Below are 144,179 nucleotides of genomic sequence, written 5' to 3'. Positions count from 1 at the left end.
TTAACATAAAATCATACATTTTTAGTTTAATTCCACACACTGTTACCTTTGACTAAAGAGTTAATGCGAGTAAACGTGTTTTTTAAAATTCATTTTGTTTCTGCTAAAGTAATCATAAATGATCGTTTAAAGCAACAGTTATCTTTGCAAGCATGTCGTAACTATTTGTTGATCATACAAGGACACTTCAAATAAATTTTGAAAAGAATCATACCCGAAGGTGACTTAAAGTTGGAAAGAAGATAACTTCTCCAGTAATAAAAAGTATATATTATTTCTACAATTTGAGACTTAAGAATATCTTATTTTGTAGGAGTGGCCGACAGTATGAAAACAACATTAATTGCTGACTATGGAAATAGTTATTTCAGTTTTAAACCTTATAATTAAAGAATGTCAAAAACCTAAATTTTGTTCCATGAGTTTTAGAGATTTCTATTTTGTACGTGATTCCAAGTGTTAATTTTTTTCCTTTGTGAAGAAAAAAGTATCTTATTGGATCCAGATCTTTCTTTTGACCCCAAAAGGAATGAATACACTCAACTGTTCAGTTTCACAAATATTTATCATGAATCTAGTTTGTTTAAACCAGCCTTCTAGGTGCATGGAAGATGCCAAGATTAATAATATTCTTATTCAATTCCTATTGGGGGATAGATATAAGAACTGACATGGCTGGAATCTAAGGCAGGCTGTCATCAGTGCTTCAGTAGACATGTAGGGAAGAAATGATGCACTGTGGGGTGCACAGTTATTCAACAGATACATATGGAACATGTGCTAAGCCAAGGTCTCTCCTGAGTACTGGGAATACAGTGGCCAAAAAAACAGATGCTGTGCCTGCTTTCTTGGAGCTTATAAGGGAGGGAGGCCATTTGTGTCTAGAAGTGGCTAACTCTGGGGTGATGAAGGGCAGTAGCATTGCAAAGACCATGTTAGAATTTCTTGGGATTGCTAGGTAGGATTTCAACATGTAGAAATATCAAGGGAAAAAGCATTCCAGACAGAGAGAACAGAAGCTCAAAGAAGAGAATTTGGAAATGGAAAGTAAGTCCCAGACACTGGATCCAAGACACTGGAGCATAGGGTGAGTGTAGAAAGATCCTTTGGAAATTTTTTCCATGTTGTGAAAGATTCCCAGTGAGCACATTTCACTTAACATCTCATGAATCACAAAGTGACATTCATCTCTTAATGACAGAAGTATTTCCTATTAAATTTTGTAAGCCAAACATTTTTTTCTTCCTGTTCTGGGTAGTCATCAAAGTTTTGGTGAGTTTTAGTCGGGAGGATGCTATGATCATATCTGAGTTTGAAAAGAATAGCTGTGGTAGTAAGGCTGTTTAAAGAGATGTCAGTTATAAGCTATACTGCCCCCTCTCAGTTCCCAATGAACAGGTCATGGGAGACATATCATTCACAGGCAGTTAAGCCACAGGCAATCAACTTAACGGCATAGCAAGAAAATATAAATGGGCCCAAGTCTTGCTTTTGTGAACTTGATCTATAAGATACAGACATTCGTTAGTTATGTAATTGATGGTGAAAGGAGGCCAAGAAGTTGAGTCTGAATTCAAAGCCTCATGTGAGCCAACAAATGAGAAGCTGGTGAAAAAGAAGCTAGAGAGAGATTTGGGTAGTGTGGATGGACAGAGAAGGGCAGAAACTGTGTGAGAGGATGCAGTGACATTGAGAGCAATTTAGATTCATGGTCATGAGAGTTAGAGGGGATGGTCAGGAAATCCGTGGAGGCAGACACCTGTATTTCGATAACTTGATGGAATTGGGGGAGGGAAGATTATGGAAAGGGAAGAGCTTAATAGGACTCTGAAATATCAAGACAGCACTTAGGATGGTCATGATTCCATCGCCTGTGTTAGAACACAGGAGAAAGGGGATTTTGTAGAAGCAAAATGTGCCGAATTCTGTCTTGGACGAACTGGGTGGAGGTACTTGTGGAATAGTATGGAGAGATGCAGAGATGAATGACTCTGTGAATCTATAACTCAGAAGAGAAATGAGTGAAGGGCAGGGAGCCAGCATTTTGGGGATGCCTATTATATGGCAGGCACTGTGCTAAATGCTTTATGAATGGGCCTTCATTTAGTTAACATCCTCTGGGCAGGCCATGTCATTCGTCAGGCATTTGTTCTCAAATTCATCCCCCCACCCTTTTTTGCTCTGTTCTCCATTGAAGGAAGCTGTCCTTTGTAACAGCATTTCCACTTCTTCGGAAGTGGCTCCTGGCTAGTTTAGTCAGTGGGAGTCAGAGTGGGAGATGGGTGGACAGGAGAAAGGTGTTTCTCTCCTTTTCCTTCCAGTTGCATCTCCAGTGTTAGTAGCTGCTGTATGTCTTCTGTGGGGTATTTTTCTCACTAGGTAGAAGGAGGAGAGGAAGAAAAAACACGGTAGATGTGCTAGACTTGGCTGCATATGTATATAAGAAAAGAAACTTGCCAAACAGTGATTCCCCCCACCGCCCCCCTGCCATTATATAAAATGTGGGCAGTTCAGGTCTGTTATGGTGGTTTTGCAGTCTCTTTGGAGACCCAGTCATGTAGCTTTCTGCCTGGCCAACTGAAGCATCTGGCTTCTACTCTCAAGGTCTCCTCATGATCCAGAATGGCTGATGAAGCTCAGCCATCACATGTGTGATCTTGAAAAGGGAAGAGGGAAGTAGAGAAAAGGCTTTCCCTTGGATGCCTCAGCTTGCCTCTCACTGGCTAGAACATAATGACATGAAGCTGAAGGGGCGGCTGAGAAATGTTGTTAGAGCCTGGCAGTAAAGTACTCTGCTACAAATCAGGACTCTGCTACTAAAAAGGAGGGGAGAATGGACATCAGAGCCCCTGGAGATCTTGACCTCAGCTTTGAGATAAATATTCTTCTCACTTTAAGGATGCGAAATGGTTCTAGACAGCTGAAGAAGGTCTCACAGGTGCTGTGGAGCAGTGTTGATATTTCACCCCAAGCCTGTCTGACTCCCAAGTTCATAAGCTCAAGTGTAGGGCTGGAGAGGCAATGGAAAGTCCACCACATAGAGCTGGTGGTTAAAGCACGAGGGACAATGCGATTTCCCAGGAAGAACACAGAAATTAAAAAAGCAGAGGGGCCGAGGAGAGAAATAACAAGCGAAAGGGGCTGGAGGAGGCCTGGAGTCCAAGGTACAAGGTGAATAGCCATTTAGGGAAAATAGGATGGAAGAGTTGAAGAGGAAAGACGCCAGGGAACCAAGGTACAGAGCAACCAAGGGAGGAGCAGGCAGAGGCAGCCGTTCTGTAATGGAGGAATATTGGCCTTGGAGTCAGGGAGTTATGGTTCAGAGCTCAGCTCTGTCATTTTCTGATGACATTACCTCGGGTACTTCTTCCGTGACCTGAACTTCAGCACACTCACTTCCTGGTAAGCAGAGACTATGCTCGGGCCATTGTTGGAGGACGTCAGGACAGTTTGTATATCGACACAAGTCATATTGGTGGGGGGTGTTTCACAGGCTATGTACCCTGAGTGAAAGCACTGCTTTCTAAACTCTTGCTCTTTTAATAGTTTCCACTACCTTGGCTGGGGCCTAGGAATATGAGTTGTAGTTTATGGTGCATGTCTTAATTCTGGGTCACTATTTCGACTTCTGTTTACAAAACAAGTGTGGAATAGCCAAAGGCATGGAGAGGTCAAGCTGTTTCCTCCTGTAATCCACTGCAGCGTAGAGGAGCTCTCATCCAGCAGAATGTGACAGTGTCTAGAAAGGGTCCCTGACTCTGGACAGCTTCAGCTGTCCATCCATCTTCCTGCCCTTCTCTCTCCTTGGATGCCTCTGCCATTGGACTTGACTTGCAGGTCCTTTTCTAGGCCTTGGGAGAAGGTGTTGTTATCGCATTGGCCCTTCTGTGATACTCTTCAGTGCGCTGCACATTTATAGCTTCCATAAATATTGAATAATAATAAATAACTACAAGGGAGGAAGAATATTGTAGACTGGGGAGAGTGAAAGATGCTGAACTCATTATTTGAGGGCCAATCTTGGGCCTCTTGGCTATCTCCTTTAAAGAGATTTGTTTGCCAGCTGTGTTGAGAAATATACTTTCCATATGATGAGCCCAGAGAAGCAGCCAGTTTCCCTACAGTGCTCTTTCAGAGTAGCCCCAGGAGGGCCCACAGAATCCTTAATGGTGTTTCAGAGAGGATAACCCCTCACGCCTCCTTGGCAACTGGGTTAGAGGAAAGCCCTGGGGAGAATGGCTGTAGCAAGATGATGAAATTAGAGGAATGGGATGGAATCTTTTTATTTCATTTTATTTTCTGATTCCATGTGCAAATAGGGCAGCTTTCCAACCATTTTATGGATGCATCATCAACTGAGAAGGTCACTTGCTTTTCACTTCACAGTGATCTTGGCTCAAGGAGGGCATTTCTCGTTTAATACGTAATCCAGTTTCAGTGTGTCAATCAGATGCTATCACCTCCGTCTGAAGAACTGGTTTTTCTGTTTGGTGTTCATAAACCAGTTAAGAGAGACAGCCGAATTCTTAAATTTAAGTGCAGTAAATATTGAGTAAATGTTTACAGAACCTGGGCAATTGGAGGAACTATAATTAAAAAAAAAAAAAAAAGCAATATGCAAACCAGTTGGACTCACGTTTTTATAGTTCTGACTGGCTGCAGCCCAGGCCAGCCAAGGGGGTGTTTAGTAAATAAGATTAAAGCCTTCTTTATAGCATGATCGATATCGGCATGTTGTGCTGAAAATGTTTTCATCATTTGTGAACAGATTGGTTTCATTTACTCAGAATGTCACATATACCCACCTTGGGTTGGGAATGCAGTTCTTCCTGAAGCTAAGTAAACAGGATTGAGCAATGCATCCCCTTGCCTTATTTCTTGATGGACCTTTGCGATAGCTCAGCTGTGGGTGAAGCACAGCAGGGGCAAGGAGGAAGTGGAAGGGGAACTGGACGGAAGTCAAGAGCAGGAGATAAAGGTGGATAAATGGTGGTTTTAAGAACAGAAGCTTGCTGATGACTTTGGATATCAAGTCCCTGGAAACCCCAGGGTGGGTCTGGCTCCCCAGTGGTAGTTGGTAGCAGCTGGCACCATGAGTGTACTAAAGCGGGAGATTTTTTTTTGCAGAGACCCAGAACTATTTGCGCTCAAAGATTTGAGAATCAGATTTTGGGATTCTAGCTTTTTCCTAATGACAGTAAATGATACAGTATCAAAGCTTTTCTGACTCGTCTGTCAACTACCCCTGCAGAAGAAAGTCTCTTATCTTTTGGATCCTTTTCTTATTATGAAAGACCCATGTCTAGAAGTAGCCAAGGAAGGATGTCGAAGGGACCGTCCCTGAACATTTTATCAGGGGACAAGCCGAACAAACAGTGAATGTTGGGCCCAGAAAAGAAAATGTGTATTCTTAGGCCTTAGCTGTCTTCAAATTTTTGAAGGAATATTACAGAGAAAAGAAAGCAAGCCATCTTTCAAAAAGACCCTTCCTGAACTTCCTAACCTACAAGAGGCTTCTCCTGCATACCTGTCCTGGTTGGTTCCCTTCATGTCACTTCTTAGAACTTTCGATTATTTTACTTATTTCTTTGCTTACCATTTGGGTCTGTTTTCCCTCCAGGACGGCAGGGATCATGTTTGTGTAATTTACCTCTGTCTCCCTAGCCCTGGGTGTAGTATCAGGTGTGTAATTAACACTCAGTAAATATGTGTGGAAAGAATAAGTAGGGCAGCTTAGGAGACCCAGCGTGGTAATGGTGTTCCTGAATGTACAGACTGATCCCATTGCGAACCAGTGGGCTGGTTGCTCTCTGCCCCAGAGTTGCTAGCTGCTCCTAATTTCACTCATATTCCAGTCAGTTGAAGTATAAATTCATATAGTAGGTTGCCTGGGGGAACAGGTATAAGAAAATATCAGTGGGTAGATGCAAATCTTCATTATAGGAAAAAAAAACTATAGAAGTGTGTATCTTGATAGTAGTTTCTTTTTTAATAGAATCAATAAAGTAAAAAAGTTATCCCTTCTACCTCAACTCTTCAAAAGAGTGGTAGCTCAACTTTACTTTCAGGCATTAGTGGTAGACAGCAGAAGACTGTAACTCCAGCCTGGAATTAAACAGACTTTGTGCTTGAAATGGCTGGCTACTTGGTGAAATGCTGAATAGTCAGTTATCCATCAATCAGCTTCCTTGGGTTAGTGAGACGAGGAGCTTTAACTTTATTTTGAAGCAAAACAAAAACAAACAAAACATAGCCCTGAGTAAAACAATTCTCTCCTTCTAGCTATTTGTCTGCCTCAAATATATGATATGAAAAGATCTCTTTCAAACCAGACACTCAAAAAACTAGAGACTTTTTTGGGCCAGAATGGTGCCATCTGTCTCAAAGTGGCAATTTTGCAAGATTTCTTAAATCGGGTGGTGTCCCACTGTACCTGTGACAGATGCATTTTCATTTGTTCAAGCGGTGGCTCTGCCTTACCTCACACCGTAGGATTAAAGGACAGCTTCTAATGTATATGCTGCCCCCAGTATGCATGTCAAGAGAGTTTACCAATGGCCTGAGTAGAACATAGGAAACAGAAGCTGTGTAGCATGTGAATATCTGATTAAACCCATCAAAGTTTATTCTAGATGCAGAAGTTACATAAGTTTTCTTCCAAAATATGCAGGAAAACAAAATGCAGATTCTGCAAGAGAAAAAGCCATTCAGCAGTCAGTGGAATGAAGCCCAGGGCCTGTGGTGGGAGTTTACATCACCGGTAAAAAGTACTCTCACTGTTTTCATAGTCATAGAGCCTAAGAATATGGCCATAGTTTGAATCCAGGACAACATGCCTCAGAATACCCCACTGTTGACAATTCTTCCAAAGTATCCCAATGGGAGTCATCTTCTTAAGTGATCAGTATTTTTTTCTAATATGATCTCATTATTACAGGAGAATAGGAAGCCCCTCTCCCTCTTCCTATCCACTAAAGAGAATTTGCCATTGTCTGCTGGGTTTCCCAGTCCTCTGTTGAATAGATTCTGGGTAATGGAGGAAGGGAAGAATTGAGGAGAATCAAGACTGGCCTGATTTGATTTTCATTAGAAAGTGCTGAAGGGAGAATGATTCCAAAAATGTGGAAAGGAGAAGAGCTGCTGAAGTCAGTGTGGCCAGGATTTGGGGAGGTTTAGAGTGAAGTGGAGAGTCTTTGGGAAAAGTTCCCCCTAGTGTGAAATGAGATCAGGAGGTATGGAAAGAGGATTTTAAGGATTTGGTCATACATTATGAATGTATGATCCTTCTTTGATATTGTATCAAGATATTGCAATAAAGTACCATATAGCTCTGCAATTTTCTTATGATTCTAGGCTGACTGATCTTTGAATGAAAATCTGTGTCCAGACTGGGTCACATGGCAGCTAGACTTTTTAAGGGTTGCACTTGTTATAAGCTTACAGGTGAATGTGCAGAGTGGTTCTATTTTGGACAACATCTCGTGCATCATGGCAGGGAGAAGGCACAAAGATTCCCTTAATTAGGAAATAGTTGTCACTACTCAGAATTAGGATTCAAGACATTGCTGTCACCATAACAGCCTAACATGGACATTTTCATTTTCTCAGAGTCATTGAGGGACCAGAACTGTCCCTCAATGAGGGAGTTGGTGTTGTTCTATCTGGGCATTTTTTGTATTATAGCAATCAGTTTAAAAGTTAGAAATACACTTTATGCTGTAAGGGAAATTTTTTTTAAGCAGAACTTGATCATCTAATTAAGCAAAGTGACCTTAAAGTCATTATTATGACATCGTGGGCTAAACAAATGCTGTAGATGAGATTAGATTAAAAGTGGATTATAAGGAGGCCAAATTAGCTTCTTTATTAACAACTAGAACTTAGAGTCTACCAATTCCTTAGTAATTTCACTGGGGAAAGCAGGGGGAAGCTTTGGTGAAGACATTTGGGGAAGTTTTCCACTGCTTATGCCACTAGAATTTCTTTTGCTTATGGTGTTTTCTGAGCTTCATGGAATTTCCATTCTCTGTGCTTTCAGGAAGTTACTGACATGATATCAGCAGAGGATACATTTCTCAAAGGACTTAAGTAAATCTTTACAGGTGACCCTTGAACAACTCAGGCTGGAACTGCGCAGGTCCACTTCACTTATACGTGGATAGTTTTCAGTGGTAAATACTACAGTACAATATGGTCTGCTGCTGCCATTTGACCTTGTGTATGCAGAGGAACCACAGACAAGGAGGGTCAGCTAAAAGGGCGTTAAGTTATATGTGGATTAACCCCCCTGTTATTCAAGGGACAACTATGTATAAATTTGGAACTTCCAGTACCAAGTCCTTAGCTTACCTTGACAGTGCTTTGGAATTTTTTGCTGCCCCCCAAAGTGGGAGGTACATTCAGCCCCTTGGAATCTGTTCTAAAATCAGCGCAAGTCCTTCTGGCCTTCCTGTGGCTTCCCAGTATCTACTGTCTTTTCCTTACATTCCCTTCCTCCATTGATGAATCCTCTAATGTCAACCATCCAGCAAAATGAGCATCACTTACCTTTTATATCTTATATGCTTCATCTTACTGTGTAGGGTCTATGCCTCGCCTCAGAGTATCAGATCTCATAACGTATTTGTCGTCTTCACTGGATGTTAGTAGTTAAAAAGCACTGAGGGGAAATTCATGTTAAATTTGCAAGACCAATAAAAAGGAAGGTCATCTCAAAATGATTCGAAGTTCTTCCCTTTCCATCTCAGGTCTTTGTTTTTTTTGCTTACTGCTCCACATTTATGAAACGAGGATTTGGCAGGCACTGTGGTTCCCAGGAAAGTTTCCTCATTCAGCTCAAATGAGTCTAGTGCATGTGTGTTAAGGAATCTAAATTGAATACCTTACCACTTCAAGCAAAGGAACAAACTTAAAAGAATAATATTTGCAATCTACTAAACATGCCCAGCAAAGTGGATTAATAGAGGAGACCAATCGATAGGACGTTACAGGTTTGTTATTTGGCAACATGTCATTCCATGTGCAATAACCATCGTCTCTGGTTTATGCAAATTGCTAATGACAACACATCCACAATTAACAAGACTTCCTTCTGACTTTGATTATGATTTTTAAATTCAACAAGAAAAGATTAGAGATACTGCTCTGTTACCATTCACTTTTTAGCTCATTTTAAGAGCAAGCCTTTGCCTGTTAGTCCAGGCTAGGTTACAGACCTAAAAAAAAAATTCCAGCAATTACATCTCCAGATATGCCTTTTTATATTTTCTCTGGAGACCTATTAGTTTTGTTTGAGTTCCTCAATATATATTTTATATATCAGCTTTCCTTTAATAATTTTCATCTCCTTAGCTTTCTGTGCTGGGTTCTGAGTGATTTAATTAATTGTATCATGTAACTGACTAATTATATCTTTATGTCCAGTCTCCTGTTTATCCCATCTGCTGAGGTTTTAAAAAGATAGGTTCTAAGCCATCTATTCATGAATTTATTATCACAAGCCTTGGTTTTATAACCTGTTGTTTTTGTTTTACAGATACAGTTTTCCTCTTAAATGTTTTAGAAACCTACAAAGTCATTTCAAGTTGCTTTATTATTTTTGGTTTCTTGGCTGCCAATTTTTTTTATTACCTGCTCTCTTACCCAGTACTAGATTATTTTGGTGTGCTCTGTAACTTTTATTTGAGAGTTATCTTGAGTGGGTGTTTTATTTTTAGTTATCCTTATGCTCGCCCCTCCCTTTAAGATTTCAGTGATGTCTCAGCCTGGCCCTCAGTGATAGTAAGTAGGTGTAAAAGTCAGGATTTTATATGTACTAAGTCTTCCAGCTTCCTTGAATACTAAGTACAGTCACTAATAACTCTTCAAGATTTATTATAAGTTTTCCTATTTCATGTAACAAATATTCAAGTGAGTCACTGCCGGTTCCATTATTTCTTGGATTGGATTCCTACTTTGTGAGATGATTGTGAGGGTTCTCCCTGCAATTTCTACTACGTAGTTATACAAAAGAGCAACAGTGTATTAAGTGGGTGTGGCTCCAGGGGTGTATGATACCATAGGTACTCTCCTTTCTTCTGCATCTGTCACCAGCCTGCTCAAGTGTTATGGCAAACCATCAGTAGCAGCATGGCTCCATTGTAAAACGTGAATTAGGTGAAAGAAATTGATTCCATGCCATTTTAAGCTTTGTAAGATAACTCCATCAATCCAGCTCAATGACCTAAAGTGACTTAGAGAGTTACATATGCAATACATATGAGATAGAGTGAGACCCTTTATATTGAGGGGGTTCAGGGAGCCTTATGAGGGTGCATTAAATTGCGATATGTGACCTTTATTGTTAGAACCTCCAGACTCTTTCCCACCTCTACCTCTATCCCCTCGTGAAGGGAGCACCCTTTTCTCCCCTCAATACACCCCTGAGCCTCAGGGTCTGATTCACGCCTTGCATTCTGCCTTCTTTATAAGGTGGGCGTTATTCAAAACAAGTGCTGGGGGACGTGGAGCCCCCTGTCGGCAAAGGTCTGAATCTCTGAACTTGATGTTCTGACAACATAAACTCTCTCATATCTCTGTGTCTTTGCACATTGATTGCCTTTCCTAAGACTTCACTGTCATCCTCCATGTACCCAAACCAGTCCGGCAGGTACGTGCCTACTCGTCTTCTCCGTGTACCCTCAAGCACTACCTTCTCCATGAAGATTTCCCTGGTTCCACCAGGCAGACATAGGGGCTATTCCCCTTATGGGCGCCTGGTACACACTTCTCTCATTGTAATTGCCACTTCAAGTGTGTCTTTGCTGTCTGGTTGGGCACTGTGTAAGGACACGGACCGTGTTTCTTCATCTCTATGTCCCCAGGGCATACTACAGACATTAAAGTACTTGTTGAATAAATGACTGAACCATGGTATCTGGAGAAACAGCCAATGTGCCACCATCAGGGCCAGAGACTAACTTTGGGACAAGAGTTGGGAAGGGAATCCCTAGCTCAATAGCTCCCCTTTGTTCAGTCACCGGCACCCAGCGTCTCTGAATCGGGGCATAACAGAGCATGGCACAGTGAGCACAAGAGAGAGTTGCATACAGGTCACTGGTTAAAAAAAAAAAAAAAAAAAAAAAAAAACCAGCTGAAATTGTGTTTGATTTCACTGAAACCCAACTCTCCAGAAAGAAGTAGCTATTTCAACTCATTTGGTCAAATAGCCTCAGTGAGTCATACTTCTTAAATGCTTACCAGATATCTAAACATTCTAGTTCATTAGCAGGCAACATCTAATGATTAATAAAAGAGCTTTTTTCCCCTAAGTTGTGGGAGCCTTTGGGGTTAAAAAGCTCCAGCTCTTTCGAGCTCCCCTCCTCCCTTCCCCCGCCAGTGCTGACAGTTAACTTGGTTGGGTTACATTCCAAAACACGGTGACAGCTGGGCACTCTTTAGCACAGGAGTTTCTACTGGTCTCTGTCCAAGGAGGATTATGAGTAAGCAAACTCTGGAATTGGTAGAGGGCTGATGAGTGCCCCGAGGCCCCATATTCATAGTAATCCTCCGGGGATGGGAGCCAGGGCTGTGCTGTCCGGCCACGGTGTTGGGCGGACGTCCCATAGCCTAGGCTGGAAAGGACTCTGGAAGCACAGATGTGGTGACAGTCATCTTGGGCTCCCAGTGCCCCCCTGCACAGATACTCTGTCATTTCGGCACTGCTGGGGAGGGAGAGTTGAGGTGGTCATACCTGTGGCTCATTGTGACTTTTGCTGGAGGAAACAAAGGAATATTGGCTTTCCTCCACAGTGGTAGATTCTTAGAGGCGCTCTCACAATGTGGAAAGTAATTGTGTCTCCGTCTTCTCTCACTTACATCCTCATTTTGTTTTACTTATAATTTAGATATGATATTTATCAAAAATACTATTTCTGAGTTTAAAAAGAATTCTGAAATTTTCTCTTTATGGTATACATTTTAAAAAACGTGCCTGGTACGTTAGAACGAATATGTTACAGCCTGAAGGGGCCCTAGAGATCACGGAGTTTTTCACCTTCTTTGTGGATAGAGAAACAGGGCTAAAAAGTCGGGTGCCAAGATTTCTGGAATATCACCTGACTGCAATATCATTCTTAAAGTGGGGTGTGAACTCAGATCTTTTTTCGTGGACCCCAGGCCTCTCTTTAGTGCACAGGGAAACTTGACATATCTGTGTTCATAGAAAGTCTTAGGTCATAACCTCAGTGAAGCAGGACTCTGGAAAAAATATTTAATTAAATTAGTTTGCACTATAAACAAATGGAAATCAATCTGGACCTAGGTTCTGAGTGCTCTAGAGTGCAACTTACTTTTAGTTTCTATTGATGGTCTTTGCAACAACAAATATATCTGTAAAATAGCTAGTCAACCTCAAGAAAAATATTACGTGTGGAGATAAATGTTTTTTCTTCTACAGTAGAAACAAGGAAAATTGAGATGATGACTGTAAGTCTCTGAATATTCCATATAGGAATATAGAATGATCCTGTGGCTGATAATTATGCTGTCTCATTTTCCATTAAGAGTTCTAAATTCTAAAAATGAAATAAAGTCATCAGTCTGGAGCCTTTTCACAATATTTATCAAATTCCTCTTTTTTTTTTCTAATTCAGAAAAATGGATGGACAGAAGTCCCAAAAGGCAAGTATCACTGGGGTTCACTCCCTCTGTACTTTGCACAGGGCTACACGTGAACTGTTCAGTTAATGTTTGGATGTTTCCCAGTCTTCCGTCTTGCTTGAGTAAAGGGAGGAAGGGGCTGCAACTGGACTGGCCAGGTCTTCAGCAGTCAGAATCCTCATTCAAAGAGAATAAGAGTTTGCCTTTGAAACCTAACCGCAGGCTAAACACAAAATGTTGTAGCTGTGTCTAAGAGATCGACATGGATGCCAATGCCCTGGAAAGCTGTCAATCTGAAATTCTCTTTGAAAGTCAGGTGACTTGCTTTACACTTTACACAGGCATGAACCACGGGGAGTCGGACACCCAGAGCTTTAAGGAGAAAGGCTTATGCTCTTTATAATTCTACATGTCTTTTTCACCTCTCTTTGCAATTCTGCATTGGTCAGCTGGGATGTGGGAGCTGTAAGAATCTAGGGCCGTGCTGCAATGCTGTATATTCTGAGAATTCTCTGGGGAAAATTCATATTCTTGATTATGTCTTTGCTAAAGACACTGGCCGAGATAAAGTGATCCCAGAAACACATGGACTGCACTGAAAAATGTACACTTGCTCTTACATACCTGTGATTATATACACATCCAGGAACTGAATCTATGTAACTTACGTTACTGGTATTGAAATCAGTCATTATAATAAGAACCTCCTTTTTCATTAAAATCAAGGATGCCTATCATTGAACTCAGGGAAAACAACATTTATTATAAAAGTGAATGTCACATCCAAAGTTGATATCAAGTTCCTTCCCCCCGACTCCTCCCCCCATCCCCCCCGCCAAGATCCTTTAAAGAAGAATGGAGGGAATACATTTCATAAGCACTGGGATTGCCCTTTCTAAAGCATGTATTTTTAAAAATTATTTTCGGGACAATAAAACAGGAAAAGGTGACATTGGAAATGAATTAGTGAAAAGACCACAGGCCTCGCAAGTAAATGGACTTAGGTTAATGTGCTGTAGGTAATAAACTGGGTGACTTGGCACATGAGTTAGCTAACCTCTCTGAATCTCAGTCTTCTCATCTGTAAGATGAGACTAATAAAATTTTTATCACAGTGTTTTTTTTTTATAAATTTATTTTATTTATTTATTTATTTATTTTTGGCTGCATTGGGTCTTCGTTGCTGCGTGCAGGCTTTCTCTAGTTGTGGTGAGTGGGGGCTACTCTTCGTTGCAGTGTGCGGACTTCTCATTGTGGTGGCTTCTCTTGTTGTGGAGCACAGGCTCTAGGCACACGGGCTTCAGTAGTTGTGGCTTGCGGGCGCAGTAGTTGTGGCTCACGGGCTTTAGAGCACAGGCTCAGTAGTTGTGGCACACGGGCTTAGTTGCTCTGTGGCATGTGGGATCTTCCCGGACCAGGGCTCGAACCCGAGTCCCCTGCATTGGCAGGTGGATTCTTAACTACTGTGCCACCAGGGAAGTCCCCACAGTGTTGCTCTAAACATTCACTCAGATGCTCCATGTAAAGTGCCTGGCTCATAGTAGTAATTTAATAAGTGCTCATTTCTATCCTGTTAGCAACTTGGCTATTGCTTTTGAATTATCTGCTGGATTTGCCCTGAAAGTGGTTTTTAAGTTTATCGGCTTTTGTTGGCTCAGTCAGAATGTCCAAGGGAATGACTTTGGCTGGGTCAAAGATCCGTTCCCAAGATGATGGAGGGACCAGCACCTTGTCAGCCTGTCCACAAAGTGTAGAAGGATGGGTGTTGCCCTAGGTTCCGATGCTCAAATGTACAAACACCAGTGCAGTGGTTTCCAACACCTGCATGGTGTTGTATTATTTCTCATGTTCAGTATCATCATTTTGCAACAGCTGGAGATGAACTAACTTTTGAGAGTCTGTGGAAGTTCAACAAACTGGCACTCTGTTAACATTGGACAGAGATGAGGTTAGGTATGGGAGTCAACTGAAGAAACAGCTCCAGGGAGGACGTTCACAGTAGGGGCTCAGCTCACAGAGCACAGAGCTTGTGTAATGATGCCGTGGAGCTCTGTTTTAGTGCAGACTCAGGCACCAGATGTGCACAGCTGTGCGAGGGAAGCTAACCCTGCCAGAGCAAGAAAAGCCACACGCCGGTTGTTTTACTTCTGAGCGAGAGGGAAGGGGAAATAAATCTCTCTCAGTAGAGAAAAACAACATTGTTAACCTTTATTATTTATCAACTTATCTTTTTCTGAATCAAGTCTAATTGGGCCATTTGTCTTTAACATGCCTTTCCTGATTTAAAAGTACAAAAACAATTTTGCAAAAGATTTTTCAATTCAAGTGGCCTGTTTAAAACAGGCTCCATTTATTCAGTAATATGTGCTTTTAAAAAGGCTATGCTTTTCTTGAGGATTTCTTAATGTCGTGTCATGAAAAGCAGTGAGCGGCTGATCGTGGCCACAGAAGTATTGCCTTTATAACCATGTATTTTTTTCTCTTGTGAAGAAAGTTATTTTACGTAAACCACCAACAACAAATACCGTTGCTAATGGTCGTGTATACAGTGGGACTCTGGGGTAGTTCGTCCATTGAAACTGATCTGCTGTGACTTATTCCTTGCTGTAGGTAATGTCATGGTCTCTAACAAAAAAGCATTTAAAACTTTGTCATGTGTTATTGAGGAGTATTTATACTTGTGGGTTGTTCTTAGGAAAACCAGTGCTCTTGTCACTGAGTTACAAGTGAAACGCACTCTGCCAGGATTTAAATAGAAGAAAGGGAATGCACAGAAACCTTGTTTTTCACGTTTCCATCTATCCAGTGTTAAGTTACCTGGGAAAATTGGCTAGAGCTAAAATATTGCTTAATTTCAATTTCTTTAAAACTGAGCTTTCCAGTGTGTCTCTACACATACAGAATGGTGTTAAAAATGCAAAACACGTCAGAAGACTGTATATTATGTTTTGTGAAAATGTCTTCGTTTTCATAATTCATTATAGTGACAATTCAAGATGGAGATATTCTAGTACATTATGATCATACTAAAATAAAGATTAGGGCTTCCCTGGTGGCGCAGTGGTTGAGAGTCCACCTGCCGACGCAGGAGACACGGGTTCGTGCCCCGGTCCGGGAAGATCCCACATGCCGCGGAGCGGCTGGGCCCGTGAGCCATGGCCGCTGAGCCTGCGCGTCCGGAGCCTGTGCTCCGCAGCGGGAGAGGCCACAACAGTGAGAGGCCCGCATACCGCAAAAAAAAAAAAAAAAAAAAAAGAAAAAGAAAGATTAGACTAGTAAGGGAATAAAATTAGCAGCAAAATCGCCTTTTCCTCCCTGCTGTCTTATTTGAGGTGGAACACTAGAAAAGGTAGTTGATTTACTCTACACGGGAAAAATACCTTTTCAGTTGCAAACTGACCTTTAAGTCTCAGCAATGTAAACACATCATATGATCCACAAGGGCCTGAGTTCCTTTCTGTGTAAATACTGCACATGAGCATTAACACCCAAGAGGTGGAGTGATAAAGGCAGACAAATTGCCCTGGAATACAGATATCATCTCCCTGGGCCCTTGATTCCAAGGCACAGAGACAACGTTGGCATGTGGGGCTTTTGCAATAGTGAAGGACCACTGCCACCTGTGGACAGCAGTAAGCTTCAGCGCCGACATGGAGAAGTGGAGAAGTACCAGCGATGAATGATGAGTGCAAGAACTGGGCCACCTTCTGACTCTGACGGTCTAAAAATTTCCCAACAGCCAACGTTGCCATGGGTACATTTGTGGCCTGGGTGGGACTTTTTTTTCCCACAAATCAATGACTGTCCTTATAACCACACAAAGGATATGATTATCTTGTATTAATATAAAGCACAGAGCAGGCATCTTAAACTCAAAGGCCTTTAAGGGGCAGGTAGATAATGTAGTTGTAAATAGATAAGAGCCATAGGGGCAGGGAATTGGAGACCACATGCCCCAACAAGAGACATTCAATTTTATTAAATTTTTTGGGGGGAAGACTCCATGAAGCAGCACACATTTACAGCTCAGATTCAGCCTGCAGCCATCTAGCACTGGAGGTCAGTGGGTGGATTTAGAAAATCCCAGGTGACATTTGTGCACCTGGGAACAGAAGTCTAAGAATACCTTATTCTCTATAAAATATTTATTGAATGTTTCTTTTATTTCAGGCATCACTCCATATTGATAGACAAGTTAGGAAAATAGATATTAAACAAGTAATTACACAAATGGAATTACAGTTACGGTAAATGCAATGAATGAAAAGTAGTATTCCTTTACTAGTCTAATCTTTCTTTTAGTGTGATCAAAATGTACGTGCATGAATATATACCATGTTTCATAAAACTTGCTTATGTCACATCACTATTTTATATTCTACTAAGAAAGATAAAACCCTGCCAGTTAAACTACAGCGTTATACTTCCTTAATTATAAGAAATTAATACCCTATGCTTTTGATACATTTTATTTCATACTTATTTAAAGAGCTCATTTTGGATTAATTGCAACATATATTTTTTTTATCACATCACTCTTGTACATACTATAAATTAAATAAGATATTACATTGAGAGTTGTACTCTTTTGGGTCACTTTCTGACTCAGCGTCATCAATGTCCATACTTTTCTATACAGTGTCATTCTCTGGTCATCAAGAGAGCTGGGGAGCAACACTTCTTAAAGACTGCCTCACTATTGTCTAGAATTTTCTTCCCAGCAACTGACACTAGTTCTCAGAGTTTTGATGCTGGTGCTTTCTTCATCTTACCAAAAGGTGTCAACAGAAGCTTTTCATACATTGACGAGGACTTCTACTCTTTCCTCATGTGGTCTTTAAATGTTCTGTAGACTGAAACGGCAAGGGGCTTCAGTGTGCTGTCATGTTGGCAGGGCTGACACCCACATTCACTCGTGTGCTGGCGTGACAGCCGTGTCAGGTTGCCCATCTGACCTGCCCTGAGTATGGAAGACCCCACTGTTAGAAAGTCACATCTAATTCCAGAGATGTGAAAATATACAAATAATATAGGATGAGCGAAATGCAGTCAGTTAATGATCTGACCTGATCTTTAGGACCAGAGACTTTCTCTTGGAGAGGGTGACATTTAGTGTTAGACCTGAAAACTAAGAAGTTATCCAGAAGCTGAGATGGAAAAGTGTCATCCCAGTAGAGGCAGGGCAGGGTTTTGGAGCAGACTAGCTGGACAGCTCATCAGGCCACCAAACTACAGGAGTGCTACAGCATTTCCAGACTCGCTATGAAAGGCAGTCCCTGCTAACTCAGGTTTCTACTTGCGGCTTCTTCTCTTCCTCAAGAGATGCAAGGAGATCTCACTTTCACTGAAGCTGAGGGGATTGTTGAGTGCAAAACAGAACAAAATAAAATCAAGCCATCACTGGTTTGCTTCTCGGTACTACAGGTATGTCTGAAACTGGCAGTTGTCATCTGAAATTCCAAAACCACATCATGCATGGCGTAGAACAAGCGATAGTCTTCTTGATCTCCATGGGAAGCCCTTTTAATATCCTGTTCCGCCCCCTAGGAAATTGTTCAATAATTGACGAAAGAAAACCAAAGAGAGACAGAAAACTAGAGAACAAGTGAAACTATGGGGAGAGGAAGGCTGGAGGCTAGTCCAAAGCCATGCCTTGTAAATTCTCTGTGAAGGATTTTGGTCTTCATCCCCAGGGAACGTGGGAGTTATTAAAGAGTTTTGAGCAGTGAAATAACATGATTGTATTTGCATCTTTACTCTGGCTGCTATAAAGCAAATGTATTGTGGGGAATGAGTTATCTTCTCTCTGGGCAAGGTAGAGTTCTTCGTGCATGCAGCAATCTGGATTTCAAACATCAGTGAACCAGCTTTCAGGCATTTTCTCAAAAGGGATATGTAAATTATTAATCATTCACAGAATCATTTGGAAGTATTGCAGAGCTGAAATGAACAGTTAACTACAATGACAATAATAAATCCACAAGCAGTCTGTTATTGGAGTCTTCAGTGGTTTTATTTCTTTACTATTTTTGTTTTGGATAAATGAATTCAATAAGAAGTGAACAAAATCAGGGTTGGGGGCCAAAAGAAAATTTCCTGTGAAACAGGGTGAGAAGAGATTCAGCTCAGCATACCATGTGAATAAACCCCTGGATAACACACAGTAACTTGAGTCTTACTACATAAAAAGATGTTATGACACTGAGGCATTAAACCATTAATGGTAGTTTTGGTTTAGTTGGTGGTAACTACTTTTGTTGGAAAATGATGACTTTGATTTTAGGAACACTGAATGATGAGAGCTGGTGGCAAAAGTGGGCTTTGGTTCGTTAGTTATTCCCCCTAAGAACTCCTGTACATAGCATTTGAGCTAGGTACTGTTGTTCTTCATCTCTTTTAATTCTTTCAAACGCTTTTTAGGGTAAGAACGTGATTCTCACTTTATGAGCTTTACCTCAGGATTCCAATGAAATAATTTTAATAATAATGATGAAAGCTAATACTAACACAGTCTCCTTAGTATAAACCAGGAACTTGTTTAATCTTCGTAACAGCCACAGGAGAAGACACTATTATGACCCAATTTTTACAGATCGGGAAACTAAAGTACAGAGAAGTTAAGTAACTTGCCCAAGGCCACACAGCCTGTAGGGAGTGTGGCGCTGGAATTTGGTCTTAGGGAATCCAGCTTTGGAGACCATGTGCTTAACCACTATACACATCACCTGTTTAAAAGTAATGTTTTTGAAAAGTCAGTTCATGATACATACATATATGTACACACAATATTTTTCTTTTAAACATTTTCATAAACTCCTTTCAATGGATCACCCCAAAAGAAAAATATGGGAGATTTTTGAAACTGAATCCAACTTTACGGCACAAGATGAGTAAAGTTTAAAAGCAAGCAGATGTTTGCAAAGCATATAAAACTCAAAATTGCTCTACACTAGACGTTATTTGGAACACAGACATAATTCTTTTCAAATATGATTTTTATCTAAATGGTGTCCCTTAAAACTTCATTTTAACACCCAAACGATTCCCAGCTGTTCGGGTAGATTGGCCCCTGCTGGGTCTGTTTCCCAACACTTCCCATATTCCACCATAAATATTCATGGTGCAGCACTGCTGCTCCCCAAAGGGGGGCCAGGCTTCATTTTTATGAACCTCTCTCAACTGGGATTAGCATCTTTCACCTATTACCCAACTCCTGAATTATGGTTTTGTTCTGCTGTGCTCTCCATTTTCTTTATTTTTCCTGATATTTGAGAAGTCTGAAGAGACAGTGGAGTGTGGAAGAAACTTCTAATACCAGGAAGTTGGCCCAAGTAGTATACAAAATCAATTTTTAAAATACAATATCTTATTCTAACTTTACACCCAGACCTCTGTGAAACCAGTGTTTTCTTCCTTTGCCAGATTTCCTAGGCAACAGCAATGACTTCGTAATAGGTTTGTAAACTTAATTTGAGGGCTAGGGGTGGGGGATCCTGGAGCCGCTACGTGGAGGGGATGCTATTTCCACAGATAACACATGCGTGGGTTACCAAAATGATGATTCTTTTTCCCTATGTGATTTATGTTTGAATGTGTTTAGATCCCAGAAAATACTAGAATTAAATCTGCCTTTTTGGGGATTGAAAGGTGGCAGGAGAGGTGTGAATTTTCCCACCTCTGCAGCTCTCTTTCTCTCCCTCTCCCTCTCCCATTTTTAGAGTTTCTTAAATCAGGTCTACTCTTTGCATTTGTCATATTTCTAGCCCACCCTTGTGCATCCAAAGATTCTCTTGACCTCATCCAGACCCAAATCAGGAAACTATGACAACTTGCCTTGTCAGTGGGCAGAACGCTTGCTCTTTGACATTAAACTTGAGTTCCTATATCTGCTTAGCACTAACCAGTCAGATATAATTGGACACAGTATATAACTTCTTGAAACATCTATTTTCCCATTTGTAAAATAGGGGAAATATCAGTCACAAAGGCTTCTTATGAGCCATAAATAAGTTTGTAAACTGAGGGCTCCGCACAGGCCTAAATAAGGAATTTTAGCTTCCTCCCCTCTTCCTTTATGTGACACCAGCTACTCTCATGTCAGAGGAAGAAATGCATAGGGGAAGATTGATGGTGGCCCTTAGTGCACTGGGCACAGTGGCACTTCCCACATTTTGTGGGTTTGCCACATCACACAGTGGCAAGAGGTCAGCCTCTGAATGTTTTGGAAATGTCATCCAGTTCTGCAAAGGTTTCTGCCATAGTATGAGTGGGTTGTGAGGAGAGGCAGACTAAGTTAACTGCCCTGTGTGGGTTGATTAACTACATAGTTAAGTAGGCAGTACCTTTAGCTGATCTTTCTGTAAATGGTACCCTTCTTGCTTTGAAACCCATTGGAGCCAACCACTTACCACAAACAATCCTTTTCAACCCTGCCGAGACACTACTGCACATGAGGAGATGCTGGAAGAACAGTTACTCAAGGAGGATGGATTATTGAGTTCCTGGAAATGGACTCCAGAAAGAGACATCTATTAACACACTGACTGACTGTCCACATCAGAAGAACTGGCTAGAACGGAGTCAGTGAACCAAAAATCTGGAGGCTGTACCTTGGAGTCATTTAAGACATGAGATCTGCAGTCAGACTGATGGGGGTTGAATCCTGCCTGTGTTGTGCCCAAACACTGTGACACTGAGCAAATCCCTTAACCTTTCTGAGCCAGGTTTCTAATCACAATAGGACCTGCCTCTTATGGTTGTGATAGGGATTAATGAGATATTCCAGGTAAAACATTCAGTACACAAAACACAGTGTTGGCACAATGCACTCAATTTATATTACCTTAAAAATTATTTTTGAAAGAACTAGTTGAGAGCAAACATTAGGCCCCATCTCATATTCTTAGGCCTGGATACTTAATTGACCATGCTGGCAGGGCATTGGGCAGATTGCAGCAAAGGTATTGAGTGTCCACTGAACATAGAGTACATTTTTAACAAAACTGAAGGCTGCTTTATATTCGTGCTCATATTTTTAGGGGTGATACTTAGTGGGTTGCCCTGTGTGGGGAGATGAATTATGTGTGCATTTGGAAGGTGCAACAGTGCTTTCCAAGGTGTGCACGTGGAAAGGTCATTTTTTGATGTGAAATAGCAATTACTCTATGCGGAGCCTGGTGCCACTTAGAATTTCATTTCTGAAATATAACTGTCTCCCACCAGGCAGAGATGTCTGCTATTTCAATCTCAAGCATCTTCAGATTTACCCTATTATTTTAAGCCATGCTTCACTGTGTATTTGGAGCATTTCTTCAGCTTTGCTTGCCTCCAGTTACAACACTTCGGTCCCTCTTGGGCTGTCTTGTGGTCTCCGGTGCCACTGAGGAATCCAACCTGGAGAAGGTGGGGTAGTGAGCATTGTGTAGATGCATTCCATTACCATCTGACTGATGAACATTTTGCATCAATTAAAATTAGCTTAGCTGAGTGGCAACGATAATAAATTTGTTCAAGGACTGAGGCATAACGTTGTAGTGCTTCTGACAACTTGACAAAGTGGGGTCAGAGACTGATGAGGAGAAATATCACCACCACCTCCTTCCACATTCTCACCTTATCTGTTTGCCTCAATACGTAGGCATATAAAAGAATGTTATTTGGATAAGAGGCAGAAATGTTGGATGAAGAGACTCGTATGGTGTCAGTCACCTATCTGATCCTGTGCACTGGCTTTGAACCTCTTTTGATAGAAGATGACTGTCAGAAATGCACTGAATTCATGGGGCACTCTGGGTCCATTCTGGGCTATTTTGGCCTCAGGTCAGAAAGTGGAGCACAGCAAGGTGAGAGAGGCCAGTCTCGTCGACTCTGCTCATAATCTAGCACAGTCCTGACTTGTGGAGAATTGGCAGCTCTTGGACTCCAAGAACCATTGCTCAAGATGGCACCATCAACATAGTATTGGGGTGGTTCCTTCAAGGAGCATCACTTGACATTGATAGGTTCAATGTGGATAGGAGAGAAAAATTGGAGGCCAGTAGTGACTGCAGCTTATAAAATGGTTCACTCTGGGGACTCTAGAAAATACTGGTGGAAACTCTGTGGAAGTCTCAGTCCTTCCCTGGTGTGTCTAACTGTTGGGGAACAGGAGCTGCTAAAAGTATTGTAACTTAGGTGTTTGATTTCAATGTGATCTTAATTTTTATAAATAAAACCTTTGGAGGAAGGAATGTATTATTGTAACCACTTTTGGAGGATTCTTTTAGACTAAAAGAGAAAAGCATTCTGGGTTATGTTTACAGAGATAGTAGCCTGCAAGGAATTTCTTAACTGCATCATTCATAAGTAAATTATTACAACAAAGTAGATTAAGTCAAACATTCACAGCTTTCTAGATAATATTTATGTGTTTGGTTTTATTTTTAAAAGACATTTCAGGTAATGGTGAATCTCTACAATAATCTATAGTGAGATGGTGAGTGACCTGAAATACTATTGTTCCATGCTGCAATGTGTTGGCTATTAAAAGAGCTGTTCGATATAAAGATCTTTCTTGATCTGTTTCCACTTCTCAAAACATGCCCATGGTGTGAGGATAAAATGAGCTTGCATGTAAAGCGTCTAGCACAGTAGATTCTAAGTAATTGGTAGACTGCTACCTGTAAGTTATAAAGGACTTTACTTACTGTATCTGTAACGGCAGGATTTCAGGTGAGAAATTGTTTTCAGTTTGGAGCCTTACTGTTAGAAGATTTGGGTACCAACGTCTGGGTGTAAAGGAAACTCTGAATGCACAAGTTAGAAATGCGTCCTTTGAATTTGGCGGCCATAGTTTGGAGTACCAGTCTGCCCATAGACTCTTTCTCTGGAAACTGCTCCCACTGATAACCTCTCCATCAGAAGTCTGGGAAGCCATATTATACCACGATCTGTTCCCCTAATCACAGAAGATTGGATAAGAATGGTCATATGACTTGAGTTGGGCTAATCACACTGCACCCCTAGGGTTCTGAAATCAGGGCACTGAGAGAGATTAAGTGTCTTAGTTTGCTTTCCCCAGGCAAGGATTTGAGTGCAGCAGTTTATTTGAGAGGAGTTTTCAGGACACATCTGTAGGGGAGGGAAAAGAGAGATAGGAAAGGGAAATATGCCAGTAAAATGTAACTGATCAAACATGTGACCACTGGGGACTAGAGCTTAATCCAATTAGAAAATTTAGTGTCGGAGTTATCCCATGCTATGGGCAAGGGAGCCAAGGCCTTTATCCATCAGTTGGTGTTGCCTGTTAGTTAATGGCTATTTCCAGGAGGTGCTAGTTCACAGGCACTGTCTGGGGGCACATCTGGCCCAAATAGCCAGAGATAACACTGGGGTCAAGAGTTGTAGGTAGTGGTGGGAAACTAGGCTAGGTTTCAGGAGTCTTAGGTACAGAAGTCTTCAGGGCTGAGAGGATATGAGAAGGGCAGTGACAGAGCCTGATTACCAAGTCAGTTTGCTATCAGTAGACAAGTGATTTCAACAGAGGGGCTGAGGGCAGAGTTTTAGGTTTGTGTAAGCTGATGAATAAGAAGAGAAAGCTGTTTTTCTCTTTCTGACTTACTTCACTCTGTGTGACAGACTCTAGGTCCCTCCACCTCACTACAAATAATTCAACTTCGTTTCTTTTTATGACTGAATAGTATTCCATTGCATATATATAGCTGATTCACTTTGTTACACAGCAGAAACTAACACAACATTGGAAAGCAATTATATGCCAATAAAGATGATGTTAAAAAAACTAATATAGGGAGAGACCTTCAAGATGGCAGAGGAGTAAGACGTGGAGATCACCTTCCTCCCCACAAATACATCAGAAATACATCTACATGTGGAACAGCTCCTACAGAACACCTACTGAATGCTGGCAGAAGACCTCAGACTTCCCAAAAGACAAGAAACTCCCCACGTACCTGGGTAGGGCAAAAGAAAAAACAGAGACAAAAGAATAGGGACGAGACCTGCACCAGTGGGAGGGAGCTGTGAAGCAGGAAAGGTTTCCACACACTAGGAAGCCCCTTCACTGGCGGAGATGGGGGGGGTGGCTGGGGGGAATCTTCAGAGCCATGGAGGAGAGTGCAGCAAAGGGGTGCAGAGGATCGGTGCCAACTGGCACTCACCAGCCCAAGAGGCTTGTCTGCTCACCCGCTGGGTGGGGGCTGGGAGCTGAGGCTTGGGCTTTGGAGGTCGGATCCCAGGGAGAGGACTGGGGTTGGCTGCGTGAGCACAGGCTGAAGGGAGCTAGTGTGCCACAGCTAGCCAGAAGAGAGGCCGGGAGAAAGTCTGGAACTGCCTAAGAGGCAAGAGACCATTGTTTTGGGGTGCATGAAGAGAGGGGATTCAGAGCACAGCCTAAACAAACTCCAGAGATGGGCGCAAGCTGCGGCTATCAGCGTGGACACCAGAGACGGGCATGAAACACTGAAGCTGCTGCTGCAGCCCCCAAGAAGCCTGTGTGCAAGCACAGGTCACTATCCACACCTCCCCTCCCAGGAAGGAATTTGTCTTCCTGTCAAACAACTAGCAAGACAGGAACACAACCCACCCATTAGCAGAGAGGCTGCCTAAAATCATAATAAGGTGATACACACAAAACACACCACCCGACGTGGTCCTGCCCACCAGAAAGACAAGATCCAGCCTCATCCACGAGGACACAGGCACCAGTCCCCTCCACCAGGAAACCTACACAACCCACTGAACCAAACTTAGCCACTGGGGGCAGACACCAAAAACAACGGGAACTATGAACCTGCAGCCTGCGAAAAGGAGACCCCAAACACAGTAAATTAAGCAAAATGAGAAGACAGAGAAGCACAGCAGATGAAGGAGTGAGGTAAAAACCCACCCTACCAAACAAATGAAGAGGAAATAGGCAGTCTATCTGAAAAAGAATTCAGAGTAATGATAGTAAAGATGATCCAAAATCGTGGAAATAGAATGGAGAAAATACAAGAAAAGTTTAACAAGGACCTAGAAGAACTAAAGAGCAAACAAGCAATGATGAACAACACAATAAGTGAAAGTAAAAATTCTATAGAAGGAATCAATAGTGGAATAACTGAGGCAGAAGAACAGATAAGTGACCCAGAAGATAAAATAGTGGAAATAACTACCGCAGAACAGAATAAAGAAAAAAAAATGAAAAGAATTGAGGAAACCCTCAGAGACCTCTGGGACAACATTAAACACACCAACATTCGAATTATAGGGGTCCCAGAAGAAGAAGAGAAAAAGAAAGGGACTGAGAAAATACTTGAAGGGATTATACTTGAAAACTTCCCTAATATGGGAAAGGAAATCATTAAATTCAGGAAATGCAGAGAGTCCCATACAGGATAAATCCAAGGAGAAACACACCAAGACACATATTAATCAAACTATCAAAAATTAAATAAAAAGAAAAAATATTAGAAACAGGAAGGGAAAAACAACAAATAACATACAAGGGAATCCCCATAACATTAACAGCTGATCTTTCAGCTGAAACTCTGCAAGCCAGAAGGGAGTGGCAGGACATATTTAAGTGATGAAAGGGAAAAACCTGCAACCAAGATTACTCTACCCAGCAAGGATCTCATTCAGATTCGATGGAGAAATTAGAACCTTTACAGACAAGCGAAAGCTAAGAGAATTCAGCACCACCAAACCACCTTTACAACAAACACTAAAGGAACTTCTCTAGGCAGGAAGCACAAGAGAAGGAAAAGACCTACAATAACAAACCAAAAACAACTAAGAAAATCATAATAAGAACATACATTATCAATAATTACCTTAAATGTAAACAGATTAAATGCTCCAACCAAAAGACATAGACTGGCTGAATGGTTACAAAAGAAGACCCATATATATATGCTGTCTACAAGAGACCCACTTCAGACCTAGGGACACATACAAACTGAAAGTGAGGGGATAGAAAAAGATATTCCATGCAAATGCAAATCAAAAGAAAGCTGGAGTAGCAATTCTCATATCAGACAAAAGAGACTTTAAAATAAAGACTATTACAAGAGACAAAGAAGGGCACTACATAATGATCAAGGGATCAATCCAAGAAGAAGATATAACAATTGTAAATATTTATGCACCCAACATAGGAGCACCTCAATACATAAGGCAACTGCTAACAGCTATAAACGGGGAAATCGACAGTAACACATTCATAGTAGGGGACTTTAACACCCCACTTTCACCAATGGACAGATCATCCAAAATGAAAATACATAAGGAAACACAAGCTTTAAATGATACATTAAACAAGATGGACTTAATTGATATTTCTAGGACATTTCATCCTAAAACAACAGAATACACTTTCTTCTCAAGTGCTCATGGAACAGTCTCCAAGATAGACCATATCTTGGGTCACAAATCAAGCCTAGGTAAATTTAAGAAAATTGAAAACGTATCAAGTATCTTTTCCGACCACAATGCTATGAGAATAGATATCAATTACAGGAAAAAATCTGTATAAAATACAAAACCATGGAGGCTAAACTATACACTACTAAATAACCAAGAGATCACTGAAGAAATCAAAGAGGAAATCAAAAATTACCTAGAAACAAATGACAATGAAAACACAACTACCCAAAACCTATGGGATGCAGCAAAAGCAGTTCTAAGAGGAAAGTTTATAGCAATACAATCCTACCTCAGGAAACAAACATCTCAAATAAACAACCTAACCTTACACCTAAAGCAATTAAAGAAAGAAGAACAAAAAAACCCCCAAAGTTAGCAGAAGGAAACAAATGGTAAAGATCAGATCAGAAATAAATGAAAAAGAAATGAAGGAAACAGTAGCAAACATCAATAAAACTAAAAGCTGGTTCTTTGAGAAGATAAAGAAAATTGATAAACCATTAGCCAGCCTCATCAAGAAAAAAAGGGAGAAGACTCAAATCAATAGAATTAGAAATGAAAACGGAGAAGTAACAAATGACACTGCAGAAATACAAAGGATCATGAGAGATTATTACAAGCAACTATATACCAATAAAATGGACAATCTCGAAGAAATGGACAAATTCTTAGAAATGCACAACCTTCCAAGACTGCACCAGGAAGCAATAGAAAATATGAACAGACCAATCAAAAGCACTGAAGTGGAAACTGTGATTAAAAATCTTCCAACAAGGGCTTCCCTGGTGGTGCAGTGGTTGAGAGTCTGCCTGCCGATGCAGGGGACATGGGTTTGTGACCCGGTCCAGGAGGATCCCACATGCCGCGGAGCAGCTGGGCCCGTGAGCCATGGCCGCTGAGCCTGCGCGTCCGGAGCTTGTGGAGGGGCCACAGCAGTGAGAGGCCTGCGTACCGCAAAAAAAAAAAAAAAAATCTTCCTACAAACAAAAGCCCAGGACCAGATGGCTTCACAGGCAAATTCTATCAAACATTTAGAGAAGAACTAACACTTATCCTTCTCAAACTCTTCCAAAATATAGCAGAGGGAGGAACACTCCCAAACTCATTCTATGAAGCCACCATCACCCTGTTACCAAAACCAGACAAAGATGTCAAAAAGAAAGGATACTACAGGCAACATCACTGATAAACATAGATGCAAAAATCCTCAAGAAAATACTAGCAAACAGAACCCAACAGCATGTTTAAAGGATCATACACCATGATCAAGTGGGGTTTATCCCAGGAATGCAAGGATTCTTCAGTATATGCAAATCAATCAATGTGATACGCCATATTATCAAATTGAAGGAGAAAAACCACATGATCATCTCAATAGATGCAGAAAAAGCTTTTGACAAAATTCGACACCCATTTATGATAAAAACTCTCCAGAAAGTAGACATAGAGGGAACTTAACCTCAACATAATAAAGGCCATATATGACAAACCCACTGCCAACATCATTCTCAGTGGTGAAAAACTGAAACCATTTCCTCTGAGATCAGGAAAAAGACAAGGTTGTTCACTCTCATCACTAGTATTCAACATAGTTTTGGACGTTTTAGCCATAGCAATCAGAGAAGAAAAAGAAATAAAAGGAATCCAAATCGGAAAAGAAGAAGTAAAGCTGTCACTGTTTGCAGATGACATGATACTATACATAGAGAATCCTAAAGATGCTACCAGAAAACTACTAGAGCTAATCAATGAATTTGGTAAAGTTGCAGGATACAAAATTAATGCACAGAAATCTCTTGCATTCCTGTACAGTAACGATGAAAAATCTGAAAGAGAAATTAAGGGAACATTCCTGCTTACCATTGCAACAAAAAGAATAAAATACCTAGGAATAAACCTACCTAAGGAGACAAAAGACCTGCATTCGCAAAACTATAAGACACTATGAAAGAAATTAAAGATGATAGAAACAGATGGAGAGATATACCATGTTCTTGGAGTGGAAGAATCAACATTGTGAAAATAACTCTACTACTGAAAGCAATCTACAGATTCAGTGCATTCCCTATCAAACTACCAATGGAATTTCTCACAGAACCAGAACAAAAAATTTCACAATTTGTAGAGAACATAAAAGACCCCAAATAACCAAAGCAATCTTGAGAAAGGAAAACCAAGCTGGAGGAATCAGGCTCCCAGACTTCAGACTATACTGCAAAGCTACAGCAATCAAGATAGTATGGTATTGGCACAAAAACAGGAACATAGATCAACGGAACAGGATAGAAAGCCCAGAGATAAGCCTCTGCGCATATGGTCACCTTATCTTTGATAAAGGAGGCACGAATATACAATAGTGAAAAGACAGCCTCTTCAGTAAGTGGTGGTGGGAAAACTGGACAGCTACATTTAAAAGAATGAAATTAGAACACTCCCTAACGCCATACACAAAAGTAAACTCAAAATGGATTAAAGACCTAAATATAAGGCCAGACACTATCAAACTCGTAGAGGAAAACATAGGCAGAACACTCTATGATGGAAATCACAGCAAGATCCTTTTTGACCCACCTCCTAGAGAAATGGAAATAAAAACAAAAAAAACAAAGGGGACCTAATGAAACTTCAAAGCTTTTGCACAGCAAAGGAGACCATAAATAAGATGAAAAGACAACCCTCAGAATGGGAGAAAATATTTGAAAATGAAGCAACTGACAAAGGATTAATCTCCATAATTTACAAGCAGCTCATGCAGCTCAGTATCTAAAAACAAAACAACCCAATCCAAAAATGGGCAGAAAACCTAAATAGACAATTCTCCAAAGAAGATATACACAGTGCCAACAAACAGATGAAAGGATGCTCACCATCACCAATCATTGGAGAAATTCAAATCAAAGCTACAGTGAGGTATCACCTCACACCAGTCAGAATGGCAATCATCAAAAAATCTACAAACAATAGAGGCTGGAGAGGGTGTGGAGAAAAGGGAACCCTCATACATTGTTGGTGGGAATGTAAATTGATACAGCCACTATGGAGAATAGTATGGAGGTTCCTTAAAAGACTAAAAATGGAACTACCATATGACCCAGCAATCCTGCTACTGGGCATATACCCTGAGAAAACCATAATTCAAAAAGAGTCATGTACCAAAATGTTCATTGCAGCTGTATTTGCAATAGCCAGGACATGGGAGCAACCTAAATGTCCATCTACAGATGAGTGGATAAAGAATATGTGGCACATATATACAATGAAATATTACTCAGCCATAAAAAGAAATGAAATTGAGTTATTTGTAATGAGGTGGTTGGGCCTTGAGTCTGTCATACAAAGTGAAGTAAGTCAGAAAGAGAAAAACAAATACCATATGCTAACACATATATTTGGAATCTAAAAAAAAAAAAAAAAGAAGGTTCTGTTGAACCCAGGGGCAGGACAGGAATAAAGATGCAGACATAGAGAATGGACTTGATGACATGGGGATGGAGAAGGGTAAGCTGTGATGAAGTGAGAGAGTGGCATGGACATATATACACTACCAAATGTGAAATAGCTTGTGGGAAGCAGCCACATAGCACAGGGAGATGAGCTCGGTGCTTTGTGACCACCTAGAGGGGTGGGATAGGGAGGGTGGGAAGGAGACACAAGAGGGAGGAGATATGGGGATGTATGTATATGTATAACTGATTGACTTTGTTATAAAGCAGAAACTAACACACCATTGTAAAGCAATTATACTGCAATAAAGATGTTTAAAAATTTAATCATATAGCACATGATCACACACACAGAAAAATAAAGGAAGAGAAAGCTGATCTTCAGACAGAAGGAGAAGAATGTAGTAGCAGGTGTACAGAGACAAAGAATGGGGCATGTGGTTCCTAAAATATGGGGAAGGTGAACTTTGTTAGTGAAGACACTCAGTTCACCTAAGACTTGACTGTGTTTCATTTTTCTGTTTCCAGATTTTGCGAAAATAACTGACCCCTGTTCTTGCTCCTGCTTCTTTTAATTTTGCTAAACTGAGTGGCACCCGTTTGTAAGATGTAGCAGAATATATTTTCTAGAAATAACCCCAAGGGTATTTTCAGTCTCATGCACTCTTTGGAACTTTACCACTCCCCCATCAAAAGGCAAAGTCTGTTTTCCTTCCCCTTGAGATGATGTGGGGCTTTGTGGCTGTCTTGGTGGATATACTATGGCAAAGGTGATGCTTCACGACTTTTGATACTAAGGCATAAAAGGTGTATCTTCCACCTGGCTCCCTTTCATAGTGTACTTGTCCTTAGAATCCAGCCACCATGTTGTAAGCAAGGCCTGGACATATGGAGAGGTCACTTACAAGTATTCTGGCTGATAGTTCCAACTAAAGTCCTACTCAGCAGCCAGAATCAATCCCCAGAGGGATGAATGACTGAGCTTGGAGATAATTCTTGTCCTCAGATTTCAAGTTGCCCACCCTGACACCATGTGGATCAGAGAGGACCCATTCTCACTGAGTCCCATCCAAATTGCAGATTTGAGGACAAAATAAATCTCCTTGTTTAAAATCACTAAGTTTTAGGGTGACTTGTCACACTGCCTTGGTAAACTGCAACGCAAGATAAGGTAACCTATGTGGATTTATTTAAGATCTTTCAAAGAGTTTAGTGTAGTATAAATGCATGGTTAGGCAGTTACTAATTTGTTAACAGCTAAAGCTCCCTTTTCTCCTCCCAGCCCATCGACACTACTGGAGTCCTTTATGGAGAATTTGTCATGACTCTCACTGGTTGATAGCACCAAAGCCAGATCAGCAAACTCTTATCCCCAACCCAGTGTATCTCATTACTACACAGCTCTTGTATTCTGGACCAAGTAGGACTCAGGAAGCCTTGGAGCTTTTATTGTAGCTGCCAATCATTGTGCCTAAATTTGTTAGCAGCTGTGCTTTTCATGCCTCATCTCATTTAATTTTTGCCAAAATTCTGGGATATAGATAGCATCTGTCATTTATAGATAAGGAACCAGAGATACAAGAAGCCTAAAATGACTTGCCCAAGATCACACAATAAGTGTCAGAATTTGGACTTGAATGTAGTTCCTTCTGATCCCACAGTCTGTATACTTTCTTTAGTGTTACTTTGCCTTAGCCTTGAGGCCTTTGAAGGACTTGGGGTTCATGGTTTGTTTTTATCCCATTTTAGCCATGTTCTGCACTACACAGATTTTTGAGTTGGTATGGTAACATAACCAACCATTATACCTTTGTTATGAGAAAGTAACTTTTGAGGTTAAAAAATTTTTGTAACATCATAAGTTGGGGTGCTTTGCTTATATATGGGTATGTGTATACACATACCCATGTATAATTATGTATATATAATATATATTATATAAAAGTACATTATATAGTTATGTATGTAATATATATTACATACAAAATTATATAAGTTAAAAGTTTGTATATATATATTATGTATATAAATACATGTAACATATTTATATATATAATATATATAGGGAGAGAGAGACTGTGGTGGAAATTACTAATTTATTTGTGCTGTTCTACAGAAAACTAGACAGTGCCTCACTGATGTCTTGTAAGAATGAATGCCATTATTCTAATCTATTCAAGATTTATTGATTGATGGCTTGATTTTAAAATCTTTTTCTTTTGAAATAATATCTAGATTTACAAAAGAGCTACAAAGATAGTACTCAGAAATCTAATATCCCTTTACATGGCTCCTCCTAAAGTTGACATCTTACACATGAAATTTACAGTGGTACAATGCCATTATCCAAACCACACACTGTGTTCAGCTTTTACCAGTTTTCCACTAATGTCCTTTTTTCCATTCCAGGATCTAATCCAGGATACCACATTGCATGCAGTCAGAATGCCTTCTTCGTCTTCTCCAGACTGTGACTGTTTCTCAGTCTTTTCCAGTTTTTCGTGACCTTGAGGCTTTTGAAGAGCATTTGACAGGTATTTTGAAGAATGTATTTCAATTGGGTTTGTCTGTTGTTTTCTCATGGTGAAGCTGGGGTTATGGGTTTTCGGGAAGAACACCACAGAGGTGGATACCTCAGTGCCCTTCTCGTTGCATCGTATCCAGAGTACATGATATCTATGTGAATTCTCACTGGCCATGTTGGCCTTGATCTCTTAGTTGAGGTGGGGTCTGCCATGTTTCTTCACTCTAAAGATGCTTATTTTTACGTTTCCACACTCCTGTTAGAAGTTAGTCACTAAGTCCAGGCTATATTCAAGGAGAAAGGAATCACCTCTTGGAGGGAGGAGTATGACTGGTTGATTTTTTTTATGTGGCCATGGGAAAGAAGATTTTTCCCTCCTGAAGTAGTCATAGGTCTACCTGTATTAGCAGCCTCTGGCTTATAGAAATACTTCTGGGCCCTCAAACCTTGGGTCATCTACATCTTTGAATTCTTCATCATGGGAAATATATCTCATAGAGGAATGCTCACTCTTATTTGCTACATGACTGAGAGCCACGTTGTAAGTATTCTAAACATTCTCTCTTCACCCCATAACAAAGGGCTCCCTTTTGTTTCTCAAATCTCAAAGTATGTGATGTTTGAGGTAAAGCATACATAGCTTCATGTATTGTTTCTTCATGTGTATGGGACTTCTTGCCACTGAAGGGAAGGGGTTATGTCATTTTTATCTTTAAATTGTCTCTGGCACCCAGAAAGTAATAGTAATTATTATGAATATTATAAATCATAAAATTTATAAAATATGTTGTATTTAATTTATATAAATATGTATTTATATACAAATATATTTTTGAATATAAAATTAGAAGTTATAAATGTTATAAAATAATAATAATAATTCCCATTGATTAAATACTTCCTATGTGTTGTTGAACACCGTGATTGGTACCTTACAATCTTTATTTCTAATTTTTATAAAAGTATCTATGAGGGAAGTACTGTAATTCTCATTTTACAGTAAAAGGAAGCTGATGTTTAGGGGGAGAAATTATCTTCCCCAAGATCACATGGCAAGTAGCAAGGCTGGGATTTGAATTTAGGGTGCTTTGATTATCGACTGTGAGCCTGGTAAATGTTTGCAGACTGACTGATTAAAATTAAGTATGGAAAAAACAGGATTTGAAGATTGGACTAGCAAAAAGTATTTCAAAAAATTACACACAGTCACACATGATTGAAGAAGACAGGTATTAGGCTGTGCTTGCTTAAAGAGAAGCTGCCACCTCAACTCAGTCAAAAGAATCATCCTGACATTCAGGTTGACGTGTGCAAACAGCAGCTCCCTCCTGAATGCTGTGAGGCTGGGGTCCCAGCTGCCACTCCTTGATACTGTCTAGGATGAGGTGTATTAGTTCATTGTATACCCTTCATGTGCCCCATAGGAAGTGATTCCCCTGTCTCGTAGGGAAACAAAATAAGTAAGAGAGTTCCTAAAATAGCTACAGAGATCATAGAAGGGGAAAAACAGAAAGTCGCTATAGGATTAAAGTGATTAACACTCCCATATAATAATCAAAAGATAATATTAGAGATGAAGCATAAATTAAACAGGTAAAAACAAACCTCTCTCTGTGTTTATGTATGCGTGTGTGTGAGAGAGAGAGACAATATGAGGAAGTATAAATATGAATCTCAGACCACAAACTCCCATAAGCTTCTGTACAGCAATATTGCATCTCTATATTTTTTAGAAATCAGCTTAATTTTTATGTGTGTCCCTTTACTCCTGTGCTATGGGGTACTTAACTGTGCTTATTACTTGAATTTTCCCCTATACTGAATCATGTTGAGATGTGCTGGGGATCTTGATATTGCCCTGGGAAGCTCTTGACATTGGCCTATCTGCCCATATCCCCACAGAAATATCCAGTGTACCATCCATAGCGTCTCTGTGGGTAAGGATATATCTATTGCTTCTGTGCCCTGTGTGTGATAAAGATATGATCACAAGCTCGACTGATTTCAAATCAAATGGGCAGTTCCATCCAACAAAAAGGGCTAGACACCCCTAACAGTTTTGTCCTACAGAAGTGGAAACGTTGGCTCTGAGAGGAATAGGCGGACAGCTGTGGCTCAAGACCTCATGGCCTGGCTTGTCACCTGTGTGGTCTCAATGGGGCGGAAATTTCAGGGCATGAAACCTGCAAACCATGCAAGGTGCACACCCCATTAGGCAAATGCGAGTTACCATTCTGCAACTGACTTGAGGATTCCTCGGGGCTTCTTTTTCTTTTACCTCCTCTTAGATTACTTGGTTTAGTATTTCAACCACCATCCGCTGAGAGACATCACGAACATCCTGCTGTCCCAGGCTGGCATGGTCCCCCCTGCAAGCCATTCAGAATGCTGTTGGAAGAAAAGTGTAATGGGCCGTGCATGTTGACAGCTGCCTCTCAGAGCAGGGCTAGCCCTTGAGGTTCCCGAGTCGCCGCCGTTCCGCACAAACCCAAATACCAGTGCTTTAGCTGAACCCAGGCCTTTCCGTTTAGCCATGGTGAGGTGTGTGTAACCGAGCCTAAAGGACAAACACACAAAACTCTGCACCCACCCTCCCCCTTCTCTCTGTTCCTGTCTTAATTCTGTAATTTCAAAGTGAAAACAGAACTCCTACTCTGCTTTCTTTCTCCTAGAAATTCTAGGTCAAGGATTACTGTCTTTCACCCTTTCTTCCTCAATGTAAACAGCACCAACCAGTCTTTTCTTGTAAAGCATTGACTTGAGAGACAAACCAGTTCTCATTTCTACTTTCGGGCTGGTCTAGAAAGTGTTTTAAGACTTCAGGTTACACTCAGCAAGCCCGTGCCCGGTGGGTCGAAAGGGTACGCAGGGCTGGCCCTGTTTCTCAGCTCTGAGTTCATTGATTTGCTACAGCTTCTTTTGTTACTGCTGAGATGGAGGCAGGCAAGACTTGGATTAATAAAAGCATGAAATAAAATACACGTGTAAAATGCAGTAAATAACAAGGAAGGGTGTGGGGGGTGAGGAATGGAAGGCCGAAGAAGCTCATTGTGTAAAAATTGAGGTTTCTGTGATCTGTACTGTGGTTTACTTGGGAAATCATGACATCGGCACCTCAAGAAATTCGCTGAGGACAGTTGACGGATGGATTTCAAATGAAAAGCCATGCATAAGAAATTAATTCCCAGGTGTGCATGACCATTGAATTTAGATCCCGCCTCCCTGGCTAATGTATCCACAGGCACAGTTTTTATAATGTAATGAATGTACCGTTTCTGTCGCTCATGGTAGGTGCTCTGCATTCTATGGGGCGTGGGGTAAAATGCTCACTCAGCACAGGCAAAGGCCTTCTTCAAGGATTTTGTCTTTATTGTAAGATATGTCTAAGCCATTTGGAAAATGCCAAAGAACTTGACCATTTTCCATGGGAGTTAATAATTATTTTTGATATAATACATTAACTAAAAATGTCAGTATACGTGTTACTATCTTTTCTAAAGGTTATGAGGAAACAACAAAACACTTCCCTGCTTCATAAACACAGATGCTGCATTCTAGTTGCTGTGGTTTGTGATTATCATTGTCATTGTAAAGGTTATGACATATCCGAGCTCCATCAGAAATTGTTTAGACACAGGCCAACTTCCTGACTTTGGTGCCGAGTACATGTATGATGTTGTACAAACCCTTTAACCCAGCTTATCTGTTAAACGAGTAAGTTTGTCTAGATGATTTTTACTTACATGTAAGTTGTAATGTGAGTTGTGATTCTGAGTCACAAAGACTTAGTGAGTGAGCACTGATCTGAAGCAGAATGCGCAAAGTAAATTATTTATGTTGTATTGGTGAGACCAGCCATGCAGTTATGAGTGGTAAGGGGTAATCTTAAAACTTAAGCTATGACAGGGGAGGACAAAGGATTAGATTTTTCTAGTTCTATAAAAGTCATCTAGAGAATACTTACTTTAATTATATGCAACTTAGTTACTTTAAGTGGCATCCTTAGACAATCCAAAGGTGAACTGAAATTCCTTCAGCAAGTACCAGAGCACAAAATCTTGCTGAATACTGTGACAGGCCTTGCCCAAAGCTCCCTTATCAGATGTTCTCAGCAGTTTCACCTACTGTCTTCATATTCCCGACTGGCGAAAAAGGCTAACTCAGTTTGTGTTTCGTAAACGATCAGAAGGCATCACAGTTATTCAAGAATCACACTAGATTGTACTCTTTACTTGTTTGCAAATGATTCTTTTCTTTATGATGTATTTTATGCCATGTCTTACACTTCTATTTTCTTATAATAAGAAGTAATGTAAAATTCCAGGGAATTTAAGAGCAATGTCAAGCTCCCATAATTTTTTAGTCTCCCACAACTTTCATTGTTGCATATTTGTTTCCAGTCAGTCTCAATGTCTTTGTTACACACTTACAATCATTGTGTTTGAGTATAAATCGTTTTAGTCACCATAAGCGTCAGTAGTTTTTCATTTACCTGGATGTTCTTTAAGCTGAAGAGTATTTGATTAGGTTTGTGTATGTGCCCCAACTTTTTCCTTCCTTCTCATTTTTTGATATCCCCATTTATTTATTTATTTATTTATTTATTTATTTGGGCCGTGCCGAGAGGCTTACGGGATCTTAGTTCCCCGATCAGGGATCGAGCGTGGATCCCGGCAGTGAAAGCACCAAGTCCTAACCACTGGACAGCCAGGGAATTCCCTTGACATCCCCCTTTAGAAGGGGTTAATTCTGCACAAATTTAAAAGAAAGGCTGGATGACTCTGTAGCCAAGCAAATGAATGGGATGAAAACTGACTCCAGAGGCTGGGCATCCAGTGGGGAAGGAAGCATGTATTCCCTGATCACTCTCAGAAGACAGAAAAGGGAGGACTTGCTCCATGTGGGATTAAGGGATTACCTCAGTCTGCTCTGCAGCCACCATCTGCCCTATGCCTAAATTGTTATTTCAGTTTTCTTCCTTGATTAAATAGATTATCCACATGTCTTTCACTTTGAGCTCTGTTCATGAAGTTGGTACCTATGTCTGTATTTATGAAATAGATGGAATGCTGTTTGGCCAGTCCATTATTTGGTGAGAATAACTGTACTATTAATTGAGTTACCCCACCATGGTTGGGATTCAGACTGCCAAGGTTCTAGGATCAAGGCATTAGGGATTATCGAACACAGCCTCTAGCCCAAAGTAGCATCCACAATGCAAATATTTCCAGTTGAGTGATTCAGCAGCTTTCGGTCTTCCAGGGGTGGGCTATCCACTGCCTATATACTGGTCTATTCTAAGGGTACAAACTCAACTACTATGGGAGCTGGTCAGGTAACAGATGAATGAAATAGGCCCAGAACAAGAAAATCAGATGCAGAAGTAGATCCAAACTATTTTTATGGTTACTGAGCTATGGTGTAAGGATGTAACATGATATAAATATGTAAATATTTTAATAAATTTATTTATTTATTTTATTTTTGGCTGGTTGGGTCTTCGTTTCTGTGTGAGGGCTTTCTCTAGTTGCGGCAAGTGGGGGCCACTCTTCATTGCGGTGAGCGGGCCTCTCACTGTCACATCCTCTCTCGTTGTGGAGCACAGGATCCAGACGCGCAGGCTCAGTAGTTGTGGCTCACGGGCCCAGTTGCTCCGCGGCATGTGGGATCTTCCCAGACCAGGGCTCAAACCGGTGTCCCCTGCACTGGCAGGCAGATTCTCAACCACTGCACCACCAGGGAAGCCCTATGTACATATTTTAAATTCAAAATTGAAAAAAACCAGAAAAGTAGAAACAATGATTCTTTCAACACAGCATCCTTTGTCTGCATATTAAACCCATATGCCTGTTCTCATTTTTCTTGAAATGTGGCATTTTCAATCTGTCTTTTATTTTCCTACATTTGATATAGATGCAGGTTCAGAGAAATAATTCTCTAGAATAAGGAAAAAAATGGGTGAGCATGATGCTAAGTGGTAACTGATATTAAACCCCAAAGTCGGGAAGGCGAGAGGCCTGTGGTGGGGTCTGTGGTGACCCAGAGGGCCCATGTTCCCTCCAAAGTGGGCAGCTACTACCCAGCTCCAGTCAGCTGTTGACACTTGTTGACACATAGGAATGTGGGCCCTGTGTTACTAATCTTCCACTTTCTTAAGAACAGCTAGGAATCTGGATTTTTTGTAAAACCCTTTAACTCTTAATGTTTTCTATTTTAAAACACAGTTTGGGCCTAAAAAAACATGTCTAGGGGCTAGATGACATTTGTGAGCTGTCATTTTGCCTTCTCTGGCCTATCCCAGGGACTGGCAAACTATAGCCTGCAGGCCAAGTCCAGTCCACCACTTTTTTGTAAATAAAGTTTTATTGGAACACAGCCAGGCTCATTTGTTTATGTATTGTGTGTGGCTGCTTTTTTTGCTACAGGGGCAGAGTTAAATAGTTAATACAGAAATTGTATGGTCTGCAAAGACTAAAAAGCGTACTATCTGAACCTTTACAGAAGAAGTGTGTAAACCCCTGCTCTTTTCCAATTTTATTAAACTAAACTTTTAGAAAGCCCTTCCTATTTTGAATTGAAATTTGCCTTTTTACGAGTTTCATCCATTGATCTTGTGTCTGTCCCTGACAACCCTTGGGCATTCATGAAAGACATTTGGAGCCTCTGGGATTATTTAGTCATAAGACCATCCAGGGAAGGGTTGATCAACTTTCAGGTCCAAAACTGTCACCCAAATTAGACCTGATTTCTTGGATATGTGGTGTATTTTGGAATAATCTAAGATACCACATGTTCATCCAGAAAGTGGATGGAGCTTGTTAGCAAATTGCAGAACCAAAAACAAAAAACCAAACAATGGAGAAGTAGTTAATAGGAACACTAGAAGAATTGTCGTCATGGTCCACGTGAATGTACCCATGAGAGGTTGACTGATGTCATGTCCCAATTAAGCCTAAATTCTGTTATTTCTCTTAGAATAACAGCTAAATTTGTTCCATGCCCCACAAAGTTCTATCCAATCTGGCCTCTTCATCTTGACTCCTTTCTTTCCCCAACATTCGAAGGTGCTTTGGTCACCTTCCCCCATATTCAATTGCTCAGACATTTTAAGCTCTGTCCTATCTTAGGCTCTTAGCTCTTGCTATTTTTTCTGCCTGACACACTTGTCCCCATCCCTTCACAAGGTAGATTGTTCCTACCTTTTGGATTTTAGTTTAATGTCATTCCCTTAAAGACATCTTCCCTGACCACCCTCTTTTATATGGCACACCTCCTGCTAGAGATGACCTCTTAGCACACCTTTCCATTTATCAAGTTTTTTGTACTTATTTGTTATCATTGTGCCTATTTATCTGTATTCTAGTTTACTCTTAGAACAAGTGTGGTGAGCCCAGGGCCTTTCCTGTCATATTTGTTGTTTTTCCTAGGATCTAGAAAATTGTAGGCACTCAAAAATATTTGAGGAATGAGTGAATTGCACATCAGCAGTAGTTTAGCATTATATACATTATAGTCCTGATTATTTTGTTTGACAAATAAACTTGCAAAACCCTACTCTTCTTACTATATGATAATGCTTTGAGTTAAATTATTCCTGCTGAGTAAAAGCTCAGTGTCTGTATTCCTGTATTTGGTGAGGGCATTTTTTAGATGTTCTCATTAGTGGAAACCAACAGTCATGTACTAACATGTTGATTATTAATTAATCACTAAATTAATAATGTGAATATTTTCTATATGGTGCTTTGCCATGTGCAAAACCTGTATCTCAAAAGCTCCTGCTTTGCAATTCTCCCATGAGAGGCAGATCAGAAGGGACATTCGTGATTTTCCACCTTAGTTTGTAGATGAGGAAACCGAAGCCCAAAGAGATTTCTCAAGATCACACAGGCAGTTAGCTGCAGACCCTGGGGGACCAGTGAGGTTGCTCTTTTCTTTAACTAACTGTGTTTCCTCTTTGTTGATGATTGGCTTATTTAGTAAGTCCTGGTGACTGTGAGACCCTCATGTCTTAATAATAGTACTTTTTTCTTTATAAAGCACCCTACATGCATATTCTCCTAGATCTACAATAATGCCATAAGAAAATCTGAACAATTGCTATTACCCTATTTTTTAAATTTTAATATAAGGAATGATCAAGTGGAATTTTGGACAGCCCTAATGCCATGACCAAAACCTCACGGGTAGAATGTGGTGTAAACGGAATGTGAATCTAGATGCTCTTTCTTACCCTTTGGTGTGGTACCTACTTGTTCTTGTTCTTCTTCGAATGTGGGTGCTGGAATTTAATGCCGAGCGTAGTGAGTAATAAAAATGCTAATATGTACTAAGGACCCTTATGATGATTTACTGAAATACTAGGTGCTTTCATATTTATAACAATGGCAAAAGCTTTATATAGTGCTTAATATATGTAGGCATGGTTCTAAGTCCATTACATTTATTAACTCATGTTCTTTTTTCAGAAAGTCTATGAGTTAGATGCTGTCCTATCCCCATTTTACAGCTGGGGAAACTGAGGCACAGAGCGATTAACTATCTTGCCCAAAGCAGCATGGAGAGTGAACAGTAAAGCTGTGTAGCCTGGTTCCAGAATCTATCCCTTTAATAACTGTGCCAGGTGGCTTCCTTTCTGGCCTAAAGAATATAAAACTGAAGTAATGGTCACATTATGAAGGCTGAGCTGAAGCCCTGGAGAACTTGACTCCATAGGAACCAGCAGAATTCTAAGGTCCTGGGGCTACCTGTCTCGTCTCCCCCATTGCTGTGTTGGCCCAGGGAGAGGGAACCTCTGCTACCTTCTGGGGTGGGAAGTGTTAAGTGAGGGGCTTTGCTCCACAGGCAACCTGCTAATTGGCTCTTCTCTGTGGAGGAGGGATGCATCTGGCTGCTGAAATGATGAAAGTCTGTCCTACACTGGGCCACGATAACCACAGGTAACCAACTGTGTTGGCCAGGGTAAGATGTTCCATATTACAGTCCGAGGCCAAAGTCCTTGTTCTTAATAATCATTATGAATGATTTGCTAGACTGTCCCCACCGCTTATCCACCTCATACCTGGTGCTTGTCATTACTGGTGGGAGAGGAATTTTGCCAAATATCTTTGCTTCTCATCAGAGCCAGTGGTGAGATAGTGAGGAGAAGGGATTAAATGTAGTGATGCTGGAGGCAGGGAGGCCCCTTTGGAGGCCTTAGTGCTCACAGGTGAGGGGAAGGAGGCCACGGCTCTCTGAAATAAGGCGGTTTTGTGGATATCACCAGGAAACAGAATGCAGAGTAGGAACAGATTTCATTTACTGAGCAAATTATTTGTTGAACTGTACTGCGTGCCAGGCCTTGGGCCTTCAGCTTTGAACAACATAGACATCATTCTTGCTCATGAAGGGCTTACATTCTGGTGAAAAGAGATAGACAGCAGACAAGTGAATAGATAAATAGGGAGACATGCTCTGAAGGAAAAACAAATTGACAGAGTGACCAGTGAGAGGCTGGAGAGGGGCTACTTCAATTTGGGCGGTCGGGGTGGGCCCTGAAGAGGTGACATCTGAGTGATGAAGAGCAGTCTTCTGAGCTTCTCGAGAAGTGTTCTTGTAGAGGGAGCTGCACCATGACCTGCTTCTCCCTTTTCCTCCCATCTTAGACGTGTGGTCAATTTCCCAAATGCCTCTTTCATCCTGGAGGGCGTGCTTGCTCTTGTCTCTCCTTGTTTGCCTGATTCCAGCAGTGGAGAAAGCTCTAGCATTAGCAGATGTCAGTGAAGGCTATCAGGTGCCCCAGCCCCTCTCCCCTGCAAATTTCTTAGTCCAACCAAAAAAAGAAACAAGATTAGTTTGGCACGATGTGTTTCCGGGGAGCCTACAGCTTCCTGTGCTAAGAGCTCAGAAGCCATCTGTTTAATAACCTCTGCTTGAATTTATGCAAGGGTTGATGTCGTATGTCCTGGGATTGAGTCTCTGAAATTCACCAATCTCCCTCTTTTGAAAATCTGGACAACATTTGTAAATTTGCAGCCTTCTGGAACCACGCCTGCTTTCTACAGTTCCTCTAGGATGGCTTACCCTGGTTCTGTGACCACATCTGCATGTTCCTTTAGTACCCTGGGATCTGATGTGCAGTGCAGGAAACCTCCACTCATTCATTGCAGCCATTTCCCCTGTCTCTTCTCATCCATATTTGGCAATAAACCTCTCCTTTTAATCAGTTCATTGTATGTGGTTTTCTGATTAGAAAAGTAATACGTGTTGTAGTAGATTGTGAAATATATAAAAATGGAAAAAAATCCCTCATATTCTCAATACCTAGTGATGATTACTTTTAACATCTTGGGATATGTCTTTCCAGCCTTCCCTCGACTATTGCCCCATACATGTGTATGTGCGCACACACGCGTATATGCATTCACATACATGCACGTGTAAACACATGCGTGTTCATAAGTTTATATTTTAAAATTTGGGAAGTAATGCAAAATCTGCTTTGTAGTATGATTCTTTTCACTTAAAAATACATTGTCAGTATTACCCTTTACAGTCTGAAAAGTCTGTGTTTTTATGACAGAAATGATGGAAGCAAAACAGAACTGAAGAGTTCCTTTCCTTTGAGACATATAGCATTATGTCCCTTGTTTCAAGTAGAGATAATATGCCAATTCTGCACTTTTTCACTTTCTGTGCTGACTATACCTAAGGTAGTTCGTTGGGTGGCCTCTTTTCTGGAGATACAGAGTGCAGAAGGAAGAGCACGTTTTCCTGCCTCTTTTGGGACTTTCAAAACTCCTGGCCGTGGGCCTGTGTCTTTGTCTTGCATTCGGGGTTGTGTAACACTTTAGTCAGTACCTTTGTTCAAGTAACTTTCTCCAGGTAATTCGTATCTTGCCAGTTAGCAGAGGCTTCTCTCATGGGTCTCCTGGCAGTATCCAAGAGAAAAGACCAGCATGCCTTCCAAAAACTTACATTAAGACTTGCAATTTATAGAACTGGTGTGCAATACACACAGCCAACAGTGAAAGTGGTGACATCTTATAGGTGCTGTAGATCTGTGGTCAGCTTCAGTCTACAAAACCCTTCAGTCCTTCTACAGCCCTCATTCTGCTCCTGAGCTCATGGGGCAGGAGCTGGAGGGGATTAGGGGCTGTGTAAATTTTCACGTTTAGCCTTCCAGCTTCCTAGCTCTTCTTGCAAGCTCTGACCTCTGAACACTCGAAGTTCAACATTGCATGAATATCACTACGCTCTACAGTGCATCCCTGTCCTGAATACCTGTCTCCCAAAGCACACTAAAATTTGGAAACATTTAGAGAAAAGCCTCCATGCTTCATCTAAGCTAAATTCTCTTTTAAATAGGAGTCCATGGGCTCCTGATTCTGTGCACAACCTTCATTTCGCAGGACCCTTGTCAATATTATGGAATGGAGAACCGAATTCATTTAGTGGGATAGGGGGGATCCTCTCTGCATCTCCCTGAATAACTATTTCAGGTTTTCCACAGGCTCTTCTGATAGGCTGGCCCTCTGAAAACCTCTCTCTGTAGTATGCTCCTCCATGGCACCCTATTAGAGTTGGTTATGTATCCTTTTTCCTGTTTCTGTAACGCCATGTAGCAATCTGAGCTGAGTTCTTGTGAGTGGTTCTTTTATAGCTCACAACTAGATCCCAAGGTCCAGGAGAGCAGAGCCCTTGTCTGCTGTTCAGGTTGTAGCCTCGAGGTCTAGCAGAACGCCTGGCATAAAGTAGGTGTTCAGGAAATATGTGTTCACTTATTTAATAGATATAACTTCAATTATAAATAGGGTAGTTGTGGAAGGCCTCATTTGAAAAGGTGACAGATGATCAAAGACTGGAAGGAAGTGAGGGATTAGCTTTGCCGCATCTGGGGGATATCCACAGGCAGAGAGCAGGTGGAGCAAAGGCCCAAGGAAGAGTGGGAACTTGTTGGCAAATACAAGGAATGGTGAGGAGACCCATGGATATGCATAACTGAGAGGGAAAATATTATAAAATGAAATCCTATTGGTAAAAGTCAAAGGATGAAGTTGCCATCAAGTAAGATGGGAAGACAGCCCATGGAGCAGGGTTGTGGGTGGAAGATCACAAATTTATCCAGGGCATGCTAAGTTCAAGATGGCTATTAGACACTCAAGTAGAGAGGTTGAGTAGACAGCTGGATATTGAAGTCAGAAGTTCAAGAGAATGGGCTGAGCTAACATTCGGGAGGTTTCAGTAAATAGATGGTTTAAAGCCCTGAGACACGATTTCAAGTGACTGTGTATCTATAAGGAAGTGGAAGGACCAGGGATGTGGCCCTGGTTCACTGCAGTGGTAGGATATCTGGGAGAAGAGGAAAAACAGAAGAAACTGAGAAGGAGTGATCACTGAGGCTGAAGGAAAATCAGGAGAGTGCAAAGCCTGGAAGCCAAGGGGAGGAAAGACTGAGGATGACATAAGTGCATTCCTTGTTAGATAGGTTGTTTTTACTCCTCTTCTTGTGGACAGTATTTTTCTCACTTCAGCTACTTTGTGGTAATAGTTTTAGTGTCCTTCAACTTCCGGTTATTTTTCTGTCTTATAGCCTTTATTATCATCATGGACCATGTGTAAAGAGGGTACTGTTTGCTTCGGCAGCTGATCAGCCTGGGCAGTAACTCCAGGACCCCATTCCATTTGTGCCACATTCTCTCTAGGGAAGTGAAACAATACTGTGAACATAAAAACCAGTCTGACTGATGTACCTTACACAGGGCATGGAGATAAAGATAAATAAGCCTGAAAATACTATATCTCATATCATCTTTATTCAAGTCTTTCTGGGTGACATTAATTCATAGGTCAGATTAATTGTTTATTCTCAGGAAATGAGGGACAAAACCATCAATCAGTAAACATAGGACTTTTATGTTTGTGAATAATATCAATTAAAATGATAGGAAACAGCCCTTTCTATATAGTACACTATAATTAATATCACAAGGTTTAATAGAAAATTACTAGAGCAGTAATTCAATTCAAAAGACACATTTGAGCAACTTTTTATATAAACCATTGTGGTAGATGTGAGGGTAATTCACAGAAATATAAGACATGATCCGACGGTGCTACTGGCAGGGACAAGCTGCTATAACAGGGAAGTCCCCAAATACTGTGGCAGAAAGCAAACAGACGCTCATTTCTTTCTCACCAACAATTCTGAGGTGAGTGGTCCAGGATGAGAAGGAAACTGGGCTCACAAAGTCACTCAGGGAACCAGGTTCTTTCCAGAATTTTGTTCTACCTTCAGTAGAATGTCGTTCCCACTCACGTGGTTGAAGCTTGGATGTAGGCACATCCAGGATCCAGCTCATGGCCTGGGGAGAGAGAATGTGTTTAAGCCTGTACCACATATTTTAATCAGATCTAGAAGCTGCAGAATCACCTTAACTCACTCTCTGTTGTCAAAAACATTGTCACATAGATTCACTGAGCTGCAAAGGAGACTGGGAAATCTAGCCTCTACAAGTACCCAGCTGCTACTTTCTAACTAGAGGGGAAGTGAAGGCTGGATTTTGGTTGATAGCTATGTATCTCTACTACCATCCCTCAAAGTGCTTTTTATCTTGCAAAGGAGATAAGATGGCATGACTTCTACAAATAACCTTGCTACTCAGCAGACTGTGCAGGTCCCATGAAAGCTGCTGTGGAGTGACAGAGGAGAAACAACAAAGCCTTCCTGGCTGGAGAGATAGTGGGGGCTTCAGGGAGAAGATGACATTTAGGCTTGGTAGGGTAGCAGTAGGCAAGAGTGCACAAGAGGGTCCCAAAGAATGCTCTTGGGAAAAGGTATGAAGTTGGAAGTATGAAGCTGGGGATGTTTAGAGAATAAGAAATTGTCCCATTAGGCTAGAGAGTAGATTGTTTAATAAAGCTAAAATGACTTTAGACCAAATCTTGGAGACCTTTAGAATATGTAGACCTTTAGAATATTTAGAATGTTTGGACCTTTTGTAGAAACAATGATAAGTCATGGAACTTCTTTGGTTGACCCTTGAACTTGCACTCCCACTTCAAAGAGCAGCACCTCTTTCGTCTGCTTATATATTAGGGATATACAGTGAGCAAGATTTCATTGAAAAAAAAAGACTTCTGTTGCCAAATAAAGGGTTTGAAAACTCTTGCTTTAAGATGCATGTTGAGAGAAGTTATATAATGATATTGTGCCAAAGGCAATATAATAGGAAGTGTGTGGGGGGGGTGGGGGAAGGGTGTGCTCTGGCTTCAAGGTTTTCAAAATTAAAAGTTTTAAAAATGCTATGCCGGTAAATTACATTCTTGCAGGCTATCTGTTTGTAACTTTTGACCTCAAGACATATAAACATGGTACTTTTCCCAGTAAACCTCAGTAATTATTAACACCTCACGAAGAGGTATGTAGGTCTCTGAAGTGTGTGTGTGAAGAAAACAGAGATGAGAGGCCTCTACTCAGCACTCGGGGTCTGATGTCAGTTCCTGTTACATGTGTTTTTCATGAAAAGGATAATTTGAATAACTCTAAATCAAGTTACCCCACCTGACCCATTCCCCTCTCCCTCCCTTCCTTCCTTCCCTCTTTCATTTCTCGTCCTTCCCTCCCTCTCCCTCTCCCTCTCCATTTTTCTCCCTTTCCCTTCTTCCATTATTTGCCTTTGTCTGTTGTTCTATTGTTCCTACAATTTATTTGTTTGCTTATTTAGTTATTTGTAGATATAATTGACATACAACACTGTATAAGTTTAAGGCATACAGCATAATGATTTGACTTAGATATATCATGAAATTGTTGACTAAACAATGTTTAGTAAACAGCCATCATCTCATATAAATACAAAATTGAGGAACTATTCAATAGATTCTGTCTTTACAACTTTCATATATAACGTACAGCAGTGTTAATTATATTTCTCATGTTGTACATTATGACCCTAGTACTTATTTGTCTTACGTCTGGAAGTTTGTACCTTTTGACTGCTTTCAATCAATTCTGCCTCCCCACTCCACCCTCTGGTAATCACATAGCTGATCTCCTTTTCTGTAAATTTGTTTGGTTTTCTTTAATTTTGAAGTATAATTGACCTACAGCACTATGTTAGTTCCTATTAAATAACATAGTGATTTGGTATTTCTATACATTTCAAAATGATCACCACAATGAGTCTAGTTAAGATCTGTCACCATACAAAAATATCACATAGTGATTGACTATACTCTCCACACTGTACATTTCATACGCGAGACTCGTTTAGTTTTACAACTAGAAGTTTGTACCTCTTAATCTTCCTCACCTATTTATTCCTACAGTTTATTTCTTGTGGTTTTACTTAGACATGGCTCTGCTTTCTCCTTTTAGAGTTTATTAAAGTAGGCCATGTCACTGTAAAACAAAAAAATCAAAACATGTAGTGGCACAATAAAATGGAAGTTTGTTACGTTTTTTTTTTTTTTTTTTGCTCAAGTAACAGTCTTGCTGTGTAGCAGGGTAGCTCTCCTCCATGTGGTCATTCAGGGGCTCAGATTGATAGTGGCTCTACCATCTTCAACATATAGCTTCCAAGGACACCTTGAGGTAGAGTGACCAACCATCTTAGTTTGCCTGGGACTAAAAGGTATCCTGGAATGGTAGAGTTTCATTGCTAAAACTGGAAAACTCCTGGTGAAATGGAATGGTTGGCCACCCTACCTGGAGATAAATATACCAGTCAACTGGAAGGGAAGAGGATGGAGGATCAAACATAAGAGGTTTTTGTAGGTCGAGGCTGGTATCATTTCTGCTTACATTCTCATAGAGAAATCTTAGACTCATGATCATACTTAACGAAAAGGGATGTTGGGAATCATAGTCTAGCTGTTGCTCAAAGCAAAGAAAGGATTTTGTAAGTCAGAAAGAGTAAAACGAATACTGTATGCTAACACATATATATGGAATCTAAAAAAAAAAAAAAAGGTCATGAAGAACCTAGGGGCAAGACGGGAATAAAGACACAGACCTACTAGAGAATGGACTTGAGGATACGGGGAGGGGGAAGGGTAAGCTGTGACAAAGTGAGAGAGAAGCATGGACATATATACACTACTAAATGTAAAACCGATAGCTAGTGGGAAGCAGCCGCATAGCACAGGGAGATCAGCTGGATGCTCTGTGACCACCTAGAGGGGTGGGATAGGGAGGGTGGGAGGCAGGGAGACACAAGAGGGAGGAGATATGGGAGCATATGTATTACTGATTCACTTTGTTATAAAGCAGAAACTAACACACCATTGTAAAGCAATTATACTCCAATAAAGATGTTTTAAAAAAAAAAGAAAGGATTTTGATGGATAGATAGCTAGAGGTTTCTGCTACAAGGAGAAACCAGTATTTTTCAGATCTCTTCAATTTTTAATACATTTTTGTTGTACCTGAATGACAAGTAGGGACTAGCTTATTTTTAGGGTATAAACCATTGGCAGTTTTCTGTTTTTACTTTTGTTATGGAGCTGACAAGCAAACTTAGGGAACAGCTCATCAAGGAGATGCAACAAAATCGCATTTTATTTTTTTATTTTTAGTTTTTTGCGGTACGCGGGCCTCCCACCACTGTGGCCTCTCCCGTTGCGGAGTACAGACTCCGGACGGGCAGGCTCAGCGGCCGTGGCTCACGGGCCCAGCCGCTCCGCGGCATGTGGGATCTTCCCGGACAGGGGCACAAACCCGCGTCCCCTGCATCGGCAGGCAGACTCTCAACCACTGCGCCACCAGGGAAGCCCCCAAATCGCATTTTAAACATTCCTTTTTAAAAATGCTCTCTTCACGACAAATGTATCCCTGGTGCTCATGCAGGAATTCACCTACGCGTCAGTGCCACTAAACTGGGATTAAACATGAATACATGAACCTAGTGGTCCTTACCAGGTGGCAGTACTCTCTGGTATATATAGCTGGCAAGGCAGAGAGGGACAAAGGGGAAGGCCTCTAAGCTGATGATGACACTTCTGAAAGGAGTCCTCAAGAGACATGTATACTCAAATTTAAGGAAGGTGTTTTCCCTCTTATATATTAGATGAGAAGCATCGTAGAAACAGAGGTCATTTTTAGTGTATATGAAAACTCTGGCTAGAACATTTCTTCATGTCAAATTCTACTCTTTATTGTCACACATTCAGAATTAGTGTATGAACTGGTAAGTGACCCAGAGACATGTAAAAGTTCAATTAACAGAGATGGGCTTAAAAAAAAATCCCCCTTTATAGCTGGTCATTTCATTACAAAGATGCAACATCTGAGTTTTGTAAATGTAATGGCTCCTCAAAAGACCAAACGTCCAGGGCAAGATGGGACAAAATGAGAAAGTGGCATGGACATATATACACTACCAAATGTAAAATAGATAGCTTAGTGGGAAGCAGCCTCATAGCACAGGGAGATCAGCTCGGTGCTTTGTGACCACTTAGAGGGGTGGGATAGGGAGGGTGGGAGGGAGGGAGACGCAAGAGGGAAGAGACATGGGGACATATGTATATGTATATGTATGTATGTATATATGTATATGTATATAGGACATATGTATATGTATATAGTTTCTGCTTTGTTATAAAGCAGAAACTAACACACCATTGTAAAGCAATTATACTCCAATAAAGATGTTAAAAGAAAAAAAAGACCAACATCCAAAATCTTAAAGCCACATGATGTTCACATACCTTTACACCAAAAATATACAGAGATCTCACAAAAATAGTTTCTTAAGAAACTTACCATGCCATTAAGATTCCTTTAAGGAATCTTGTGATTCCTTTAAGATTCTTGTGTAGAGTTTAGTATTAGTGCTCGGTTTTAGCCCTGTAAGGCCACACTTCTCTCTGACAGCGAAAGTTACTACAGTCCCTACTCAAGAGACAAAGCTAGGCTGAGTGTGAAAGGGACAGTCTTCACTGACTTTTATTAATGACTTAGTTGCTTCATTCATGCAGAACCTTTACGTTATTGTTTCTTAGACTCCTTCTAAGCACGCTGGGATGGAGATGAACTGTCTGGAATTGGTTTGGGTTGATGTCTCCCTTCTCTGAACTCCTTAGTATCTTTAAGATTCTGATACTTACCATATAGCGCATTCTAGATATTCTGACATTGAGCTAATTCTGTTGTTTTACTTTCCTTGCAAACATTGAATTGCAGGCTCCCCAACACCAACGTTTTTTCTTTACGTAAACCCAAAAGAATATACAGTCCTCCCTTGGTCTCCACAGGGGATTGGTTCCTTCCCCTGAAGGTACCAAAATCCCTGGATGCTCAAATTCCTTATATAAAATGGTGTAATACGATGAATACAATGGGCCCTCCATATCTGCAGGTTTCACATCTGTGGATTTAACGAACTGGATGGAAATTTCAATTGGTAGATACAGAGGGCTAACTGTATATACAGTAGCATCACAGCCTTTCAGATCAGAGATTTTATGCGCCCTACCCTTTCATTTTAATTTTAGGAAACACTACAGAGATAGAGCAATTGGGTAATGAAAATGGGCAAAAGGGAAGTGTGAGAATTCTCCCAAAGTTTTGCTTGTCTTGTTATCAGTCTTAATGGAAAATGGTGAGATGAGTCAGTCTTTCTTATAGCCTCTTTCTTGAGTCTCTTCTTGGATGGTCCAGTAGAATCATAAGAATGAACATTTATAGAATGTTCTAGGAATTGTGTAGGGCTCTATGGGCTTTATTTTCATTCAGTCCTTATAACGGCCCTGTAAATAAGGTAATGCTTGGCCCCGTTTCACAGACATACGATTAAGTGTCTTGCCTGTATTCCCATAGGTAGTAAGTGTGGAGCTGGAGTTTGTCCCCAAGCAGTCTGCTTTGAGAGCTCTTGATCCTTTAACACTTTTTATATGGCTTTTCAGTGTCTTGAGACTGTTATGATAACAACGGACATAATAATTGCTTAGTAATTTACTGGTGGCATTTTAAAATCTATTGTCTTATTTGAAATTCACAACTACCCTGTGAGCTACAGCCTGTCCTTTTATACGTGATGAAGTGGATCCAGAGAAGCTAAGTAGTTGACTAAGCTCACATAGTTTGCTATTTAGTGTTTGGGACCAGAACTCAGAATTCCAGATGTGTATTCTTTTCCCCCAGTAGACCATATTAACTCAGTAAATAATTGCTAAATGTAAGTGAAAGAATTAGATAGGAATAACTCTTACTAAGCTGGAGTTGGAGATTCCAGTTAAGCAGCCGGGGCATCCATCGCAATGTGACTATCCCAATTTATTTCAGAATACTGTGGTCCTCAGTGGAGACTAATTACAGAAATGGGGGTGGCACCTTCTGCAGATCAACACTTTGTTAATATGGGAAAGTGCTCCAATTCTCAGATGATGGTTTCTGTTCATTTCAAATAAAAATGCGTTGTATTCACACCAGACATCTTAGTGCAACCACATTTGAGTGGTTCTTAATGACAGAGACACATTTATGGCCACTTGGAGGCTGAGTCATGAGGAATAATTACTCAGTGGACTCAGTGTTGTAGCAGATGTCATCATTCATTCTCTCACTTGAGGTGATGAGTCATAAATTGAGTTGGAATTTATAATTAAGGCAGAGTGGTATGTTACATATGAAAGTTGCCAGGAGAGTAAATCCTAAGAGTTCTCATCACAAGGAAAAATATTTTTTTTCTCCTTCTTTCACTTTGTATTTATATGAGATGATGGATGTTCACTAAACTTACTGTGGTCATCATTTCATGATGTATGTAAGTCAGATCATTATGCCGTACACCTTAAACTTATACAGTGCTGTGTGGCAATTATATCTCAATAAAACTGGAAGAAAAAAACTAAATTAAGGTAGAATATATATGTGAGACCACCCACAACTCACAAATTCAGTGTCCAAAGAGGCAGGAGAATGTAAATAAGGATGCTTAACAAGACTTGCTATAATTGAACTCAGTGGGTTCAACACATATAGCATAACCTATGACCCCCCTCCCCACTCCATCCCTCTTCCTCAAAATTATATAGGATTTTACTTGGTTTGGGGGATAGAAACAGAGGATAGATAGATAGATAGATAGATAGATGATAGATATAGATAGATAGATATAGCTATCAATATATAGATATACATCATTCTGGGCATTTAATATGGAAATTTAGAATGAAAAAATCAGCTACAACATACTAAATTTTATTCCCCTTAGAGAAGACACAATCCTTCGGACGATTTTCGGGTATAAACTTTGCCAAGTATAGAGTAGTTGGGGCATAGTTGCATGTATATGTTGGGAACTTACCTGGATGACACTGCACAGCACAGCACCATTATACACCTTTTAGTGTCCCAGGAGCATGAACATGCTCAAGCTGTGACTCGAGGCCCATTCAAATATGGGGTTGTGGCGCAAGTATTTCATGGGTGGCTCACAGTGGAGCCAGGGGTGGGGAGAAGAAGAAGAGATGAAATTTCATGGTGGGGCTCAGACTGCTGGAAAAATCCCGTTAACATGAGTGAAGAGTTTATTGAATTCAAACAAACAATTATCCAAGCTTTCATGGGCGTTGTGAAGCTCTACAGAAGAAACAGGCTGCAGTTGTAGGTGATGTGGGGGAGGAATGCATTCATTTTCTGCACATCACCTGCAGACTGTCTTAGAGGGCCTGGATGGGAAACTACAAGCCTCTGGTAGGCCTGAAATTAGCATGACTGAAGGAAATTGTGTCTAATATCATTGTTGAAGATGCTCTGCAGAACGATCCACCCCAAAGAGAATATAATATGCTAACATAACCCCTCCCATCCAGACATTTAAAACAGTACAGCACAATCTCATACCTTTAATAAGACAATATGCAATGCCATAGCACCTCACTAGAACCCAGAAAATATAACATACTGGTCTTACTCTTGTCTCTGAAAATAGATTTAGAGGTTTGTTTAATGAGTTAACCTGAAGAGATTTTTTTCCCCCATCTCAAGGGCCCTTGGGCTGCTGCCATTTACTCTTTTCATACAGTTAGTCCCTACTTTACACTAACAGGTATATCTGGAAGTGAGGAGACATGGGGACAATTCAGGTAGGCCAATTATTTGGGGGTCCTTTAAATCTTTATATTTTTTAAACCCCTATTTAGAAAGAACATTGGCATAGTCTGGAGGAAGGGTGGGAAGGAGATTCCGACTGCTTGAGCAGCACCCTATGCCTCCTTGCTGGTCCAGAGTCATTCAGCTCTGGGCACATCTCCACACCCCACTGAGCAAAACAGCAGCTCTGCAGAAAACAGCCCCACCCTCCCTAGAAGGTGGTATAGTGTCCATCTGTGGTCACTCTAGCATGTCCCTGGAAGTGTCGTGTTCTCCCTCTTCCAAGCAGGTTATAAAAGTCTTTAAGCACATATAGTACTTTTCCTGAGTGGTACTCTGATAAATCTGAATGTTTCTATCTAGTGCATTATTTAGCCAGTGGTGGTTTAGTGTTCCTTAGAGTCACAAGGCAATTTCCCAGCTGAGCTGTTTCTTACAGGGGCTTTGCCCTCAAATTCTATCTTATAGGCAGTATTTAAAATTTGCAGTTTCGAATGTACTTTGCACTTTCTCATTTGACTCACAGATGCGTGAGGATTGTTATTTCCAATTTACACATGTAGAGAATGAGGCTCAGAGCTGGAGACTCCCAGGTGTGGTGGGAAGATGAAGAGGAATGAGGAAGGGAGCCTGCTGTGATCCTTTTAACCACTAGGGGGTCACCTTGCATATCCGGCAAAATGCTTTGTTCCATCTGCAAACACTGAAGAGATGTTCAGAGACCAGTAGAAACTGACAAATGAGGGTTTAAGGCAGAAAGAGGTGAGGCATGGGTGTATTGGGGGGTTCGCTGAGTGCTGGGAGAAGAAAAAAATAAACCTGGTAAAAGGCTAGAGCTTTTCAGGATATTTTCCTTATCAGGACCCTCACTTAGATGGATTGCTTCAGAGACGACAGAAGGAGCCTGTGTTTGGTGCCTCCATGTTGGTGTAGATACAGAGCGTGAACGGAACACCGAGCAGAGCACAGGGAACTCCTAACAAAATTAAGAAACGGAGACTGAGGACAGTCATGAGTAATAAGATCTTGCTGGAAAGACAAACCACTGTAACGATGTGACTGGAAGGACTCCTAGTCACACAGAGCCTCCTGGTCAGGACTGATAGGTCCTGGATGGTGGCTTCTGTATGTTATTCCCATCCGTATGGTTGAATCTTGTTATTCTCTTCATGGACAGGACACAATCCCCAAAGCGCAGGGCTCACTGCTTAGTGAGAAATGAAGATACCGTTTTCTGAATGAACCCCCCAGATGACCTATGCAGGAGGAGTGAGCAATACGCACTCGGGGTTCTCAGGTCGTTTCAATCTGCATTATTTAAAAATATCTGTTAGGCAGGGTGGTGAGTTCTCTGAGAGGAAGGACAGCTTTGAGTTCTGAAATCCGAATAAATCACATGGCACCCAGCAGGTATGGTTATAATAACCATCCACCTGTATTTTCTGAAGTAGTCCTAACTTCAAGTCTCTGTCCTGTTGTCTTTACTGGATTTCAGATGTTCCAGAAATGCCGTCATGTGGGGGATGATCTTAAAATAAGTAATATTTATAGAACACCCACCTGCTATTCACCAGGTGTGCAGCCAGGGCCTAATGACAGAGACTAGAGTTTCTGGTGTCCCTGAGCTTAGAGGCTAGAAGGGTAGGCAGGCCTGGAGACAAAGAATTACAAAAGAGTCTGGTGGGTCTAGGGTCGTGGGGCACACCCAGTCTCTGGGAGAACAGAGGAGGCTGGCCTAATGCAGCCTGGATGGTGAGAAGCCTTTCTAGAAAAAGGAGCTTCTAAGATGAGCCCTCCAGGGCCAGTGAATGATGGCCAGGTAAAGGGAGGTAAGAACCAGGGTAGTGTGGGAAAAGTCTGAAGTCTGAGATCAGAGTGTGCTTGGGGTTATCAAAAAAGTTTTGTTTGATTTTAGAAAAAAATATTTGTACGTGGAAGAGGGTTTACAAGGATGTGGGTGGTGAAAAATAAACTGGGGCGGGTGGGCCATGAAGGTAAGCTCAATGCTCAGTTTCATGTTTTACCAAATCATTTTTTTCTTTTTTTTTTTGCGGTACGCGGGCCTCTCACTGCTGTGGCCTCTCCCGTTGCGGAGCACAGGCTCCGGACACGCAGGCTCAGCGGCCATGGCTCACAGGCCCAGCCGCTCCGCAGCATGTGGGATCCTCCCGGACGGGGGCACGAACCCGCGTCCCCTGCATCGGCAGGCAGACCCCCAACCACTGCGCCACCAGGGAAGCCCCTACCAAATCTTTGTGATCAGTTGTGGAAGATGGATTAGAGCAAGTGAAGAGTAGACACCCAGCTGCAACCAGGTGGCTGGTATGGGAGTACAGGGGAGAATGGAAGAGAGCCTGACCTAAAGTGTTAGTTGTTGGGATGGGAAGGGAGGACATGCAAGAGCACTACAGGACTCGTGAGCCCTTCTTTGTCTCTTCCTATCCCTTTGCTTTTCTTTCTCCTTCCACCTCTGAATCACGCTGAGATGAGAAACATAGGAAAAAGAGCAGGGTGGGTGGGGGGGGGAAACACAAGTTTTTTTATTTTTTAAATTTTTAAAATTTTTATTCAAGTATAGCTGATTTACAATGTTGTGTTAGTTTCACGAGCACAGCAAAGTGATTCAGCTTTATATATATGACTATATATACATACTTTTTCAGCTTCTTTTCCATTATAGGTTATTACAAGATATTGAGTATAGTTCCCTGTGCTATACAGTAGGTCCTTGTTTGTTATGTATTATGTATATAGTAGCACAAGTTTGGCTTTGGGCATGCCAAATGTGAGGAGCAACTGGGATTCTCTGGTAGAGATGTCCCATCCGCAGGGATCTGGGGCTCAGGAGAGATCCAGCCTGCACTACATATATTTAGTTAGAAGTCATTTGGCCTTGGGGTGGTAGTTAATGTGGTGAGAGTAGATGGAGGAGCTTTCCAGGGAAAGATGGTAGAAGGTGAAGAGAACAGGGCCAATGACAGACCCTTTGGGAGCACCACAGTCAAGGACTGGCCAGATGAAGGGGATGATACAGAGGAGACCAAGACAGAGAGGCCAGAGACTCAGAAGGTAACTGATAGACCAAGAGAGGACAGAATTTTAAAAAGAAAGGTACTCAGGATTGTTAAGTACTTCAGAGAGATCAAAGGGCAAAGGGGTTTAAGTAGCAGCCATTGGACTTACCAATTAGGAGACCCTCGGAGGCCAAGTGCCAATTGGCCAAAATGGTGCAAAACTGTGTCAGATGATGTATGGCACTTTTCTGACACATAAGCCCCCTCAGCACCCAAATTCCAGACAGACTGGTTGCTTATCTGTCCCTCCAACAGGCCAAAAGCACCCTTACCTCTGGGTCTTTGCTGCTATCCACGCCCCTGCCCAGATGTCCTTCCTCTCTTCTCTCCTATGAGCTTACTTTTGCTCCTTTCTCAAGGCTTGGCTCAATTTCGATTTTGAAAGTCTTCCCTAATCACTCTATCTTCCCTCCCCGCTCCTCCTCTGCCCACCCAGCCTTTGTGTGCTCATTCCCCCTTCAAACCTCCTTTAAGATTTTAATCTATTTGAGGATGGATGCAAACAAATTATATTTGTTGTAGACATCTCAAAATATCATGAAATCAGGGAATATAAACACTCATGAGCACTTCTTGAAAATCAACTCCCTGGTGACACCTTGCCCAAAAAATGAACCAAAATAAAGAACTCAGGAATAGAATAATACCTGCTAAATCTAAATATAAACTTAATATAAATCTGAGAGCTACAACTTGAGCAAATATAGCTGGAGAACAGAAAGAAAAAGAGTTAAACCCTGGTGAAGTAAGTGTTCTCTGTGGAGAGAGAAGGAGAGGTGAAAGGAAACAGAAACATGTTAATCTAGTTGTAGTGGCAGAGATAGTAGTTCCTGAAATGTTTCTGTAAAGTTCAAAAAGAAATTATGAAAACCATTAAGAAGCAGAATTTTTAAAAAGTCTTTCTCAATTTCAGACACTGTAGATGGGCACCTTCTCCTAATGCTTTTGAACTCATAAAACATATGATTACAAAGGAAATGAATTACAATGAAACACAGTTATAAAATTAATAAAAATTTTGATACAGAAGTATGTTTATTAATGCATTAAAAACCAAATCTCATGATGAGTTTAATAATTACTATAATTTTGAAGCAGTGATAAGTATTTTTTTTTTTTTTTTTTTTTTGCGGTACGCGGGCGCTCACTGTTGTGGCCTCTCCAGTTGTGGAGCACGGCTCCGGACTCGCAGGCTCAGCGGCCATGGCTCACGGGCCCAGCCGCTCTGCGGCATGTGGGATCTTCCTGGACCAGGGCACAAACCCGTGTCCTCTGCATTGGCAGGCGGACTCTCAACCACTGCGCCACCAGGGAAGCCCAGTGATAAGTATTAATGATATTTTGAAATATCTACAAAAAATGTAATATGGTATGAAAATACCTGTCGCATGTACTGTTAATACTATGATGGTTTGTAGTCAACATTCATAGTTGAAGGAAATGCTAAGTTTCAATTAGATGTTGGCAAAAATGAAGACGCAATTTTTTTTCTCATTTCAGTTCACAGGCCAGCTCAATTCTTTCTCTCCACAGATTTCCAGGGGTCCTTAGACCTCCATATTAAGAAACTCTCCTCTAATGCTAACACAACTCAGAATCTCATATTTTTTCTGTTCTTGAAGAAAGGACTTACATAAATAAATAGATGAAATTATTTCTTCCTCTGTCCTTAAGTGGTGGTGAAATTAATCATTTTTTTACGGTCATACTCAATTGTTAATGATCCACTTGTAGAAAACAGTACTGGTTTTAAGTGTCCTTATCTTGATATATTTTGATTATGAATAAAAGGGAAAAGGCTAGGAGAATTTTGTCTTCAGTTTGAATTGCCTTACATAGATGTGAGTATTGGAAATAAAAGAAGCAGCATTGCCTTGGACACAATGTGTTCTTTCTGGCTCCTTTGTGCTTATTAGCACTCTGTTGGTTGAATGGGAAATTCCTAGAAAGTTGGACTTATGGTGTCCATAATCCTTAGGGGAATTAAGCCAATTCAACACAACAGAATTTGAAAGTAATACATCAATAATTTGTCTAAGTGGAATGGTTGAAATTCATTGAGTAGAGACAGTCTCATAAGCTTTATTCTTACTCAAAGCTGGACTCTTACTGAAGTTGCAACATTAGGGATAAGAGAAGGAAAGGCAAGGTTGGTGGAAATAAGGTAGATTTTGGCAAAATGACTCCTTTCCAGGATGAGAGCATTTAGCGTTTCCAGAATGGCAGACATTTATATTCTTTTAAAACTAGGATTCACTGCAGGATGTGGGATGAAAAGAATTTCACTGCTTGTCTAGTGCACCTAACCAGTTTTCCATCCACACATTTTTGAGGTTCACTTGAACTTGGCTGTGTCCTCATACTTCCATGGCCACTCCAGCTTCCTGTTATTATTAGCCCATGAGTCTAAAAGGTATAATTTTCTTCCTTTTTTTCCCAGATGGTCTGCATATGCTGTTCACTCTTATACTCCATGTTCGGCTTGCGCTGTCAATCAAAGATAGACTTTTTCTTCATAAGGCAGCCTCCTTGGGTGGTCAGTTGTCCTCCAAGTTTCTATATAATACTAGAAGATGAGACATTACTCAATACGTGCAGAATTATATGACCAACATTAATGGGAATGTGTCGGGGATGGTCTTTTATTTTCCTTTGGGTTCCTTAAAATTTCCACTGAGAACACTTTAGTAAGTTCAGGAGTCAGGCAATAAATTCACAATTTTTTAGTAACAGCTCCATTGGAACTCAGGCAGCAGGTACCACACAGTTCTAGACAAAGATTGTCACTGTCCAGGAATTCGTTTTCAAGTATTCATCTCCAACACAAGAATAAAAGATGCTACTATATGCCAGGCACCGTGCATTGTAATAGGCTTCTGCCAAAGCAATAATCAATTGCCTATAGACAGTAAGATATACAGGCATCCCTTGTTTTACTGTACTTCACTTTACTGTGCTTCATAGATATTGCGTGTTTTTTTTTTTTTTTTTTTTTTACAGTTAGAAGGTCTGTGGCAACCCTGCATTAATCAAGCCTATAGGCACAATTTTTTCAAAAGCTTTTGATCACTTCATGTTTCTGTGTCATATCTTGGTAATTCTTGCAATATTTCAAACTTTTTCATTATTGTTACGTTTGCCATGGTGATTTGTGATCAGTGATCTTAGATTTTCTATTGTAATTGATTTGGGGTGCCATGAACTTCACCCATGTGACAATGCGAACTTAATTGATAAATGTTTTTTTTATTCTGACTGCTCCACCTACCGGCCGTTCCCCCATCTCTCTCCCTCTCCTTGGGCCTCCCCCTTCCGTAAAACACAACCATACTGAGATTAGGCCAATTCATCCTACAGTGGTCTTTAAGTTTTCAGGTCAAAGAAGGAGTCACACATCTCTCACTTTAAATCAAAAGCCAGAAATGATTAAGCTTAGTGAGGAAGATGTGTCAAAAGTCAGGAGAGGCTGAAAGCTAGGCCCCTTACCCCAAACAGGTAACCAAGTTGTAAACGCAAAGCAAAAGTTCTCGAAGGAAATTAAATATAAACACAGAAATGATAAGAAAGGAAAACAACCTTATTGCTGATATGGAGAAAGATCTGGATAGAAAATCAAACCAGCCACAACATTGCCGTAAGCCAAAGCTTAATCCAGAGATAGGCCCTAACTGTCTTCAACTTCTGAAGGCTGAGGGAGGTAAGGAAGCTACTGAAGAAAAATTTGAAGCTGGCAGAGGTTGGTTCATGAGGGTTAAGGAAAGATGCCATCTCCATAACATAAAAGTGCCAGGTGAAGCAGCAAGTGCTGCTATAGGATCTGCAGCAAGTTATCCAGAAAAGCTAGCTAAGATAATTCTTGAGGGAGGCTACACTAAATAACAGATTTTCAATGTAGACGTAACAGCCCTTTATTGGAAAAAGATGCCACGTAGGACATTCATAGCTAAAGAGGTGAAGTCAATGCCTGGCTTCAGATCTTCAAAGGACAGCCTGACTCTCTTGTTAGGGTCTAATGCATCTGATGAGTTGAAGTTGAAGCCATTGCTCATTTACCGTTCTGAGAATCCTATGGCCCTTAAGAATTATGCTCAATCTATTCTGCTTATGCTCTGCAGTGGAACAACAAAGCCTGGGTGACAGCACATCTGTTTACAACATGGCTTATCGAATATTTTAAGAGACCTACTGCTCAGAAAAAAAGATTCCTTTCAAAATATTACTGCTCATTGACGACGTACTTGGTCACCTAAGAGCTCTGATGGAGATGTACAATGAGATTCATGTTGTTGTCATGCCTACTAACACAACATCCATTCTGCAGCCCATAGATCAAGGAGTAATTTCAACTTTCAAGTCTTCTTATTTAAGAAATATATTTCTAAGGCTATAGCTGCTGTAGATGGTGATTCCTCTGATGAATTTGGGAAAAGTCAACTGAAAACCTTCTGGGAAGGGTACACCATTCCAGATGCCATTAACAACATTCGTGATTCACTGGGGAGAGGTAAAAATATCATCATTAATGGGAGTTTGAAAGAAGTTGATTTTAACCTTCATGCCTGACTTTGAGGGGTTCAGGACTTCAGTGAAGGAAGTAAATGCAGATGTGGTGGAAACAGCAAGAGAGCTAGAATTAGAAGCGGAGTCTGAAGATGTTACTGAATTGCTGCGATCTCGTGATAAAGCTTTAACAAATGAAGAGTTGCTTCTTATGAATGAGCAAAGAAAGTGGTTTCTTTAGATGGAATCTACTCCTGGTGAAGATGCTACGAGGATTGTTGAAATGATGAGAAAGGGTTTAGAATATTACATAAACTTAATTGCTAATGTAGCAGCAGGGTTTGAGAGGATTCATTCCAAGTTTTAAAAAAAGTTCTACTGTAAGAAAACGCTATCAAACAGCATGCATGCTACAGAAGATCATTCATGAAAGGAAGAGTCAATCGATGAGGCAACCTTCATTGCTGTCTTATTTTAAGAAATCGCCACAGCCACCCCAGCCTTCAGCAGCCAATCTCCTCACCAGCAGCCATCAACACAGAGGCAAGACTCTCCACAGCAAACAGAGTATGACTCCCTGAAGGCTCAGATGATGGTTAGCATTTTTTAGCGATAGTAAGTATTTTAAAATTAAGGTCTGTCCATGTTTTTAGACAAAATGCTCTTGCACATATAATAGGCTACAGTATACTGTGAGCATAACTTTTATATGCATTGGGAAACCGAAAAACTCATGTGAGTTCCTTTTCTGCGATATTCGCTTTATTGCAGTGGTCTGGAACTAAAGCCACAATATCTCTGAGGTATGTCTCTAATACTTGTAGTAGTACTCTTAAGTTTAGGAGTAGCTAGCATCTTTCTGCACTCATGAGAGATCAGTAGAAACTTGCTGAAAACAAACACGGGTGTGGGAGGCCCTGAATTCAGGAGTACTTCACTTGACCCTCCTTTAAAGACATGTAAATTACCTATCTGTGTCTCCTGGTGGGGGAGCGTACTCTATGAAGGCAGAAGTGCACTTAATTTTCATGAAATAAAACCAGAGATGAGGCCAGGTAATGAGGAAGTACAATTCCCTTGAGAAAGAGATAAGGGAAAGAAGAAGTGGTGACTCCATAAAAAGCTGAGACTGGCAAGTATTACAGAATGTCCACGAATATCCTCAAGCAAGGGATTGGTCCACTTTGCCTGGAGGCAAGGAATGATATCTTCTGAGTTAGCAAACATAGTTTGATTGAAGCAGTACATATTTAAATTAAAATCCTGCCTAAGTTATATCACTTTCCCACTCTCAGTCTTCCATGTTTCTGTGAAGGTATGTTTTAGGATGAGATTAACATTTAAATCACTAGACTTTGAGTAAAGCAGATTGCTCTCTATAATGAGGGTGGGCCTCATCCAAACAGTTGAAAGCCTTAAGAAAGAGACTGACTTCCTCTGAGGAAGAGGACATTTTGCCAGCAGACTGGCTTCAGACTCGAACTGCAGCATCAACTCTTCCCTGAGTCTTAAGCCTGTGAGCCTACCCTACAGATTTTGAGGAGTTGTCTGTTCCTTGAAATAACAGCCCCCCACACCCACCCCCGCTCTACACCCCCCCCCACACACACCCCTTACTGGATGTGTTCCCTGTTTTTCTGGAGAGCCCTGACTACTAAGAGTCCTTATCAGAGTCTCTCTCAAAAGAAAAGTGTCCCCAACTCCAGGTACTCAGGATAGATGCCTTTGGAGGGCTGGGATGACATTGGAGATTCTTATTGTATTTAAGGGCTAACGCAGGAAATGGCCTTGACCTAGAATGAACTAAGGCAGAGACTGCTAATTGGTAGAGGTCTTAGCACGAGCTGATGCTGTGTTCTGACTCCAGCTTTTGCCTAGGAGGTAGCTGGGCATGTAAATCGAGTTGGAGGAACGTAGTCTGGCTGTACCATCTACTACCCTATCTTACTGGCTTCTGTTTAAAACTGGTTTATGCCACCACACCCCCATCCCTAGTTCCCTGAAAACTTTGGTTCCTGGCCCTAAGTCTGTCATCCTTTTTCGTGTCTTCAGCATGTACAACAGATGACCTATCTCACACCCTGGACCCTCATTCCTTTACTTCCTCGTTTCCAGCGACATGCTGTTTTCCACGGCACTGCAGCCAAATTTCATCTTAGACCTTGTCATCACTAGTAGCTGCTCCAATTCCAAAGTCTGTTTCAAAATCCAGTTGCTCCATATACCCCTTCCTATACTTCCAGCTGACTTGCTGTCATGTTCCTCTGAGAAGTTCTTTGACCAGGGAGACCCACAAATTCCTTGATCCACTGCTTTCTCACCATCCATCAACACCTTCCTGTTTTGTCTGAGCCCCTCCTTGTTGAGCTTATCATCACATGGTCCCTCACTAGGCTAACACTATAACAAATGCCTTCAACTAAGCTGAGGCAAAGCGCATGCACCTAATTCGTCACTAGAACCTGTGGTTCTTAAGGGACTAGGCCCCCACCATTTTGAAGGGCAGTATTTTCTTAGGAAATGTGATGAGGTGGCCAGCGCATTTAAAAGCCTTAAGGGAATCGGAAACATTTTTCTCAGCAGGTAAAATAAAGTTATTTTTTCAAGTTTATCAGGTTGGGGCTACTTATAGATGATAAGGATTAATCTTGACGTTCTGAAACCTAACAACTAAAGCAACTTCATAGAGCCACCAGCTCTGAAAAACTTTCCCTTGCTCTGAATGTGCACAGATAGAGATTTTTTTAATGACACGTAGACAGCTTTGGGGGCTTTCTGGTTTCTTGTATCATACTGAGTAAGGAGACCCATCATCACAGTTACATTTTCTAGTCGCCGACTGTCTGGTTCCCACATAGTCTACTCATCTGGAGTCTACTCCCGAATACTCTAATTTCAGGGAGTTGGTAGTTTGAAACAATCTACTCATGTGGGCAAACAAATACCCACATATGACTATTTAAATTAAAATTAATCCAAGTGAAGTAAAATTTAAACTTTAGTTTCTCAGTTGGACTAGCCTATTTCACATGCTCGATAGCTGCATATGGCTAGCGGCTACCATGTTGAGCAGCAGAAAAAAAAAGTCCCACGTTACAGAAAGTGTTATTGGGTTCTTCTGTCTTGGATCAGGGGTGGTAAATTACATCCCTGGGCCAATTCTGGTTCTTGGCTTGTTTTTGTACAACCTGCAAGCTAAGAATGGTTTTTACATTTTTAAAGGATGGTAAAGGAAAACAAAGAAGAGTATCTGACAGAGACCATGTGTAGCCTACAAAGCCTAAAATATTTATTATCTGGCCTTTTACAGAAAAAAGATTGTCAACCTTGTCTTAGGTAATAAATGACTTCAATGTCTGTGTTTATGCAGATGGTCCCTGACTTGTGATGGTTCAACTTAAGGTTTTTGACTTTGCGATGGTACGAAAGTGATATGCATTCAGTAGAAACTGGCCTTCGAATTTGGAAATTTGATCTTTTCCTAGGCTAGCGATATGCAGTACGATACTCTCTTGTGATGCTGGGCAGCTGCAGTGAGCCGCAGCTCCCAATTAACCAGGTGATCACAAGGGTAAACAACTGATACACTTTCACCACTCTTCTTTTCACTTTTAGCACTGCATTCAATAAATCTCCTGAGAGAGTCAACAGTTTATTGTAAAACAGGCTTTGTGTCCGATGATTTTGCCCACCTGTAGGCTAGTGTAAGTGTTCTAAACACATTTCAGGTGGGCTAGGCTAAGCTATGATGTTTGGTGGGTAAGGCGTGTTAAATGCATTTTCAACTTATGATATTTTCAACTTATGATGGGTTTATTGGGACATAACCCAATTGTAAGACACAGAACATCTGTATAATGTATTGTGGAATGTGAGAGCTTGTGATCAAGAATCGCATTTTTCATTATACTGTTGTATAGGATTCAGTACATGGCTAATTGCCTATTGAGTACTCAATTAAATAAATATTATTGAAAGTCTATTGGATGCCAGTTGTTGGAGATTTTTAGATGGATAAGACATTCAGGAAGTTCGAGGAATTCATGTTTTAGTAGAGTAGGCAGACCTGTAAAGTCCTAGCGGTATTACTAATTAAACTGTAAGTACTATTAATAATGGTATTAAACACAGTAGTGCTGGAGTGTAGAGAGTGGTGAATTCTGATTAGGGCTACGTGTGGCTGGGGAGTAAAGAAAGGCAGCATGCAAGTGGGACTTTGAAGATGAGTAGGAATCAAATAGGCAGAGAGACAGGGAAAGGCATTCCAGGCTATGGGAACATCAGGAACATGTGTGGAGTGGTAAAAACACAAGGTGAATTTGAAGAAATGTGAATGAAGTAGGCAAATGTGAGTTATTTAAGATGAGGAGTAAGCAGTATACCAGGAAACAAGTAGGAAGGGTTGATATTTGTTGAGAGATGGTGGCTTTCGCTCACTAGGCAGTGAATGAGCAGACTGTCGTAGGTTCTCAGAAGAAAACCCTACTCTATTGAGTGCCTGAAGTAGGAAGTGCTCTGTCCATTTTTACACCTATTGGGTTGGCTTCCGTACTTTTCAGGTGTCATCAAGAGCTTTGAAGATGATGGAATGGTGGACTCGGGAATATTATAGCAATGGGAAACCGACACAGCACTGCTAGTGACTTAGCTTAACTCAGAACTTTTCAGTCTCCTTGTTGCTTTGGACCAGCAAGTCTTGCTTGCTGGGGAGAGTGGATTGTGGAGGTGGTCACAACCAAACAGTTTGTCAGGTACAGCCATGAAAATGTGTATTTTGCTTGAGACTACAGAAAGAGACAGTTGAAAGAAGAATTTTCTCTTTTGCATAGCTGTTGTAGAGTTCACTGTTGAAATCCTAGAAAACTAAGCAGGGTGATAGAATCAATGCAAGGATTATAATACTATACAACAGCATGGGATTGCATCTATGAACTTGTGCTTCTCCCAGCCCTATTTTCTGGAATTTTATGATGAGGAACGTTTGACAAGGGGCTTAGATGAATCCCCCGAAATTCTAGTATTTGTTCTGGGAGCAAAGCAAGTGGCCCGTGAACTTCTTAAATAGCACCCATGGTCAATCCGAAACTTCTGAGAAGGAGTTTGGATCTCTCCCTTTGTCACATGATGACATTCGATGTTTTATCATTAGCTGCCTTTGTTCAGCTTTTTCATTTTATTTAGATCCCAAAATTCATTTAATCAAGGGACTGTCTTCTTTAGCCAGTGGCTAAAAAGGCCAAATATAGAATAGATTGTGCCAAGTTTAGAAGCTATTTAAAATTCATGGATATGAAGTTTCAACCTGAACCCAAACTTTTTGGTGTCTGAGTTAATTTACATTTGGCAAAGAATAATTTCCAGGTTTCAAAAAGGGAAAGCTAAGCAAAAGAAACTTCTGTGGACGTGTATTTTAAGGCTTCTTGGATACCATTACCTCTTAGGGAAAAAATACACTGATGTTTTAAGAGAAAGCCAATCAGAAACACATGGATTAAACTGCCTTCAAAGGAAAGACAGCTTTAAACAATAAGAGGGAGTAGGATTTTGGAAAAATCTGATGATGTTTTCAAGGCCCAGAAGTTTGGAAGAAAGTGAATAAAATCCAAACAGACCCTTAAAATAGATGTCTTTGTATCTGACCAAAATTAATAATCACTGACTTACCTCCTACTGCCTCTGCTTTATAGATGAGGAAATTGAGACAGTAGGCCCCCAGATCGTGCCACGTGGAGATCAAGACTTTATCCATGAGTTGGTGATGTCACTAACTCTTGGCTCGGAGTGTGAAAAGGGCAGACTGATGTAACAGTTCGCCTGTAAGTCCTAGACATAGTGATCTAGCAACGTGGTGAACTTCTCCAATCCTTTGGACAACTGTTCCTCAGAGAGGGGCAAGAGAATCACACTAGTCATCCATAAAACCTAAACTGTGGGCTGCACACTCACCAGAGATTCTATAGTATGCACTTTATATCTCTATGTAGTGCCATTGCATCATAAATGCATTTAATGTGTGCAAACTCAACTATTTGTACTACTCCAGGTTTAAAGTGAAAAGGGAGAGAGGGAGACAAGGAATAAAAAATAACAGTAATTGCAGGTTATTTCAGTTACGATTCTATTCAGTGAGCATGAAATGAGAGAGATATTCCTCCAGCCTTAGGTGACCTCTCTTCCCATGTAACTCTCTTAGGGAGAACATCTTGCTGCATTGAAAGTCATTCTAGTTATTAAATATACAGATATGTGTTTTTTATAAAATGGCCCATTAATACAAGCAGCTACAGCTCAGCCAAAGAAATGGTGAATTATTTTCCAAAGTTAACTCTGGTGGATTCACTGGAAAATTGTACATTTGCTTGCAGTGTGACCCCTTTCTAAGGATTTTTCAAGAGAAAATTTGATATTATTCAAATTCTTTTTTTAAAAAAATATTTATTTAGTTATTTTGCTCTGGGTTGCTCTGGGTCTTAGTTGCAGTAGGTGGGCTCCTTCGTTGTGGCATGTGGGCTCCTTAGTTGCAGCTCGCCGGCTTCTTAGTTGCAGCATGCAGGCTCCTTAGTTGTGGCATGCAAGTGGGATATAGTTCCTTGACCAGGGATTGAACCAGGGCCCCCTGCATTGGGAGCGTGGAGTCTTAACCACTGCACCACCAGGGAAGTCCCGATACTATTCAAATTCTTTTCTTATGCCCTGACTTTAGAACTTAGCCACAGCACACAATGGAATACCACTGTTATCTACCTACAGAAGCCCAGGAACTGAGTAAAAGGAAATTCAGAAGGATAGGAAATTATGTCTGTGGCATAGAATTATCAACTAACGTTAGTGTTCAATGGAAAACATTAAAGAGAAAAAGAAGGAGGGGCTGGTTACAAAATAAACATGGGCAAGGGTCATGCTTTGCAGAACACTGGTTTTCTACACTAAAGGAAAGACTATTAGGTAGAGAAGAGAATTGTCATGGCAGGAAATACGTGAAGGAGAGAGATTACAGAGCAATGACAGGTGGAGGGAGGTTGGGTACACGGGGAGGGTAAGTGAACTCTGCCCAATAGGCTCAGTATGAAGGAATATCATGTTGGGTATACCCATGACTTCTAAGTATTTGACTTGCAATCAGAGAATGTGGTTACTGGTTCTAGTGGTAAATTACAGACCCTAAATCTACTGAAAGTCATTTATGAAAGTGAGCAGTAATTGGTGTAGAAAAAATGAAGAATTTAGTGTTGTATAAAAACCATATGAAACTTTCTTCACCTGCAAAATGGCTATAGTAATAGTGCTTAGACCGTTGGATTGTTAAAAGGCTTGAATAAGATATGACAAAGTACCCAGCACAATGATTGGCAAATGGAATGCAGAAAAACCTCACCGTTACTTGGGGGCATTCAGAAAATTTCTAAATGTACATGTTTCTATTAGATCTTATATGACCTTGTAATAAAATTCCATCTTCCTGCATATGGAAAATAAGAGCTGCTGGATATAAAGATTTGGAATCAAATACACTTAAACTTGGGTCACTTCCCCATCTATAGCTGCTTGATATCCCAAGATGATAACTGAGTTTAACTTTCAGAGTTCTTGTGAGGATTAAATTAGGTAATAAATACATTGAAAGCACTTAACACATAGTTTTAATTCAGAATCTTAGTTCCTTTCTCCTTTACCCTTTTTTATTTTTAAAGTATCTCAAACAGCTTTAATACAATTTTAAAAATAATGTAGAATTACTTTTGCCTGTGAGATGAAGTTCTGAATTGTATTTTTGACTAATGATCTCAGATATTCTAATTAGCAACATTTAAAAATAGTTTTTGGGGACTTCCCTGGCGGTCCAGTGGTTAAGACTTCGCCTTCCAATGCAGGGCATGCGGGTTCAGTTCCTGGTTGGGGAGCTAAGATCCCATATGCCTCAGGGCCAAAAAACCAAAACATAAAATAGAAGCAGTATTGTAACAAATTCAATAAAGACTTTTAAAAAATGGTCCATATCAAAAAAAAAAAAGAAAAATCTTTAAAAAAAGAAAAAATAGTTTTTGAATATATAGCAGGGTCTAAACATCCGGCAATATTATTTCAAATATCCTCTGTCTTTTTACCTCTGGGATTCAGTTTGACTATTTTACACACACACACACACACACACAAACACACACGCACACATGCACACGCACACACACACACATGGATTCTAGGATTCATGGATAAAGAATTATTTTTCTTAGCTTTCTTGAGGGGTAATTTACCTATAATAAAATTTATCAATTTAAAGTATATAATTCGATGGGGTTTTTTTTTTTACATCTTTATTGGAGTATAATTGCTTTACAATGGTGTGTTAGTTTCTGCTTTATAACAAAGTGAATCAGTTATACATATACATATGTTTCCATATCTCTTTCTTCTTGCGTCTCCCTCCCTCCCACCCTCCCTATCCCACCCCTCTAGGTGGTCACAAAGCACCGAGCTGATCTCCCTGTGCTATGCGGCTGCTTCCCACTAGCTATCTGTTTTACGTTTGGTAGTGTATATATGTCCATGCCACTCTCTCGCTTTGTCACAGCTTACCCTTCCCGCTCCCCATACCCTCAAGTCCATTCTCCAGTAGGTCTGTGTCTTTATTCCTGTCTTATCCCTAGGTTCTTCATGATATTTTTTTTTTTCTTAAATTCCATATATATGTGTTAGCATACGGTATTTGTCTTTATCTTTCTTTCTTACTTCACTCTGTATGACAGAGTCTAGGTCCATCCACCTCATTGCAAATAGCTCAATTTCGTTTCTTTTTATGGCTGAGTAATATTCCATTGTATATATGTGCCACATCTTCTTTATCCATTCATCCGGTGATGGACACTTAGGTTGCTGCCATGTCCTGGCTATTGTAAATAGAGCTGCAATGAACATTTTGGTACATGACTCTTTTTGAATTATGGTTTTCTCAGGGTATATGCCCAGTAGTGGGATTGCTGGGTCATATGGTAGTTCTATTTTTAGTTTTTTAAGGAACCTCCATACTGTTCTCCATAGTGGCTGTACCAATTCACATTCCCACCACAGTGCAAGAGTGTTCCCTTTTCTCCACACCCTCTCCAGCGTTTATTGTTTCTAGATTTTTTGATGATGGCCATTCTGACTGGTGTGAGATGATATCTCATTGTAGTTTTGATTTGCATTTCTCTAATGATTAATGATGTTGAGCATTCTTTCATGTGTTTGTTGGCAGTCTGTATATCTTCTTTGGAGAAATGTCTATTTAGGTCTTCTGCCCGTTTTTGGATTGGGTTGTTTGGTTTTTTGTCATTGAGATGCATGAGCTGCTTATAAATTTTGGAGATTAATTCTTTGTCAGTTGCTTCATTTGCAAATATTTTCTCCCATTCTGAGGGTTGTCTTTTGGTCTTGTTTATGGTTTCCTTTGCTGTGCAAAAGCTTTGAAGTTTCATTAGGTCTCATTTGTTTATTTTTGTTTTTATTTCCGTTTCTCTAGGAGGTGGGTCATAAAGGATCTTGCTGTGATTTATGTCATGCAGTGTTCTGCCTATGTTTTCCTCTAAGAGTTTGATAGTTTCTGGCCTTACATTTAGGTCTTTAATCCATTTTGAGCTTATTTTTGTGTATGGTGTTAGGGAGTGTTCTAATCTCATACTTTTACACGTACCTGTCCAGTTTTCCTAGCACCACTTATTGAAGAGGCTGTCCTTTCTCCACTGTACGTTCCTGCCTCCTTTATCAAAGATAAGGTGTCCATATGTGCAATGAGTTTTGACAAATGTAAAAAGTCATGTAACCATCTGTACTATGACGCTATGGAATATTTTCATTATTTCTGGTACCCGTTTTGTAGTCAGTGCCCTTTTACCAACTCCTGGTCTCTGGCAATCATTAATTATTTCCTTTCCTTTCCTTTCACTATAGTTTTGCCTTTTCTAAAATTTTATGTTAGTGGAATCTTATAGTATGCAGTCTTTTGTGTCTAGATATTTTTCAATTTAGCATTATGTTTTTGAGATTCATCCCTATTGTTGAAAGTATTGCTAGTTAATACCTTCTTATTGATAATCAGATAATCCCATTTTATTGGTAAACCACAATTTGTTTATCCATTCGCAAGCTGATGGACATCTGGCTCTGTTCCAGTTTTGGGAATTTGGGACTAAAATCTCTGCACATTCATATGCAGTGTGTGACCTTTGTGTGACCATATATTTACATTTTTCTTGAGTAAATACCTAGATGTGGAATTGCTAAGTCTTATGGTAAGTGTACGCTTAAATTTATAAGAAACTGTCAAACTGCTTTCTAAAATGCTTGTCCTGTTACTCATTCTCATCAGCAGTGTGGGATACTTTCAGTTGCTCTACCTCCCTGGCAACACCTGGTATTGTCAATCTCTTTAATTTTAGCCATATCTAATGGATGTGTGTTTTATCTCATTCTGTTTTTTATTTGCCTTTCCCTAATGAGTAATGAGTTTCAGCATAATTTTATATGTTTATTTGCCACCCATATATTTTCTTTGGTATCCTTCTCTCTATCTGGTTTGCCGTTTCTTTTTCTTACCTATTGAAGAGTAAAGTTTTAAATTTTGAAGAAATACAATTCATTAACTTTTATATTTTGTGCTTTTTGTGTCCTACTTAAGAAATCTTTGCCTAACCCAAAGTTTCACATTTTTTTAATGTTTTCTTCTAGAAGTTTTATAGTTTTAGCTCTTTTATTTAGGTCAATGATTCATTTTTCAGTCTTGTGTGAGATGAAGGTCACTGTTAATTTTTTAAATATTGAGCTACAATCATTCCAGTGCAGTTTGTTGGAAAAAAAATTTTCCAATTGACTTATTTTGGCACACTTGTCAAGCATCAATTGTCAATATATGTATGGATTTATTTCTGGACTTTCTGGTTCATTGATCTGTATGTCATTATGCCAATACCAAGTTCTCTTACTTACTGTAGCTTTAGAGTAGGTACTGAAATCACATAGTGTGAGTCTCTCAATTTAGTTCTTCATTCTCAAAATTAGTTTGTCTATTCTGAATCCCTTGAGTTTATATATGAATTTTAGCATTAGCTTGCCAATTTTTATAAAGAAATCAGTTGAGATTTTGTTTATGAATGAATTGAATCTATAGGTCAGTTTGGAGAAAACAGACATTCTGGAAATATAAAATCTTCTGATCATAAAAATGATATAGTTCTGCATTTGTTTAAGTCTTCTTTAATTTGTCTCAGCAGTGTTCTGCAATTCTCAGTGAATATGACTTATGCATATTTTACTAAATATATTTCTATTTATTTCATGTTTGATGCTAATGCAAATGATATTTTTAAAATTTCAAACTATGATCATCTGTGGCTAATGTATAGAAATATAATTGCCATTTATGTATTGACCTAGTATACTGTAATCTTGCTAAACTCACTTATTATTTCTAGGGGCCTTTTTGGAAATTCCTTAGGGTTTTTAACATGGATGAACATGTCCTCTGTGAACAAGGACAGTTTGAATTCTTCCTTTCCAATACTTATTTCATTCATTCATTTATTTATTACTGTCTTGCTTTATTGCTCTGGCCATGATTTACAGCATAATGTTGAATGGAAATAATTAAAGCAGAAGCTTGCCTTGTTCTTCATCTAAGAAGGAAAGCAGTCTTTACCCATTAAGTGTAATATTAACTGTAGGTTATCTGTAAGTGTCCTTTATCAGACTGAGAAAGCTCCCCTTTATTCCTAATTTGCTGGAAATTTTTATCATGAAAAAATGTTAAATGTCAAATTTATTTTATGAATCTATGGGGCTGTTCACATGTATTTTCATTTTAAGACCCTTAACATGAGGAATTACATTGATGATTTCCAAATGTTTCCAAACCTACCTTGAATTACTGAGATGGGTTCAATTTGCTGAATATCTGTTAAAGATTTTTACGTATATATTCATTAGGGATATTGTTCTGTTGTTTTCTTGTCATTTCTTTCCTTGATTTTGGTGTCAAGACAATGCTGGTCTCATCAATGAGCTGGGAATTGTTCCTTCCTACTGTATTTTCTAGAAGATTTTTAATATAATTTGCTTCGTTTCTTAATGTTTTGAAGAATTTTCTAATGAAGCCATCTGTGCAAAGAGTTTTATTCTTAGGAAGTTTAAAAATGATCAATTCACTTTCTTTAACAGATACAAGCCTTTTCAAATTACCTATGTGTTTTGCGTTGAGCTTCAGTAGTTTGTATCTTTCAAGGAATTTGTCGATTCCATCAAGTTGTTGGACTTCTTTTCATAAAATTTCCTTATGGTATCCCCTTATTAAAATTTCTTGTTCCTAATATTTGTAATTCTTTGTAATTTTGTAAATTTGTAATTCTTCTTTCTCTTGTTCCTAATATTTGTAATTTGCATCTTCTCTCTGTTCTTCCTTATCAGCTTGCTAGAAGTTTATCCAGCTCATTTATCTTTAGAATTAGCTTTTTGATTCATGCGTGTTATCTACTTCATTTTGTTTTATGTTTCATTGATTTCTGCTCCTCTTTTTTAAAAATTTCATTCTTCCTTCTTACTTTGGATTTAATTTGCTCCACTTTATCTAGTTTCTTAATGTGAAAGTGTAAGTAACTGACTTGCGATATTTCTTCTTTTCTAATGTAGGCATTTGATGCTATAAAATTTCTTATAAACACTGCATTAGCTGCATCCCACAAGTTTTGATATGTCGTGTGTACACTTCTATGAAATTCAAATACTTTCCAGTTTCCTTTAAATTTCTTCATTGAGCCATGGTTTATTTAAAAATGTATCATTTAATTTTCAAATATTTAAGGATTCCATCTCCTTTCTTGGCTTGTTATCTATATATTTTGGCATTGCTTTTTAGTAGTTACCTAGGGTTTATAATATTCATCCCATGCTTAACATATTATAAAATATGTATTTTGATTTCACAATTTCATATGAAAATTGCATTTCTATTTAACTTTCTCTTGACAGTGTTACAGATATTATTTTTATCATTGATTGCATTTCTGCAAATGTAATAAATCTCATTATTAGTGTTGTTATTATTGCTCTGAGTAATCATTTATCTTTTCAGGAAATTAAAATAATGAGAAAAATGTCTTTTATAATTACCTATGTATTTATTATTTCCTGAGCACTTCTTTCTTTTGTGTAGATCCAAATTTCCGTCTGGTATCATTTACCTATGCCTGAGGACTTCCTTTAGTAATTCTAATAGTGCTGCTCTTCTTGTGGTGACTCATCTTGGTTATGTTAGAAAAGGTCTTCATTTTGTCCTTGATTTTGAAAGGTTTTTCACTGGGTATAGGATTCCTCATTGACAGTTATTTTTAAAGAGATCATTACATTCTCTTCTTATGTTCATTGCTACTAATGTGAACCCCCCTTTCAGTCTTATCTTTGTTTCTCTGGTGATATTAAAAGTATCTCTTTATCATGTGTTTTAAAAAATTTGATTGTGATATGCCTTACTGATAATTTCTTCTTGTTTCTTCTGCTTGGGGTTTGTTGACTATTCTGGATCTGTGTGTTTATGATTTTCTCCGCATTTAGAAAATAAATGTCATTATTTTTTAAAGTATTTTTTCTTCCCCACTCCAGCTTCCTTTGGAGGCTCCAATTAAACATACGTTAGAATGTGTGATATTGGTCCACAAGCTTATGGCTGTTCTGTTCATCACTTCAGTCTATTTAATCTCTATTTCACTGTAGATAGTTTCTATTGCTGTGTCTTCTGGTTCACCAGCTTTTTCTCCTACAATGTCTAATCTGATGTTAATTTTTCTATTCATATATTGTATTTTTCATCTATAAAATTAATTTGGGGCATTTTTGTATCTTTCATTACTCTGTTTTAATGCCCGTGTTTACCAGTTCTATGTCATTTCTGGATCTATTTCTATTGACTGTTTCTTTCTCCTGGTGTGGGTCATATTTTTTAACTTCCTTGTATGAGTCATACCTTTTGATTGGATGAAAAATTCTGAATTTCACATTGTTGGGTGCTGGGTTTTTAAAAATTCTTTTCAATATTGTTGGGATTTGTTTTGGAATCCAGTTATTTAGAATCAGTTTGATTCTCTTGAAACTTGCTTTTTAACTTTGTCAAGGCAGGTCCAGAAAAGCCTTTAGTTCAGGATAAATTTGGCTCTACCACTAAAGAAATACCCTGCTGAGGAACACATCTATGCTCTGTATGTTAGGAGATGTTTCCATTTAGGGTGGTAGGAATAAGAATAAGATAACTGGTTTTCTATGGGCTCCGGAGTCTTCTGCTGCTATTTTTTCAGTGGTACTTGTGTGATATTCAGATAGAAAAAAAATAAATCATAATCTAATTGTGAACAAAAAAGCAGACAAACTCAAATTTAGGGACAATCCATAAAATAATTGGCCCGTACTTTTAAAAGTGCTATGGTTGTGAAATACAGAGAAAAACTGAGGAACTTTTTCCAGATTAAAATAAACCGAAGAAACAGGACAACAAAATGCAATGAATGATTCTATATTGGATATTGCACTGAGGGGAAAAAAGATCTAAAGCCTATTATTGGAACAATTGTGAAATTTGAATATGATCTGTGGATTAGATGATAGTAATATAACAAAGTTAAATTACCTGATTTTGATAATTGTACTGTAGTTGAGTAGGTCAGTGTTCTCAGGAAGTGCATGCTGAAGTATTTAGGGGTAGGGGTATGCAACTTTCTTTGAAAGTGTTTAAGACATTACACACATTCACCTGCACATGCACACAGACACACACACATAGCACAAGCAAGCAAATGATAAATTGAAGAAAATGTAAATAGTTGTTGAATCTGGGAAAAGGATATATAGGAATTATTTATATCATCCTTGTAACTTTTCTGAAAACTGAAATTATGTGAAAAAAAATTACCAAAAGTGAATTGGCTCAAGCACACAGGATTGAGTTTCTTTTTATTGCTAGGTGCACATTGGTTAGCCTCTTGGGAGAGTTGATGGGTTTAATCTAAACACAGAGGAAATGGAATGATTTATTATTCTTTCCTGATAGCTCCCCCTTTCTGAATCAAATTTGAGTTACAAACCAGAAGCTCTATGGTGCCAGGACTGATATGACAGTAGCTTATCTTCGTTGGCCAAGGAGACAGTGTGCTACATGCCTACATGTCACTTCCCATTACCAATGGCATGAAACTGATACTGAAAAAGATGACATTAGAAATTGCAGCCCTTTCTTCCTAGAGTCATTCATCATGAGCTTTAGTAGCAAAATGTTCCAGATTCTTAGTGTAGCCTCATGAAACCAGAACTGACTTCTTGCTAAATTCCAATATTAGTCACAGTTCTGTGGTCACAGTACTTTTTTAGATTTTTTTGTTTGTTTTTTGTTTGTTTAATAAAAAAACTTCTCGTGACTGTAACAGTTTACAGTTGGAGGCTTGGGGAGGAGGGAGAAGAGGGAAGGATTATTTGTCATCCTTCATTACAGGTGACCACAGAAGGCACTAGAGGGGAAGAAAATCTCTCAGAAATTGGTGGTAGTTGTCAAACTTGGTCAAGTGGGAACAATGTGGGCAGTGTCATAAGTGAATGAAACCTTTCTGAGAGGGTGTGTATGTGGGGGCAGGGGGGACTATATGAAAGGTAAAACAACCCACCGTGAGTTGCTCACAGCTTCACTCACCTAGTCCTGGTTACAGATAGCCCCATAACCGCTTTTGTCTTTGCTTGTTAACAGAGAAGAATGCATCTGATCTCCATGTCTTGTCCACATGATTAATGGGGATGCTACTGCCTGGATAAATTCTGCTTCCTTCTGTGCATCTCTGGCATCAAGTAGCACCTGCTCAGTTACCAAGGAGTGTTACCTTACAATCAGTAAACAAAGTTAGGGTGAAGTGAGTAAGCGTCTTGGACTAATGGCAATGTTTAACAAGACAGGGAGCTGGGCTGCAAAAGGGACGCTTGATTTCTTTGATCAGCTTAAACATTGCCTTGGTTAGAATCACAGTTTGTTACAACCTGCAGATCATTCCACGAACATCATTATCCGTAACGTATCAACCTTTTCCCCAGGAATACACTTAGCAGTTCCAGATAAATTGGTAGAGTGAGTATTCGCAGAGCCGGTCTTAAAGTATGCTCTCATGCTCTGCTTTCATGTTCCACTTGTCCTTTGGGGGACGCTTGTCTCACTTATTCCCTCCCCTTAGAATTTGTCTTGTTATAAGACATAACCTGAGATTTAAAATTGAGCTCTGGAAAGACTGATTTAAGATTGAAGTTTTAAAGGGAAGTGGTCAAGTACTGAACAGGATGATTTTTATATGATTTAAATAATCTCTTGTCAATCTACGAAACTTCTACAAGTATTATTACCCCTATTTTAGAGATGAGGAATTTGAGGTAGGTATCAAAAAGATAAACAATTTGCCTAAGGGCAGACAGGTAATATATGGAAGAAGTAGGACACAAGCTCAGTTCTGTATGATTTCAAGAGTTGCCTCTGGTACCAGGTTGTGGAGATACAAATCTCCCATCCTACCTCTCTCCTTCCCACAAAACACTGCCCCCAAATTCTATCTTTCCTTTGTTCAACAAATGTATCTTGAATACTCTGTATGCCAGGTACTAGGCCAGGTGTTGGGGATACTTCCTTAAAAGTATTTATCACCAGTGATAATTGTATCCTCAAACTTTTCTATAACTCCTGATTTGGTTTCAATTCCCAAAGAGCCCGTCATAGTGACTCAAGTGTGAGAAGATGAGCATTGCAGCAGGTTGCTGTCTCTAATCCTGCATAGTACTTTGTACCTCAGCAAGTTTAATTAATTAAGTTTAAAAAACTTTGTCACGTGCACCATGGAGCTTCAGACCTTCATGCATTTTGCTTATGTTTTGTATACTCTTTGCTCTTCCTGGGATACTATTTTCTATAATTTGCCTTTTGGCATCCTTCAAAACTAAGTTTCTTATTGACTTTATTATAAGACTTACTTTATCTGAGAAAGAATTACTCCAGCTAATTCTGTTCTTTGAATGTACTTCTATTACTTCCCTTAACAAATTTTAACTCTTTACACACATGGTTCATGTCCTCTGATAAATAATGTCTGGGCTCCATGGGGCTATTGACCTTGTCTCATTCATCCTTGCACCTCTAGCACTTAGCTCAGTGTCTAGCACAAAGTAGACTTTCAGTAAATGCTAAATGAAATGAGCACTTAGTGGAAGTTCATGCTCTGCCATTAACTCAGAGCATGGTCTTAGGTGACTCATTCCTTTCTCAGGGAACTCAGTAAGTTATATAATTTATAATATTGCATTCGAGTGGATTATATACTTTGTAATATTAATAGTTATTGAGTACTTACCTTGATTGAGTACTTACTTTGTACAGCCCCTATGTTAGGTGTTTTATATGCATCATCTCAATGGATCCTTACGTCAACCTCATGAGGTAGCCGTCAATATCATTCTCATTTGGCAGATAGGAAGCTGAGATCTAGGGATGAAAAGTGACTTGTGCAGAGTTGCACAAGATAGTGGAGTCTAGAACAGTTCAGAACTGAGTCTGTTGGACTCCAGGCCTATGCTCGTAAGTATCTTGCTGAATTGTTTTCAGTCCTCTGGATTAGTAAAAAAAAAAAAAAAGCACCCTGATGACAATTCTTCTCCATTCTTTTCTTTCTGATGTAGGCAATGCTTAAGTCACTGTAGGTAATAATTTTGTTTGTTTGTTTGTTTGTTTGTCTACCATGAAAGCTGAGAAAGTGGAGTCTCTCACTGGCTCATAATTATGAGTCATTAATAGGTTGTTCTGAAAATGGATTCTAAAGTGAGCTTTTGGGGAAGGCTGAATTCCACTGCCAGGACTGGTCCATCTGCTAAGAGAATCATGAAATGCTAGCACCACACAGGGAAGGCAAGCTGATCTGGGACCCCAAAGAAATAGGGCTCTGGGGTGGGGTTAGTGATAGGAAAAGGTGGAATTGAAGAGTGAGGGTAGAGGGCTCACAGAAAAATGTAACCAGTTTTAAATGCAAGGACTTTGAAACAAAAAGAATTCAACCCTAGAACATGATTGTATTTAACCAGTGGAGATTTAACACCATGCCTCTGCATTCTAATCCAGGGAGCAAACATTGCTCAAGTTACAAATCTCACAGAAATGACTGTTGCAGTCCAGGACACAATACACCCAGGTGGGAGGCAACTATCACCAGAATACAGCCAAGCCAGTCAGCACCTAAATCATGGCCGTGGGTCTGTTTTGGTGGGATCTGTCCTTGTGGGTCTGTCTTGGTGGGATCTGTCCACATCAGCCACCTTAGGGGAGACAAGTCATGGAGGAGAAGGAGGAACATGGTGTCACACAGATGCATTTTAGTAATGTATCAGTGGCACAGGGTTCTGTAATTCCCAGTTTAGGACGGAGGGGCAGCTGAGCTGTACAGGTGGAGAGGTATACAGGGAAGACCCCAAAATTCATGTGGGAATGAATGCAGAAGGCTGCTTTGTCTTCCAACTCCTGGCCAAGCACAAAATGACCCACACTGCCATGAAGGTCAAATACCAAACCAAAGGTCTAGTTAGAAGAACTGACTGACTCCTGGGTGTTCTCCCTGCCTATTGCCTCCATTCTTTCTCTGATCCTCCCCAGGCATCCTAAGGCCCTTCCAAAAACTCTTCCTTATTTGATTCTTGAAGGTCTACTACTGGTGTTGTCGATTGTCTTGAGTCAAAGTTTGCCTATAATTTTCTGGTTTTCTAAGAACTTCACACATGCTCTTTCATGGCAATTCTGAGACATAGTTATTGTTTCTATTCCCATTTTACAGCAATCCTGAGACATAGTTATTGTTTCTATTCCCATTTTACATAAAAAGAAACTGAAGCTCTGAGAAGCTCAGTGATGTAACTAAGATCATGTGTGAAAAACCACCATTGTTGGAAAAGAATCATTTAATTCCAAATATTTGGCTTTTCTTTTCCCTTTTCTTTTTTTCTTGTGGCTAATATTGACTTTTAGAGTTCCTTCCCAAGCAAAGTCTGTGCCATACTCTTTGCTGAACTGACCCTGCCCCACCTGCCTCTATCAAAGAGTATTAGCTATATCTCCAAGCCTCAAAGAATTTTCTGTGAAATTTAGCATGTGAGAGCTCTAAGTTCATAAACTGCTGATAATTTCTCCTAAAAAGAACATTTTCATTAGGATGACCTTAAAGCTTCTTGTCCATATTGGCATATATTTGAGATTAAAATGAGCAACAAAAATAATTTAAATTACATGATTTTGCAATATTAATTGACTAGATGAAAACAGTTCTATTAAAACAATTTTCAATGGGCTTCCCTGGTGGCGCAGTGGTTGAGAGTCCGCCTGCCGATGCAGGGGACACGGGTTCCTGCCCCGGCCTGGGAAGATCCCACATGCCGCGGAGCAGCTGGGCCCGTGAGCCATGGCCGCTGAGCCTGCGCGTCCGGAGACTGTGCTCCGCAACGGGAGAGGCCATGATAGTGAGAGGCCCACGTTCAGCACAAAACCCAACAACAACAAAACAATTTTCAAATACAAAATTCTTTTTTTATAAATTTATTTATTTTTGGCTGCATTGGGTCTTTGTTGCTGTGCGCGGGCTTTCTCTCGTTTCGGCGAGGGGGGCTATTCTTCATTGCGGTGCTCGGGCTTCTCATTGCAGTGGCTTCTCTTGTTGCAGAGCACAGGCTCTAGGCAGGCCGGCTTCAGTAGTTGTGGCAACGGCTCAGTAGTCGTGGCTCACAGGCTGTAGAGCGCAGGCTCAGTACCTGTGGTGCGCAGGCTTAGTTGCTCCGCGGCATGTGGGATCTTACCCAACCAAGGCTCGAACCTGTGTTCCCTGCATTGGCAGGCGTATTCTTAACCACTGTGCCACCAGGGAAGTCCCGAAATACAAAATTCTTAAAGTAAAAATAACCATATCAGTTAATATAAACCAAATTTTTAAAATGTATATTGATTGTAGGAATACTAAAAATAACATGCAAAATAATTATTCTTGGTTATTTATTCACATTCTTTATAAGCAATTTCTTAGCCAGATATATTTCTAATACCCAATCACTGATATTTCTCCTAGAGAAAATAGTTTTAATATGGCCATATTGTTATTTTTAAAGAGCTTGAAATCTTCTTCAAAGTAGCATTTTATAGTTAATAACTTTGAAAAAAAATTTTAATCCACGAGAAATTTATTTTCTCATGTACATAAAATCCTCAGTGAGAGGCTGTGTTCCATGCAGTCATTCAAAGACTGGCGCTAATGGAAGGCAGAGAGTTTTTCAAACTGTGATCTCCAAAGCTGTCTTGAGTCTTGACATCCAATCAGCAAAGAGGGAGGAGAGAGAGAAAGCAATGCACAGGAGGTTTTCATGGCCAGGTTTAAATGAAGTGCACATCAATTCTGCCCATTTTGCATTGGCCAGGACTCAGTCACCTGATCCCAAGCGAGTGCAACAGTGTTCTTCCTGAGTCCTACAAGCTCCTTCTTACTGTGTGAGTAAGATAAGGGAAATGGATTTGTTGAACACCTCCCCACTATCTTCTAGAGAAGTGTGGGTGGTGGTGTTGTCATCCTCGTTGTCACCATCACCGTTTCCTTAATTTTACAAATGAGGCAACCAAGTTCCCAGATTAGGTGACTTGCCCAGAGCTATACAAGTAATGAGGGCTAAAGAATGGACTTTAGCCTGAGGCTTTGTGGAAAAAAAAAAAAGCAGAAAATAAAATCCACCCATTTCTGTGTTTTTCTTTTCCTTTCCTCTTATGCCATGAGTCTGCTCTGTATCAAGAAACACATACATTATTTATGGGATGTCAGCTAATACCACAGGGAATATATGAATTACTTGATTTTTTTTCACATTTCTGTTTTCAAGGATAATATTATGTTTAAAGTTGTCTCCTGGTTTTTTGTTTTCAGGGTGATTTGTTCTACTGTAGATATCAGAGCTGTTGCAATACCAAACCCTTGAGAATTTCCTTGTCTTTTGAATGTTTCTTGGCTGTTTAACATTTTTGGCTCATGTTTTGTTTTATTTTTTATTTTTTCATAGCATACATTGTAGTAGGCTTATAACAGAGAAGGAAACATACTTTAATCAAAATACTCTCAATCATACTATAGGATAAATGCCTTCCATGGAAATATTCTACAGAATTTCTGTGTTTTAATTTCTATTTTTTAATATGGCCATATTTAAAAAAATAGCTTGAAGTCTCCTTCAAAGTAGCATTTTATAGTTAATAACTTTGAAATTTTTGATACTTGCAGTGACTCTACCCGGTAGACCACATAATATTTTTAATTGAAAAAGCAAGTTTTCTATACAAGGAAGTTCAGGGTAAATTTTGCTAAATAAAAACATTTTCAGTTATAATTTTTTGTACTGAAATGTGTAACTATTTCAACCGAAATATTTTCATAGGAACTGTCTTATGGCCTCCATTCTGTGCATCTTGATTTAATAAAAATTATTTAAAATATAATCAAATAAATTGTACTTATGATTCTTTTAATTCCCTTGTGAAAACTTGATGTTGCAAAATGTAGGCTTCCTCACTTTCATTTCATTCTGACATAGATAATAGACTTATGAAATCATAATAGGAGTTCTACTCCATCAAAGATTGGCTAGATGTCAAGGTATTCCAAAATACAATTATCAAACTTCAAAATTAAATCCTGTACACCATTAGGGTTCTCATTGTTTAATTTGTTCAGCTTCCCCCAGATTGATTGCATAGGAATAAATTTCAACATTTTCTGGTTTGCAAGCATAGTTTTCAATAACTACAATTTAATAAAAGCAAAAATAAGGTACTTTTTGTGCTCCATTCATTAAATTTTCTAATTAAGGCTTTCCAAGTGATTTTGAACAACATGCAGACAAAGCATATGCAAAAGTTTAATATTATTTTAGACACTTAGATTGATTAACATAGTATTTTTTCCTAAGTCTCAAACATTTCTAAAGTCTCTTTGTTCTTACAGAGAAAAGAGAAATTTAATAAGATAGCATGTTGGTATGAAAAGGTAGACAGCAAAGAAAATATATACCTCCATGCTACAATATTTTTTAATTCAAAATAAGCTTTGTTTTACTATGTACTCTAGTTTTACATGAATAAAATATTTGTAGATTTTGATATTACAACTTCTCTTTTTAACTTTTCATTTTAAAAATAATTATCAACTCAGGAAGTCGCAAAAAATGGTATATAGTCCTGTGTACCCTTCATTCAACTTCCCCCAGTGGCATCCTGTTATACAGATGTAGAACAATATCAAAACCAGGAAATTGATGTTGATACATTACGGCCAACTAGACTACAGGCCTTATTCAGTTTTCCCTAGTTTTAAACTTTCATTCATTTGCATGTATGTGTTGTTCTATGCAGTTTTATCCCATCGGTAGATTCATATAAACACCAGCACAATCCAGATCCAAAGCTCTTCCATCAACGTGAAGGAAAACCCTATGTTACCTCTTTGAATATGCACCATCCCCATCCTCTCCACATCCCCAGTCCCTGTTCCCTGGCAACCACTAGTCTGTTATCCATCTCTATAGTTTTTTTGTTTTTTTCATTTTGAGAATGTTAAATAAGCAGAATCATAAAACATTAACTTTTGGAGGTTGACTTTCTTTTTACTACACGTAGTGCCTTGAGTTTCCTTTAAGCTGATGAATGCATCAATAGTTCATTCCTTTTTATCACTGAGTACTCCTGTATTGTATGGATATACTAGAGTTTGTTTTACTATTTGCCCATTAAAGTACATTTGGGTTGTTTCTAGTTTTTTGCCACTATGAATAAAACTGCTGAGAACGTTTGTATACAGGCTTTAATGTGGCCATACGTTTTCATTTGTCTGTGATAAATGCTCAAGGGTATGATTGCTGGGTCCTAAGTGCATACTTAGTTTTGTAAGAAACTACCAAGCTATTTTTGAGAGTGTTTGTACACATTTTAGATTCCCACCAGGAGTGTCTGGGAGACACATTTGGTATTATCACTATTTTTTTAAAAAATCTGAAATGTTCTAGTGCATATATAATGGTATCTTGTTCAGGTTTTAATTTGTGGCTAATGATATCAAACATCTCCGTAGTGGCTAATGATACCAAACATCTTTTCACATGATTACTTCCCATCCATATTACTTTGGTGAAGTATCTGTTCATGTCTTTTGCCCATGTTTTAATTGAATTTTCTATTCTTTATTGTTGAGTTTTGAGAGTTCTCTATTCTAGGTATAAGGCCTTTGTTGTACATGTAATTTTAAAATATTTTCTACCTATCTGTAGCTTGCATTTTCATCCTCTTAAGGTGGTCTTTCACAGAGCAAAATGTTTTAGTTTTGATGAAGTCTACTTTCATGGATTGTCCTTTTGATGTCATGTCTAATAAATCTTCACCCATTCCTAGGTCCTGGATGTCCTCCTGTGTATTCTGAAAGTTTTATAATTTTACATATTATTTTGAATTAAATTTTGAATACAGTATGAAAGTTGACTTTTTTTTGCCTCTGGATACCCAGTTGTTCCAACATCATTTGCTGAGACTATCCTTTCTCCGTTGAATTACTTTTGCAACTTTATCAAAATTAGGTGTACTTGTGTTGGTCTGTTTGGGTTCTCTATTGTGTTCCATTGATCTGTACATCTATCCCTTTGTCAATACCTTGCTGTATGGATTACTATAGCTATAAGTTGTCTTAATATCAAATAGAGTAATTTCTACCATTTTAAACTTCTTTTTCAAATTGTTTAGTTCCTTTGCCTTGCCATATAATTTTTAGAATGTTTGTTGTATATTTACAAAAATCTTTGCTGAGAACTACAACTTCTACTTATTTCTAAAAGACTTTATTGAGATATAATGCACTTACCATACAATTTACCCATGTAGAGTGTACAATTCTGTGGCTTATAGTATATTCACAGAGTCATGCATCCATGACCACAATCAATTTTAGAACATTTTTTTATTAATCCATGAAAAAACCCCACTCCCATTAACTATCACTTCTCAATATCCACATCCCCTCAGACCTAGGCAACCATTAATCCACTTACCATCCCTATAGACTTGCCCATTCTGGACATTTCATATGAATGGAATCATACAATATGTGTTCGTTCGTGACTGGCTTTTTCATTTAGCATCATGTTTTCAAGATTCATACATGCTGCAGCATGCATCAGTGCTTCGTTTTTTGTTTGCTTGTTTTATTGCCAAATAATATTTCATTGTGTGGATATGCTACCTTTTTATTTATCTCTTCATCAGGCGATGGACGTTTGGGTTGTCTCCACGTTTTAACGATTATCCTGCTGTGAACATTCCAAAAAGTTATTGTGTGGGCATAGATTTTTAAAATTTCTCTTGGGTATATATCTAGAAGAAGAGTTGCTGGATTATGTAGTAACTCAGCGTTTAAGCGTTTGAGGAACTGCCAGGCTATTTCCTACAACAGCTGCTGCTCCGTTTTACGTTCTAACTAGCAGTGTATGAGTATTCCAGTTTCACCATATTTTCCCTAACACTTGATATTATCTTTCTTGTTTATAATAGTCATCTTAGTGAGTTTGAAGTCATATATAATCGTGGTTATGATATGCATTTCCCTGTTGGTTAATAATGTTGAGCTACTTCTCCTGGTGCTTACTGGCTATTTGTGTATCTTTGGAGAAATATCTGTGTAGATTCTTTAGGTCCTTCACCAATTGTAAAATTGGATTATGTGTCTTTTTATTATTGAGTTATAAAATTTCTTTATCTATTCTGGATACATAAAAAAAAAATTTCCACTCAATTATAATTTACATACTGATAAGCGTACATTTGTGTGCCACTCAATTGATTTCCACAAGGTGAACACAACCTTGCAACAAGCACCCAGATCAAGAAATACAATGTTTACTAACACCCTAGAAGTTTCCCTCTTGTTCATTTCTAATCAGTATCCACATCCCAAGGTTAACCACTATCATGACTTTTAGCCATATAGATCAGTGTTGTATGTTTTATTTTTGCACTTTATATAAACATAACCATACATAACCATACAGGCTGCATTCTTTTGTGTCTGTCTTCCCTTGCTCAGCGTTGTATATGTGAGATTTATCCATATTGCTATTCGTACTTGTAAAATACTTGTTCTCTTTGCTGTCTGGTATTTTATTGTATGACTATATCGTAATTTATCTATCAACAGTTGATGAGTATTTGGTTAGTTTTCGTTTGGGGGTTAGTACCACTAGGGTACAATGATCATTCTAGTCCAAGTCTTTTTTTTTTTTTTTTTTTTTGCGGTACGCAGGCCTCTCACTGTCGTGGCCTCTCCCTTTGCGGAGCACAGGCTCCGGACGTGCAGTCTTAGCGGCCATGGCTCTCGGGCCCAGCCGCTCCGCGGCATGTGGGATCTTCCCGGACCGGGGCGCGAACCCGTGTCCCCTGCATCGGCAGGCGGACTCTCAACCACTGCGCCACCAGGGAAGCCCCAGTCCAAGTCTTTTGGTGAGGAGATGTACACATTCCTGTTAGGTGTACAGTTACAAGTGGGAGTGCTGGGTCCTATCTTATGAATGAATGTGTTCAGATTTTACAGATATTGGTGAAAATTTTTCCAAAATTATTGATTCTTCTACTTGCCCCATTACAGCCAGGTTGGGAGAAGGAGAGGAACATGGCAACTATCTAGGTTAAGGCAATCAGGTTCCCTCATGGGAGATTTGAACTTAGACCCTGTGGAAGGTCACTGGTGGGCTGCAGGGATTCTAGAAGCAGACATGAAGAGGCAATGAGCCAGGTTCATGGCAGAACACCAGCTTCAAAAGTCAAGGTGTCAGGGCTGTCCAGACTTCAGAACTTTTCTCCCAGTTCCTCTCCTGACAACTGCAGTGATGCTTCATTTCCCATCTTGACATCCAGGAGGTGGTATCTTTACAACAAAACCCAGCAGTTCAATTTACCTAGATTTCCTGCATTTTTATACTTTCGACTAATATATCCTTGGTGTTAAAACAGTTAAAACCCATTTGTTGGGTATTGGGCTTCTATATGGTCCCTAATCACATTTTTGTACTGGGAAATTTAAAAAGTAATTAGTCGTTGTTCCTTTGATAAATGCTGTAACTGAGGTAAGTACAAAGAACACTATGTACAAAATAAGGAAGTGTCCAGGTCTATCAGGGTGAATTTACTCTGAGATTAATGATGCTTAAGAGTCAGGGTCTCTCATTTGCATAGAACCCATCCTAAGCTCCGGAGGGACACTACTCATCATGTTTCTGTAAGTGTTGCACAGGTAGACTATTTCAACTGAAATTTAGCAAATGTTTATTTTATTTTATTTTTAAAGAGTCTCCCTCCCTGCAACTGTTTATCCATTGTGTTCTGCAACACCTGGATCTTCCCCATTCTGGGGAGTTTAGTAAAGTTCAGGGCTTCCCTGGTGGTGCAGTGGTTAAGAATCTGCCTGCCAATTCAGGGGACACGGGTTCAAGCCCTGGTCCGGGAAGATCCCACTTGCTGCGGAGCAACTAAGCCCGTGCGCCACAACTACTGAGCCTGTGACCTAAAGCCTGCGAGCCACAACTACTGAGCCCACGTGCCACAACTACTGAAGCCCGTGCCTAGAACCCATGCCCCTCAACAAGAGAAGCCGCCACAATGAGAAGCCCCCGCAATGAGAAGCCCGCGCACTGCAACGAAGACCCAATGCAGCCAAAATAAATAAGTAAATAAGAGGGTTAACATAAATTATATACATAAAAAAAAAGTTCAGAGAGTAGGAGACCTTGAGTTGAGGCTTGAAGAATCAAGAGGGTTTTCTCAGGCGGGCAAAGGCAGATGGGTTAGGCCAGGCCTCGAAGACAGTGTGTGTCAAGGCACAAGGTACGGCTGTGTGAAACAAATGTGATTGTTTGAAGACGGACAATAGTTTGATGCTAGAGCTAAGTGGACAGTGGCAGGTTGTAGGTAGCACGTAACCGAGGAGGTGGCCAAGGACCAGTCAGGGAGACCCATATATGCCAGGATTAAGATCTTGTGTTTGTCATGTGGGTGGTGGGAGTAGGGGGAGAGTTAGCATGAAGGAGTGCTCTAAGGCTTTTGTAGACGGAGCATTCCCCCGCAGAACATGCTCCCAGTTCTAAAAATGCTCAAAAAGATCAGGATTTTTTGCAGATTCTGTATCTATAACTTTGAGGAGGAGAGTACTCGGTAAAGGAGAGAGAAGGAAGCAACAATCTATATATTTGGAGAGAAAAACAATACAATGGATGAGAATAAAACAAAATTGAAATAGTGTACAAATGCAGATTTAATATCATTGAAAGCAGTTTCCAAGATGTCAAGGAGAAAGAATAAGAAGGCCGATATGTGTACCACCTGCTATGTAAAGCATCTAATGCCAAAGTGGATCTCCACTGAGGAAAAGACGGGACACAGTCCAGCAGAAACAGCGAGTGGTTGGAATTTCCCCAGCACCCTCCACATGTGCTTCTGTAAATGTACACATATTAAGAGCTGCTTAGTGTAGGTCAGGAGCATGAGGCCCGACGTGAAAAGAAGGGCCCCTTCCCAAATGCCCACATCGTTATGAGCTATGACTCCCCAGCCACTTATATCACACTCTTTCACGAAGTGCAACATAACCCATAGCCAGTCAGCTCTGTGATTTCAGACCTGGCTGTGCATGGCTGTAACCCAAGTGTCTTGGCGGCAGTTACCCTATCACCCCTGCTCCATAATTCTTATCTGGGCGTGAGAAACTTTTAAATTGCATTTGGAGCTAAGACTTCAGCAGCAGTAAGTTAAATCCTAGAAATAAGCGTGCAATAGTGTACGTGTATTTCCATGAAGCTGTTGTGTCAAGCAGACATCAGTTAGGTGATTGCCCCAAATGTGGCCACTGGTAGATTTCACACACTAAGGAGGAGCTGCTGCTTCCTATGTTTGACGAAGACATGGGCTGCTTGGGTGAATAAACATGGAACCATGACAGAGGACCATGACTTAAATTCCCCACGTCGAGAAGAGTTCTCATTCTGGGTGCTCCGCTTAGCATGAGAAAACGTGCATTCAATTTTGTTGCTAATGAAGCTCCTTCCGAACAGGAAACAGTTGCTCTCTGCTTCATGTATCTGGTATCACCTGACACCAGTGAGTCTGGACAAAAGGAACCCAACAAATAGGAAGGAATTACAGCCTTACTGTGTTTGCCTCCAGCTTCCCCTCCATAGTTTTACAGCATCAACCCTACATATTTACTCCATGTATTTTAGCAGCGATAAAAGAGATTGAGTCAGGAATAAGGTGTGATTCAACTGAAGTTTGCATTGGCTCAATGAATCAAACATTTCTTGGGCTTCTTGTAAGGCTATTATATGGCCACTCATTAAAGATCTCCTATCCCACTTGTCAGGGCAGGGAGGCCAACTTGTTGCTTACAAGCTAGGGGATGTGGACTACATTTTTCTCTCCGGTGTCTTTCTCAGATCCTTTAATTCAATGCCAGTAATGGCTCCCCAAGCCCATGCTCTGACATACTTGCACCAGGACAAGAAAACCAAGGATGAAGCCAAGATATTAAATGTGATTAAGATTTTTATCCAAGGTTATGAGTGCAAGGTCAGATCAGAGGAGAGTGGAGTGAAAAGCATGTAAGTTACCATCTTACCAACCCAGTTGTTTAATAGATGAGGAAACTTAGGCCCAGAGAAGTCAGGCAGTGTGCTTAGAGTCACAAAATTATTTAATGAGAACCTCAGGATATGTACCCAAGTCATCCCATTCGTCACTCCATCCCCGGTTACTCTGCTACACAGATGAACTTTATCCTTGAAAATGGCTGTCTTCATTTTCAGCAAAGCCCCGCCACCCTCTTCATAATACCTCATTCTGCCTCCTTCTTTTAGCTGCTGTGTGCTACTACCTACTCTCTATCCTCTGTTCTGTTAAAGCTTATCTCTCAAGAAATCTTGCTTTAGAGAAGTAGCTCAAGCCACACCCTTCCCAGGCATATTTACATGAAAATACTTATTCTGATGCAGGGTTTTGAACAAGGCACTCATTGCAGAGCCTTGACATCATGCCATAGACAGTCACCTCCTTGGCTTGTGTGTATAATGACAATACATGGAGCTGTCCGCTCACAGAGAGAACATTTGTGCAGACAAATTTTCTTAAGAGGTCAACAATGGGAAGGAAATGTATATTTCTGGGAATCACGGTCTAGAAGTCCTGAGGAAGAAGGATGCTCCTTCTGTTTCAAAACATTGCTGAATTACTCTCCAAGTGAGTTCTGAGATCATCCAGTTCTGAAAATGTATATTTCACAATCTTTCTTGGGATGCCCTTGTGCACAGACACCACTTCACTAATTCAGAGAGAAAAAGCATTCCCTGGTAACGAGCAGCCACTCCCACACACTTTATGGAACATATTGGAAAGAGGCAAATTGCCCTTCATTCAATTTATTCCTCAGGTACTTAAGCACTGACTCTGTATCAGGGCTCAATACCAAATGGAAGATTTCAAGTCCCAACTTGAATCAGTCAGGAAGTGGGATTCCTACTCAGGCCAGTGAAGCCATAGGTCCTAGGTACTTGAGGAAGTGATAGGTACAAGTTATGTAATTCTCAGGGACTGCGCTTTCAGAGAATCTTAAAGATAGTCTGGGGATTGGCAAGATCTAAATGGTAGAGAAACCATAGTCCTGACAGAGATCACTCAGAAAGAAACATACAGATGACGGTTTGAGCTAAACATGAAGACTGAGCATCATCAAAGATGTCATTCCTGCAACTGGTTTTAGACACACAATTTATGTAGGCATACGTAAGGACATGTGGCTTATAATCAGCCTATTGTATTCCAACAATAAAGGCTGGAAAGTCTCGCAGAATGTTTTATGCTGAGACACGAATAACTTTAACCTTAAAAGTAATAGTAACAATAATAGTTAAGATAGTTTTTTATATTTTATCGGAGCTGTGCCACACTTTCGTCCTGCCTCTACGCCCTTGAATGGATTTTCTCCTTTACAGCTGTAGTCAGAATCAGATAGAAGGTAACAGGAAGACAAGGGACAAAGTGGTTGAGGAATTGAGAGTGGAATTGGTGATCAGCATTTTCTGAAAAGAAGCCCTTTGTGGTTCAGGATGAGAATTTAAGTCTACTCCAAGTTCAGTGATCCTTCTGCCTGACATCCTGAACCACAGGACACAGCCTTTCGGCCAAACTGTAAGATAGTGTCTCTGCTAGAGTCAGTAGTACAGTGGGTCCCCACGTGAGGGGCTGGAGCAGTATACAGAATCAGGAATATCTGGGGTTCAATTATGCCACGGCGTACATGCCAAAGAGTGCGTAATCTTCCCAGAGCAAATCTGTAACACAGGACAACTCGTCATCCCCAAATACTAACATTATGACAGGACTCCAAGATATCACTACTACATCAGCACTACATACATAGTCAACACTAATGACTAATGAATTTTATTTGCAACATTAAAAATCTTCTTATGTGCTTCTTTTAAGGTACCCCCCTTTTAACAGTACATTCATCATTACTCACCACTTCCCCCCGTCCCCAAATGTTAAGTAGAGCATAGTGTTGAGCACAAGGACCCCAGAAGCAGACGAGCGGCTTTCTAATTCCAACTCCTCCACTCATTAGCTATGTGACCCCAGGCAGGTAAGTTACCTGACCTCTCTCTTCCTTCACCTGTAAAAGGGGCATGAGGAACAGATAGTACCGTAGAGTGCAGCCCATCATCTTCCTCATTCCATCTTAGAGGTGAAGAAACAGTTTAGGGAGGATGGTTATTAAAATTTAGTTAATTTATATAAAGATATTACTCAATACCAGGCACATAGTAAGTGCTCAAAAATGCTAATTGTTACCATAACCAAAATCTTTTTCAAAATCTGAGTTTCCCTTTCCATTTCTTTTGAGACAGCAGTGGAAAAACCAGAGACAATGAAGTCAGAGATTTGGTTTGCCACTTACTAGTTCATGACCTTGTTTGCTTACTCTCACCAACTGATTCACTTTCCTCGTTCATAAGGTGTTCACATTAACAACATCTGCCACACAGTAGATACTCAATGAATATTAGCTTTCTTCTTCCCTCTCATTTGATTCGGAAGTCTCACGAGACAAAGAGATAATCCGCATGAACTTATTATTGGGAAGAGACCCTCTTTTCTATACTCTCTAAGAAAGAGTGGGTAATAGTAAAGGCTTCTGGCTTTTACTAGAAGTACAAGAAAAAGTATTTAATGAAGATAAAATCTCCAAATCTCTGTTTTGCGCCTGATAGCAAGAGAGATGGGGGAGGAGCTGGTGAGCAGTTAACTAAGGGTAACTAACATAGCCAGACCTGCATTTTTTAATTTGGGCCCAGAATTTAGAAGCCTACCACTGCTTGGTTGTCCTCTGTAAAACACCTGAGGTATCGGGAAGATATGGGAATGTACAAGAGATCAGAGACACAGTCCCTTTTTATAAAGGGTTCATAACCCATTAGAAGTAATACAGTGCTGTGTAAACCCCCAATCCGATCAAAATACCAATGTGGCCAAGAGGAGAAAGAGAAGGAAGCTGTGACCTGGTGGAGAGGACCTGTGAAGTCTAGTCAGAGGTCAAATGAGCCTCTACATAAAAATGATCAAAAGTATTATGACTTTTTAAAAAATTAAAAAAGAAATTTTTAAGGGAACAGCAAAGAGTTAATTAGAAGACATATCATTCCCCCAAACAAACTGTTAGACAATTTTAATATTTGTTTATCGATATGTTGATGTAAATTGCATATGAAGCCAAGTACCATAACATTTAAAAAAATTCAAATTGTATTTCTAATAAAAACAGTGGACAACCACAAGCATAAATAACCAGCTAATTTTTATGATCTTTTTTGGGGGAATGACTCAAAATCCAGGAACTTAATTCTTGCAGAAAATGTTGCAACAGAGATGTGTGAGCTTCTGGGTCATTGATAAAGGATTCCCAGGATTGAACTGGAACTGACGCTGCCTCCTTCTTCATTAAGTTGAGAGCTTGCTCCTCTGAATATCATTTTGAAGTGTCTGCACTAGAGGGTATATCTATGAAGAAATAACATAATTAGTAAATCCCAGGAGGATAGGGAGATATTAATTTTGCTCCAATGATGTAAGAACTCGCTGCAGCCTTCAACGAGTTCAGCTGGAGTTTGAGGGATGAGAGACTGGAAATATGTAATCAGAACTCCGTGATGCAACGTAGGGCATAGTTACACTGAGGTCAGTGAATGTTGTTCTCATTTCATATAGAAAGTTGAATACTTCCTGAGCTAAAACATCCCTCCAGGTATTGCTATAGAAAAGGAGCAAACCTGGTGTACTCGGTCTGAATATTGTAGACAAGATGCTGCTGCTCACATTGGACTAACCTGAGCAAAGTACATCCCTTTAGTAAACGCTGCTTAATAAAATTTATTTCTGTCTACGTGGACTGTTTGTCACGCCAATTTTAAAGGAAGCAGAAAAACCACAGTTTTTTCCAAAATGATTCAATAGGTCAATACTAAGCGGTAAAGTTTTCTCTGAACCGTAAGCCTCACAGAAGAAGAGGCCATTAAAAGTAATTCTTACAATTCTCCTAACATATAATAAAACTAGTCCAATAGACTATACAATTAAGTATTTGTTGACTATAAGAAAAACAATAAAGGAGAGAAATAATTAAACTATGCTTTTGGACCCCATCATTCTAAAATTTTCAGGCACTCTAGATTATAAAGAGTTTGTCTCTAGGGTCCTCATAAGCATGTTTCTTGGCTGTTTTCACTTAATATAATGACATCATTTCAAAACTCAAAAGTGGGAAATCCAAACATTGTTTTGAATTTATAAACCACATAATCAAATTAACTCAAGAAAAAATCCCCATGTTATTGTTGAGGAAATTACTGTCCTAAAAAAGTCTCTTTAGTTGTTCTTCGTTCCATGATTTTCTGTATTGTTTTCATTGTATTGCATAATTATCATGGCTACAGTTTTATTTCCTTTGGTAAAGGGGATAGAGTATGATGAAGTGTTGGTTTCCCACGCGGTCCCATGTTTTCTAGACCTTTTCCATTGTAAATTGTGGCAAAGGCATTTTAAAGTCAGCGGTAGGCAAATACAAAACACCATGTAATTTTAATAGATTTCAGCATTAAACAGATACTGTTTGTTTAGTGATCTAGCCTTTGCAACCAAAGACGAAAGGAACCACGTATCAGAGGCAGTGGGCTCTTTTTAGCTTCTTTGAGCAAAAGTAGTTATTTAAAAGCTATGAAAGATCCTATGTCTGGTTATTTCCTTTGGTATTTGGTTAGCTGTTCACAGGTTCCCCATATGGTGATAAGTGAGAGTGTCCCCAGGGCAGGGGCCATGTCATGTACAGCTTTAGACACCCCCCCCCCAACATCACAGCACAGAGTGCCAGGCACGGAAAACCTGTGTTGAATTCAATCGGATTGAAGGAGAACAAGTCACTGACCTTTCAAAATACCTATGTCTCTGGGAACTTGTCTTCCATGTCTTTAGGAGATGTGTCCAAGATAGGTGATATTTCTGAAACCCAACGTTGCCTCTGGAATTTGGAACAGAGAGTCCCTGGCTGGTTTATCCCATTAGTACAATCTATTTACACACTAATTTGGGGGACATTGTGGGAAATGTATGGGTTCTAGAAGGATAGGTAACTTACTATACTCTGATATTAGAGGCTCAGTGGAGTTTAGGCTGTAGATGCGGTTGGCCTGCAGCCCTGTGGCTCTCTAAAGAAAGAAAAGAGTGAACTTAGTGTAGTGAAAAATGCCAGAACATTAACATCTGTCTGAGATGGACACAAATTGTAACGCTTAGCTGTGTGACTCTAAAAAACAAAGTTACTAACACACCATTGTAAAGCAATTATACTCCAATAAAAATAAAGAAAGAAAGAAAGAACAAAGATATATATCAGTTAGGAATTTTGACGTTGTGCGTGAAAGAAATCCAACTCAAATTGGCTTAAATATAAAGAAATTTATTGGCTCACGTACCTTAATAAGTCCTGGAGGTAGTCTAGAGGCTTAAATCATATATTTAGATGCAGTTTCTCTGAATCTCTGTTCTGCCTTTCTCTATATGATGGATTCATCTTGAATCGGCTTTCCTCATGGTATAAAACTGGCTTCAGGAACCTCAAGCCTGATATCTTAATACTACCAAGTCCAGTGGAAAAAAAGAAATTCCTCTTTCCCAGAGATCTGGACATGCATTTCCTTGAGTCTCGTAGACTTTGACTGGAATACTTTCTCATCCTTGAACCCATCACTGTGCCCAAACACACTGAATTATGAGCCCCCCCCCAATTCATATTTTTAAAGTCCTAACTCCTAGTACATTAGAATGTGACTGTATTTGGAGATACAGCCTTTAAAGTTGTAATTAAGGTAAAACAAGGTCATACGGGTGGGCCCTCATCCAATATGACTGGTATCTTTATAAGAAGCGATTAGGATAAATACATGGGTGCACAGAGGAAAGACAACGTAAGAACACAGCAAGAAGGCTACCTGCAAGTTAAGGAGAGAGGCCTCAGAAGAAACTGAACTTGCTGACACCTTGATCTTGGACTTATAACCTCCAGAGCTGCGGGAAATACATTTCTCTGTGGTATTTTGTTATGGCATCCTAGCAAACTAATATAAGGATACAGAATACACTAGTATGAGCCAGTCAGGGCCTAGTCCTAGAAATGGGAGTGTGATCAACCTCTTTCAACTTTATGGTGGAGAATAAAAAACAGCGATTTCCCAAAGGAGTTTCCAGTTTCTGTCTCTAGATAGAGGAGGAATGAATCCTGAGTAGTCAAATTCAGAAGCTCCTTAATTATTAGGATGTAATTTCATGTGGAGGATTAAATAAGACAACCTACATAGCACAAGGTCTGGCTTTGTGGTGGATATTCAAACATCCATTGTCCTGTCCTTCCCCTCTTGCTTTCCCTTCTATTAGGGCTAATTTATCTCTGTAATTTCACTGAATTGGTTTTATAAGATACCACAACCTTCCAATTTCCCAGCCTAAGGATCCTGATTTTTCTTCATTTCTACATGCTCTTTTGGCCCCTCAAGGAAGGAAGCCTTACATTTTATCAGGATTTGCTTCACCTGCTCCTCGTGGGTTCGAATTTTCTAGACAATGAAAATGGTATTTTTAAGGGGGTACATCAAATCTATCTCTACCGTAGGGGAGGATTGTCATACCACTGAATAGCAGCTGAAACCTACAAGGACGACTTTTCAACTAGGACAAAGGAAATAAGAAGCAAGTGAGAGCCTAAGTTTAACAGGGGCTCATGTAGGGTGTGTGATTGTTCTGTAATGATCGATAAATAAGTGCCAACACCAAGAAAAAAAAATTACCCTTCTATTATTACACAAAGAAATGGGGTTGGACAATACAGGATTGGGTTCCGTAGATGCAAGTCCTGATTCTGCCACCAAAACTGAGTCGTCTCGGTTGAGAGTCTGCCTTGAACCTCAGTTTCTTCACCTGCTACTTATCTTGCTGTGTATTCTGGATGGTTTCTGTTTGCCCCTCCGATCCTTTCCTTACTGTCTATGCCCTGCTTTCTGCCTGGGAAGGCTGGCCTACATGGGAAGCACCAGTAGGAGAGCAGAGGGAGGGCGGAGAGAAGGTACGTAGTCCAAAGGCGCCTTCTCTTCATCTCAATCTAAGGTCACGAACCTGTCAGGCAGCCCTTCCTACAGAGCCCTCTCTGCCTCTGGGTTCCTGTGACTGCTTCCTCCTCTCCTTCCTTCATACCAAGCGGTGGGTGGGAAGAAAACCTGGTATTCCTAGCGCTGGGGCACTGCACTATTTCTTATGGTATCCCTATACCCAGCTCACACCCTTGCAAATAGTTTATTAATCTGTCCTTAAACTACCCATTTTCAGTGTGTCATCTCTTTCCTGCGGGGACATTGACACACATGGTGATTGACTACTATTTGTATAATGTGTCACAATTCACAAAAGCTCTTCAAGATAATCTTATTATCTCATGATAGTTTAATTTTTAATATATGGGGTGATTAAATGCATGGGCTCTGGAGCTCCTAGAAGTGTGACTTTGGGCAAGGTGCATGAACTCTCTGTGCCTCAAGCCCCTTTACCTGTAAATTGTGAATGATAATAGCCATCACGTCTAGCCCACTGGTTTAGTGTGTTCTTTACGATAAAGTGAGATGTACAATGAATATAAAACACTGAGCAAAACTCCTGGCTCATATTAAGCGCTCAAATGTGCCCTGTTGCTGGTATTATGTTTGTCTGTTCCTACTGCTTGTCTGCTGCCACAGGTTGGATTCTCTGGAAGCAGACCCTGAGCCAGAGTTTGGGTCCAAGATGTTTCATAGGGATCAATGCCTATGAAGGGAATGGGGAGAAAACAGGGCTGGACAGAGGAAGAGACTGACCTTCGAGGCAGGCCTGATAAAGCTTCAGTCCATCTGTCGGCAAGCTCTGGAGGGAATATTGCCCATCAGGTGCTCCACAATGAGCCATAATGGCGCCCAGCCTTTATACCCCTGCCTCCCTCAGTCCCCCGATGTTGGCTGCACAAGCAAGGGCACATGACCTCAGGTGGCTCTTTGCAGATGAAAGCAGGCCTGAAGCAGCCCACCCTTGAAGGGGAAGCGGAGCCGTGCTGCTCTGTGTCTACATAGTGCCGTTTAGATCCATTTCTCCGTGGATCTAAGCGAGCTACTTCTCCAGGATTCCCGTGGCCTCCCCCCGCCCAGGGTGATTAGAAGAGGGGAGTGTGTGGGGTGAACTGTGGTCCGTGCTGCTGCAGTTGGCCTCAGAGCTACAATTGGTGCTCATCTGTCTCCTTTACTATCCAGTCTAGGTTGCCCTCACCTCTTTCTCAATTTACCTGTTAATGTGATCCAACCATCATGCACAGGGGCCTACACTGCTGGTCACTATGACCTTCACAGACTAGGGTTACTGTACTTGCCTATTTACAGTGACTTTGGGTAAGGAAGTACCAAGTGGATCACCTGGGTTCCATGTGTATTCCTCCCTGCCCCCATGTGTAACAGCTGTACCTTCTCTTGCCGGGATGGTGACCTCAATTCTTGTCAGCTAGTTCCTGGACACAAGTCCAAAGTGTCCGGAAGGCAGCCATAGCTGATAATGTAATGGTACTCTGTCTCCTGGAGATAGAAGTATACCCTATTTGGGAAGCAGAATCTCTAACCATGCAGAGTCCTGAGTCGTGGGGATAGGCAGTACGAGTTCCCCTGGTGGGTGACTGAAAATGATGGCAAGTGGAGTCCCTACTGCTTCCACCCCTGGGTTCCTAAACACATGTGTTCTTCCTGTTGGAGACACTATGATACAGTTTATTTCCTGCACCCTAAAGGGTGGCCTTCCATCACACATTATCGTGTGAGGGCTGGCGCTCTATCTGAGCCTTTAGCAGGCCATTCTAATGCTCTATCAGGCATTCTGGGTGTTATGGTATATGACAGGACCAGTGGATCCCATGGGCATGGGCCCAATCCTACACCTCCTTTGTTGTAAAGTGGGCCCCCTGGTCTGATGTGATATTTCTGGGATTCCATTCCAGTGGATCAAGCACTCTGTATTTAGATAGTGGTGTTGTGTTGCCTTGGGCTCTATGAGCAGAAAAGGCAAACCTATACCTGGAATAAGTGTCTTTTCCGGTGAGAAAGAACCACTGGCCCTTCTAGGATGAAAGGGTCCAATGTGTGCAACTTACTACCAAGTGGCTAGTTGATGTTCTAGAGGAATGGCGCCATATAAGGGGCTCAGTGTTGGTTTCTGTTGCTGGCACATTGGCTATTTAGTTGCAGCCATAGCTAAATTGGACTAAATAAGTGGGGTGCATGCTGTCAGCCCCATGCGTAGCTTCCATCTCTGCCATTTTGGCCATTTAGTTCATGTCCCATTGTGCCTACAGTTTAGTAGGGAATGACAGAGACTGGCTGCTCTTAACTGGCTAAATAATTTTGTCTGATGGGTGTTGACAAACACACATGAAACATCTTTCCCGTTCATGCCCACTGCACATGACTAAATCCCACCCTCCTTATCCCTTCCAGTCTTTTCCCATCCATATCCTTTGCCAGCTGTCCAGGCTTTTCAACACTACCTATAAGTCCATATGTATTCTCACCTTGGGTCTCTTTTCTTTCCAACAGAGAAAGTGAATGACCAAGTGCGATGCCCAAAGTTCTTCCCATTGGCAGGGTTTTCTCTCACTACTGTCATTTAAGGCAACCCTTGAAGGTAGTGCAGCTGTACCCACGTACAGAGCCAGCTCACCAGTAAACCAAACTCAGGCTTTTCCCTCCTCTTTCAGCTGGTCATAATGGATCTCTCACACAGACATAGGTGTGAGCTCAGAGAGCCATCCTGGTGCATGTCAGGTGGTACTTTTCAGAAATGTATGTTATTCCATTTCAGATGGCATAGCCTCGCTCCAGAACTCCAGGTCCCTCTGCGGTGAATCTCTCACATACTCCACATGACATCTTCTCCCACAAATGATACCTGCAATACCACAGGGTCTGCCAGTTTCTATGTTCCATTCCATGTCTGGGTTCTAGTTTTTACCAAGAAAGGCCCTGACCTTGGTTTAATCTATCTGCCTTGGTTGGACATTTAACCACATTTAAGGTTCAGCCTCTGATTGGGCCTGGTCCTTGACTTTCTTTGTTATTCCTCTGTATCCAGAGATCCTCTGTCTTTCATGTTGGTCTTCAGTTCCTTGTTACCCATGCTCAGATGTTCATTACCTTTCTGCAGCAAACTCCTGTTGCTTAGCAAAAATCATAAGTACCATTATCCTGAGAGTCCTTATATCCTCCACATCTCGAGTGCCTGATACATTGCACCCCCTAGTGCCTTCCTTTCACAGGTTCACCATCCCAGTTCACCTCCAGTGAAAGGTTAAGCTTGTGCCAGGAGCAGCCTGTCCGCTAGTGATGGCGTTCTTCATTGCTGACTGAGAGGGACATGGTCCAGCTCCAAAATCCCATCATAGCATTGCTTCCTCAGACCATTCCAGTAACAGCTCTTTGGATCCAGACCCTGAGCCAAGATGGAGGTTAAGACATAAGATAGTTATTATGGCTCAATACCTGTGACAGAAAAGGAGCAGGAAGCAGGATTGGGCAGGGAAGAAGCTGAGTTGCAGTGCAAGCCTGACAGACCTCAATCAACCAGCAAGGAGTGGAAATTGCACACCAGAGTGTCCACATTAGGAGACCTTTATTCCCCTGCCATGTTCAGTCATCTGGTAGGGGCTGCCTCGGGAAGGGCATGACCTCGGGCAAGGTGGCTCTCTGCAGCCGAGGCAAGCCCTGCAGGAGCTGATAGATGGAAACCATTTGTCACGACAGCTGGGCAGCAATTCCTTCCTTGAAGTGGGTGCTAGATAGCACAGCTCTAAGTCTACCACACACGTTATTGTTTAAAGGGTTACCGTCATGTGCAGTGGTATCAGGCTAAGGCCACTTCCTCATGAGTAGAGTAATATCATCAGCGTGAATCATCATAAAATCTCCCTGAGATGGATGGGGTTGCCAGCGTGAGACAGAACAGCTTGAATCACCATTTCTCCCTAAGTATCTTCCCATTGTCATCAGTTCCATGAGAAACTCTGAGAACAAGGGTGCTTAAGTCCAGTCAGTTTGGGAACATGACATGCTACCTCCCTCTCTTAGAGATTCATAAGAGCAATGGTATATTTCAAGTTTTAAGAAGTTCTGCATTAAAGACATATGTTTATTTTTCTCAGTGTTTCCGGAATGTATTTGATTATAAACCACCGCTACCGCTTTGTTGGTAACATCTGTCAGCAACCTATGGAAACAGAATTTGTTGGAATACACTGAGGACGATACTGGGCCAGGGCACTCCCAGTGGTGGGCCATGGGAATCAAATCACCCCTATGTTGTGGTGAGAACTATCTTTACCCATCAAGCCTGACCCTGGAACTAACAGAAGGTCCTTAGAGGTGCAGAAGGTGTGAAACAGGAAAAAAGTACTTTTTGAAGAATGGGCACTGCTCCTTGAAGGGAAGAAATGATGTACTCAGGTAGAAAATCCCCAAGCACAGGAAGAGGAGAGTAAATATGGCTATCAGAGCTTGCGGAATAAGAGTCCTACTTTCAATAAGTGGGTACAGAGGCTAAGATCCATTTTGTAGAGGGGCAGACGGCAAGAGAGTTCCATGGTCAATGGCGGGACACATGGACAGACTCCCAGGCCAAATGGATGCCTTGGCTTCTGGCTGTTCCAGCTGTCGCTTTTGTTCTTTTCCTATAAACAAAGCTAGTATCAGTTTAGAGAAACACTGATATCAATAAGCACCATGAATGGAACATGTACTTGGAACCGTCTTCATATTACATCACTTTTGTAAATCATGGATGACACCTGTTTGCACAGTGCTTACTGATTAACCAACTTAAACAAATCATGTGTAGAGAATTAATTTGTGGATGAGGAACAATATAAGATTGTAACATTTTCCGGTAAATAACCCTTTTATATTCATAGAATTTGGAGTCCCCAAACATCACAGTTTATAAACATCTAAATAAAGTAGGTAAAAGTATTTTTCAAAAGCAGCAGGGAAGAAAAGAAAAATGGAATATTTTATTTCTTTTAATTTTTTAAATGGAATATTTTAAAAAGTAAATAACATTCAAAAGATCATAAAGAAAATAAAACTGGGAAAGCAAAACACACCATTTTTTTCTTTCTGCCACAACATTTCCCCTCTTCCCCACAAGATTCATGCATGTGACTGTACAGGCTTTTTTTTTTTTTTAAATGTGCTTTATATTATCTTAGAAATGGATCAGAATTTTTATTGTATAAAATTATATTAAGTGGGAAAACAGTGGGTTCTCCTTTTTTTTGTCTCATCTCTGTAATTACATTGACAACCAAGTGTTTCCTCTTTAGGAAGATGTGTTTGCTTGATAAATCTCAATGTTGACATGCAGAGACTCATATAAAAGTGACATGCATGCAATCTCTCCTTCCATAATAGAACTTCTATAGGTTCTGTATTTCCCAGTTCCTGTTGCATGGGTATGGGACCATGTAACTGAGTTTTGATAATGGAATATGCTCAGAATCCATGTATGCCACTCCCAGGCCTAGTGCATGATAACCTCCCACATGTTCCTTCATCCTATCCTGTGCTACCTCCTGGAAGGAGGAGAGGATCTTGTACCTCTTTAAGGTCCTCTACTAAGGCTGTATGGGGAGGTGGAGCTACATGGAAGGCCACACACTGACCGGAAACATGTACATTGCATTTTGCTTGATTAAGAAACAAACTTACATTCTCTTAGGCTTCTGAAGTTTTAGAGTTTGTCATAGCACCCAGCATTTCTTATGTTAATTAATATAACCAGTAAGAACCATCATTGAGTCAATTGTTGTTAAAAAGACACATCACAACTAAGGGAGGGAAGAGGGAGATGAAAACAAAAAATTGTTTTAATTTATTCTCTTCTCATTCCTTTTTGGTTAAAAAAAGATATCCTTTATCAGAGATAAAGGTTTTGTTCACGTATTTCTTTTTCCACTATAATATCACATCAAGCCCTAAATTTACAAATGCAGTTATCAAGGTTCACAGGGGCATTAATATTCAGTGTCACGCTAGTGAATGGTAGGTTTGGGTCTTGAACAAGTCATATGACATATTTTGTCTATTTCATTATGACATGAATTTGTTTAGATACTATTAAAGGATCCTGTGCCTTGTATGCTGCAGAATGGGAGGTCAGGAAGGCTTCACTGGATATAGGTTTATATATAGGGTTTCACTTTATCAAATATTTAGCTGCTAATACAATTTTGAAAGCCACTGGACTTCCAGCTCCATGCTTGTAGAATTCTAAAGAAGGTGGCGTATAGCACAGTGTTGCTGCTGAAGGGACAGGCTGGCTTAGCACTTGGGTTATTAGGTTTTATCCAAAGCATTTTCAAGTTTGATAACACCACTTCATTTGATGGCCTTCTGTTTTAGCTGTGCTCTTTTGAAATGTCACTCTCTACAATGCCCTACATAGGAGAAAATTCTATTATGCAAAATACCTCCACTCCAAATGACATCACCCCATTGCTTCACCTTTCCTGCCCTCTTATATTCCACCCCCAGCCTTTTGCAAACATAATTCAAAATGAATACTGCCTCTTTCATCAAGACTGAATTTGAGGCTTTGCTTGAAATCACCTCGGCACGTTCTCTAGGCCGAGGGTGAGGAAGGACAAAATGAGATGTGAATGTGCTGAAATGCTGGGTCCCTGATTCCTCCCCAGCTCCTGCCCACTGACATTGCCACGCTACCCAAATTGCCGGGCGCTCAAACTCCTGTTTCCTCCTGTTTGCTTCCTTCCATCATACTTCACCTTACCTTGTCATATTTGAAACAGCCAAGAAACACACATTACCTTCTCTATGGGTTTAAGTTTCTGGACCTACTTTGCACTGAGATCTAGAGCTGCCAGTGTCTGGTGTTTCTGAGGGCAAGGAGTTCTTTCATGAGGAGCAATGTCTCCATGGACTATCTGGCAGAGGGGGGGTCCCAGTGTTAGGGCATCTGCTTTGTGAAGTCAAGGGTGATGACCTCTTTAGATCTGCTTTGCTGTTATATGAAATTCTTAGCTTGGATCTGGAGGCCTGGGAATGGGCTTAATGTCATTTCAGAATAAGAATAGAATGGAACATGAGTGTAACCTCTGTTTTATAGGAAGAAGTGTTTCTGTAGCATCTTATTTACAGGGATTCTGAGTCAGGGCTCCGCAGAGAAAAATAACGTAATCGATTTTAACAATGGCCACCAGGGATACCATGGGGGGAGTAGTTGGTTTATGTGCTGTATATTTGTGCATGCTGATCTAGTTCAAATCCTTCATAGCACAGATATTATAACCAAAGCTCAGGAAGGACTTACAGTGAAGAGAGACCAATTTTAGTTCAGATAGCAATGCCTGAATCCCATAGTTTTCTCTAACCCTGGATAAATTACTTGTGTTTCTGAGTTTTATTTTCTTTGTGTGTAATAATACAACTAATGATATCCTCCTAACGTGCTGGTTGTGATAATTAGACAAAATTATGCATATGAAATGATCTATTATAGTTTATAATCCATGGTCTTTTAAAATAAATGCTTATTCCTTCCCTCTACAGAAAACAGGTAAATTGAAATGTAACATATGACAGCATCTTTTCTTTTCCCCATAAGATCAGTGCATCTCAATTAAGTTCCTAGGAATTGTCTCTTAACTGTTTCATCCCCATTTCTATCCTTAACCTAACATGCATCTCAAAACAAAACACTCTCACGTAGCAAATAACTTATTGAATGCCTTGATAATACCAAGCACAAATAAATGACAGATTATTTGTTTTCAAGGAGTTGTGTAACTAACATTAAAGATAATGTAGACAGAAAATGATACTGACTTTTCCAGCAATGAAGTTCTAGATAGATTTGCCTGGGAATGGGCCCGTAATTTATTCTAAGGTAGGTTTCCAGAGATTTTCAAAGGATTTCAAATCTGCAATCTAGGTGTCTTGTTACAAGGAGGTTCCACATCAACTTAATTTTGGAGAGTATGAGAAGAAATGTGAAGAACTGGTATCTCTTTCATCCAAACCCAAACTCTAAATGATGAGGCTCTGAAGTCTGATGAGAGTAGGACCAAAGAGTTGGCTCTGGTATTGGATTACTCTCTGCAGTTAAAAAAAATCAATACCTATAGTATCAGCTGTATCTGTACACGTAAGTTAAGCCCCTCCTGAGTACCAAAATGTCTGACAAAAGGGATAAATTTGGCTTGGCTTATATAAGAATACTTCAGAAAAGTCATTTGGTGGTACTGACCTTTGTGTCATTTGGAACCAGAGATGTGAATAGCATCAGGACTACTTTCCCTAGCCATCTTTTGCTTTATTTTCCCCTGAAAGCTAACTTCTGCTCCATTCTCTCAAAGAGGTATTGGTACCTCTCAAAGAGGTATCAGTGGTATTCAGAGGCCATAGGCAACTCTGAACTCCATTCTTGTGTCTTGCTAGCCAAAGAGAAACAATTTCTCTTCTTCCAGCTTGAGTTTAACAAATCTTGGTGAAGGCATCTGACTGTCATGACTTGAGTCACATGCCTATTCTTGAACTGTGCCCAAGACTGGCTCTCATTGAGTCCTGTGAGTGGCTTTATGGCAGGGGCAGGGGAGAGGTAAGCAGCCTGCATGCTGCAACTGCCAGCACCTGCTAGGACCTCTTGGGCTGGAGAAGCCTTTATTAGATATAGGAGTAGGAATGGGTGATGCTATTATGGACAACTAAAACAATAGGCATCTACTTCAGTGAGGACATCCAAATTCCATTTACAAGAGGGAATACAGTGAAGATTCTGTTCGGAGGGGATACAGTCTGCTGTCATTGATGGTGTCTTCTGGCTTATGTTTGGTACTCTTACAGCAGAGTCTAAGGAGAGCAAAAATTATATCCCTGGACAAAAAGGCAAACAGAATAAAAGGAGAAAGTAAAGAAAAATGATTTGATTGGACCTTAAAATTCATAATAGACCATTGGCTCTTAAGAGAAATTCCAAGGATTCTCTGATTCTTGTCCATGTGATTTTTTTAGTCAGGTTGAATTCACATACATACAATTAAATATTATTATTATTTTTGTTACATCTGTATTGGGGTATAATTGCTTTACAATGGTGTGTTAGTTTCTGCTGTATAACAAAGTGAATCAGTTATACCAATTAAATATTATTAAGTGAAAAATTCAGTGGGATTTAGTACAGTCACAGTGTTGTGAAACCACATCTATCCAGTTTGAAAACATTTTCGTCATCCCCAAATGAAATCCGGCACCCACTAAGCAGTTGCTCCTCATTCCCTCCAATCCCCAGCAAACACCAATTCACTTTCCGTCTCTATGTATTTACCTATTCTGGATCTTTCATATAAATAAGATCATATAAAATAGATCCTTTGTGTCTGACTTCCTTCACTTGGCAAAATGTTTTCAAGGTTTATTCATGTTGTAGCGTGTATCAGTACTTCATTTCTTTTTATGGCTGGATAACATTCCAATGTATAAATGTACCACATTTTAAAAATCCATTCATTTGTTAATGGACATTTAAGTTTTGACTGTTGCGAATAGTGCTGCTATGAACAATTGTGCACAGATATCGTTAGAGTCCTATTTTCAATTTGTGGGGGCTATATACATAGGAGCGAAATTGCTGTGCCATGGGATAATTTCACGTTTAAATTTTGAGGAATTGACCAAATTGTTTTCCACAGTTGCTATAGCATTTTACTTTTCCACCAGAAAAGTACAAAAGTTCCAATTTTTCTGTATCCCCACCAACACTTATTTTACGTTTTTTTTCATGCTACTCTTCCTAGTGGGTGTGAAGTGGTTTCTCATTGTGGTTTTGAATTACATTTCCTGAATGAAAGGTGATGTTGAACATCTTTGCAAATGTTTTTTGGCCATTTGTATATCTTCTCTGCAGAAATGTCTGTTCAAATCCTGTGCCCAATTTTTAATTGTGTTGTCTTTTTGTTATTGATTGTAAGAGTTCTTTACATATTCTGGATACTGGTTCCTTATCAGAGACATGATTTGCAAATATATTCTCTCATTTTGTAGGTTATCTTTTTACTTTCTTGATAATGTCCTTTCATGCACAAAATTTTTAATTTTGATTAAGTTCAGTTTATCCTTTTTTTCTTTTGTTGCTTATGCTTTTGGTATCATATCTAAAAAACCATTGTCAAATCCAAGATCATGAAGATTTACCCTTATGCTTTCTTCTAAGAGTTTTATAGTTTTAGCTCTTATATTTAGTCATTGATCCACTTTGAGTTAATTTTTGTGTATTATGGGAGGTAGGGTTTCAACTTCAGTCTCTTGTGTGGGCATCTATTTGTTCCAGCCCCATTTGTTAGAGACAATTCTTTCTCCATTAAATGGTCTTGGCAGTTTTCAACCCTTGTTGAAAATCAACTGGCCATGAATGTATGGGTTTATCTACGGACTCTCAGTTCTATTCCAGATGTTCATATATTTTTGAAAATTTACTTTGAACGTAATAAAATTTCACCCTGGGTGTAACCAAGATGATTTTGAACTCACCAGGCTGAAACTTTTGGGTAGCTTTTCCAGTCAATGTGTGAGACCACCTTGCATCAGCCATCAATGGATGGTCAATATGGAGATTCTTTCAGGATTAGATTACTCTGCAGCACCATTTCATTTAGTGTCAACATTCTATCTTCAAACAAAATTCAGGCACAAACTTTCCATGCAAGTCCACATATGCCAAGTTTGAATGACTATTTTTAGATTCTCCTGAGCTAGTCAGTCTTGACAAGGGTCACGTGTCCCATTTTGCCTTCCTACTACCAATTTTCTTACACACACCCTTAATGGCTTGGAAATATCTTCTTTACCTTCTTTTCAGTGAGAAAGAAACACTTGAAATGGGTGTTATTTTTCTTACTCATCTTTAAGGAGATCTCATTTAAGTATAAGTCAACATGTTTGAGAGTCAACATGTTTTCTGGAAGGGGGGTTATGGAAGGGGAAAAGCTTACAAAGTAGCTCTGCACTTGAGGCTTCCAAAAAATGCAGCCACAGAAAAAAAAAATTGGAAAGAAAAGTCATACGGTGGTTAGCCAACTTTTCAGGTTCTTTTAGAACAGGTTATATGCCTGATTAGATTTGTGATTGAAGATGCTGCTGGAGAAAGGGGGCTCCATTTGATGTCAGGTGCGCATTGCTTTTGTTACGCTACATAGTGGGTATTTTTTTGATGATGGCAAGAGACTCTGCTTCCTGGATTTGCCATGAAAACACTATTTCTTCAAAAATGTAGTCCTTGGCATAGCATCAAAGTACCTGCATTCTTTTAAAATGGAGCTGCTTCTTGGGAGTTCCTACCTAGTAACTCAAAGTGAACAAGGTGTGAAACTATATTGCATTTATCTACATGACAACCACAATCCACTCTGTTACTAAAGGAAGAAATCATGTTCCATTTTGAAAGGACAGGGTGGGTAGGAATAAACTATCACCATCACACAAGGAACTCCTAGTTTATATCTCTCAAATCACTGTGGCTGGAAGGAAGGCAGGGACAGAAAAACAAATTCCAAATATCTGAGACTGAGCTGTTGAGCTAAGAAGACTTTCATGATACCGTTGAACAAAATAAGAGCCTAAATATTAATTCCTCTCTGTGAGTACTGGGACTATTGATTTTCCTGCTGAGGTGACGATGCTCGAAAGGGTTAGGCAGGTGCAAGTAGATCTGGACAAGCCATTTGAATAGGTCTCCTTTTCTAGCACATCTTGGCTATGATGTTAGAAATTAAGCCATTCGTGTAAGTGGAACTAGACAGCTAGCTCTGTGGGGATTCTAGCTCTGTAGCCACACATTTGATGTCCACTGCATGCCCAAATGCTATTCCTCTTGGGTAAGTAAGGCTTTGATTACCTCTAAAATGAAGGTATAGACAGGTGAATACTTTAAGTTATTACAGTAATTTGTGCATTAATGTGAATGAGCATTTGAAGTTCAGTGTTCTGACATTTTGATGACTGGTTCTGATTTGGGGAACACTGTGACGATTAGAGGGGCATGGGCTCGGTCTAGTGAGGTCTGGGTTGGGGGCAACTTCTCCCTAAATCTGCCACAGTTTACCTGGATCAGTGACTGATTTCCACTTGTGGCTAAAAGGCAGGAGTCCATTTTGGCCTATCAAAAGTATGGCATGTGTGGAGGAAAAATCGCTGAGCTTGGAACTGGGAGATCTCTCAGTTACCAGCCGTGTGATTTTAGAGAAGTCATTTGATCTCTCCAAGCTTCTGTTTCCACAGCTGTAAAACATGGCTAATACTTCTCTCTCACATTGATGTGAGGATTAAATGAGCCAACACATATAAAGCACTATATAAATGTATTCCTCTTATTATCTGAGGTATTTAAAACATCAGAGGTGAAATGTAAAATCTTGCAATCCACTCATTAACTCTGTCATTGCAGAGAAGAAGAAGGGATTAAATCTGGCAGGTACTAAGCTCCCAGTTTGATTTAAGTTCTTTCCTCCCACTCCCCTACTTGCAAAGTGTTTTCTTCTATTGTTGAGAGTCACTGGAGCTTAGGCCAATTACTTGTGTTGACACATCATTAGAGAAACTCACAAGCACCTGGCTCGGAGGTCTCGAAGCCCATCAGCAGTTCTAGGGCCTTCCAGGTTGTGTGCAGTGTTGGGAAAACCTGTCTTTCTCTACCCTGGGCACAGACCTGCCTGGTAGGGGAACAGCCCTGGACACTATTAACTCTTCTTTTAAAGGTAAAAAAAGGCTGAAACAGGGCTTCCCTGGTGGCTCAGTGATTAAGAGCCCGCCTGCCAATGCAGGGGACACAGGTTCGAGCCCTGGTCCGGGAAGATCCCACGTGCCACGGAGCAACTAAGCCCGTGCGCCACAACTACTGAGCCTGCGCTCTAGAGCCTGCGAGCCACAACTACTGAGCCCATGCAGTGAGAAGCCCGCGCACCACAGCCAGGAGTAGCCCCCGCTCTCCACAGCTAGAGAAAGCCTCCGGGCAACAATGAAGACCCAACGGAGCCAAAAGTAAATAAATAAATTTATAAAAAGGAAAAAAAAAAAGAAGGCTGAAGCACAGTGACCTGAGCTGTTAAATGGGCTTATTGTTTTGCACAGGGGGTACACGCTTTCTTCCATTGTCTACTCACTTTGAGCACGTGACCTTACTTGTAGTGGTCAGTTGAGATTTACTTAATCCAAATATATATTCGTGGCTATTAGTGATTCTTGTTCATTACATGGTAGTTATAGAAAAATTTTGGAAAATGCATATAGTTATCTTTGTATGTTATGCAAGGGTTTTAAAAGTTAAAACATTTTACTAGTAATACAAAATGGTTAATTTAGAAATGAACTCATACTATAGAGTTAAGATGGAAGACCATTCACTTATGATAGAATATGTATACCACATATACATATGTATATACACACACTATATATATATATAATTACATGTATTTATACACATATACATATTTGTGTGTATGTATGTCCATATATATATATATGGATATATATATATATGCATATATCTTTTTCTTTTTTAAAGATTTTTTGATGTGGACCATGTTTAAAGTCTTACTGAATTTGTTACAGTATTGCTTCTGTTTTATGTTTTGGTTTTTTGGCCATGAGGCATGTGGGATCTTAGTTCCCCGACCGGGGATTGAACCCACACCCACTGCATTGGAAGGCGAAGTCGTAACCACTGGACTGCCAGGGAGGTCCCTATACATATATCTTTATACCCCCAAATATAGTCACATAGTGGTATGCTAGTAAATGCTTAATAACTGGCTCTCAAACAAACAAGAAAGCCCAAATCTATAATGTTTGGCAATTTCTATGGTGTAAATACTCCCACTATGGCCAATTTCAAGCTACTACAGTGACATCACTGCATGTGGAGTTAGGACAAGATTGAGCAGTCAGCTCATGTGAGCCAGTAGGGGCTGGCTTTAGCACACCACTGGATGGATGTGCACACTGTACATCTCCTGAGTGGATACACATAACATACAGAAATCTATAAATGACACACATAGTGTGAGTTCGGTATTAAACATTGTAGTTCTGTTATTAGTAGCCGACCTCTTCTTACTAGGGAGTTGCAGAGCTCTTTAAGTACAGCCTGGAAGAATGATGTTTGGCCCATCCTATCTAGAGTTGCTGCATTTTCATCCACTTGATTCCTCCTCTATAAGAGGCTTACAAAGGATCTTGAATAGGTAGATCACCCATGGAAGAATTCAGCTGGACAAAGCACCATTATTGCAGCTTGTCCAGGAGAGTTTCTGGTTTGTAGGTGACTCACCAATAGCTCTAGGGGAACCACTGCTGTTAAGAGTAGCACTCTGCAGGAACAACAAACAGCAGGATATTAGTCGTTAACACACACACACATATATACTGTATCTACCTCATTTTGGTGGAGCCTATGCTTGTTCTCTGGGCAAGCCTACAGCCAGGAGAAAAGGTTGCCCATGCAGTGTGACTTAAGGTTGCTGGGAAGCCTTTTTCCGCCCTCCTCCCTTCAAAAGAATCGTCCACAAACTTGGAAGACGGGAACTTTTCCTCACTCTATTTTCTGCTCCACCATTAGGGATCCTTTTGTTCCCATTAATAACATTTTTCCTTTTAAAAAGCTTAGCCTACTTGGTAAGAGGGGGACCACAGGACGGGAGAACAGAACACAGAAATGAAAGATAGGCAAAAATCCAAAGATAAACTTGCTTTTTGCACATTTGGGCCTAAGATAGCCTGCCAGATGGCAGTCTTATTTCCCTCATTTTCCTGGCCCCCTGCAGCTCATCTCCCCCTTACAGATCTGCCCCTAACTCATTCCTGGTCCATACTTTAGTTGATGCTAACTTGTAGACTTAGTCCCCAAACCTTGAATTATTTGGAGGACCTTAATAACAGGTTATTATTAATTTATTAAATTCAACATTTTACATGTGCCCTGCCCTTGAAAAGCTCACAATTTCTTGGGAGAGACATTGCTCTGCAACTACATACTTTGTCCTAAGGGCTTGATGGAACCCAGAGAAAATATCACTCAGCAGTTATTAGTGAGCACCTTGGAATTAGACGGGCTTAGTTTCAAATACTGATTTTGATGTTTACTTGAGGTGAAACTTTGGGCAAGTCGCTTAACTTCTCTGACATAAACTTTCCTAATAATGCCTATTGCATAGATGTTTACACTGGAATGAGTGTAACTTCCACAAGGGCAAGCATTTTATTTTGTTCACTACTATATCCCTACCAAGTAGAACAATATCTGGCACATAGTAGGTGGTCAATAAGCCAGGTAAAGCGCCTTGTAGAGTGTCTATAGGTACTTGATAAATGTTATTATTTAAATTATACCCTCATAGGAGATAAGCAGTAATTCTGCCTGTGGGATTAGAAAAAGGTTCATAGAGTTTTCATCTCGAATGAGACATAAGAGTTACCAGGAGGAAGAAGGCCAGTGGGAGTTCTAGGGAGAGGAAATAGCATGGACCATCGCAGCCGTGAGTGGCCTAACAATCCCAGAAAGTGAAATGCTAGACTTAATAGGGATGTAGTGGCCTAAAACAGATCACAGTCAGCCATCAACTCTAATGATAAGTTACCTCTTTCTGGGCTAACCACTGGGTCCTGACTTTCGTACCCTAATAATAATAATCGGTTACGTAATGCTTACTGCATACAAAGCACATAACGTATATTAACTCATTTAATCCTTATAAGAATCTTTTGAGATTGGTACCATTGTTATCCATTTCAAGATGAGGAAAGTAAGTCAAAGGGGTTGACAGACTTTTCCACGGCCCACAGCTAATAACTAGAAGAGGTAGAGTTCAAACCCAGACATTTGGGCTCCAGAATCTTACTTTTAATGCTTCTGCAAAGTAGCTTCTAGGTCATAATCAGATTTTGTGGTCAACACTAGTACTGCTCACCAAAATCTTCAGGCTCACAGGGAGAGGGATGGCCATGTAGCTCCCTTCAGACAACATAATGTGATCAGAAATGGTGCCTTTTACTTCCGTGCTTCTCATGCTCTCCCCCAACCATAAGCAGAATCGGTTTAGCTACACAATAGTGGAGCCTCTGTCAACCTAAACCGTTGAATTTCTGCATGGAGGACAGTTGCCTTGGAAAGATGCCTAGGTCCATAAGAGTGTATGAGAAGGAATTAAATTTTGTTGTAGTGTTTTGGGATTGTTTGTTACTGCAACACAACCTAACCTCCCCTGACTGATAATGACTCTTCATGCCCAGACCCTTACTCTGACTAAGTGGGACCTGTGCTTGAATTCCTGAGCTAACCCTTCCTTCCTAACCTTTGCCTCTACTCATTTATCTGGGCTCCGCTTTTTCCATTTTGGGGGGCTAATGTGCCTAACATCCCAGTTCATTTCTAGTGGTTCACACACTTACTTGCACTTGCCGATTGCATTTCCCAAGGAGCTGAGGTTTTGGCTTAGAACCCCTATTTGTAGATTGACCAGTAAGATATTTGCTTGCCTATGTTGCCTGACTTACCCACCCAATGCTGTGATGTACCCAGATAAAGCACTTTTTCTAGTATCTTTGTCCCTTGAAAACTGTATAGTGATATGTTTCTGGATATCGTGACATTTCCTTGGTAAGCCTTTCTGATTAAGCAGAATCATTAATTCTCAACCAGACCTGCCCCTTAGCCTTCACTCCTGTATTAGATCAGTGCTAGTGTCTGATTCTGGCTTATCCTGGTGCTGTCTTTTATTTACAGGCATGGATCTCTAATCGTCTTCTTAATAAAAGCCACTTTACATGTGTTCAGAATGCCCAAGCTAGAAGTTCAGAAACTTCATGAGTATTGATAGAATAGGCTCAACTTTTAATCGCACACTTCAACATTCCTATTCTTTGGATGTTTTCAGTGTTCTTCCTGTTCTGCTCCTACCAAAGATGATAAAAATACAATTAAAGTGAATATTTAATATCTGAAACCTGGACAAGAGGGCAAAAGAGAAAGTTTGTATAAACAAGTGAAAAATCTTGTTTTAGTTACACACAATTGCGGTAGGCAGAATTCTAAGATGGCCTCTAAGAGTCCTGCCCCTAGTAAGCAGGATTTACGAATACAGTGTAATATCACTCCCATGATTATGTTACATTTTATAGCACAAGGGATTTTGTAGATGTAATTAAGTTTCCTAATTAGTTGACATTCAGTTAACTGAAAGGGAGATAGATTTTCATGGGTGAGCCCCACATAATCAGGTAAGTCCTTCAAAGAGACAAGGACTCTTGATGGCCTAGAAATAAGCAAAAAGCCATGTTGTAAACTGCCCGTGGAAGGGGCCATGTGGCTAGGATCTGAGACTGATTTCTAGTTGCCAGAAAGAAAATGGGACCTCAGTTGTATAGCCACGAGGAACTGAGTTCTACCTACTTGAATCAGCTTGGATGGCGGCTCTCAGCTCCAGATGAGACTGCAGCCTGACCAATCCCTTTATTTCAGCTTTGCATGGTCTTAAGCAGAGAACTCATCAGGTCATGCCTGGAAATCTGACCTACAGAAACTATGAGATAATAAATGTCTGTCGTCTTAAGCCACTAAATGTGTGGTAATTTATTATGAAGCAATAGGAAGCTAATGGAGTAATTAACTGCTCAAATGGGGAACAAGAGATATCCTCTTGGATACTAGTGTAAACGTAAAAGAAAGATGAGGTTTGGTAAACAAAGGGTCATTATGAATGCCTTTAAAAATTGATAAAAAATAAAGAAAACAGATCTTACTAGGTGGGAGAACAAGAGTCCCACTGACCTCCCCCAGAATAATTCATTGTAAAGTTACATTAACTTTTTTCATTTAAGAATTATTATATTACTGTTACCAGCTTTACTGAGATACAAATTATATACAATAAACTGAACATATTAAAAATGTATAGTTTGGTAAGTTTTGACATATGTGCGCATCTGTGAAGTCATCATGACAATAAAGAGTGTAAAAACACCTGTCACCCCCAAAAGTTAAATACAACTCTTCTGTAATCCCCTTGTAACCTTGCTCTCCACAGTAGGGAACACCACGGCCAAATGGCAACCCAAATCAAGAATATTAAATTAGTTTTGGCTCTTATAATTTTCTCCTCACGGTGTACATTTTAAACCGGTCTAGATTGGCAATCTCAAATATATCTCAGTCTGGAACCAGTGGAGGAATTGGAGGGTAATAAAAAGGGACAGGAAAAAAAAGACCTTTATTCCCCTATTTTCAAACAAATGACTGCCAGTGCAACAGTTATGAGTTTTGGCATCCAGATATAAGTCAGAGTTTCCCAATCACATTCATACAGTAACACAACCTATATCATGAATTAATCAGGAAAACAAGGCGTTTTCACCTTTTTCCAAGTCTATCCATGAATCCATTCGTACTTCTTTCCTCCCAGCATTTTCCATACACATTGATTAGGCTTTCTTCCTCTATTTCTCCTCCAGGTTTTTTTTTTTTTTTTTTTTTTTTGCGGTACGCGGGCCTCTCACTGTTGCGGCCTCTCCCGTTGCAGAGAAACAGGCTGCAGACGCGCAGGCTCAGTGGCCATGGCTCACGTGCCCAGCCGCTCCGCGGCATGTGGGATCCTCCCGGACCGGGGCATGAACCCGCGTCCCCTGCATCGGCAGGCGGACTCCCAACCACTGCGCCACCAGGGAAGCCCTCCTCCAGGTTATTTTTGGATCTACCCACCATATAGGAATTAATAATGGAGAAGGACAACAGTGATCTTTTATTCTTGGATTTCTGTTAGATCATTCTCTGAGGAAATACTTATTTTCAGAACTGGACATATTTTACTTCAGGAAGACAAAAGAAACCCAAAATAAATTTTTTTCAATGAAGTATATTAAATAGGCAGTATCCCCTTCATTTTTTTTAGAGTTCCTGGAAATCAAGGGTTCAAAAAGAAAACAGTGAAGAAAATAAGAGTAATTATCTTTTATGGTTCATATTTCACCCATATGAAGGTTGAGGTCTTTAGAAATACCATCAGGTAGTTTTATGTTATGAACCACAATGTTTGTTCCTCAATATACAGGTATGAAATTTTGCAATCAAGTACCAGATAAACATTTTAAAGGTAAGCTCATTCGAATATAAATTCCTTCTCACTTTTGATGAGGTGATATTTTCGAGACTGCCATTGTTTCCTCCTTTATAGCATTTCACAATTCTTCAAATCACTTCACTTATATTCTCTCTTCTGATACTTTTAGTATCCCTGTGGGGCACATAGGGCAAGTGGTTTTATTCCCATTTAAAGACAGAGGAAAGCTAAAGATTAGAGAGATTATCTGGCTTGCCAAGGACTGGTTGTGTTGAGACTAAAACCCAGATCTTATAGGTCTTTCTCTCACCCAAGGCTGTCGGTGCTCATTTTCTCAATAGGCATAATTTTCATAAACTGTACCAAATAATGGGTCACAGGTGATGTGTGTTTGGTTACCTTATGGAATTTTCTTAATGAAAGAATTCCTTATAAAGCATTTCTCTGTATCAGACAAGTCAAACTAGCATAGTTACTGAAAGACAAGTTTTGCTAAATCACTGTTCAAGAAAGACAGTCTTAAAATAGTGAAGGGTCAAATTAAATAGTTAAGGGTCAAAATTAAATGCATTTAGTTCCTTCCTCTGTAGGAAAAGACAAAAGCGTTGCAGTTGTGCAAGTTCCTGCAGACAAAGCAGAAGACGGAAAAGGTCCTCCCCATTTGTATTTATTATGACAAATACTGTTTAATCTTCCACCTTAAGTTCAAATTGCCAGATTTTTTTCTTGTTAAAAAATCAGAGAAAAATGATGACAACATGAAAATGAGAGGTAAGGTCCTCTTAGAGTCCTCATTGTCTACAGAATAATTCTGAACAAATCTCTGCTCTGGGCTCCACCTGTCAGCTCCTAAGTGAAGGGGGAAAGAGAGAAGAATGGCCCTGTAATTTCCATGTGAATAGGAAAACCATTTCCCAGATCCACTGCTCAGGGTAACACAAATGAAACTGTTAAAAGACAGATTCACCAGCAGAAAACAAAACAAAAAACAACAGGCAAACAGGAATATTTGTTTTCTTGGTCAGACAGTGCCAAGAGTGGAAAAGGAAAATATTTTTAAGGCTGAGAAAGACAAAACTACTGCACTAAAGCGAGTGACGTGACCCTAAGACAGCCCTTGGTGTCTCGTGCTCTCCTGGGCTCCAGGGACTCCAACAAGTGGTAGGATGACCTTGACTGATGGAAAAAGTGGGTGGAAGCGAAGAAGCTACCTAAGAGTTGGTATGTGGGCAAGGTAGAAGCTGAAGCCTTTTGAGCTATCACTTTAGCCTCCCAGAAAAGATGCAAACTTCCATCTGCCTTGGAACTGAAAAGGGATAAAGTGGCTTATTTTGAGTTACTTGTGGTTTTAGTCTTATTGACTTCTAAACACACCTTTCCCTTCTCCTTCTTCCTTCCAGCCTCCTTTCTCCCCTCCAGCCTATACACGTTACTACGTGTCTCCAGTTTCCCCAACTCATGCTCATCCCACGTCCTTTAATTCTCTCACACTAAGCACCTTCATGAGTCAAATGTCAGCAGAAAACCTGGAGCTGCTAAGAAGTCCCTCCTCCCCCTTCCTTGTTCATGCTGTGTTAAGTGGTCACCTATCACAGCCCAGTTCCAGGCGAGCTCTCTCACCGGTTTCCTCCCCACTCTTTGCCCTGAAGGAAAGACACTCTCTAATGTTTTTCTAATCCCTCTGTCTTTCCCCCTTTCTGCTTCATTCTGTCCTGTATATGTCCATCAGCTTAGTCTTTCTCTGATGCCCCTCTAGTCAAATCACTCAAATCATTCTTTTGCTCAAACCTTCCCAGCAACTCCTTATTACAACCAAATGAAAATCTAGACTTCTTAGTCTGGCCTTCAAGTGTTTGGGGGGAGGCTGTTCATTGTGGGCCAGGAGGATCCCTGCACACCCTTACTGAATATGCCAACCATAAGGTCTAACTATCCTTTGGCCCTGAGCTGTTTCTGTAGCTAGTCACGTGGCAACTAAGTAGGTCAAGGTGACTGCAGCCTGATTGCATGGAAACTGGTTGCTCCCTGGAGGAAGGGGACTGGCTTGTTTATTGCCTGCTATAAAAGGTGCTGAGCCTCGAGCTCTGGGTTCCCCTGTGGCACTACAACCCGCTATTCATGTAGCTGTTATTTGTGTTCACTGCAACACCCCTTTGGGACAGAGGCACTCTAAGACAAGGAAACTAGCACAGCTGTGGGGATGCTTCTGCTGTTTCCTGTGCTGTGGGTAATGAACTGTCTTGTTTGACTCCATCATGTTTTGTTTTCTACTTTTGGCAACTGTGGAGCTTTGGCAAGTTGACTGCTTGCTTAATGTATGGGAGGGTGTTCTTTCTTGCCAAAGTATTTTCATAATCTATAATTCCTTTTAGTGCTGAATATGTATTTGTTTAATGAATCAATTAATAGATGAATCCTTGGACCTGGCCAAATCAATCTAGACTCTTGTCACTCAGAAACCCAATATGTACCCATTTCTGCTCACACTGTTTCCCTTTACCTGAAGTTCTCTTTTCTCATGTTACACCTTGTCCAAATCCTTCTCTTCCATTTCGAACCCTCTCTAATGCCCCTCACCCAAGCCTGTAATCAATCTCTTCTTCATTTACCCTCCCACAGGACATTATATGTACATCTCATATGACACTGACTACTTTAAATACAATATTATATCTAGGGATATTCAATTTACTTCCAAAATAGTAGGCATTTGTTGAATACTCAGTGTATGTCAGGAACTGAGCTATTTGCAGGAAATATTGGAAATGCAAAGATGAACAATATATGGTCCCTAAGTGCATTAACTCCCAGGCTATAACACAACAGTCCTGTATAAAGGGATAAGGGGTATGACTGAGCTGCTATTGCAGTACAGTAGGGGCTACAACTGTTTCCCCTTAAATGGAATATCTGGGAGAAGCTTTGAAAGGAGGGTACATTCTTCCCTGTGTTTGTCATTTATGCCCATTATGCTCATGGGCACAGGGCTTATCTGCCTTACTAGTTGATTTTTTTAAAAAGTTTGTTTTGAATCCCTCACAATGAACTAAAGCATTCATTTATTTATTAGTTAAGTTAATTAAATAAATATCTATTTATCTAGTATTAGATTTGTTTAGTACATTTACCGAGCACTACTAGGTACAAGGCAATAAACGAGAGACCAAGGAACATATAGCTTTCCTGTAAAGGTAGACCCTGCTTTAGGGAACTGCTACCCCTTAGCAACTGATGTCTGGAAGGCTGTACCCAGAGGATCCCAAGGTCCTACAGTGATGTGAAGCATTTTAATTTAAGATGTTCCAGCTCAAATTAAAAATTCATACAATATTTCAGTAGGGTTGTGCTTTTTTTTTAGCATAGTTTCTGTATGTACCATAATTCTATCCATCCTTATATGCTCAGCTCAAATGGCATCTCTTCTCAAAGCCTGACGTCTTTGAGACTGACATCGTTCTCAAAGACTGACGTCGACCTTTAGGCAAAATAACTTCATTGCTCCCTCTTTGCCTCTCTTGTGTCTTTTGTTAATATCTTAATTATCAATATATTTTGTGTATGTATGCCCATGTGTGTGTTTGTGTTTAGTATTTTGGTTTCCCCTATAACAGTGAGCTCCTTGATGGCAGTGGCAGACCTCAGTGGTCTTTCTTTTTATTAATTTATTTTGTCTTTATTAGAGTTTCTGCCACTTCGAAGTTACTAGGCAGCTATTTAACGAATGATTCCAAAACCTCTACTTCATTATCAAGATTTCTGACACCTAATCAAGCAATTGCAGTCAAACACACTTAAGAAGTGATTTTTAAGTGCTATTGTAAATAATACATAAATCACACCAAGAACGTGTACTTAGAATATATAAAGGACTCTTACAAGTCAAGACTAAGCAGACAGACAGCCCAATAAAAAACAGGCAGAGATTCAAACGAACACTTCAGAAAAGAAGATTTATAAATGACCAGCGAGTCATGGAAAAGATGATCTATATCACTAGTCATCTGGGAAATAGAAATAAAACCACAATACCATTTCATGTTCTTGAGAATGGCTAACATGAAAAAGACTGGAGATACCAAGTGCTGGTGAGAATGTGGAGCAAATGGAGCCATCAAAATAGTGTTGGAGGGAGTGTAAAATGTTACAGCTGCTTTTGAAACCAGTTTGGCTCCTTGCTTCTAAAGCTAGACATCCAGTACCCCTATGATATAACTTAACAATTCCGTAGGAGAAATAAACCCTACGTCCACAGGAAGATTTGTACCTAAATGTTCCTGGTAACTTTAAACTGGAAACAATTCATGCGTCGGTCAACAGGTGAAGGAATAAAAAAAGCGGAGTACATCATACAGTGGAATTCTACTCACATTTAAAAGGAACAGACTGCAGATATATACAACGTGGGTAAAACTCTAGATGATTTTGCTAAGTGAAATAAGTCAGACTGAAAATAGAACACTCATGTACAATTCCATTTATATAAAATACTAGAAAATGCAAACTCTTCTAGAGTGACAGAACACAGATCAGTGGTTGCCTGGGTATGGGACAGAGCTAGTGATAGATTGAAAAAGGGCACAAAGAAACTTTTGGGAGTGATGGAAATGTTTGGTACCTTGATTATGATGATGGTTTCACTGGTGTATGGCATACAGTTTAAATATCTGTGTTTGTTATATGCAAATAATACCTTAATAAATTATACATCAAGAAAGCAATAGAAGTAGTATTAATTTGGAAAAGTAAGTGCCACCATTTTTTTTTATAGAAACCATGATAGAAATGAAGTATCAAAACAATTAGAAAAGCACCATTAGCAACTGCCCCGATAGATGTTAATACCTTTGCCCACCCCAAGCATCATCCATGTGTAGTGGAGGGGATGCCCACTCCCCACAAATAGCATTTGGAGCCCGTTGAGATTGACTTTATGGCACGAACTATGGGACTAAAACAGGAAACGCTGGGGACTATTTGAAGGACTTTTATTTTCAGTGCAGATGTTGGGTTGGAATAAAGCCCATCTGTGAATCTCGGTGGCATGTTTTTCACTGGGCTGAATTCCTTAATAATACTGGTGTTACAGATAAGACAAATACTAGTAGCATCCTTCTTGGCTAGCAGCATCACACCAGGCTCTTACGTATAGGAGTGATGCTTTGGGTTGTGAAGCTACGTAAGAATGAGGAGTGATACAGTGGGATTCAGTCCTCTAGGAGCATATGGTTAGTCTATTGGGAAACATGACATAAATGCCACCAAGAGAGACATGGATTATAAATCATGCACAGAATCAAGAAAATATTCACACACAGAGAGGAATAAAAGAATGGTCCTCTGCTTTTATGGACCGGTGGGACAAAAACTTCAGTTTGGAACTTGGCATTTGGTCCTGAGACGGCAAGGAAGGTTTATAACAGTTTTGAGTCTTTTAAATAAAAATAAAGTATAGCTATGATTGTGGTTACAGATGCACTCAGTGCTTCTCTTAGGCTGCGTGCTGTATGTGATTCACATTCTATAGTGAAGAAAAAATCTAAATTAAAGACAGTTTTAAAAAGGAGAAAGTGAAAATGATTAAAAGTGGGAGGATGGGTGTTTTGCATAGATGGTTTCTGAAAAGCATGTTTCATGTGATTTTTCCAAAGGATATGACTTTAAGGCTGTGTGTGTGTGTGTGTGTGTGTGTGTGTGTGTGTGTGTGAGTGTGTGAGTTTGTGTTCATGAGAGACAGAGACAGAGAGAAAAGAGAGAAAGAGACAGAAACAGAGACAGAGAGAGGTAGTAGAGACAAAGAGATAAAGAAAGAGACAGAGCTCATCAGAGAGAGAAAGCTAGAGAGAGATGGAACTAGTGAGCTCAAGAGTTTGTGTGTATTTAGTAGCCTGTCATGGGTGTCTTTGGACCCATTGCTATTCTTCCTCTATCTTTCTGTGTACCTTTCTTTTACTCTCTCCTAAATTGTCCGAGAGTGGTCCTGAGATGACACAGAAGCCCTGTGCTAATGGGCAGGAGAGCGGACTCACTGGCTGGCTTCTGCAGCACGTGGGGTAGAGCTCTGTTAGTCTCAACTTGCAGCTGGAGTGCTGACAGGGTATCAGTCATCGGGGGTGTTAACAATAAAGGAATTTTAAAAGCCTGTCTGTCTTGCCCTACCATCCAAATTCCTTAAGTGCCATGAGAAGCAAAATTCTGACAAGAATAGTTTTTTTGTTTTCTTTTTTCTTTTTCCTTTATTCAACCTGGGAATGGTGTGGCTTTGTTGAATCTATGAAAAGCAAGAAAGAAAAAGGAAAAAGAGGCAATGGAATCCTTGTCCTTTTCATATGTTTGGAGAACTCTTGTGGCTGCTAAGATGAGATTTATTCCAACATGAAAATGGGTTAAGGAAGTGGGAATAGGGGGAGGAGCCCTTGGGAACAGAGGGGAGGGTATACATTTCATAAAATGCCAGTGTCTTGGCACGCCTGACTGGTCCTGAGTGAGAGGGCTCTTCCATTCTGGAGACAAAACAAATACATGCTATGAGGGAAAGATAACAAGATCTATGCTCTTTGGAAAGGGTAAAAATCTACAACAGCTTGTCTTTTCCTTTTCTGGGGCTTTTCTTCTTCCAAAATCAGTTCTTGTATGTGTTTGTTTCTCTATGTATTTTGGTGTTTTGATCTCCCCAGGTTTATTTTCCTCTTGGGGGGCGGGGGAAAGAAACTTAGGTCTGAAGTTAGGTGATTGGTTTCAAGTCACAGGTTCAAGTCATACTACATGTGTGAGCTTGGGCAAGTTCCTTAACTTCTCTGAGTCTCAATTTCTTCATCTAAAAAATGAGGAAAAGGAATAATAATCACTGCAAAGGAATCTGAGAAAATTTGTTGAGACAGTCAATAAAAATAGATTTTGCAGAGTAGCTGGTGCATTGGAAGCGCTCAGTGACCGTCAGCCTTTATGGCTGTTCTTTTCCAGCCTCAGCTGCCTGCTTCTTCCTCTGCTTCCTCCTGTAGACAGGCGTCCTGAGAATTATAGTCATGAACCTATGGTCTGGTTAAGCAAGGGTTCAGGTAAGGCTGAGTCCTACCAATATTCTTGGGTCTGCTTACTCAAATGCAGATTCTTGGTTTTTTTTGTTTTGTTTTTGCGGTACGCGGGCCCCTCACTGTTGTGGCCTCTCCCGTTGTGGAGCAGAGGCTCCGGACGCGCAGGCCCAGCGGCCATGGCTCACGGGCCCAGCCGCTCCGCGGCATGTGGGATCCTCCCGGACCGGGGCACGAACCCGCGTCCCCTGCATCGGCAGGCAGACTCCCAACCACTGCGCCACCAGGGAAGCCCTCAAATGCAGATTCTTAACGTTACATTCCAGTAAGAACAAACATTTCCAGACCACCTGCTTTTCCAAGTACTTGCCGCTGCTGGGGGTCCAGGGTGGGGTGGGATGAGGGCAAGGTAGAGAAGGAAGAGAAGGAGGAGACAAGTTCATATTCTGTTTTGCAGCAGCAGTAAATGAAAGCATTCAGAAATTATGAACTAAAATGAGAAGGCAGAGTCACTGTGAATCATAAATATTGGTATCATAGGCAATAAAGTATGGGCATAAAAATGTAAAAATAAGTAAGCAAACTTAAGTATGGGGAAGAAAAAAGAGGAAGAAAATTATATCAAAGCATCAGCAGTGGTTATCTTCAGATGAAGAGATTGTGGATGTTATTTTTTCATTATTTCTATTATGTTTTTTTTTTTTTTTTGCGGTATGCGGGCCTCTGACTGTTGTGGCCTCTCCCGTTGCGGAGCACAGGCTCTGGACGCGCAGGCTCAGCGGCCATGGCTCACGGGCCCAGCTGCTCCGCGGCATGTGGGATCTTCCCGGACCGGGGCATGAACCCGTGTCCCCTGCATGGGCAGGTGGACCCTCAACCACTGCGCCACCAGGGAAGCCCCATTTCTAGTATGTTTTATACTTTCCAAATATATTGATAGATGGATTGGGGGGGGAGGGAGAATGTATATCTATATCTCTCTACCTATATCTATCTATGTATTATATCCCTATGTCTATGTACACCTATGTCTACATCATGGTACTTTAAGGCCAGTGGTAGGTATCTTATAAAGTAACATTTTGAGAAACTTAGTATTTAAAAGAACTGTAATGTATAATATTTTCACAACACTTCAGCTTTCCTCATGCTTTATTTCAGAGTCACATGCCATCTCTCTTCCAAGGATAAAAGATGAATGTTTAGGGGCTCCAAAAATTTTGATGTGGAGGAGCAGACCAGTAAGAAGCCACAGCTCTAGAGTAATAACACTAACATTTGTCAAACACTTTGCGCCCTTTCATGTAACTTATCTCATTTTATCCTTAGACTAACTCTCTGAAGTAGGCAATGTGGCAAGATAATTTATTGATATTCATTTCAGTAAATGGATTTACAGTCATTTCTTCATTCATCCAACTAATATGTATTAAGTCCTACTATGTGCTGGGAATTTTGGCTAGCACAAAGGATAATGCTGAGATAAACAGGACAGACTTCTGGTTGGGGGAGACAAACAATAAACCAGTAGATAAGCACACAAGATAGTTTGAAATGCTGGTGGAAATAAATAAGATACTAGAAAGATGTTTTAAAATAGGGTTGCCTGAGAAGACATTTTTGAGGAAGACATTTGTGCTGAGACTCAAAGTACGAAAAGGAGCCAGGGTGTGTGCTGAGTTGGAGCAGGAGTGTTTGAGAAAAGAGAATAGTAGGCACATAGTCCCCGAGGCAGGGAGAGGATGGAGCTGTTCCAAGCGCAGAAATGGCTTGAGAAAAGTGAGATGGGTGGGGGAAAGGATGAAAGTTTTTCCCTCCACATTTCCGAACAAGTATCTAAGTCCTCAGTACCTCCCTTCCTATGGAAATCTTGTACAAACTGCTGGAAAAATAAGACTTTGTTGGTCTTTTATAGAGAGTATGATAAGGTTGGAAAGCTGGGCTGGTGAGAGGGAGGAAAAGTGTCTGTCCTTGGTTGTTCGATATACAGATATAGATAGATGACAGAGATAGATACATAGATACATAGATACATAGATAGGGTTCCCAGAAACTGAGAAGTAATCAAGGGTTAGCAGTTTCAGAGGCTGGAAGGACATTTGTTTCTTGAATGTACCTTGGGGAGGTGATGTGACTTCCACTAGAAATAAAGAAATGGTGACCTGTGGAGGCCAAATGCAAGCCATAGGGAGTTCCAGCTTCCTCAGAGTTTCTGAGTCATGGCATGGAGAAATAACCTGGACCAATAGGGCTGAAGAGACCATTGGAGCTGAGCTAATAGCCACTCAGAAGTCACTAGTATGAGCATGACCAGTGGGCCTCCTAAATCTTTTGGTACTGAGAAAGACCCCAGGAGCTTGGCCCAGCTCCCGAGGGCAGGTAGGAAATAATGACTAAAACTGACAATGTGTTGGCACAGGGTATGGGGGCAAAAATACATGATTTGTTGGTTTTTCTCTGTGTGCCCCACCCCTAGATCCACTCCCCTCTTGTCTTCCCTGTTCCGCACCCTGGAAGGCCCACCACTATGATATCTATCACCCCCTTTCTGTGGTCCTCCAACCTCCACTGAGATTCAGCCACCAGGAGACATGGGCAGATACAGGAGGGTGAGTGGAGCAGAAATCAGATACCTGTTGTCTTCGCTCTTCTCCTCTTGGCCACTGTTCTGGCAGTGGCTGTGTTTCTGAGGCTACCACCCCTGGTCATCAGCCCCTCTTTCAGGGCTCTGGTTTGCTCCCTGACCCTGCAAACATTTTTCTGCCCTCTGCCCATTTAGGTTTAGGAGAGGTCATAGCTTCTTGCTGTTGATAAACCCTGTGTCACTCTCCCTTGTCTGTTTTCTTAACTGTGTGTACAGTCTGTAAATAGTCCTTTAATTAGATCCCTGAGGGTAGACTGTTGAGTTCTTGTTGAGACACCAACAGACTCAAGCTGATTAAAAGGAAAACACGATACTTCTCACAAACTCGAATTTGCACGTTAGGATTCATGCCTCCTCCCTTAGGATGGGAGTGACTCTTGCTCAGTTACCTTGATGGAGAAAAGTTTAGTAACTTTATCCAAGTCACACAGCAGCTAGTGAGAGGCGGGGCCAAGACTTGAACCCCATGGCTGGTGTTCTTCCCTATACATCAAAGCAAGATCAAACATAGATCTCCTCATCCCACTTCACATTGAGGGTACTGGCTAATCAGCAATGTACCTTCTGCTTTATTATTACAAGATCTATGGTCTTGGATGCAAAGATCCTTTCTAGTTCATCATTCCAAGGCTATATGCCCTCAAGCTCTCTAAGTCTGGAAAGAGGAGGCAAGGTTGGCTTCCAAAGAGCAAACATATTTGTTCCCACAAGGCAAGCTCCCACCCCGTGGAGCCTTCCAAACCCTGCACTGTCAAGTAGCTGCCTGGTTTTCAGCAGCGTGGGCCTTGATGTTCATTGCCACCAAGTCAGTGGTTGCTAGCAGGAGAAATGGGCTCTAGTCTTATGGACAATGGTCAATGTGGCTTCTCCAGGTAAAGTTCCTTTTTCTTTTTTTTAATATTTATTTATTTATTTATTCATTCATTCATTCATTCATTCATTCAGGTTGTGCTGGGTCTTATTTACAGCAGGCGGCTCCTTAGTGCAGCCTGCCGGCTCCTTAGTTGTGGTACATGGGCTCCTTAGTTGCGGCACGTGGGCTCCTTAGTTGTGGGGCAGGCTCCTTTAGTTGCAGCTCGTGGGCTCCTTAGTTGCAGCATGCAAACTCTCAGTTGAGGCATGCATGCGGGATCCAGTTCCCCGACCAGGGGTCAAACCCGGGCCCCCTGCATTGGGAGCACGGAGCCTTAACCACTGTGCCACCAGGGAAGTCCCAAAGTTCCTTTTTCAGTACTCATCAGTTGTGTCCCAGACAAGCCTACTGTTCCCTTTACTAGTTGACCTATTAAAGAAAAGACATGTGCAAAGACAGGTATTTTGGGTTTTGGTTTTCCTTGAGACAACGTAGTCCTAGTGATCCTAACCTGAACACCTGTTGGTCTGGGAGTTACGTGCACAGAATGTTAAAGGTGAAGTGACTGGGTTTTGCATTTTGTCTGGAAACAAGGCTACCCATTTCATCCCCACTGCCTTCCACTTGGCTCTGTCCCTTTTGAAGGCCATGCCCTCTGCAGTCATTTAAGTTTGTGGATGCGGGTCTAAACCCAACCAAAGAGAGAATATTTCTTCCATTAGCAGATAGTCATCTTTGTTGTGCTAAGAACTATTAGCTTTTTTTCCCTGCTATTCTTGGTGCTGGCCTGCAAAAGGCCTAGAATTACTTTTCATTTTCGTTTAAAGTTTTTGTTCATATATAACATACAGGTAGGAAAGTAGAAAATGTTAAACGTACAGCCCAAATTTCACAGCATGAACACATCCCTTTAAGCACACTACAAAGAGTAGAACATTGTCTGTATCCTGGAAGCCCGCTTTGTAACCTCTGCCAGTCCCCAAAGGTAACGATTCTGCTACTATCTATCACCGTTGATAGATTCTGCCTGTTTTTTTGGTCATTATATAAACAGAATCATATTGTGTGACTTTTGCGTCTGGTTTCTTTCACTCAGTATTATATTTACAAGTCTTATCCACTTTTTTTAGCGTAAGCAAATTCACTCTCATTACTGAAGTTTTCCCATTGCATGATTTTATCAAAACATATTCATTTTACTGTTGATGGACATTTGGGTTATTTCTAGGTTTTTTTGGTTTTGGTTTTTTTTTTTTTTTTTTGCCGTTACGAATAATGCTGCAATGAAGATTTCGGACGAGTTTTAGAGCATGTGCGTAGTTATTTCTGTTGGTACCTATGTGGGGATGGAATGGTTGGGTCGAATTTTATGCGTACGTTCAGCTTTATAGATACTACTAGTTTTCCAAGGAATTTATTTAACCCCCCCTTGACTAGCATGTGAGAGTTACTGTTTCTCAAAATCTTAATCAATACTTGGATATATTACTCTCTTTAGTTTTAACCATTCATTTGTGCACCTAATTTGAATTTTTCTGCTAAGGGAGTTAAACACCATTTCCTATGTTTTTTGGCCATTTGTGTATCCTCTTTGGTGAAGGGCGTGTTCAGTACTTTCCCTCTTTGTCTACATTTTGTCTACATTGTCTACATTTTTCTTACTGATTTCTAAAAATTCTTTATTTATTTTGTATGAGTGTTTTATTAGTTAAAGATATACTAAATATCTCCCTTGGGGGCTTGCCTTTTCACTCTCCAAAAGGATATCTTTTATGAACCCTTTTTTTTTGGCCCGTGTTGTTTGTTCGTGTGTGTGTGTGTGTGTGTGTGTGTTTGTGTGTGTGTGTTTGTGTGTGTGTGTGTGTGTTCGTGTGTGTTTGTGTGTGTGTGTTTGTGTGTGTGTGTTCATGTGTGTGTGTTTTTGTGTGTGTTTGTGTGTGTGTGTGTTCGTGTGTGTGTGTGTGTTCGTGTTTGTGTGTGTGTGTGTGTGTGTGTGTGTCTGTATTTTCACTCACCCTTGTGGCAGATAGTTGGATGCTCAGGAAAAGAGAAGGATTTTCAAAAATGTGGTTATTTCTGCTAGCTAGAGTGTAAGATAATACAGCACAAGAAAAAAAATAAGTAGGGAAGAGTGAGTGACCTGAGTCTGAGTGAACAGGAGAGGGATTCATCAAGAGAATGAGGACGGAGACTTTGTAACATTTTGTGTGTGGAAGGCCGCAATTTAAAGTTATGCCCCATCATTTAATGTGAAAAATCAGAAATGTAAATAATCTTTAGTCCAAAGTGGCTTTTAAATCCTCTAATATATGAACATATTCAGTTGTTCTACTTATCTCTACTTTTATGTGTATTTTCATCCTTTTAGACCTTACTGCATTTTTCCTGTTTTCAACATATCCAGACAGAATGGATGTAATTATATTTGTAAAACCCCTCAGACAGAAAAGTCATACCATGGTAGACCTAGGAACAAGGCCATGGTCAGGACTAAAATGAATGTGCAACAGTGCTAACACCAGCCATCAGTGAAGCAGGGTTGATGCAATTCTGTTTAAACACGATTAGGAAAGTAACACAGATTGAGTTTTTGATGATAGTAAGAGACTTTTCTAATTTTGTTTAAATGTTTTAGTTGAATATTTTTTAAAACTAGAGTCCTTATCTTTAAAATTATATTCCTAAATATTTACAGATGAATTTGAATTATGTCGGGGACTTGCTTCAGAATTATCCAGAGTACAACAGTGTTGGACACAGTTGACAAATGTTGAAGTTGATGATGGGCATGGGGTGTTTTTTTATACCATCTTCTATACTTTCCTAAATGAAAAGTTAAAAATAGAATGGGGAAAAAGTGGGAAGAGAGGAATTATAGGTATTGAATCTCAACAACTTTAAGCAGTGTCGCTCTAAAGGGAAGGAAAATATAAGGTATTATCTTATATAAGATCAAGAAACAGTACTAGAACCAAGAAAGAGATTTGGTGGGGTTTTTTCTGTTTGTTTGTTTCTTTTTATGTTTTGTGTTACAGCATGTTTGTAAGTTATTTGGGAATAATCTAGTAGGGAGAGAAAATTTGATATGCTAGAGGGAGAAAATACAACTACATGATGTCTTTATAATAGGAAAAAGAGGAAGAGTAGCACAGGCAAAACTTTAGGACAGCAATGAACTTGAAGTGCTTGAAAGGCAGACAGAAGACCAGAGGGCCTGGAGAGAGGTGAATGAGAGGAGATTGGGTTGTTTCCTACCAACCAGATATTGTAGGACCTGATAGGCACTGTAAGAAATTTGGATTTCATTCTACTGGTAATGGGAAGCTATTGTAGGATTTTAAATAGGGGAGAGATATGATTGAAGTTAAGCATTAAAATGATCTGGCATGCTATGTGGAAATAGACTTGCATGTATACAAGTGTGTTTTGAAGCATGAGGTCAGCGTGGAGGCAGGAAGAGCAGTTTGGAAACAATTTCAATATTCCAAATGAGAGATAATAGTGGTTTAGACTGAGATTGTGGAAGTGGAGTATTATGGATTAAATTGTGTCCCCTTAAAGAAGATACATTGAGGTCCTAATCCCTGGTACCATAGAATGGAGCTTTGTTTGGAAATTGGGTCATTGCAGACGTTAGTTAATGTGAGGTCATAATGGAATAGAATGGACCCTAATCCAATGTGACTTGTACCATTATAAGAAGACAGCCATGTGAATACAGAAACATACAGGGAGAAGGTCACGTAAAGATGAAGGATTAGAGCGATGCATCTACAAGCCAGTGAGTGCCAAAGATTGTAGTCAATCCACCAGAAGCTAGGAAGAGGCAAAAAGGATCCCTTTACAGGTTTTCTAGGGAGCATTGCTGTGATGACACTTTTATTTTGGACTTCTAGCCTCCAGAACTATAAAACAATACATGTTTATTGTTTTAAGCCCCCCAGTTTATGGTGCTTTGTTGTGGCAGCCTTAAAAAACAAATATGGAGGTGGTGAAAATAGCTATATGTTTTGAATAAAATGCATATATGTGATATGTTATTCATGTATATTATTAGTTATATCATATGTTATTATAATTATTAATTTTATTAATATTATATTACAAGTGTATTATTTCATATTTTGATTAATGTACTTATTGAGAAAATTAAACTTTTATTGAAGAACATGGAAAAAGAACTGAGTAAATGTTCATATATGAAAAAGTTATATGTCATAAAGAGGTTAGTGCTCCCCAATTTAATCTACACAGTTTAATTTGTGTAGTTCCAAAATAAATCACAACAGGATTTTTCATGAACTTAACAAAATAATTCTAGAATTTACATGAAAAAGTAGAGCTCCAAGAATAATTATGGCAACTTCAGTGAGGAAGAACAAAAGTGGGAATTGCTCACTTATGTAAACAAGATATCAAGAGCATTTATAAAACTGTAGTAATTAGATTGATGCAGTCAGAAAAAAATAGACAAATGAACAGATAATGAACCAAGAAATGTACCCACATAAATATGGAAAGTTGGTATATTGTAGTAATACAATGAGTAGTTATACAAATCAGTAAGAGAAAGATTGACTTTTCAATAAGCGGTGCTAGGAAAATATGAAAAACATCAATATATGTGATTCTTAGCTGAAACTTTAACAAAAAAATCAATTCCTAAAGGTGAAAAACATAACATTAAAACATTTAAGAGAAAATACAGAATAATATATTTTGTTGCTTAGTGGCAGAGACGGATTTTTAATCAAAATACGAAAACCAAAATCCAAAATAAAAAGTTTAATGAATTTGACTTCATTAACATGAAAATCTTCCATTAAAAGAAGCCTTAATGTATCAGCTCATAGAAAACGAAGATTAGGTGATAAAAATGAGTCAAAATGTAGTATCCAGGTTATCTAATAAAGTCCCATAAATCAGTAAGAAAATGAAAGACAATGCAGTAGAAAAATGGGAAAAGGATATGCACAGGAAATCCTTAGATGAGGTAGCCCACATGGCCAACAAATACATTAAAAAATATATTCAATATCACTAGTAATTAGGAAAACTCAACTTACAACATCAAGATATTATTTTACCTAAATAAAAATGGCAAAATAAAAATACTTAAAATGCCAAATGTTGATAAAGTAAAACAGGAATTCTAAAACATGCCTGCTGTGAGGTTGGAGTGAAAATTGGCAGAATCACTAATGAAGATGAATTGGTAATATCTAGTAAAGTTCAAAATATGCATTCACCAATGACCCAGAGATTCTACTTACTGGAATACACCACACAGTAACCCTTGCACACATGCACAAGGAGACATGTATCAGAATGGTCAGTATTTGTAATAGCAAACAATTGGAATGAATCTAAACACCCACCAATAGAAGACTAGGTATAATGGTGTTCAGATGAAAAATAATATACAACCATTAATATGTATGTGAATTGATATTTACATCTCAACAGACAGCACTCAAATCATTATACTGAATAAAAAAAGTTTTAGAATATTAGCCAATGAATATGAGGTCAGTTGTGTAAAATTTTAAGACACACCAACAGTACAATTTATTGATTTTAATCCATTGAAATAAGAACTGGCAATTCACATACTAACTTCAGAGTAGGGGTTTCTTCAAGGCAGGGAGAGAGGGGGATTAGATCGCAGAGATGTATAAAGGGTCTTAAACTCTACGGTGCTTTGCTGAAGCAAATATTAGCATTTGTTAGTATGGGACATATGAGTATTTTATACTCTTCTCTGTGTTTTTCTGTTTTGTCTGCCTTGAACAGGCAAGTCTCAGAAGTGTAAATACACAGGTCAATATGCATATGAAAACGTTTTCAACATTAGCACACCAAGAAATGCAACATCATACAAGATACTTTCTAAATTTTTTGAATAAAGGGAAATATGCTATTTTGCATCAACATTTAATGTGTGAATTCTTTTTGAGCCAAATGTCTACCTTTAGGAATTCATCCTTAGAAAATAATTGGGCAGGTAGGTAAAAATGCACATATGGTGATATTCCTCACAGAATATTTTTGTTATAGCCAAGATTAAAAACAATTTAAATGTCTCCCAGTAGGTGAGTAAGTAATTCATGATGTATTTACCCAATGGAAATCTATGCTGTCATTAAAAATCCAGATCTGTTTTATTTTTATGAAAGGATATTTATGATACATTATAAGGAGAAAGAAAAATGATTATAGAAAAATACTTCAATGTATCACACATACATATATATTTTTTTAAATATACCTTTTGGGATCATGTGCATAAAAATTTGGCTTTATTTTAAAGTACACAATGAGGTCATGAATGATTATTAACTTATTTGTAATTTCTTCAGTCTTGTTGAGGAGGGGAAAATTTACTTCTACTTGTCTAGGTTCTTTTGGCTGACCTGATAATTAAATTAAATTGACAAGATAAAATAACAGGAGAAAAAATAAACAAAGTAATTTCATAAATGAAGGGACCAAGGAGGGCAGCTTTTATAGCTTTTAGACAAAGAGTTTGAGAAGAACAGACAAGATGAAGAAGTTTTAGTTTGGGATAGTAAATTAGTAAAGAAGTACCAAGGTTTGTTTACACTGTCTTCGCAGCTCTAAATTCCCTGCTTCTGGTGATAAGGATGTTTCTCTACTTCCTGGTACAGTGAGAGAACCTTTCACACGGGAGGTTTCTTTCCTGCTTTCAGGGGGACAGAGGAGGTTCAGAGAGCCCTTCTTGTACCAGCTGCTTCTTAAGTGACTTTAATTCAAAATGATCAGTATGCCATAAGTGGCATATTTGAGGGTGGCCATCCTGAAACCCATCAGTCTCAACATCTTTTCAGACAAATATGCAAAATTTTTGTAGTAAAACTGTGAGATATTTTCATTTGAAACTAAGAGGACATTAGTAACTGAAGACAAGAAATATTTGCCGCCAAAGGGTAGGAATTTGAACAGTTTCTGATGACAATGAAATCACCATATGTAGAACTGCCTACCCCTCCTGTGCTCTCACGAATTACCTCTACCCTACCATACACACTACACACAAACACACACACCTACTCGACCACAAAAGCGGGGAGAGAGAATGGAGGTTGAAAACAACAGCCATGACAGGGCTCCTTTGTGAATGGGCTCAAGGAAAAGATGTACTGTACATGCCAAGGGATTTCACTGAGCTCTTGATGGATGGGAGGGACAATGGAGGGAGGGACTTGGAAAGGATTTATGGGGACCAGGATTAAGAGAGCGTGTGAGAATGCCATCACTAAGTCAGCTGGAGGTAAGAGAAACATGTGGAACACTTCAGTGAGACATTAACTGATGCTTCTGCACAGGTGCAGCTGAATGAGCCTAACACCTTATATCAGATGCTCTTCATGTTGTCCAGGATGTCTGGATAAACAAATAGAGGTGGTAACGCAGACAGGGAAGCTGGGCAGGAGAGGGAGACCATCTCTACATTCCTTACTCTCTAGGCTTAGAAATGTAGCTTGACTCCATGCCCAGAATTTGCCCACCTGTTTCCACCCACGCTGTTAACCACAAACACTCGCGGTAAGGCCCTGGAGTCCAGGATTTAAGCCTTTCTGCTGCTTCTTCTCTCTGTTCCCTTTGGGTTGCTGAACATTAGACTGGTCTATAATACGTTGGGGTCTGACTCAACTTGTTAATATGGCCGTGGAGAAAAGTTCATTCTGCCCCTAAGATTATTAATCTCCAAGGGAATCCCCCTAATTTAAAATGATATACTAGTTGTGGGGTTGGGGGGAGTGAGAGAAAACATTTATTAAGTGCCTATTACATGCCTGGTGCTTTTGTATGCATTATTGCTGAGATTCTCAAAGCTGCCCTATAATATATGCTTACCTTTCTGGTTTTAGAGGTGAGAAAGCTGAGTTGTAAAGGGATTCAAAGAATTTCTAGCTCGAGGTCAGTGAAAATTGTCAGGACAAGATTGAAAAAAATTTGTTCTTTCTGGACCAAATTCTAGAACCTTATTCATACTCCTCAGGATTTTACAAACTGAATTTCTTATCATGACAGTTAGTTACAACTAATATTTTTGTTTTAATGAAATATAGAGCCAACTAAAATAGAAAACATCAGGGTGTACCCTACATATTCAGGGGTTTTTTTTTCTCATGACGATTGAATGTATAGTGTGACACATGCAAATATATTTTTTACTGAGGAGTGCAGGCAAAGAGTTCAAAAGTTATGACACTAAACCCTACTGTATCCACCTACATTTTCATCATCCCCACTCCCAACTATAAGCTGCAGGGCCTCTAAACTGGCCATGAAGATAAGCATGGTCCTTTCTCATTTGAACAGAATCAAGACAGACCTAAAGGGAACCAGGAAGTTCATTAAATTAAACATATATTGTAAGATGAAAGAGGCTCGTGGCTCCCTTTTGATTTTTCCCTGAAACTATGGAGTTGAGGACCTATTAGTTCTCTGTTATTCTCACCATTATTAATGATGCATAGAGTACGGAATAAGCAAAGGGAAGTGAGCAGCCTAAGAAATGTGACTGGAGCCATTGCCCACTTGCAGGCTGCATGAAGTTTTGAGTTCTGAAAATTATTTGCAAGATTGAGCTATTACATAGTACCTTCAGGGAAAATATATAGAAAAGAGACATGGATAAAGGAGAAATAGCATATGACAGATACAAAATGTGGTGTTAGGACCTTGTCCTTCTCATCACTTATGGTCACATTCCCTGATCATTTTTCATTATGAAGCATTTAGAATACTAAAATTCCAGGAAAATCAAGTCAACTGGGCATCCATCTCTATTATAAATAATAACTTCATTCACTTATACACAGAATATCACTATCTTATACTGGTGAGAGATATACAGCTCTTCTCTTCCTTAGCTGGCTAAGAAACATCATTGAACACTTACTATTTTATTCAAGGCCCAGGGCAAGGGGCTTTAAGATACACAGAGACATCACAGAGTAAGGTGGAAGAGAATTCAATTAAACAATCTAGTGAAGTTAAAGAAAGACAATTAAGTGCTAGACAAGATCTGCTAAAATAAATGTCATGTGAGTAGATAAACCTAAGGAAAGTAATCACTGCTGATGGTGTATTTAAGTTATTTAACTTTGTACAATTTTTGTACAATTTAGAATTACTAAAAAGTTGTAAAATAGTACAGTTTCCATATACACTTCTCCCAGCATCCTCTGTTAACATATTGTATAATATTTGTCAAAACTAAGAAATTGACATGGGTATTGGCTATTAACTAAATTACATACTTTATTCAGATTTCATCAGTTTTTCTGTTATTGTCCTTGTTCTCTTCCAGTATCCAATCCGGGACAGTGTATTACCTTAGAATGTGGTTAATTTTGATATTGTTTGTAAAAATAATGATTACTTTTCCAAGCCTATTTTGTAGTGGACAGAAGGAATAATATAACAGGTGCTACCTGCTAGTATATTTTGCTGGATCACTGAAATCTCAGTCAAAATGGAACTTGTATATCATTCTACCGGTCAGCTAAAGAAGATGATTTTGAACATGCATGATGTAAAACCATGAACTTTTCACCTTCAACTTTGTTATGAGAAGTGTTTTTTAGGCCTGTCCAAAATTATTTATAGAGAATTATTAAAATTATATATATATAATTATATACATATAATTACTAAAATTATTTACAGAGGATTACTAAAATCATATATATAATTATAATATATATAATTGAAATGGGCCCAACAGCTGATCTAGTCCAACCCTCTCGTTTACAACTGTAGGAACTGAGACTTACAGAAATGTGACTTACCTGGTCAGTTGATGAATTAGTAGCCAATTTGGAATCTATTTTTGGCTTTTTTCCTCCCTTTGGAGAGGGATGCGAATCATTGCTCAAGTCCTATAAAAAATAACATGCAAAACCCTTTGGGGAGAACAGAAAGATGGTGACAACAGTTAGGGAGAGAGTTAAAGCACTAAGGCATCTTCTTTCCGCTCTCTCCCCAAACTTAATACTATTTTTATCAGACATTCTGTCCATCGGGAAGAAGCTTTGCCATCTCTAGCTGTGTGGCCTTCAGAGAATACTTACCCTCTTGGGTGGATAATTGCCTGTTCTCAGCTTTCTACCACATCGTTTCAAAGAAGTTGGACTTCTCAAGTCTCTGGAATTCCTCAACTACTACTTCATATCTCTCTCCCTCTTTGGGAGTTGGTTGAGCACTCTTTTCCTTCTTTTCTATTATCTTTCTTTCTTCTCAAGTTTTGCTTTACCTATATTGAGTTTTAGTTAATCTTTCCTTGCATTACTAAGAAAACTAAACTCTGGCCAGGTACTTTGGGAAGAATGTCTGTGGAAATCATGAAATGCTTCCGCTTAATCCGCTATGATTAATTTTTCCATAAGTATTTTGAGTCTAGTAGGCTTGTTTTTATAGCAGTTACTGAAAAAGGATATCTGTCAGGCATGCCATATTTTTATTGTAGATACCGTTGTTAATGAATTGAAGTCAGCATATCACTTTTCAGTTTTAAAGTGGTAGGTATCAAATGAATAACCAGAAACAAAACTTGTCAGTTGTGTCTGGAAAGCCATTGTTCAACACACACCAAATAAAATAAAGTGCCTCACTTTCAAAGAGATGGGGGCTCAGTTTTTTTAAACCCATCACCTAGTCTTACCTCACACAGAAACAAAATAAACAGTCATATTCCTTCTTGTAGTATGCAGGGCTCTTGAATAAACAGTGACTTGATGTCCAATTAGAAATGTAAGAAATCATAATCCATTTTTGGGTGGACTTTTTAGTTATGTCTCGATGCATAGGTGGGGAGAACATTTATTTTGAAGTCAGACAGAACTGGATTTAAATACAAGCTCTTCAGTTTATTATTTGTGTGACGGGCAAGTCCCTTATTCCTTTTGAAGGTTCAGTTGCCTCATCTGCAAACACTTCTCATGACCAAGTTGAAGGTGAAAACTGAAAACGCTGAATTGTCTATACCTTTCTAGCATTTTGCTGTACTCCACAAGCCATGAGTGAAAAAAGCCAGTCACAAAAGGGCAAACGTTTATTATTCCACTCGTATGAGGTCCCTAGAGGAGTCAAATTCATAGGGACAGAAATTAAAATGGTGGGTGCCAGGGGCTGGGGGAGGGAGAAATAGAAGTTGTATTTTAACGAGTAAAGAGTTTTAGTTGTGCAAGATGAAAAGAGTTCTGAGGCTGAATGGTGGGAATGGTTGCACATTAATGGGATTGTACTTAAAGCCACTGAATTACACACTTGAAAATGGTTTAAAATGGTAAATTTTATATTATGTGTATTTTATCACAATTTTTAAATACATATATATTTTGTATAGACACACACACACACATACTTGAAAATCACGTCTCCCTAAGTTATCAAATGAATAAAACTCCTACATTGCATATTTAATTCTAAACACAACTCAAGACTCTTTTTTTAAAAAGTTTTATTGGAGTATGGTTGATTTAAAATGTTGTGTTAGTTTCAGGTGTACAGCAAAGTGATTCAGTTATACATGTACATATATTATTCTTTTTCAGATTCTTTTCCCATATAGGTTATTACAGAATGATGAGTAGAGTTCCCTGTGCTATAAAGTAGGTCCTTGTTGGTTATCTATTTTATATATAGTAGTGTGTGTGGAGGTTGGGATTAACATACACACACTACTATATATAAGACTCCTCTTGATCTAGTTAATTCTTCGACATCATGTATATCCAACAAGGTTGTAAATACCTTGAGGTCCTGAGCTACACTATATGCTTCTTGAGTTTTGGTTTTCCTCCAGCATCTCATGTTATGCCCCCTACACAGGGAGGGGTTAGTGAGATGAAGAGATAAACTGAACCAAATAGGTGGAACAGTCTTATAATGACGAAAGGGAACTTTTTTTTTAAACATTAGGTGAATTTATGGGTTGATTGCCCCTAACAATAGAGTTAATTGTGAAATATTACATTTTATTCAGTTTAAAGGGAACTTTCAATGAAGAAATCCTCTAAGGAATGATGAGGGTGGGGTTAATTCTCTGTGGTGGGTAGAATAATAGCTCCGCAAAGATGTCCCTATCCTAATCCTTAGAACCTGTGAATATCTTACTTTAAATAGCAAAAGGGATTTTGCAGATATGAATCAGATATCTTAAATTATCTGGTTAAGTCCAGTCTAATCACATGAGCCCACTTAAGACTTCCAACTCATAGAATTGTAGGGGAATATATTCGTGTTTTTTTAAGCCATAAAGTATGTTGTCACTTGATATAAAAGCAACAGAAAAATAATACTCTTCCCCTTGAAAGCTCTTAAACTTAAGGAGAGGAGAAGAGATAGAAGAAAGGTGACATAAGGGACCAGACACGCTCATGAATATGTTTTTTTGTTCGTTTGTTTTGTTCATTTTGTTTGTTTGAATTCTTGGAAGTTCAACTAGGAGCTCAGTGTCCTAAAATGACAAGAAGGAGGAATCAGAGATCTGCCAACAGCAGAACCCAAGAAGAGGTCAGTATCCTAGTCATGAGGTCAAACTAATGGTCCATAGAGGAAAAGCCCCACTTTCATAGGGACCTCGGAAGCTAAAAGCCCTTGTTGAGCTGAGGTCTAGGAAAGAAGTAGGGTAAAATGTTACGAGCCTAGGAAAGATGGCTTGGCTTAGTCCCAGAACTATTACTTACGAACTTTGTGAATTTGGGCAAGCCCCCCAAACTGCTCTAAGCTTCAGTTTCCTCACCTGTCAAATGATAATATTAAACGTACTTTACCAGTTTGGGTGCCACGAAGCTTATGCGTACAAGTCCTCAGCACAAGTCTGTGCACACGTTATTAAATAACCACTAGCTATCTTTAGTTATTATTCTTTTTGGAAAAGAATTGCAATTCCTGAACTCCAACAAACTAAAATAGGGTAGCCACAGGGGGTTAATTTTTTGATCAATCAAAAGATTTCACTATGTATCAGATACTGCATCAGGCACTGGAGATAGAGCAATGAATAAAACAGGCGCAGTCCTGCCCTCACTGAGTTTACAGTCTCTCAAACAAGAGTATTTTTTTTTAAATGATGGGTTTATTTAATGTTTTCAGTCAGTAACAAGTGATGAAAATATAAACTCATTTACCACAAGTGTATGTAGTTCATAGCATACATAATATTCTTAATGTATGATCTTCATAAAAATAACCATACATAAATATTTACTGAGGATTCTTATTATACTATTAAGAGAAGACAACAGAATGTCATTGAATAATGTCAGAAAGACAACAAGTTAATTATTACATTAACGGACAATTTTGGGGGGTGCTCTGTTCTGTCACTGTCATTTCTGTGGGTCCAAGTTCATTATTAAAAATAAATCGGTGGTGAAATTTCAACAGTTGTTAAAGATACAATTAGACATAAAAAAAATCTCAGTTCACCTAAGCAGCAAATGAGCTGAAAATGGTTTGTATTGAGAGAGAAAAAATTAAAATTTACCCAAATAGTAGACGAAGAGTAAAAGTTGTCATTTTTGAGTTCTGTAGTAGAAGGAAGTAGGGTTATCAGGACTAAACAAGAGAGCGTCAGGAAGCAAGAAATTCTACACCTACACTGTTTAGGGCCAGTATCAACCCAAGCAAGGGCAAGGAACAGGATGATAGTTCCTTGAAGGCTGGTGACTTGTCATGAAGGTGGGGTTATTATAAGCATTGTTCAAAGATAGCCTTGACAAGTGATAGCAAACTTTGTTGCCTATATACTCCTTAAAAGACTTAATATTTTCCTATCAAATGAGTATAAAATAATATCTCATTGTGGCCTTCATTGGCATTTTCTTGATCACTAATGAGGTTGAACATGTTTTCGTGAGTTTATTGGCCCTATGAGTTTCCTCTTCTCTAAGTCGCTTCATGCCTATTCATGTCTTTAGTCCGTTTTTCTACTGGATTTTTTGAGTTCTTTTTGATTTGTAGAGAATTCTTTATATAATTGGGGAGGTTTTAAATTATAAGTTTAATTTCCTTTATAGTTGTAGGATTATTCAAATGTAATGTTTCATATTGAGTAAGATGTGGTAGTTTGTGTTTTTTGAGGAAGCAGTCCATTTCACCTACCTTGTCAAATTTATGTGTAGAGTTCAGATTGTTGTATGTGTATGTTGGAGTTTGTTCAGTGTTACCTATTATCCTTTTGATGTATGCAGAGTCTGTAGTGATATCCTGTTTCCTTCCAGATATTAGTAATTTATGTTTTATCTGTTTTCTATTGTTAGTCTTGCTAGGATGCCAATTTTGTTGAACCAACCCTCTGTCCTATGGATTTTTTTCCGTTGTTTTTCTCTCTTCAATTTCATTGACTTCTCCTCTCATCTTTGCCATTTGGTTTCTTTTGCTTGCTTTGAATTTTTTTTCTGTTCTTTTCCTAGGTTCTTGAGGCGGGAGCTTAGATTATTGACTTCAGACTTTTCCTTTTTTCTAATGTATATATTTAGTGCAATAAATTTCCCTCTCTATATTACTTTAGCTTTGTCCCCCAAATTTTAATATGCTGTATTTTTATTTTCACTCAGTCTAATGTATTTTTTAAAAATTTCTCTTGAGATTTCCTCATGCCTCTTGAATTCTTTAGAAGTATGTGGTTTTGTTTTTGAATATTTGGAGATTTTCCTCTTATCTATTATTGATTTCAAGTAGATTCCATTATAGGCAGAGAACACATTTTGTATGATTTCAGTTCTTTAAAATTTTTTGTTTTATGGCCCTGCATATGGTGTATCTTGGTATGTGTTCTGTGGGCACTTGAAAAGGTATATTTTGCTGTTATTATATGGAGTGTTATTTAAATGTCAATTATATCCTTTTGGTTGATGGTGTTGTTGAGTTCTACATCACTGCTGATTTTCTGTCTAGGGGTGTTTAAGAGAGGGGTGTTGGTGCCCCCAACAATAAATGTGGATTTGTCTATTTCTCCTTTAAATTCACTAAGTTGTGCTTCACATATTTTTCAGTAATGTTATTTGGTCATACACATTGAGAATTGTTGAGTAACTCTTCTATCATTATATAAACTCCTCTGTCTCTGGTAATTTTCTTTGCTTTGATGTTAAAATAGCCACTCTTACTTTTCTTTGATTAATATTAGCATGATAATATCTTTTTTCCTTGCTTTTAATTTCAACTTGAATTATCTTAATCTGATTGATAGAAGATAATCAGTAGATGTCAACACCAAGATGGCAGAAATTTTAGAATTATCTGAAAAATAGTTTAAAGCAGCTATGATAAAAATGCTTCAGTGAGCAATTAGAAACATCCTTGAAGTAAATGAAAAAATAGAAAACATCAGCAAAAAAAAATAGGTGATATTAAGGAGAAACAAATGAAAATTTTAGGACTGACAATTATAATAGCAGAAATAAAAAAAAAATACTCAATGGATAGGTTCAATAGCAGACTGGAAGGGACAAAGGAAAGAATCAGTGAACTGGAAGGTAGAACAGTAGAAATTACCCAGTATGAAAAAGAGAAAAAATAAGCTGGAAAAAAAAAAAAAAAATGAACAGAGCCTTAAGACCGGTGGGACTATAGCAAAAGATCTAAAATTCATATCATCAGTTCTGGAAGGAGAAGAGAAAGATGGTAAGCATAAGTATTTGAAGAAAAAATGGCTGAAAACTTTGGAAATTTGGCAAGAGACATAAACCTAGATTCAAGAAGTGAACCTCTAACAGAATCCAAAGAAATCTATACCAAGACACATAATTAACCTTCTGAAAACTAAATATAGAAAAAAATTTTAAAGCAGCCAGAGGAAAACAATACCTTATTTATAGAAGAAAAACAATTAATATGACAGTGGACTTCTCCCAAGATACCATGAATGCCAGAAGGAAGTAGCACAATATTTTTCAAATGCTAAAAGAAAAGTAATATTAACCCAGAATCCTGTACCCAGTGAAAATATCCTTCAAGAGTGAAGGAAAAAATCAAGACATTCTCACGTGAAGGAAAACAAAGATAATTTGTCCTCTGCAGACCTGCCATAAAAAATAATTGGCTACAGGAAGCTGGTGAGGCTTTGTTAAAAACATTTTAAGACAAATGTATTAGTCACTGTAACCTGGGGCAAGGAATAACAGTGGAGAAAATAACAGACTAACTAAAAATCTTGAGAAGAAAGGCTGGAGAATGAGAGGCTTTGGAGAATAAAGTTTAAAAAGCTTCTACATATTCCTAGGAACCTAGTAGGCCACGTATATACCCAAGTCTAGATACACATTCAAAAAAGACTTGAGAAAGAACTAAACCCTTATCTTTGGCTGAACTTTAGGCTCTGTGCAAGTAGGATGTAAAGGCTAAATCAGACTTCTGAGCTGCTTGTCTGGGTGTTGAAGGCATACCCCAACACACATACAGAGCCTGTCTGCAGAGACTGGGTGATATGTGTGTGTGTGTGTTTGTGCACATGTGTGTCTGTGTGTTCCATGTATTTGAAGAAACCTTGGGTTGCGTCACTAGCTGACCACTAAGCTAATGGAGCAGAAGCATCAGTAGCCACAAATCACAAAGAATGAAAACTTTACAACATTAATTCAGAAAACTCATTAATCTAACAAACAACACCATCTACAACAAGCAATAACAATAAACCCTGGAGAGAAGCATCTGATTTCCAGAGTTGCCTCATTATAATATTCAAAATGTCCAGCTTTCACCAAAAAATCACAAGGCATGAATGCAAAAAAATAAAAAGTATATAGTCCATTCACAAGATAATTAATGGAAAATATCCCTAAAGAGGCCCAGACATTGAACTTACTAAACAAAAATTTTCAATTGACTATTTTAAATATTCTTAAAATGCTAAAGGAAACGATGAAAGCAATGCCTCACCAAATAGAGAATATCAATAAAGAGATAGAAATTAGAAAAACAGAACCAAATAGAAATTCTGAAGTTGAAAGTATAATAGCTGAAATGAAAATTTTATTAAACGTATTACATAGCAGACTGAGTAGTCAGAAGGGAGAATCAGTGAATTTGAAGATAGGATAATTAAAATTACCCAGTCTGAG

The sequence above is a fragment of the Delphinapterus leucas genome, chromosome 6 (genome assembly GCF_059928025.1).
Source record: "Delphinapterus leucas isolate spDelLeu-1000000601 "Yukka" chromosome 6, BTC_Dleu_Yukka2, whole genome shotgun sequence".
Taxonomy (NCBI): domain Eukaryota; kingdom Metazoa; phylum Chordata; class Mammalia; order Artiodactyla; family Monodontidae; genus Delphinapterus; species Delphinapterus leucas.
This window is presented reverse-complemented; position numbering follows the sequence as displayed.